We start from the raw sequence: 131,888 nt of genomic DNA, 5'->3' as shown, positions 1-131,888 counted from the left end.
ACTCTATGCAGAGCTAGAAATTTAATCCAAGACAAAGCGAACTTAGTCAAATACCGACCTTTGTCCTAAGGACAAAGAAAATGGCACTAAAGTCTGTCCTCAGTAGCGCGATCCATATTGACATCGAGGATCTCCAGAGGTCAGTTTGCTGCGTTTAACAGTTACACTGGTTTGCCTGTTTCCTTTCTTATGAAATAGATGCTTAAATATTTTAAAACTCAAATATTAGAAAAGTCAGCAACTCTGTGTTAACCAGTTGTATGCTATCTGCTAACGAAGGCAGGCAACCCAGAAGGTTTGCCTGAAAGGGCAAAGGTAATGATTTGCATGCTGCAGAATGTAAAAATCTAACCATGTTAGATCTTCGGAAAAGCATAGTTCACTCCTCACTCTGGAGATAACAAACAGGAATAGGAATACAAATAAACTACATTATTCTTATAATGCATGAGAGTTCTAATGATCGATCCATCATGTTAGAGAATGCCCTTTCTTTTTTGCATGAACATCCAGGTGTACACAGTCTGTTCTTGTAACCTAGCACACATTTGCACAGCCACAGTGGAGCTTTCATATGGACTACACAAAGCAGGCAAACACTAGTTTCTTGGTTACCCCTTGCTGTAACATTGGTTCTATGCAGCAGGCTGCAAACTCACTGACAAGAGAAAGCCACCCATGATTTAGGACATTGTGATGCACTAAAGTACTAATAAGGTTAATTTAGCAGATGTGATGCAGATCTTTGACCACTTCAACAGCTAGATTATTACTCCTCTTTAATTCTTTAAGTTGTCCTCTGTTAATAATTCATATTAGATATAATTTACATAGTTAAGTGCATTTCCAAAATCCTCCTGACAGATACTACTATTAATATTTGTGGTTCACTGGTACAGCTAGATACTACTATTTGTGGTTCACTGGTACAGCTAGTGTTAGGCTAACAAGGTTATGCTTCAACTAGACCGACAGCACTTTGTAAAACTTTACATTTCTGGACATGCACTCCAGCTCACGAGCAGGCAGGTTAGCAGCCCGATACAGCAGCTATGAAAGGCTTCATTTCTCCCATTTATTTGTTGAGCAACATGCCTTGTAGAGTATATTTGCAAGATGTCATATTCTAACAAGCATGTAAACAGGGCATCAGAAGCAAATTTCACAAAAGACAAGTTCCTTTTTATCTGTGGGCTCCAGTGCTAAGAGCCCAGCAGGATCCATCCAGTTTACAAAAGCTGCTCCTTCTTGCATGCAGCGTGCGCTTAAATATACCCACATCATCCTTACCAAATGTCTTTTTCTGGCTGCTCAGTTCATATTTGTCACCAGTATACAAAATGTAGAGTCTAAAGAAAGCATGAGCAGCTTGTGCATCACTAATCTCGTTACTGTAATGGCTATGAAAGTATCCAACAAAAAAGTCGCTTATAAGCCAGTCCGCGCATACATGCTATGCACAGCATGTGCCCATGGATGCTCCCTGAAACAATGATGAAAACAAGTCATTTTAACGCTGCTCCTCACATCCAACTGAGAGTGACAAATACCTCTTCTCACCCAGATGAAAGGGCTGCTGACAGTTCTTTCTACCTTAAAGCCAGATAAAGCACATTGATGGGAATAAAAAGTTCACCAACCTCTCAAATCCAATTAAATATTTTTATCTTTAGAGTCTTTGGAAAGAGGAGAAGAGGGATTCCTTTTCCTCTCTCCCCCTTTTGAGCTTCCTACTTGTCATTTATCCCCTCTTTAATTTGGCATATAAACCCCCCAAGACTTCAGCCCTAAGTCTCTCAAGACCAAGATTACATCATTGCTGTTATGGCATGTTATACACTAATCATAACCATTACCACTTACAAGTTCACAGCTTCATTCAATTAACTGCCTGACATGGATTTTGCAGTTAATTCATAGTGAAGGTCACCAGTGGTCGAATGGCAGGTGCATTCTGCTACCTCTCTGAATGCCAATTACCAGTCTTAAGCAAGTCCAGGGGAATACTGAGTCTGAACAAGTTAATCAAAAGGCTCCAAACTTAAGACTCATTTTTATAGGCGTGTCTAACAGTCTGTAAAACAATATGGCATAATTAACATTCAAATGACAGTCACACCACTTAAAACTCTAATTTACAATGGAAGGCAGAAAGCAAAAGATTATTTTACTTTATCTTTTCAGAAGAAAAAAAGATGAGATTATGGAACTATATTAGAAGCTGTCTAGTACTGTACTTAGAGATAAACCTATCACAAGTAGTGATGTGCTATTTATATATTTCAAGATACAGGGTAGTAGCAAGTTACAAGTTTTTCTTGATCTGCTAAACCCAGGCCTGCTTGCTGTATTGCTGAAAGATAGAGACAGACATTATCAAATTACCTCGTAGTAGAGATGCATTGATATAAAAATACTGTCGTGCTTTCAACTTGCAGGACAGATTCCCAGAGTAGTTGTACAGGAATGTAGCAAATAGACAGTCATATAAATAAAGTATGACCTGAGAAGAAAGATCTAATTGAAACAGGGTGTTTCTGAGGTAGGACAGTTCCCAGCTGTGGTCAGCAGAACAACTGAGAACAGAGCTTGGATCAACAACCTCTTCCCAGGTGCAGGGACCAACCCAGGCATCCAGCAGGTAGAGGTCTGCCCTACAGTAGGAACTTGTCTCCCAGGTTTCCCCAGGAAGCAAGGAATGCCTGTTTCTCAAGAATATCCTGAGAATATCTGATGTGATGTGGAGCCGGCAATTCGTTTGCTTTAAAATAAAAGCCCAGCTACTCAGATAGTGGACAAACATGGTTACTCAACCCTACTTTTACAGCCTAAACTAAGCTGTAAAACCAGCTTTGCATAATTCTGTGAGTCTGAACTTCCTAATTTGGTACCAAGCACTCTTGTTCTAATGCAATAATGCAACATTACATATACAAAAATGTAGTCTGTATCACAGTTACTCATACAAGAGGAGAGCAGAATTATGTTAAGAAGTCCCAGCATAAGAATTTAGGTACCTTATCTGAAAAAGTTCTTAGAGGTTTGAATTGCTAAAGAAATTCACCTAGCTGATGAGGGAAAGAAAAAAAAAAAGTCTTATGTTGTAATTCTAGTAAAGTTTCCTACCAATGTTAGCAAACTGCAAGCTTACCTAGTACTAATATATAAAATTATTTCTGTGCCTGTCTACTCTTATGAAAATCACTGACAATATTTCACTTTTTAAAGCTAAAATTGAGGACTCACACTCAATGTTTAACTAATATTTGGTTTATGTGGCTGCTCAATTAACCAAAATAAAGCATGCATTAAGCAAGGGTTCCTGCTAGGAAGGCAAAAAGCTGTCGACACAGGTGCCACTGCTTTTTGTCTCTATTCTCTTACTGACCAGCACTTGATGTGTTACTTCATACAGGTAAGAAAACGACAGTGAAAAATATGTATATTCTCTATACATATAATAGAGTGATAAATAAAAGAGGACCAGGAAAAAATACCTTAGGTATAATACTGGGAGGATGGAAATCCCATCAATAATTAAGGCAGAACATTTACATGAGTAACTTCATATTTTATTAGAAATCATAGGCCCCAAGACTGTTTTTCTAGCAGAAGAATGTACTATCTGTTTGTATCCTCTGTCAAACAATACAAAGGAAGGGGTTTATTTTGTATTCCTAAGATAACCTGAACAGCAGAAAAAACTCCACCCAGGAACGCAAGTGAGATTAAACTATTTTTGTGCACAAGAATGAGCAATCCTTCTTAATTTTCCAACTGTGAATTAAACACACACACTGCATAAAACCCAAGGGATTACCAAACATAACTTAACAGAAGGGTGAACAAATGAAAGGGGGATACAAGAAAACACTATTTTGGGAAACCTGAATAATTAAGAGTAGTAAAACTACTTGCCCCAGGCTATTCCATCAGGACAGAGATGCTGGTACGTCAAGTGATCCAGCCTCCCATCTCCGATCCAGCTCGTGTGCAGCTCACGGGATCTGAGGAGGTTAAACTGCTAAGCAGGTTGCGAGATGGGCAGGCTCTGGGTGCAGCAGTTTCTGGGTCACAGCTCAGTAGGTAGACAGGCCATCATACCTCCTCCCCTCCACCGCTGGTACGGGCCCAGTGGTCCCACTTGCTTTGCGTTTCAGTTTCCTCACCTCTGTGAGGCTCCGCACAGCTTCTCCTCCTCCTCTTCTCTTGGCAACACACATCCCAAGTCTATAGTCCATCACTCTTTTAGGGGAATGTAAGTAACACTCCAGACCCTCTCTCAGTTCTCTCTATGAGACATAAAAGACCTGAAAGCAAGCCTTCCCTTTGCCCTTGCATTCGTTTTTCTCACTACTTCTTCTCTGCAGTCACTGAGGACATTTACAGAGGTTTTGCTGACCCCTCTGTCCCAGAAACATCAAGCAAACGTTTCTAAACATGAAAACAAATGCCGTGCTCACCCCAGGGTTATTCCAGAGTGATATTTTAACAGACCTGTCACAAACATATCATTCCCATCATACCAATGATTTTTATAAACTCATTTTTCTTTAAGTTGTAACCATCATGTTGCATATTGTCACCTAGACTATTTTGCAATATAAAACAATCAAGTGCTCTTCCTCACAATGTAAGGATAGAGGAGATTTAATATGATACAATAGAAATGACATAAAAGTGAAACCACTCTTTTATTAGATAAGTTGCTGTTAACTCAGAAAACAAGTGTCTGGTACTCAATTTATTTCCATAAATTAAGTAGTTGCAAAATAAGTATGATATATATAGAAAACACAGTGTAAAAACCACAGCAAAGTGTAGGGGATACCTTGACACTTCTCTATATTTAAACATGATTTTGACTGGAATCAAAATAAAATTTCTGCTGAATGCTTTTAAAAAAAAAAAAAAAAAAAAAAAAAAAAAAAAAAAAACCACCAAACAAGCAAAAGAAGAAACACTTCCACTCCTAAGTCACCTGCTTGAACTCAGCCATCTTGCCCTACAACAAGATCAACTTTCCTAGCATTTATGGTATCACCTCTCAGAAAAAGGAGCAATATTACCTGACCCCAGCCAAAACAAACAAACAAAAAACTTTTGCCTTTGTGGTTCTTTAGAGCCTTATCTTGCACAGGATGTTATCTAACTGCTTTGCTGTCAGATGAGGCCAGTGCAAAGAAATTGATTAGTGGGATCACATATCTGCCCAAGCCTTGTACAGAGCTGCCTGTTCTTTTTTTCCCCTTAAAATAAGCACATAAACACCTAAATAGCTCCCAGACTGTAAAGCAAAAAGCCACTGAAAAGAAGTCAACAAAACCATAAGCTAGGGAGCTCTTCAGACAAAGAAAGCTCAGCTCTGCCACAGGGGAAAAACTAAATGAGTTAAGGGGAGGGAATCCAATCTTTTCCTTGTCAGCCTCTCCTCACAGGACCAATCTTTCACTCTTTTAGTGGCTTTAAAGTTTGCCCAAACTCTCCATGGTATTCTCTAAGTCCCTAGAAAAACCTCTGCCTTGCAGGCTTGGCCACATACCTTGTCCCTGCTGCTCACCCAGGAGCTTCTGCTGGCTGGAGAAGATGCCCCGCTGCACTCACACAGCTGTCCTCAGTGAAGGAGCCTTCACTCACCTTTAACAGGGACTTTCTCCCCAGGCTCCAAGCACACTTGCAGCAAAATGTAAAATGCAATACGTGTATGTTAACCTAGCCAGAACTGACTTGACTCAGTACAGCCACTAAGCCCCCTTACTCTGATTTCCTTTATCAGTCTCTTTAATTTCCATAGCAGATAAGTAACATATGGTCCTAACCAGTGGCTAACTACTAATTATCACCTAGAGCAAAAGGCATTAATGTTTGGTTTATTGTTAATTGCTTGTGACCAAGTCTGTAGAAATAGTTGGTTTTCTTCTCAGTATATTTCAGAACTCTCTTCTATCAGAGACATTATGAAACAGCAATGCTCATCTCCTCAAATATGATTGACTTTGTTAGAAAGACAGTGTTTTTTTTTTTTTTTTTTTTTTTTTTTTTTTTTTTTTTTTTGCAACTGCAGTCTTAATCTCCTTAGTCTGGGCATATTTCTTCTGTCTTAAAAAATATTGAAGAGTATGTTGTGAACTTAAAGTAATTCAGTGAAGATTCATAAGTAATTCATAATTCATTGCAACAAGAACTTTTCCTAAAAGATGTTCACATACTTTGTATGGATTTCTAAGTTTGTAAGTTATGGATATGATTCAAGAGGTATACAAAAATAATAGTTTGGATTTAATGAGCTGCCCTCGTCCATTTTGGTAAGAGAAATTTATGTAATTGGATGTATGGTTGATAAATGGCCAAAGTAAACCACAGCTGGAACATCTCTTCCTCCTGCTCCTCCAGGTTGCCCGCAGCTCCCAAATCCAGCAGCTTTCACTCCACCTGGCACACAGAGAAGCCAGGGCAGCTCTTTCCTCTGCTACAGAGCTCTTGTTAAAATGACAGGAAAGTCATTTACTCTTTCTGCTTCAGTTCCCCAACTATAAATTGAAAAGAATACTATTTCCAGGACTATGATAAAGAAAATACTTTCCATTATAGATGGGGAAGTGCTTAGGTGTAAAGGTGCTGATATAAGTACCTTAGATAGATAAGTATCTAGGGTACAATACAGGCAGATAACAAATAGCTTAATCCAGCTCCTTATCAAGCTGGTCAGCAACTTCTGCAGAAGCAGGTTGTTGGACACAGGAGAAACCTCTTGAGGCTCCAAGTGGAATCTATTAACAAGGTCTGAACTCTGCCTTAAGGACTGCTCAGAATAGTGAAGTGCTATTAGTCCCGATTTATAGATGGGGAATCTGCGGTAAGAAATTTGAGGAGGGCTTCTTCTGCTAGCTCTGCCTTTCCCAAAGGCCAGAGTGCAAAACTTTACAGAGCCAGCAGATAAAGAAATGACAGAAGCACAGCCATCAGCCACGTGTGCCTCTCGTGACTTCTGCGTTGCCCTGCTGTGCATTCAGAGCTGGCATAAATTAAATGCTGGTAAATTTGGACAAGTGGCAGAGTGCAGTTCTGCACAAATCCAGTATTATGTCTGAATGGAAGCTCGAAGCATGCAAAAAATGAGGATCAGGCCTCTAGAATATACTCCACAACAGCTATGAAATTACTGAATCATGGTTTTTTTCATGCATTCAAATGGGATCTGTCTCCCTGCACCTCCTCTGCATCATCTGACTGGACTGCCTGCTGGGAAGCAACAGTACCATGGCACTTCACACGGAGCGATCACTCAGTCACACCATTTACAGCTACAGAGACTGTAAATCTCTCAGGGAGACTATGAAAGGACGTCTGCAAAAGATATGCTGATTGTCTGTTAGATTTGTTTTTAATGTACAGTATTCATTCCTATTTAGTAAGCATTTTGCTAGCGCATCAAGGGTATTATAACTAATTTCCCTTCAGAAAAAAAAAGTTGCTTCTCATGGGCTGGTAAATTTTTCAGGGGTTTCCCTCTGACATTCTCTTTTTCTCCAGATGCTAAATTGAAACATAGCTGCAACACAGAAACATAGCTGAAACATAGAAAAGTTTAGTTTTTAAGACCTCATTGTTATTACTAACCTGGCTGTGTCTGCCTGTACGAAAGCAAATTTTACAAGTGCGTTTGCATATTGTATTATTTTGGAAACTCTACTGCATTTTGCAGACCATATTGCATTTTAATGCCTTCACTGTATATGTAATTAGGTCAGCTGTTTACTTCTAAAAGTTATTTCAAGATCTAAACCAGACTAAACTGAGAAACTACATTAGTCTTTTTCAGTTATGTGTCTGAAGTGCACCAGAAGTCATAGAAGAGAAAGTAAATAAAAAATGTGTTAACTAACAAGACATCAGACAGCTGCAAAAACAATGTTTTATAATCTCTCATTTAAAACACACAAATCTTTCCATTTCACAGAGATTTTCTAGATTCACTTAAATAAGAGCTAAGAATTGTGTAGAAATGACTTGAAATGAATGAAAATCATATATCACTGTTTAAGCTGCCACTAGCCAAACAGCATTTTGCTAATGACTTCTACTTTCAGACTACAAATCAGACTTGTCTGAGTAGCTAAATTGCTCCTGCTCTTATCCACTTTGAGCAGATAGCAAAGTAACCTGGAATATGCTGCTGCTGGGTGGGAAGCAGGAGGAGAAGTAGGTAATTTCTTCAGTGGATGAAGAAATTATTGAAAATTTGGTTCAGTTTATTACATGGATGCTGTAGTCTGACATTCAGGCTTCCAGCTTAGAGACTGTATTTCAGAGATGTTGTGTGCAAATGCAGTCAAAAAAGTGTCATGGTATAAGTTCAAAATATTAGTATTATCACTATGTTTTCACACAGCCACTATGAACTGAAACAGTTTAGGTGAAAAAGAACATGGTTAGTGTTAAATTCAAATTTGAAATGAAAATTCACAATGATTTAGTACTTTTTCTGTTCAGTGCATTGGTTGTTTCCACTGATGTCAGTGAAATAGGAACTAACTGTCACATCTAAGCCAAACTGTCTTTGGTTAACTTCAATAAATTTTTGGATGTGAATTTGCTCACTCGTGTATTTAAAAAACTTGCTTTTCGGGTTCTTCCACATGTTTACAATAACCATGGCATGCTTAGCATTGTTTTGTAAGTGATCTTCTGGGGAGCAGTAGGAACACAATAACTTAATTTCTTTTTATGGTTAAGAAAAGTGCTAAGATAGTCTCTCTTAATATGCCAGGAAACACAGAAAAGTATTATAGATTGTTTGATCCGAAGCAACCTTTCCTTTCTTCTTCTTCTTTTTTTTTTAACAGTTACTAGATAATTACAGTTTTCCTTAGCTGTCCTTTATTAATATATGGATTTCAATAGGATTTTAGCTCATATTTCTATGAAATAATTAACACCTGCAGAATTTCAAAAGGCAGTATTTAATTTACAAGAGGTCTGTAAGAATTATGTTTTTCCTCATTAGGTTTAATTGAGGGATATGACATTTTGTTCAAGAGAAACTTTTTAGTCTTAATTAGTCAAACAATGCAATGGTTCAAGCTTCAGCAGCAGTTTAGTACTTAAAATTCTCAGAAAATAAGCACAGGGAGAACTATAAGGAGAAACTAAGAATAGAAGAGAACTGCAAATAGCATCAGCAAAACGGTCACATAAAACAAAAATTTCCCCCCACTTGCTGAAAACTGAAGTCTCGTAGTCTGAAACTAAGGCTCCAGTCTTGCAAGCATATATTCATACGCTTAATTTTAAAGCTGTATTGCTAAAGAGTTCATAGGACTAGGACCTGGTGTAAAACACGTTTAACCCAACTGATGACAAGAGAATTGTGTCAAATGTAATTCAGATCAGTACTGGTGTCCCAGATTTGTGATTTATGTATGTTAGCAAATGTAAAACGTGAGACCTGAAGTCTCCTGAAAGGAAGATTAATGCTTTTGAAATGTTCCCATGGAGCCATACTCTGAAAGCATGCAAAACGTGCAGTTTCTCCCACTTTTGACACCCAGCCAGAAAAACCCGTTGGTTTTGACTGCATTTTGTTCGCGATTTTAAGTTCTGCTTGGACTCAAAACCTCGCAGGCAAATCTGAGGGTGGAGGTGGGCGCGCGCCCACACCGGTTGGGACCCAGCCCTGCGCCCGGACCCTCGCGCACGCTCCTGACGCACACACGCGGCCGGATCAGAGCCACGCTCGGGAAGGCCCTCGTGGGCTCCTGACCCACCTCGGCACAGCCCCCCGCTCCCGGACGTGCAGCAGAGGCGTTTAAGTCGCAGCTGCCGAACCTTCTCCCTCTGCCTCCCTGCGCCGCGAGCGTTAACGAGGCGCCGGAGCCGCCGAACGCTCCCAACACTACGCTCCGAGTGCTCAGCAAGCCAGGAGGGCCTCAAAGGTTGGACCCTGTAGAAGTCAAGTAATTAAACACTGATTACTTACTGTAAAAAAAAAAAAAAAAAGAAAGAAAAAAGAGTGTCAGCTGGGAAAGGTTGGATTCAGAAGGTCTAATTTAACACAGAAGATTTCAGTGGAAATAAAGCCTTTAACTATATTCTGCTTGACTTCATCCAAAAGAAAGGGGTGAGAGAAAAGATTAGAAAAGCTATTCAGTACCTCCTTTCGGCAGCGGTGCTTTGGGAGGTGACAGTGCTACGGGTAATTCTTCCCGTAATCTTTCCCCCCAAACAGCATTCACGATCCTCTTCAAAATCTGGCCGCGGATCAACGGCTTCATTATTTTTACAAAATACAAAGCCACCTCCCTTCTGTGCTCTTGGCTGCAGATTAGTTGTTTCAGTTCCCCAGAAACATCTCATTATAAAATAATAATAATAAAAAAAAAAACCCAGGGACGTCGCGGGCCCGGTGAGGCCTGTCGCGCCCGGGTCGTTGGCCTCCGCGCGCCCCCGCCTCTCCCGCCTTTGCCCCGCGGCGCTGGCTCCGCCGAGGAGCGCGGGCGAGGCCGGGAGGTAACACGGCTGCACCACGCTGGGCAGTCGCTCCTGAGAGACGTGAGGGTTTCCCCCCCCCCCCCAAAACACGCAGAGAAATGCAGTAAATTATCTGCTCCGAGCTTCTTAAACACTTGGGCATGGACACTGCTTACCGGAGGCAGCAGAGCGAAGGCCTCGTTCGCAGCACCCAGCAAGTCGATTACTGACATCAATTGCTGTGATGGGGGGAAAAAAGTGCTTCGTTTTCTTGGCACTGAGAGTTGGCTGAGTTTATTCACACCTACTGGAATATAAACAGGCTTATGTTTACATTAGGTACTTTGGGGAAAACATCCTGCAGCCAGAACTCTGGAGTGCTTCAGGAATTTTAAATTCAGCTATGATATTATACCTTGGCTAAATAGGCTTTTCTGTTCACTTTTCTCTTTGCAATTGCATTTCACACATGTGTTGTACTCTCCTAAGGTTAAAATCCAGAGAGAAAATGCAATATTTAACAAATTGATGCTTATTCCCCCACACCCTTCATATCATTAAATTTCATCTTTTCCCAGGATTCACTGTCAATGTAATTATAAGGCACTTGGGAGGTGAATGTTAGTTGGGGAAGGCAGGAATTCATTTTTAATGTTGTATTTTGGCAATTGAAATTAAACTGTTTTCATTCACATTAAAAGAAATTCTGACTCCAGAGCTACCAGGGAAAGTGAAGGTAAGCAGGGCAAGATAGCAGAAAAACGCATGAGAGGAGGCTCGGACGGCCAGGCCGTTAGCCTGGGGTCCGAGGGAGCAGTCTCGTTCCTGCTTTTCCCCCAGGCCCCTCGGTCCCGGTCCCCGCTACCCCGGCCGAGCCTCTCGCCCCCACCCGGTCCCCGCTACCCCGGGCTGCCCCCCTGCCCGCGGGCATCCTCCTCCTCTGGCACGGCGCTTGTGCAGCGCCCGGCATAAAGAGGCTCCTTCCTTGCTTATGCAGATTTTAGATATCATTTTCCCTTCAAACAGTAATAAAGAATTGATAGGTTTCGTAATCACACAGGCGGATGCCTCCCTAGTTAGGGGGGCTTGTCACCGTCAGGGGAGACTTTTGTGCAAAATGCGAAAGCGCTTGCAACACATCACGGAGACCTGACTGGTACGTACTGGGCTCAAGCGGTCAGTAGGCTACTGAGGGAGAATTCAAATCTTTTCACTGTAGACAAAAAACAGCAAGAAAAATCACTGTATGTGACGAGGCAACTCGTGGCAAGATCAAGAAGAGGAACAACACACAGTGACATGCTCAACCGCATGCAGGGAACAACTATTCAGGGCAGCAGGGAAATTGCTGGAAGTTGTGTGTGTGGTAAGTAAATGAGCATTACTGAGACAGGTATAAATTTTAATTCTACTCTGAATATTTTTAAATGTAAATGTGAAGTTTTAATCAATGTGGCAGTTTCAACCTGGTATTAATTTTTACCTGTTTTAAAATACTTACGAAACTAGTATGTCTTTTCGAGTGGATAGAGGGGTAGATGAGGGAAGAGGTCCTCAAGCTTCCCGGAGGGTGGACAGACATCTCCACCCAGGCTTTACTTCAACTAAATCCATTCCTACAGAGCAAAGACACTAAAGCACTTTCTTAATTCCTCTGGTCTAAAGGTTCTCATTAACTCTTCAGACTTAATCCAGGCTCTGACACAGACTTGAAACTTCAGCCTCAGTTTCCAAACTGTTTTGAAGATTGGTTAGTATCTGTAAAACACTTTAAACATATGATATGAGGATTCATACTTTAGGTCTCTTTTACTAATACCTGTTTAGACATGAAAACATTACCATGTACATACAGTTTATGCATAAACACACAATTTATGCTAATCTTATATACATATATATGTGTATATGTGTATATATGTACATACATATATATATATGTATATATATAAAGGCTTATGTACACATGCCTCAAGAGAAAAATAGATTTGTCCTTCTTCTGTGAAATACATTTGCTTATCTACAGAAGAAAATCTTTTTGTTTCCTTATCTCATAATAGAGTATGCTTTTCTTTTTCCTTGGAAAAAGTCTCAGAAGTCTTCCTTGGCAAGGAAAACACTTGGCAAGGAAAAGTGAGGGCGCTGAGATATGCTTGCTCTTCAGAAAAAATATTTTCCTAATCAACAGAGTAAGTTACACTTTATCAATAAGTTCTCCAAGGAAGGACAAATCCTCTCAGCCTTAACCAGATGGGCTGTCCCTGGAAAACTGGAGCTGGTTGTGTCCCTGCTCCTCCTCATGGCGAAACGACTTTTCCACACATGAGTGAATGTGCTTGTGCATGTGCATTTTGTCTCCCAGACAAACACTTATTTATTCCATTTAATCCCTCTGCTGCAAAGTGGATCCATTAGAAAATGGCCAGTGGACAGCTTCATTTGCAAGCGGCGTGTTCTGGGAGCCGAGCGCATCGCAGCAGCTGGTAACGCCGGGAGTTTTTAACCTGTCTTGTCCCTTAAGAAAGGAGGATATTCACAAGGCAGCTCTGGAGATTGTTTTGCTTTCACAGGTAGCAGCACACTTTACAGCAATGAGGAAGAACACCAGTGGTCTCCTAAAATCTCAGCCCTCCCCTCTCCTGATACCTGAAATTCTGATAATTTCATAAAACGGTTATCATCACCGTGAGCAGTGGTGACGGATTTCTCTGTTCAGAACTTTCTTAAACAAATAGTTTCACTGAAATAAATAGGTTTGCTGAGATGAATAACTTCTCCCTAAGGGCTTTACGGTCTGTTCCCAGGGAATAGCAAATATTTTACTTCGAATAAATCACATTTTTTAATGCAAACTTGACCTAATTTGGAATTAGTGTCTGCTCTCTAAACTGTGTCCAGCCAAGGTGGTGTGGAGTTCAAATCACTAGTTACATGTGCAAAAGGGAATGCTAGAAAAGAGAACTATATTTGGCCGAGTTATCTCAAGGGGCATATGTCCACCACTGCTAGATCAAAGTTTGGTTTCATGGAAAAAAAAGCTAAACATAGTGAAAGAATACAGAAAAACATTCAAAAATTTATGTGAAACATTTTTCTTTAGCCTTTTGATCTTTCTTGAAGATGGTAGAAAAACTGCAGGCCTGTTTCTTGAAAAAGGCGATTTATTTTCACTGAGAACATGAAAATCTCTGGGTTTTCCAAAGCTGGGGGCCTTAGTGTTAATGACATATCTGGAGAAGTTTAAAACTGAGCACAGTTAGGCAGTAAATTATTAAAAAGAAAACCAGTGGCCAGTGCGTACCAGTTTTTCAATGACGTAAATGCAGAGGAACTGAAGTAATGATACAAATAGTGTGCAATATGAACAGGTGTTTCATATTGATTAGGCTTCTCTGATTCTATAACAATGGCAAAGAAAATATATTTTGTAGATGAATTTATTTTTTCAGTCAGATAACAGCCTGGAATAACATATCTGCCTAACTAGCTGCAACAGATAACATGCAGAATGTCGTTTAGAAATACCCTGCAAAACATAAGGGAGAACAATTCTTCCAAAAATCAGATTTCTGTCTCACCAATTTTTCCTTCTTTTGGTATAAACAAACCCTGAGGTGGCAGAATCAGCAGTGAGTGTGTGCATGTCAGCATGTGCATATGCATTTGTATGGGTGTATATGTGCATATGCATATATATATACACACAGGAATACGTGTGTGTGCTGGCCCCGCGCGCCCTGGGCTGCTCGTGGGCAGCGAGCCCGCGCACCCCTCGGCTGGGCTGCGAGACGTCGGTCTGCCCCCGCCAGTCTTAGCGCCCCGTGCAGCTACGCAGCGCGGGCAGGTTGCATCTGTAGAAATTAATACTCTAAATGCAATTCCGTTTTTGCGTCAATACAGAGTAGGCTTCCGACTTATCTAAAATTAGCAGGTTCCCGAAAGAGCTACAGGCAATCGGTAGGATCATATAAACACATACGTAAAGTCGAAACGTAACAGATGTGAGGAAGAGCGCAGGTCTGTTACCGTGACAAAGTAAATTAAACGGAGACTGCGAGGGGCTTCGTGCAGGGAATCGCGCTCTTTGCAACGTTGGTTAATCCGGCTGCGCCTGAAGGAATGCCATCTAGGAACTGTAGAAAATAAAATGGCAAATATTTCATGTCATTTTATAAACCACTGACAAGCTAAATGCTAAAAACTTTTGGTCACCTTTGCTGAAAAAACTGGGGGAAAAAGAAATAGAAAGTGGTTGGCAATGATCTCTGAGGATAACTGAAGGCTTGAAAAAAAAATCTTTGAAGATAGTGAAAGGAATAGAACTGTTTATTTTAGAGAAAAGATAAATACAAAGAGGCCAGATAAAGCTTTATAAAATAATATATGGCAGCGAGAGTACAGAGCGGAATAGTTGACTCCGGCTTTCTCATATTACACAGACAAAGGGATATTCAGTTAAAAGATGAAATTTAAAGCTGAAGAATGGGAATATTTGTCTCCACAACGAAGAAGAATTATACTGTGAAACTCGTTGCCAAAAGGCAGTGTTGGTTTTAGTGGGATTAAAAACAAATAAAAAAAATCACGTGGCCAGTGAGAGTATCCAGAGTGATAACGCTGAGGTGTAAATCAGGTATAAGCCACACTGCAACTCACTGTGTTGGAAGGGAGAGAGCAGAAGAAAAACTCTTCTTTTTGGGTTAGGCATCCTGAAAATTCCTTCTTTCTTCTTTTTCTGAAATAACGGATACTTGCCACTGCCAGACAAAGGCTGTGGGAGTAAATGAGCTACCGGCTAGATTCAGCATGTTAATGCTACAACAATAAGCACAATAATACAAGTTAAAATCACATTTTGCTTTAAAGTAAGTATTTCCACTTTTAAATAACGAATAAATATGAAAAAAGAGTAGCAAGTATTGTTTGGCTTAGCTAATGTCAAAGACTCCCTCAGGAGATGAGCGGCAGCAGTGACAGTGGAAGAGACTCAAGATGAGCACCACGGCTTTACACTCGGACTTAGGTAGTGCTTCGTGAAACGGGCTGCTTGCCAAAAAAATATGAGTGCTAGCGATGGTGCTGAGGAGCCGGAAGAGGGTGGCGGCTGGGAGGCGACGTCTGAAATGTAGGCAATCCCCACATTGGCGGTAATTAATGGTATGAGTCAAAGACTCACTCCATCATCAAACTCCCATGGAGAAGCATATTCACTACAGCTGCTTAGGTACTAAGGAAAAAAAAAATCCAAAATCCATACCATACAGCTGAGATGGGTATTTAGGAGTTTTAATTACTGAAATTTAAATAACAAGTGGAAAAAAGAACAAAATATGAATTATGATGATTCCATACTCTTTTTCAGAACTGCAAACAACTCAATTTCTTTACATTTTAAAATTGCTTCTGTAGGGATAGTCGCAGACCAGTGTTGGCTACGCACAGCGCCCTCTCCACCCCGCTGCGTGTCTGTCCGTCTCAGCTCTGCATCTGCCTGGCGTCGCGGCGCGTTTCGGCCCTGCACGACGTTGCGACGCGGGGCTGAATGTGCCTTCCCATCTCTGTGCCCGGCTTCAGGTCTTCTTCCTGGCTTAGTGGCCTTGCAGCTGCGGCCCGGTTGTGCAAGGGGCTCGGAGCCAGCATTGCACAGCAGCTACAGCAGAAGGAAGGGTCTCCAGCATGCCCGCACCAAGCGCTGAAGGGCTTTGGATGGTTCACAGGTGCCTCCTTTTTTATCTTGAGCTCATCAAGCCCTCACAGCTGCTTTCACGAGACGTTCAGATTTTATGTAAATGTTGTGTGTAGCTCTTGCACCATGATCACCCACTAAAATGCTAATAGGATTAGCATTACAGTTCTGAGGGAAGAAAAATATGTCTTTAGAGATTTCTTCTACTCTGAAAATTTTGAGCTCTGTACACCAACACTATGTACTGAGGGTGGCAAGGATCTCTCTCTCTCTCTCTCTCTCTGCTGCATGTTGTTCAGTGTTTTTTCAAGACCTTCCCTCCGGTTATGTCACAACTTTGCTGAATGATATTGCAGTATTATTATCCTTATGCTTATTTAAGTGGAAGCTAAGGCAGAATGGGCAAATGATTTACAGGGCTGTGCAGTTGAGAAGGTAAGTTGAACTCAGCGGCTGGTCCAGGACTACACACGATGTCCATGGCTACTCCAGGATCAGAGCAAATTTTTTTTTAGCTTTTGCTACACCATGCCGTACAGGACTGCTTTCCTTTGAACAAGGCACATGTACTAGTGAAGTATAACAGGCTGCTTTTCCAGGAAAACTTCACCTGATTTGTGTCAATGAAAGTCAAGATTTCCTCAATTTTTCTAGTGGTATTTGAAGTCAGGGAGCCATGACAATGTGATCCAAAGGATCTCCCTGCTATCTGTTTTTTTTTCTGTGAATGCTTAGTGGACAAAGTTGCCAAATTAATTCTGCTGGACACTTCTTTACTCCCAGGTGGGGAAAGAAGTTCAAAGAAAGTGCTGATTCTCATCTCAGGTCAAAGAGCATGTTGATCATTGTGGTCGAAAGCAAAATACATGCACGCAATACTGAAATGATGGGCAATGTCCTCAGCTGTGGCCTGGTTGCAGCATGGTATTACTTTTTTTCAGAAACAACCATTTAAAACATTATCAGGACAGAAAATCCTGTAAATTTCATCTGTAAATGTTTATTGCATTAAAAGGTAGCAAGAGAGACAGGGAGCTGTGTCAGCTACCTAACTTTAGATAATATAGCTGAGAGAAATGTGAAGGTTTGGATAAAATGCCCTTTCTTAAGTGTTATTTCTCCCAGTACAAAGACATATGGGAAAACAAAAAAGAGAAAATAATATGAAAAGTTAGCTTATTTTTCAGTGACATATCATGTCAGTCACCCTTTGGGCAAATATTTCTTTCAGAGATGTATATCTACCCTCTGTAACTAGAAAACCATCACCTGGCTTGGTCTTTTGCTGTTTCCCATTCAGCCTGTCATATCCTTGCCATAGCCTTACTTACAGCACCCATATTATTTTGAAGCATTTACTGGTTCAAAGGGTAGTTTATAGGTATAGAAAAATATGTTCAAACAGCAGAAATACTTCTAGTGAGATGACAATGTACTATTTATTGTCTAGCGAGCAAGAGGTGGAAGGAACAATTAAATACCAGAATAGGCAACTGTAAACAGACCACTTTAAAACAGTCTAACAGTGTTTTGTATTAAATCATCCATTAAAACATTCACCCAGACGAGATGACTTTCTGTACTGGAGGACTGCATGAAATGATGTATTAGAATCTCGGATGAGTTTTATGATATCCCTGAGCTTTATCACTGAGAAAGCAATTCTAAAATAATCCTGTATAGAAAACAAAATCTTCTACTAGGCATCTGCATATATATATACACATGATTTTGAGAGGTAGGGAAAATCTACTAAAGTGATCTGACCCATCTCCTGTTAATTTTCAACAACTTTCCAATCTTGCCAATATAATGTTCGTAATATTTACTATAATTCTACCTTCGTTTACGGCTTCCTGGTAGATTTGTACTCCACTTTAAATGAGCTCTTCCTAAAAGACAGACTCAAAAGGATTATATTTATGCACATAAGGCTTGAAATAAGACATATCCTAACCTTTAATTATGAATCACTGCCACAGTTTCTGAGAAGCAGCTGAAATCCTAGTGATGTTTTAAGAATGTAAAATCCTGAGGTTTATTTAAGAGGGTTCTATTACTTTAAATGTCACATACCAAAAGCCCTTGTTAATAAAGACTGGCACAGGTCACACTGTCAAGGATAAACAATCATTCCTAAATCCTTTGTTTCAGGCTACAGTGAAACCTAATCCCCATGGTGTTCTTGCCTGGCCATGCATGCATGTAGATATGCACCACTTTTATGGTACTAGTGCTTGCTTTCAAGCACGTTGCTCCTGACTGCAAGGCATTTGATTTCTGGTAATTAATCAGCTCATCATACATGCTGTGCTTCTCCCTCAGGCCCAACTCAAGTTAGTGATCCAAATCTGGCCCCGGGAAAAAAGAAACCATTTATATTCTTAGTGCACAGAATGAAACCCTGATAAACAGTGCTTGGCTAAACATTGAATTCAGATGGCACTATTTTCCTTTACAAGCTATAAGTCTAATTCTGTTTTGCAAGCTATAAGTGTGTTTTCCCCTTTGTAAGCTTTAAGTCTTTCTCCTGTCTGCCCCTTTAAAAAGGCAAAAAAGCACCAAAACCCAAAAACATACCCATAAATGAGACATCACAATTTACAGCATTATTTTTGAAGTATTGTGCTTCAGCATCTGAAGTGTCTGAAACATTACCATTCATTTTGTTCAATGCTTTGCCATGTGTTTATCCTTCATGCTTTATCTTTGTATTCTTTCATGTTTGGATTGCCTGTATAACAACCTGGTTACTCCTAATTTTATCAGATCCAGGAAACAACTTCAGCTCGAGTTAGTAATTCTTCATGCCTACAGATGTGGCTACTTTCATCTAGTACTTTCAGTTAGGCACCAGTTGGCCTTAGCTGCCATTTGTGGGTCGTACATTGTTACTAAGGATCCACGAGGGCATTGGAAAGCTTAGCAGGCAAGCTCTCACTTTTTATTTCTTATGATTAAAAAAATAACCTTTATGCCGATAACAATACCATGCTCAGCTCGTGAGGGCAACTAGCTCCCTAACCCCCCCTCCCCCAGTTCATGAGTTGTGGTACTGCTCCTTGTTCTGCTAATGCATAAGGATTTTGAGCACTTGCTTCCTGCAGTGATGAGACATACAGCCCTGCCAGCATTATTTCTGGGCTATATTTTTTTGGCACAGACGAAGCTTTTTATGCCAGTTCTTTTCCCCATGGCAAAGGCAAGAAACTGAAAGGAATTATTTCACCTAATAGCTCTTTGCCTCACAGGGCTGTTGTGAGACTTAATTAATTAATGTTTGTAAAGTGCCTGGAGAGCCTGGGATAAAAAGGTGCTATATAAGCATTGATACAAGTAGAAAATATTGTTATTTTTAATTCCCAGTCTGATATACAGCTACCGAGTGAATGGAGAGCTTAACTGTAGTGCAAAAGTGCAGATGGTTTGTAGGCCACAAGGAGGGGCATCTTGGTGCATCGCTGTTTGCAAAGACTTGTGTATGAGATGTCTTTAAGGCATGGGTCAAGTTGGCTCAGAATTCTAGCAAAATAGGAAGAAAGAAAAAAGGCTTCTGAGTACGGTTTTGCTGCTTTTAATTTCTCTATCTTTTCTTGTTCTAAGCATACCATCCAGATAAGGAAAATAAACCACACTGGGCTACAGATTAAGTCAAATATCAAAATCATTGCATGTTGACTGTGAAAATTCACTCATGCTGAACATTTGTGGGTTATCAGGATCAAAGAGCACTTCAATATTTATCAAAAAACGTAGCCCACCATGGTTTAGTCTTCATTAACCTGGTGTGTATTTGAAGAACTCAACAGAGCTAATACAGTCCAAGCTAAAGCTGACATTTTTTGACTTAGGAAAACATTTATCCTCTTGAAGAGATATGTATCAGTTTGTAAATGTTGTGAAAGGGCAGAATAACATAAGGCTCACATATGCTATTGGGTTGTCTAAATTCAATAAGCTTTACGGAACGGAATTATGCTTTGTACATAGCATCAAGAATGAACTTGTCATTTCTGTAATACCAGTAAAGCTTATTTCACGTATAATGGGACATCCTGCTGTGCATAGATGATACAATTTTTCTAGTTGGATTTAAAATATTAAAATGAAAAAGAGGCTAAATTAGGCTGTGAAAGCTTGGTATGTGTGATATGAAGGGTAGGCAACCAGCTGTAGGGAGTTTTGGAAATACATGGCATTACTCCCCCTGCTACATTTGGCTGATTAGGTTTCATGTCTGAACAAGACCTTGAGGAGTTTAGCTCATATAAAAGACTCTCCTGTTTCTATAGAAAGGAATATGGGTCATAATGGGTGTTAGTTTTGATTCCCTGGCACTGTCTTTAGCCTTTTCAGTCTGTTCTTACTGTGCAACTGATGTTCACATCCATGATGTTCAGCCAGTAAAACATCATTTGAAAACTTGTCATGCTAAAACAGTGACTTAATATTTCCAAGTTAAAATAGAACCACATATTTATGTGTATTGATGACATATGAGCAAATGGAATGGGGATTATGGCCCAAGACCTAGGCTCATGACTCAGTTTTTCTGTCTGTTTCTCTTCATAACTTGGGCAAGTTGTTTAACCTTCCCAAGCCTCCACAAGGGGTTGTGAATCTTTTTCTTTATTATTTGTATAAAACAGCAGGAAGTGGAGCAAAGGGAAGATGAGAGGTGTGACTGAGGGGCTCAAGAATGTCAAGAGAGATAAAGAGAAATTAGGAGTTTGATACTTAAAGAAAAATAAAAGCCAAATGCCAATGAACTCCGGACAGTTGACTGGAGTTCAAGATGAAGAGGTGTTTCAAGCAGAGTGGAGTTAGGCATTGTTTACTGCTGATTTGCTCCACATTCACTTCTGAATCTCTGAATATCTCCTTCTCACATATAAAGTCTTAATGGCACAAGGAAGCTGGTGGGAACTGTGCTTTCTTCTGTGCTGGCCTTCCAGTGCAAGATGTACAACTTTCTAGGATCCCTTTAGAGTTAAATTGAGACATAACAGGAGCCAGAGGCAGTAACTGATTCCTTTATTAGCTCTTTATTGGCTGTTGAATCTCATTAATCACATTCTGGTGCTACTTCTTAAACGAGGAGAATATCTCAAAAATTAATGAGTAACAAGGAATTAAACTACGATATTTAGAAGGCACCATGACCACAGGTGGAAGGCAAAGCATTAGTGTCTACCATTTATGCATGGTAGACACTTTTTAACTAACTCACTTTAATGCCAGTTTTTGCATCTCATTTCCTCATAGCTGAAGTTCCTTGATTGCAGCTATTATCAAATACTAACAGGAGACAGTTTAACCAGAAACTGCCAGTAATTTGCAGCCTGTGCAGATTTCCCCATTTTGACTGAAGTCAGACTGTGGGGAGCTGCATAGCGCTCCCCTTCCCTAGCGCTTGTCAGATCCTCGGTTTGCACTAATGAGCCGGCAGCATTTACAAGTCACACTAGATCCCCCCCTGTCACAGCAACCAGTCAGGTTGCTCAGCTAATAGCACAAACTGACCACTCCTCATCCATGGGATTCCCGCTGTGAAATAAGCAGGTGGTGGGGAGTGGACTGGAGCACATGGAAGATAGGAAAGCTGCATAACTCCTTGTATCATTGAGGACAGGAACATGTCAGAGTGCTGGTGGGAGACTGATCCAAAAAAATAAAAATAAAAATAAAAAAAGCTGGGCATTTTACACCACCTGCAATAGAAGCCTGTCAAGGGAGGAAGAGTGAGTATCTGGATCTGCCTGCATTTAAATGCAAATGAGAAGGAAAATACCAGCTGCAATGGGAACAGAGCAGTGGCCTCTGAAGGTTCAGTGGTTCAGTTTGAATACCTCTCTTGTAACATCAGTGACTTATTTTTCAAAGGATCTGTGCACCTGTAGTTCTTATTGTTCTCTGCTGTTTGAATTGTTTATTCCTTCCAAAAATGAGTTAGATATAAATGTAGGTCTTTGAACAGAGCTAAGAAAAAAAATGGAGAAGGAAAAATGCAAGAAAATACTATGCTGGGAGATAGAGAGAGTTTTAGACCCTTGGTTTGTTCAGGTTTTGAAATAGTGTTTGGTTGGGTTTTCCCTACCAAATTAGTTCCTCCATCTCCACAAAAGAGACTGGAAATCTTAGAAGCTTCCTGAGTTAATCGAGTAGAGGAGAGAGCACAACCAGAGTCTTATCTGAGTTTTCCCTCTGGCTTTTCCACCAAACCGTCTCTTTACTCCATAAACTTCCAGCAAGTTTAAAGGCTCTCTGGCAGCATAAATGTGAGTGGATTGCCTAAGATAAGGGACACTGCATGAAATGGAGAACATGAAAGCAAGCACACATCGAAACAGCCATCTGCTCAGCCTTGGAATAGGAACATTGCAGAGCTCATCTGTGCATTAGTGTTGCCATTTAATGCAGTTTCTAACAAAAAAAGTTAATAAAATTCATGGCTGTAGCTGACTCACATTATAATGTCCTTCTAGAAAAAGCCTGTTCCATCGCTCTGTGAGCCTGTGCTCAGAATAGTAATATGAGCCATAAAGCAAATGGCTGAAGCTCAGGTTTCTGTTGCTGCAGGTAGGTGGACTCACAGTTTGCAAGCAGTTGGAATATCCTTTTGGACTGCCAGCAACAGCCATGCTGTTTGCCTGAAACATACCTCAGGCAAGGTTGTCCCCGAGCCTGTGAGCCATGTGTTCTTAATATTCAACAACTATGCCAACAGAGTAGTATATACTGAAGAGGAAGTACAGACCACCGTTATTTACATCACTGGCAAATTATTAAGAAATGTGGTATAAGGTCAGCAGAGCCTTAAAACACCTCATCAGTATTATCTGTTTCTGCTCTCAGTTGTTTTGCACATGGTGGTCCACAATGAAACCTTTCAACATTTGCCTGTTACCTAAGAGTTCACTAGTTGTATTACTAGTAGAGGTAACAGTAAGCTAAGCTGATGGAATACAGCAAATACCACAATGGCGGTAATTGCTTGCAAATAGAAACTGTGAGGCTGTTAAGGGCAGCCATTGTACACAAACAGTACAATTTAATAGCCTATCCTACAAATCATTGCAGTCATTTTAAAACTGTCATTCTACAGAGAAATATTATTTCTATAGGCTGGTTCTCATTCTAAAGCCTTTAAGGGATATATTTGCTAAGAGCTACTTCCACTTCATTTACATTATTAAATTAGGTTTCTCAAACAAATATTGTCAGTAGTATCAGTAAGCAGTTCTTGTTTCATTTACTGAAGATGAAGCCATGAATTGTCCGACGGAAAAATTAGAGAGTTTTAAGACAAGCAAAAATTTGGAGGGCACGATCCACAGCGTCAGCCATTGTCTTAGCTGCCATAAAGCGGAGTTTTTATACAAACTTCAGCAGAAGCGTTTTACTTTACCTAAACAAAGAGATAAGAATCGAGAAATCTCAAAGTACAGCAAGACTACAAGACAGTACATTTAACTGTTCCTAAAGTACATTTGTTTCCTCTCAAAGATGTTTAGCCAACATCTACTGGATATATTAAATAAAGATTCCAAACATAAGAAAGAGAACTCTGCAAAATGCTGGAATCGGCCAGGTTTACCGGACTGATGGGCTTTGTGTGCCTGCATGCGTGTCTGTGCTTGTGACGCCTGAGATTCGACTGCCCACGAAGTTAACGCGCTGCCAGCGGGCACGGGGGAGAGGGCTATTTCCCAAGCCCCACGCTCCCTGGTGTTGAGCCCAGGTCTCTCTCAAGTGGGAGTTTCTAAACATCTCATGCCAAACTTTTTTATTTGGCACAAATAGGTAAATAATTGGTAAAACAGAAGTTCAGCCCTGATGCTTCCCTCTTAGACGAGCTCCTAACGTTGAGGATATTGGGCCTGGAGAGGAACGGTTGCCATGTCCAAGACTTTTTCATATATTTTCTCCTAAATGGCTTGGGGACCATTAACTGTGAATCGAAAACTCCATAGTGCTTAAGTCATGCTTGAAAATGAAACTCGGGTTCCTAAGTTACTTAGAATCTTTGGAAAATGTGATTCTTGCAAGGTTTTACGCCCGTTCATACTACTGCTGACGCAGAGTGCCGGTGCTGCCAAAGAGATTCGCAGGATGGGGGTTCCCAGAGGCATTCAGCTGCGGCGTCTTGGGTTACATGGAACAGGGATGAAATCTCAGTCCAAATGACACCTCTGGCAAAACTCTCCATAATTTTTGGATTTCATTGAGTGGTGTGGGATGGGATTACAGGGGAAAACTCCAAGCCTTGCATTTCAGAGACATTCACGGGCTGCAGCTAAGTTCTTGCTTATTGCAACACAAATTAATTAATTCATCTCAAATAAAATGAAGGCTGTCAAGCACATGTAATACTGGCAGACGGGGATTTTGTTTTTTGAAGTTTATTCTATTAGTGGTTGCAATGGAAGAAGTAGGACATCCAGGTTCACTTTCTTCCCTTCTCAGGCAAACTGAATTTCTGTCTTACATCAACCACTAACTGCTAGACTGGATAACAGCTTTTGTTGGTTTCTATTTAAATGTGCAGTATAAAACACTGTGAAAATACAATAAATGGGATTCACCCTAAGTTGTTTGTAATTAACATTAATTGATAAATAGGAGTAGATAGAGGGAAAAGTGAGATTTTTTTTGTTTACTTGAACTAAATTCTCTATTCCAGGTTTTTTTAATTATCCTGATTTTTACCCCCCAGCTTAGAATGGGGAGTTCCATGGAATTCTGAAAAATGTTTATAGAATGGAACATGGGGCAGGGCTGGAGAAATTGCTGCAAATCAATATAATGTAGAACCTAAGAACGTAAATAGATTAAACAGATGTGACTACTAATTAATGAGTTAAAATGCAAAGGGAGACCTGAAGGTTATTACTCCTTGTAAACAGTCTCCAACATAACTAGCAAATGAAGAACGTTTAATCTTTTCTCTCTGCACTGTGTAGCAGTGCCGACTAATCCGCCACTGATGCTCCGCACTTGGCTCTCCGTCTGCTGCACACTCAAAGTTTTTGCCGCTATCTGCTTGCTTAAAAGCCGCACTGAACGTTATACATCAGTGCAAACAATGTTTAAATGTGCCCAGCTAATCATTGTAGGCATTGTCACAGAACAGAGGAGCAATGCAGGCAGATCAGATGCTCTGGCAACAGTAGCATAATCCAATCATTCATTAACATAAATTAAAGCTACAATGCTGCAGGCCTAAGAACTGAAATAAAAAGTTAGAAATCTGGAATTTAAAAGGACCTGGTTTTGCAGGGAACTTTCAAAGCATTGCCCTACACAAACCCTTTCTGCCTCAGCCAATGGACAAGGAATTTCATTTACCTAAAAATGGAGCCTTTGAAGAAGCTGATTAACACAGAGTTCAGCCTTGCGTTATGGGCTAATGAAATGACTAGATAAAGTCTCTATTTTGAGATTGAAATAATAATGTAGCAGCACCTTTTCACATCATCTGTTCTGCTTTTAAAAGAAAATAGTTATATTGCAAGTAATTAAGATGCTCTTCTGATTTTTGAAACCTGCACATTATAGGCAGGCTGCAGGCTTTCCTCTTGTGCTAGCTGCTAGTGGTTGCAGGCTTTCTGGTTGCAGGCAAGCTCATGCTTAAAAAATAAAAATGTCTCTTCTCACAGTGTCACACATCTCCAGCTTTTTTTTTTCCTCTAAAATGTGCTATATTTTTAGTTCTGCTGAAACTATGGCAGCAAATTTTGTAGCATGTGAAGTAGGTTAGACAAAAGGACTTAACTCACTTGCACAGAAAGTGAAAATTTTTCCTCAGTCTTGTGCCATAGAAATTTCCCATTGTATTTGAAACTGTCGAATCCTCATGTAACGATGAACCTATTTGAAACATAAAATTCTAATTTAGAACTAACTGACTCAGATGAAAAATTCACATTTTGGAGAATAAACTGACAGTTTCACAGTTTCATTGCATTTTTATATTTTATTTAGAAAATGCACTATTAATGAATAGTGCCAAGTTCTATTTTATCATTTTCAAAAACAATCCAAGGCTGCACTGTGCTGATAGGCATTGCATATAATTACATCAAAACATTTACATTTAGGCTTTCAGATACAAAGATGACTCTTTTGATTTGTCAAAATTGCCAGCACTAGATCTGCTCGCTGATCTAGCAATATCTGTATTTTTATCAGTTTCTGATTTCAGTTTCTCCTTTTGTTTGCAGTTCTTACTGCTCCAATGGACCTATAACTTTCAAAAAAGCTGTATTCGAAATTATATATAATAATCATGGATACATGCAGCTTATATGAATAAAAATTGGCTTTAAGCAGAAGAGTAAAGTTACTTGTGCGCTTACTTTTTAGGAAAGCAGTGGTGTTTCTCAAGAGAAGTGTGTAAATATTTTTGTCCCTGGTCTCTGTTCCTAACACAATTTAAAGTGTTAACAGAGGTTTATAAAACTTTTATTTTTGGTTACAATACCTGCTTTCATGTTGTAATTGCTCTTGAACTTAGCTGAACAATTTGAAGGCTATCTTTAAATGTGTACTGCCTTTCTGCCTTCCTGTCTCTCATTTTATTGGACCTTATGAATATTTGAATAGTGTCCCTCAGGTTGCACTCAATCAAATGTTTATCATGTTATTAATTTAATACTTTCTATCTAGCATATAGGCTTTAGGAGATTTCCTCAGCTCTTTTCATAATCATAAATTAAAAAAAAAAGAGAGAGATTAAAAAGAGAAGGACCTTTCTAGATGAGGAGCTTTGTTCTGTGCCTGACCCGTGAGGCATGCCAGATAACCCAGAAGAGCCTCTGGTCTTCTTTCCTAGCAGTACCTGAGCGCTTCCCTCCCTTGTGTTGCAAAGCAGGATATGCAACATTTGACTGCAATTTCTAGTTTGAAAGAGCCAGCTTTTGTGAGCGTTGGCCTGCTTTAATTGTCACTGAGAAATCTTAGCTCGACCCCAAAACATAGTGGAGGGGCCTGGAATCTGGCTTGGGACATGCCTTATGGAGAAGACAAGGGTTTCTAGAAGACAACACTGCATCTCCTGCACAGTGTGCTGGGAAAGCGTTGCAGTGCTGGTGGCAGGAATAGATAATAAAAGAAGGCTTTCTAGATCACTGTCTGTCTAGTGGGTCCTTATCCCATTCTCATCTAAATCCTGACCTAATCTGACCATGAACAGGATATCATTTGAAAATTGTAACAGATGCAAAATAATATGTGTTTGGGAGGTGAAAAAGTGCAGTGCATGTGAGTGTCTATGTAAGACAAAATCTGCAGAGAGACTTAGCTGTGGGATTTATTAAAGGTTATTTCAGCTGTATGTAAACTAGAGACAAGCCTATGAACTACTCAGTACAAAATGAAGAAGCAATCTAAAGAAAAAGTCATAATATGAATGATTAATAAAAATGATAACTTTAGCATAGCTTTCTCCTTTTCCCTGTCTTTGTTTTACAAAGACACACTCTTCCATAGCTCCCAGCAACTGAGATTGAGCAGTGTATGTATGCAACTTTTAAGCACTTAAAACATTTAAACTGCCTTCCTGTTTCTCCTAGATTCCCAAACGCCTGGTATTCTCATTTTCAGATAAGCCCATAATTTTGGTCTTGAACCTCTCTAACAGTGATGAAACCCCCATATCTCTTTCCCCAAAGATGTAGGCTATATTTTTTCCCTAGGCTTAAAATTTTCCTGGAGCAAGACATCACTACTTCAACAGAAAGGCAATAAAACATTTCTGAAGACTAGAAACGGCAGTCTCCCTGTAATAGATTCCTATTTATTTTTAACAGAATCAATAGTTGTTTGCAAGTAATTGCACACTGCAGTCTGTAAGTAAGGTAAGATTGAGAGTATGCAGCTGTCTTCTGATTCAGGTGTAATAATCTGATGAAGTCTGTGGCTAGTTTCTTTGAGATCCTCAGACACACACAGCTCTTTCAGCAGGTTCAAAGAGTGACCCCTTTCCAGCTGGCTCCATATATCCCTTATGAAATCCATCAATACGGTAAACTTCCTTTTCCTAACCTCTACATTGATTGAAGTTAAGTACTACATTTGCTGGTAGAACTCAATGAAGCTAATCATCATACAAGTGCGGCTCAATGTTTCCTATTCAACAGACTCCGAAATACTTGAATATCATAATTGGTCCGCAGTTGACTCTATTTCTATCATCATTTCAGAGAAGGATGAGCTATTCCCTTTCAAACACACTATACTCAGGTAACTCCCACTCATCAGACACAGGGAAATAATGAAGGATTTATACCGGCTGGTTGTTCTCTGTTACGAAGAGAACACTCAAAGAAACTGCCTTTGAGTCTCTGTCTAACTCTTCCTCTCCAGATTCTCCACAGTGCACAACTGCTTTGGGATGAGTCTTAGTGAATCATATCCAAATTATTAATTCTTTTGCAAAAAGACTTTACTGTGGAAACTGGAGTATTATCTCTGGTTGGACTTTAATCATTGCTAGAACCTAAAAGGCAGAATGGCATAGTAATGTCAACAGCAGCTTACAAGGTTTTTGCTTTCAGGAGAGCAGTCACATTATTCATTCTTTAGTAAGATGCCACCTTGAGAAGCGTAGGGATATATGTAACCCTAATTAAAATGCTGTTATTGAAAGGAACTGCCTAAAGAAGCACAGCTCTCAATTATGGCATAATTTTGATTTATTTTGATTTATAGTAAGAAAAATATCTACCTGTTGTATACTCACAGAATTTATTACTTCAGATGCCATAGATGTATACAGACTGCAATGGAATATCTCTGAAAGGATAGTCATAGACAATGCAATCCTAATAGCTAACAAAACTAGTTTGTCTCTTGCATGGAGTTTACCAAGGAGGTTTCTGAGTATGTATTCTGTGCTCCATGAAATGACGTAACATCCTGGAGAGTATCAAGAAGCTCCAAGAAAGAAAGGCTTTTGGTTAAGTGTACAGGTGTGCTGAGATAAAGTACGTAAAAAAACTTGAGGATAAAACAGGATTCAAAACTTCCATGAGCTGTGGACCAAAATATCACCACAGGCCTTCTTGTCTCTATCTGCCATTCGTGAAAAATGAGTTAAGACACTGCAAATATCCCAAGTTCATTTTTAACTAGATTTATCTATTTAAACAGGACAACACATCTCCAGTAGCAGATCAAATCCTAATGAAAATGGTTCTTCTTTGAAAGAAGCTGTATAAAATTCTTTATTCAATGTCATTTGACTTTTTGAGTACATTCCAAATTAAAAGTATAAGACTCAGGGTTTTTTGATAGTTTGATTCATATTTGTGAAGTTAATATTTTATAAATTCATCTACTTAATCCATAACAGGAACCGGGAATGTGCTTAACAATCTAATTCAGAGAGTGGCATATCCATTGGCTCCTGGGTGGAGTCCAGATGTTTTGCTATCAATACCAGCTGCTACACGCTTTTAGAAAAGAGGGATTTTTTAATGAGACACAACACAACATGTGCTTCAGGTTACATGACATCACGTGAGACCAGTCAGATAAAATAACAAGTATCTAATTGAAGATATTTCATGATCTTCTAAATTTAAAGAAATACTGCTAATCAAAAGGGAAGAAATTTTTAAAAGTTATTCTGAAGGCAAAAGAAAAGTATGTCATGGTTAAGCTGAATTTACAAACAATGTTATGTCTTAATGCCATTTTTTCCTAATGAAAGGGTGACGACAAGGTACTGCAGTGGGAACCCTTTTCCGGCATGCCCCTGCTATTTCCTTATCTTTGGGATCTCTGCTTCCTTCCTTGCTCTGACAGAGCCTAGGGAGTGTTACAAAGTCTTTTTTTTTTCTTCTTTTTCAAGGAGAAATAGGATCATAGCTTAAATTGCAGGAATGTGTGTTTTCTTTTTCTATTTGGAAACTTTTATTATTCTTGTTTTCATTAAGCGATTTTAATGATAATTTAGCAGTGAAGTTATTCCATATATATACAAATTAAGATACTGCATTGTTTAAATGGAAAAAATTGTGACCATACTGAGGAAAAGCAAGTCTAAAACACAGTCATCACTCCTTTTGCACGCTGCTAACAGCAGTTCAAACAGAAGCATGAAGGCTCTTTACTAGCAAAGAGAGGAATTTGTGTTGGACCATGCCAGTAACATATCTGCAGCATCGTTCTTGGTCAAGAGCTATTCTAGTCTGGACATAATAAACCACTCTCTTGCTTTTGGATAATGATTTTCCCACATAAAAATCCTCTTTCATATTTCAACCATGTGTAATCAAATGCCTGTTTAATACCATGACATCTATCATCATGTCATCATAGTTATTTGTTCCAGTGTCAGTTATTTCACTGTCAGTTTAAACCCATAGCCTTTCACTTGCTGTCTCTGCTGATATTTAGAGTTATACCTGGTCCTTATGTGATTCAAAGAAAATAAAAAAGTGCATAGTTGTTCCATAAATGAAAAGAATTAATTTTCCTGACATTACTAAAGCTACTAACAAAAGCTATATAAAAGTTCTTTTTAAACAAAAGTTAACTTGCTTTTGCTTGGAATAAATTTGAGAATATAATGAGCACAAAGAAGATGGAAGAATTGTACCTGAAGTGTCCTTCTCTTGCTAGACTATAAAGAGAACTTAATTAAAATTTTACGTACCAGCAAATCCATTTAATGCTCATATTAAAACAAAAACGTAACTGCGGTATGCTTTTCTGATGTCCAGCAAATATCATATTTATATTTGTTGTGTACAAATGAACATAAATATTCAAATAATAAACAATAATGAAAACTCAAGAGTAGTATCTATAACTAAAAACTTAGCCAAATAGCAGGGGACAAAGGAAAAAGTTTTAATTCAGCACTTCTGCAGAACTTCTAGAATTTTTTATAATGAAAATGATTTTAAGCAGTTGCTCTGAATAGTGTAATCTGCTTTCATAGTCTCATGAAACATTGAAACTTAACTGCAACTCTTCAACTCTTACCTAAAAAAAAATAAATTCAAATGTAAACTTTCCACTTGGTTTCAGTGAAAGTCCACTATTTTTTGGTAGTCGTTCAAGAGTTTATGTGCTCTAGAGCTGCTTAATTTAGAGAACATAAATTAGTTCCTTTGTAAGCCTCAGATTTGGATGCCTGGAGTGTATTTGTACACCCAGAAGTACAAAAAAGAAAATGTGTTGTGCAAACATTTCCTGTTCTATGAAATAGGTGCTTAATATTGATACTCATAAAATGCTTATAAACCTAACTTATCTGTAGCTGCAGTTCTCATCATCAGATTTAACTATAAGTATTTGTGTACATATTTGTGCCAGGTTTTGCAGAAAAAAGTATCTTTTTCATTACTCATATGCTGAGAAACAGATTTAAGACTAGTCATGTTTGGAAGAAATATAATATTTAAAAGATGTTAATATAGGCTGTATTACTTTTTTAATATTCACAATATAAAGGCTTTTCTCCATTCCTTTTTTATTGTATGTTAATGAAATAACAAGGATAAGTATGAGATAATTTTAGATAATATAATTAATTTATTGATTTAAAGCTGCTTTCTCCAATTAAAATATTGCAACTTTTAAGAACTAGAGATTGTCAAAAGCAAAGCAATGTGCCAACAGCACTCACAGTAACAGTCATATTCAGCCACAGGGTTTTTTACTTATAAAATGCATTTTTAGGCATGAAGAGCAGCTATGATCTGGTCAAGTAACAGAGGCATAAACATCATATTTCTTTCTTATTTAAATTTTGAATGCCAGACACATGGCTTGTCTATACAGAAGGGAATAAAAGCCACATTCAAGACATTGCAGTGAGTTAATTGGACTTATCAATGCACATAAGACAGCGTCATTCTTTTGCTCTCTGAATTTCAAAGCAGAAAGTGGAGCTAAAGCTTGATCTGCTTATTCCATTCAGTCCAGAGGAGAATCACCATAAAGTGCAGTCAGACAAGCTTGTGCCATCCAGTGGTAGAGCCTTAAGCCGATCTCGTGCAGTGCAATGGCCCATTCAAGGCCTGGTCAGTTCATTAGTGATATTTGAGTCCGCAGACAAGCAGCGCTATAGGAAAATCTCCCTGAGTGGGCAGAGGTGTTTGCACCATAGCTCAGGTTACGTCTTTCCTTCCATTTCTAACCCAACCTCCATCCCAGCCTTCGTTCTCTAGTTCTTCCCACTCTACTAAAATCACATTTCTGAAGATCGGAATCCAAAAGCTGTTACATAGGTGCATATGAAACATATAGATTAATGTGCCATATAATTCTGGTCAGAAAAAAGAACTACCTAATCACCTGGGTTGAATGTATGAAGCAAGACCTATTTGCCTGCCATCTGTTAATGTAAATGGTGCAGCTAATTTAATAGTATTAGACCTGAATCATCATGCTATTATTCCAGTTTTACATCATGGTGAAACTGAAAGTGAATCATTAATATCAATGAAATTACACTGGTGTCATCCATGGAGTAATCTGCAGAGGGGATCGGGTTCATTAATTTTAATAATTTATGATACAGTGCAGACTACAGAATTTTACTAAATCTACTTCTATTTAATGTGACCCACTGATCCTTTCATATATTACAAATCGTCCAATGTATTTGATGTGAGTCTATTATAAGCAGCTATTGAGGAAGCACGACTTTTTAGTACAGAGTATATCAGCTTCTGAATTTTTCTGGGCAGACTGCTGACCCAAGCCCTGATATGTTGACCAAGATGTTAGCTTCTATGCAATGAAGACATCATGATAAAAAGATGAACTTTTCATGCCAAAATAATGGTCATTCAAAATCTAAATATAGTCCACTATATGACACGTTGAAGTCTGTAAGTATAAATTGAATGCAAGAAATGGAGCACCTGAGGAATCACTGAGTTAATCCTTCATTTACCAAAACATCTGAAACTAATTTTTTGTGACATTTTCACCTTTAAAGCTTTGCAAAATACAAGTGAATGAAATTTGCTTAGATATTATTAATACAATTTTATAAACAGCATGAATTGTATAATAGAATGAATAATAGTAAATTGAAAATGTAAAGCACTTTTATGACATAAGAATTACAGCATGATGTTATAGTCATACCCTTCAAATTAACTTTACTGTAGGCACCAACTAAAAATTTTTTCTTAACGGTTGATAGTTGTTGATTGATGATAACAATGATTTTCTTAATTGATCATTTTAAAATGGCTAGTAAGATTCTCAAGTGATAGATTTTATCATCCCTCCACTGACCCAGTAAAAATACACTACTTTGTAATAGTACAAATTTTGCTGGCTATTTTCATGAATATCTTCAATTTGATTTCTAGCCTCATTTGTCAATGGATTCCCTCAAAGAGGAGCGGAAAACCTGCTTGATTTGAACCAATGACTCTTGTTGTAATCAGATTTTGCTTTTATATCAGTTCAAATTCAGAGAAAATCTATCGCAGCTCCTAGAAGTTTCACAGCCCTTTTCAGGAAACTTGACCCCGGAATGTTATTTAGTGGGTTCCATTTTCCTTTTGGACACACAGCAGGAGTTCAGCTGTACAGGAGAAAAAAAATGTGAAGATATCTAAAAGAAGGAGGAGAGAAAATCGTGGCTGTGCAATGTGGAAAAAAAAAAGGAAGACAAAAATGGGTGGAGTTTGAAAGCAATAGAACACAAGCAAAAAGAACTAATAATTTAGAAAGGAAAGACAAGCATAATCTATGTTTCTTGTTATTAGCTATATAAAATAAATTACATATGGCATTTTTTCCCTCTAGAATGATTCCTGTAATTCAGACCCTTATCACTGCCAGCAAACCTAACCTCGGGGACTCGTGTAAGGAGGAGCCAGGACATACCACAGGTGAGAGGCAAAATATGAAACTGCCAGGCTTCTCCCCATTTCTTTTCTGTGCTATGTTGAGATGCTCTTGCTGTGCAGACTCCAAGCTTCCCGGCATGCAGCCATGATATTCCTGATATCCCTGATATCCATTATATTCATGATATTCCTTTGCTATCATATATCATTTTAGATCAAGACTTTTTAAAATTTTGCATTCTTATCGGACAGAAGAGGTCTACTTTTTGCTTTTTTTTCCTCCTTTCACTTTGTCTGTCATTTTTCCAGTATGAAAATTATATTCAAAAGAAATTCTAAAAAGCAAAAAGAAAATAAAATATGGCTGAAAATAGAAAAATTAAAAAAAAAAAACTTTTAGAAATGTTTTCACTCTGTATTTCCTATTTAAAAACACTGTAAACTCTGTGTATCATTTTTGTTATTCCTCTAATGCCCTTCAAATATTTCCACGCGGATTTCTAGTGAGAGATCTTTTTTAAGCATCTGTCCTTTTGATTATGAAGTCAAGAAGTTAAGGGTATTTTTGTGCATGTGTGATACATTGTCAAAGCTAAACAGCAAATTAGATAAACCTTAGAAAGGCATGACTTGTAGTTCAGGCAGTTCTTTTTTTTTAATACAAATCAGTTAATCCATCCATAAATTTAGACAGAATGGAGTTACTCTTGTTCACTGCATAATGATTTACATAATAGGCATGAGTTTGAAAAGCCATTACAGTTTGAAGTTTATTTCTTAGCACCTCCAGGGATCTTAAATACCTTTTAAAAAGTTTTATTTTTATATTTTTTATTTTTTTATTAAAAAATATTATACAGCTGATTCCTGGAATTTATCCTTTTAGGTCTTGTGTCTAATAAATATTTAGACATTACCCACAGTCACACTACCTTGGGATATCACCTTACTCACAGCAGCCCCTGCTTCATTTTCCATCTGGGCTGGTGCTGTCAACTTGCACTCGAGGGGGTGGAAGGTGACGCGCCCAGGCTCCAGCAAAACAACTGTCCAGTTAACTGCAGGTGCAACTACAGAATAGCAGAGACTATGGGTTTAATCTTGAGCAAAATCTAGTTTTGGCTTCCTTCCAGGCCGACAAAATATAGATCACATACTAAATACTGCTTCAGTTAAAACTGCATCTCTCACGCAGTGTTAACAGACTGGCCTCTTCAGACTTGGTACCTGAAGTTTCATACAGGAACCAAACTGATACTCCAGTTGGCAACTGATATCCAGTCAATGCAGGTTGGCAGAGATGTTGACACTCTCCATTTGCATCATATCCATCCAGCTTCTCATTGCCTCTGTTTTCCTGTATCCAGAGCACAGATTTGAAGGCATAATCTTATGTACCAGTGCTTGCAAATGTGGTTAGTTAGTTATTGTGGAACAAGTAGGTGGCAAATTTGGAAGCTGATCTCAAGGAGATCTAAGATAAGTCACTGGAGAATGTATCTGCCGTGGGTTGAGATTTTACTGTCATGTATCCACCGCTCATTTTGGGGAAGCCAAATCATCAGAAGGGATGTGTGTCTGTGCTTCCGCCTCTCCAGCTCACAGCTGGGCACTGCAGTGCAAATCCATCTTCATCAGTGGTTGAAGCTAATATAAAAATAAGCTCAAGCCTGCTTAATTATCAGCAGGCAGCAGCTAACATTCTAAGTCTTAAAACTACTGGCTGCAAGTGAATATTTTCTCTGAATGCAAGGAATCTATATTTCTGGAGTGGATTTTTCTGGAACTCTTCCTTAGATCATTTTTAAAGCAGTTAACTGATTATCAGGTTGTTAGTATTCATCAAGTTACCACTCCGTGGCTTTTGTATATTCAGATACCCCCCCCATACTTCAGCACCCTTTTAATATAATAGGTCTATTGTCTCCTAGATTTTTCTTTATTATTTGGATGCCACATCAGTAGACTCCTCAGAATAACAGGGTAGTTACTGTCACTGTCTTGCTTATGCTGTGGAATAATTGTAAATACTGCTTTACGCCCTTTCTGTGCTTTGGCTGATGCCAGCATTTACAGGGACAGAATGACATTTAGCAATATATCTTGCACCCTGGCACATTTAATTAGTATGTCAAACTTGTGTACTTCCATTTCTATATCTATTTCTAAAGCAGAAGCACTTAGCTCGTAGTTTGGTGTCAGAATGCATGAAACCTCCTTGGCATAATGAGAATTAGAACCAGCAGCAAAATGAATGAATGATTAGCACTGGGCATAGATCCAGTGTTTGACATTCCACTCATTAGAAAGTCTACTCTAATTAACGTAATTGGAATCTACTGGGTGTGCCATTGATGGATTTGCTTGTCACCACAATTTTGTTTTATGTTCCATCAAACTCATTGGTGAAAACATGATGTATGCTGAGATTACCTTGTAAAGACCCAGTTCTTCAGAAGGATCTGCAAATTACAGCCTCTTGCTCCCACCCAGGGACTTAATGAAGTCAGTGGGAGGTGGGGTGCATGCTAGTGAACCCCTTTGCCTGATAATTATTTTCTCATAGTCCATATGGATTATATATAACAGCCACACTTTGCATTTACCTAGCACCTGGGGATTTCAAATGATCTCCTAAACACTGAGGAATTGAGCTGCTTTTTCTAACACTAATAGCACCTTTTCCTACAAAGGGTCACTGGAACTACTCAATAAACTCATTGGGGCTACTCAATACATCACTGGAATCTGGCTGTAATTAAGTAAGTCTTGCAACAACAAAATTATAATTAAAATCATACCCATTTTCAAACCAGTATAAAGGGAAGCTGATATTTCAATAACCATAGAAATATAATTAATACAACCAGAGTGAGACCAAGGGCTCTGTTCAACAGGGACCATCCCTGCAAGTTACCACTTGAATCACTAGTACTACTAATTTACTTGAAGGATTTATCCTGTCTTCTCATCCATAATCCTATTCCTTACACAATGTTCTCCGCTGCAGCCAGAACTTTTGCTTTTCAGCTTGAAGATGTACATCTGGCTAACTTTCCATCTTCTATATATACATATACATATTTCATTAGGTCAGGGCTCTCATAATGGTGGGTAAATAATCCATTCTTGGTCTGGAAAATAGCGCTGATATTAAATGTAAATGGGAGGTTTGATTTCCATTACACTTTTCTAGTCTAAGGCATAGAGCTTTATAAACAGAATAAAGAAAACATACTTTAAGATTTGAAAACACGGAATAGTTAAATAGATGTAAATAAAGGAAAATTTACATGATGAGGAAGTTATATAGACAAAACTAAGTCCCTTTTAGTAAAATAAAATCTGTGGTCACACTTGGAATGAAACACGTATTCCCAGAGACATTTAAGCAATATTTGTAAGAAGAAAAATATCATTGTTAGGTCATGAATAATATTCTTCAGTAGATATCATGACAATAAGTATATTTTAGGAAACAGTATTGTTTATAATAGTCTTTTGAAAGACTAAAAATGTTTAACATTTCATTTATATTATCTATTTTTTCTTACAGCTTTCTAAAAAAACAGTCTGTATGATATGCTACTTTTTTACAGAAATTTTATGTGAACAGAAATACTCTTGTCATCAGTTATTGTGGCTATTAATATGGGACTATGGAAAATTTCCTCTTACCAAAGTGAGTCCTGTGAAACTAATCTACATTTATTTAAAAGCTAGTGAAGATTTACAGATGTTGCAGTGAGTGACGGAAGTCAGAGTAGCATCCAAAGATGCCACTAAAAGGTGAGCTAGTGACCTCTGTGATTTATAGGCCACTGTTTGAGAATGACTGGATAAAAATTACAACAATCATTGCAAAATACGATTCGCTTGCATAAAGTTGTCTCTTTTGTAAGAGGTGAATAATCTTGGTCAAAATATAAAAAGAAATAAAATGTACCATATTTATATTGTGCCTGCCTCTAGAATCCCTAATGGATTTAAATTTAATCAATGTAAAAATACTTTCTGAACAGAAACTTATTAAACTTTTGCTCACACTGAAGTGTATACATTTCTAAGATAGTCTGTGGTAAAAAATACACCACACAGCCCCATTCAACTAGAATTTGAAACACAGCTTTGCTAGAAAGTTTGAATTTTGGTGAACTAAAGTGAGAAACTAAAAATTAAACACAAAGAAACAAACCAAAGCATTTTCCAGTAGGCTCTGCGTTCCTTTAAATATATAGTGAATAGCCAAGACTGCACAAACTGTTGAGGAAATGAGCTATATTCCTGTGACAAGTACAAATTTAATAACTTCAAGTTGGTGGTTTACTGTCCCATTAAAAAGATGGCATCTTCATTCATCCAACAAAGTTCAGCCTTATAAGCTTAGGAAAAGCTGAGGTGGCTGAACTCCAAACTTCTTATCTTTGTCCATTGGTAACTCCTGAATCTTTTATTCTTCATGGGATGGCTATGACACAATAGATTTTTTCAGGAAATTGATAAATTAGATAAAAAATGGTACATAGCATATATTGGCCTGGAAATGCAAATCCAGAAAATTGCATTAAATAGAAAAGCATTGTGGTCTAAACAGTCATTTTCCAAGACTACACTAGAGAGTAAATAGAAAAAAAATCATAAAAAATGAAGACAAGTTGATCTTAAAAAAAAAGCAGCCAATTAAGATAATTATCCACCAAAAGTACTTTTATTTTGCAAGGCTCTACATGGATGCCTTTCTGAAAGTCTATATCTTCTGAACTTAAATGTGTTTTGCAATCTGTTTTTATGTTTTTGTACTTGGAACATATTTGTAAAGAGTACAAAGTTGTTTTTCCTCTTTAATTTCTTGTCATACCCAGCTTGTTTCTGAGTAATGTGTGAATTACAAAAGTATCATAGGTCCAGACGAACTAAAGAATCACTGCAGTGGTTTGTTTCATGACCTTTTGAGTGACTAAAACATTTCTTCAAAGTTTCTGAGGATTTTCTTTCTCCTCAGACTATTTTCTTTGTAAGATCAGGTTTAAATTCTCTCTGCATTTAGACTTTCCATCAAGTAGGAGATGTCCAATTTCCTTGGGCTATTGACCCACACAGTTACACAATGTGGCAAGACAGATCCTTCTCCTCCTCAGTAAAGGTTCCTCCAGGCTCAGACTGCAGAAATTAGCCTTGAGCACAGATAGAGTTTAAATAAGCTGATACACTGCATCACTGAAAAAAGCAGTTTCACATCACCAGCACCTCATTCTGATCTCACAAACTGTGGCTTTAAAACACTAACTCTTATTATAAGCCACCAAACCACCACACAAATGAGACCATGTCTTTTCCCAGGTATCATAAATTTAATTTCTTCTGCCTTTGCCAGCCTTTTTTTTTTCTTAAAGGACATGGATAATAATCATTTTAATTCTTTTTCAATCTTTGCTTAATATGTTTAAAGTTAATATACTTCAATTTAATTTACTTTTCATAATAAAATTTATAATAACATATTTATAATGTGTTACACTTTACCTAGTTAATTACAACTCAATAAACTTTTAACCTCTTACTTAAAATAAGTATTGTATAGTAGCAATCCTTTTCAAAAAGGCTTTTTGTGTCATTGTTCTGGGGACTACATGCACGCCTAAGTGGAGATGCTAGGTGAGAACCGAGTTAGGTGAATTGCCTTGGTCTGTCTGCAATGGGAGGAAGCAGAAGGTCTCAGAGGAAGCTCCACTTGGGTTAGCTATGCTGAGATGCAAGACTCACAGCCCAGATGTACTGCCATGGGTATATTGTTCCTGGTCAGTTTGAGGAGTAGGTGGAACAAAGTATGGTTATCTGGCACTGGATTCTTAAATGTATATGAGTGATAGTACACTGATTTGTGGTCCATAACACGAGAAGCAGCCTGCATTTCCACAGCATCCCCAGTCAGCCTGAGCTGTATGGACCCAAAGCTAGAAAGGGCGGAGAGGATGGAAAATCAAACCTACACCCCAAAATAGTACTAGCAGGTTTTCTTCCAAACTAATCTAGAAGGCAATTTCTGCCAGGTTCAGACAGCTGAATAAATAGCTCCTGGCTTGTTGACACTGAAGGGAAAAAAAGCTCTAATTTATCACACTTTATTGCATGCACTTATCCTTATGTTTTTGCCAGGATAAGTATATAAGATTGTGCATGGTGAACTTGTGTCTGTTTTTATGAAAATTGGATGAAGAACTAGGTCAAAGTGCTGTTCTTTACTACAAATGAAATGCTACCAACTAGCTGAAAATCCATTGTCATCTATATGTCTTTGCCCATCACATTTTGAACTTTGGTCCTGAGTAGTTTAAAGTAAATTGCTGTCATTAAAACAACACTTCTTATTAATGCTCTGTGTAGCAAGTACCACTTATACAGTAGAAGTTGTTATATGTGCAGCATATAAAGAATCCTTGTGGAAAGGTCTGTTTATCTCATCAGAGTGAAATTATATCTATGCAGACATAATGTGCAGTAGATATATTGATATATATGCAGTATCATGTTGCCTGTTATAATGCACTTTACAAATTGCCCAGAATTTTAGAAATAGTTTTCAGGATGATATACTGCCAATGAAAACATGGCACTATAGCTTAAACTTGGTATTATTTTGTTATTTCATTTTTTTTTCTGCTCTTAATAATGAGAAAAACAATATTGATTTTGGATGTAACCATGAAAGGATGATGACTTAGAATTACAGAAATCTTTTGTCCTGCAAGGTCCTTATAATTCTCATGAAATTGTGAACTGGTGTACTTTGTTACCTCACAGATCATGAATATAGGCCAGCAGTAAATTGTGGGTTGGCACAGTGCCCAGCATAGCACCAAAATCAAGCCTCTGTTTTCTAGTAAATTAGAACCCAGCTCTTTATATCAGAGGTATACACTTTATATAGGCATTAGATATGAAATCATCTGTCGTCTGCCCTTTGCTTTTCTACATGACTAGCTTTAAACTAGATGATGCAAAGAAAGCTAGCTGCAGAATCAGGAAAAAAACACACTAAATAGACATGCACTGTGAAGTCAACAGCAAGGAGGATTTGCTGAGATGCATTTGAACCAAAGTCTGAAAAGTAAGTCTTTTACTGAGAAGTAACTCTTAACTGGGCAATTAAAACACATGTGAATCACTATGTGCAAGCTCACAGGACCACACATTTCATGTGCGTGGTCACAAGAAGACAGGAACACAAGACAGCACTGAAACCCACTGAAAAAGTGGGACTTGCTCTCAGCACTTTTTGGCATATTATTGAACTTAAAGCACTGGAACAAGACAGGGAGAAGTCACACCTTTTAAAATTATTGTAAACATCTTAATGCATTACTTTTTTGTATGATAGTGATTACTAGCAATTTCTTAATCACTGTTTGTGTAATTACTTACTGTTTGCTTGTATTTACATAGAACTAGGTCAGATTATTTCTAGTATGTTATTAATGTCATTTTAAAAAGTGGACAGGTAGACATACATGTTGACAGATTGTCTTCCTTGATCAGTACATGCGAAGAGTATTTCATAGCAGCCTGATCATGAAGGAAGCAATTGCTAGTGCTTAAATTTGGCCATTGTTTTCGTTTTGCCCCTACTTCATGAAGGGGGAATGCTCCTAATGACTGGAGTTCACCCGCTAAGCAATGCCGAAAATGGGAGTGAAAATTTCCCTCCCAGTATTGCCTGTGTTGTACAGTATGTTGGGTATACTTCTGCATTTCTTGAGCCATGGGGGGAAGTCCCAGGACAGGTTTCATAGATGCTGTTTCAGCTCATCCATGCAAGATCATTGCAACCATCCAGCGGGGCCAACAGCCATGGGGCAGCTCGCGGGGAGACAGGGTGCAGCATGCCGGCACCCTGAGGCCGGCGCTTGACAATCTTCTTCACAACTCAGAGAGCCCTATTTTGGTGCCAGGATTTGCCAGTGTTACTAAATCTTAAAACTAAGCATAATAAGCCCAAATTCATAAGTGGTTACGTGGATACAAATAAAGTCAGTGGAACTACACCTGCTTATACCAGCTCTGAGTTTGGCAGAATGTCATTACTCCAAATATTATTGTAAAATCACCCTTTCATGCATATGCTCAAAGATGGATGTGTACAGCTATAGGCTCTTTGGGTGGCTGATAGAATGGGCCTTCTTTAAGTGCCACAGGCATTTCATATACAAATATTTTCTATGGTTTCCCTCCTCAGACAGGATAATATTGCTGCAGCCAATGTAAACATGCATGTGAGCTTACCAATAGGTGGCAAAAAAGGGACTGAGATGTGAAAAACAACAAAAACTAACCAAACAAAAAGAAACACCTTAAAGAAATTGACTCCCAGAATGGAATACAGGGACTTTGGCCTTAGATACAACGGATAAATTTTTCTGAAAATAATTTACTGCTTATAAAATCTTACTGGATTGAACTTTTTTTTGCTTTCTGGAAAGATTTGCCTCATAATTACGATGAGGCAAAGATCAGAAAGGAAACTCCTGCTTCCAGTGACGCAGGCAAGTTTCGAGGTCAGTTTGCTATGTCCAGAGCCCAGGCCCCTTCCCCAGCCTCTGCAGCCCGTGCTCCTTTCGCTTCAAGCTCCTTCCAGGTCTGCTGGACCTGAGAGTCCTCCTGGGCAGTGACAAGAGGGCTTAGGGGAGCCAGCAGGCCTCGGGCGCATTTGCTCGCTTTTGGTGTCTTTTTACTTCTTCTCTGCCACAGCTTTGGCTATAGGAAAATGCAGCATATAATCAAAATACTTTCCATGTATTCCACCCATATAAAGGAATAGAAAAGTGTCTTTTTGCTTCAGTGACATCTGAGCTAGACATTTGAAGCACAAAATAACTCTTTCTCCATATATATTGCAAGATGAGATGGGAAGCAGCATGAATATTAAAGTGTCAGTAGTTTGAATAGAATGCAGATGACCAGGTCCAGCACTTGTGTGGACCACTAATGCTTTATTGCTCCAGTTTAGTTTGAATTCAAGACTACTTATCACAAATGGCCTTTAATTGATTTAAAAAAAAGGTGTAGGTGATGAGCTGAAGAGATTAAAACTGGAGTGCAGCACACATCAAATCAAGACTACCAAATTACCCAGAATACCAAGTTGCCCACCTCTGCATTTTAGCACAAATTGAAATCTCAGAGTATGGTAAAACATAGAAATGATGCTTAGACAATGACAGCACATGGGTGGCATCACATTATGTGTAGATTTATATCCATTTCAATGAATCGGGGATCTGACAGCACTTTAGCTAATTAACATGTAAGCAAACAAAAGAGAGCTCAGAAGGAATGGGATATCACAGGAAAGGTTACAATAAAATGTAAGTTGATTATATGTATTATATTACTGAAAGTGAATTCAAAACCCTTAGCTAAAAAAATGTGAAATATGAGACTGAGAACAGAGTAAATGGAATACCACGACCATTTAGAAAATTTTTAGAAATATTAAGAAAATTGGTGAAGTAAAAATGACATAAGATATTTCATATGAGGCTGGAATATGTGACCCTGTCTGATCTAATTTTCTTGAAGACCACAATTAAACATATACTTCTGTTTATACAAAGTGAATAATTCTATGACTACTAAAAGTATGTACAGGACACAGAATAGATAAAAAACAGAACTAGGCAATGATTTTTGAGAGATTGCTTACAATAATCATTGATAAATGACAATCTATAATCATAAAACTTATTTATTTTAGGTTATATACTAAAATTCAAGATGTTAAAAATGAACAATGGCACAACACAGGAATTTAGAAAGTGAATAATCTATTCTGATGGATGGAATGAAAGAAAACTTGCAGAAAAAAAGAAAAAATGTTTTAGATAACATCACTTTGTTTGAAAGAGAGGAAAGGTAGTAAGGGTGTTCAAAGTGCTTATGGGAAGAGTTTGGCAGTTCAGAGTGGAATTGTTGAAGCTAATAAAAATATTAAGAGCTAAGACTGCAAAAGAGTTTAGCAAAGTAGAATATGAATCTGCTGCAGATTTTGCCATGAATATTTGTATTCAGCACTGTTGGAGTACATGAGACAGTGATAAATCAGGCAAGATTTGGAAAAGTCTCTGGAATCTCTAGGTGAATCTCCCATAATATAAAGTAGTGCTGGTCCCACAAGGAGAGAGAAATGCTGATGGGGAGAATATGCCACAGTATTCTGGGAAGAGACACATGTTGAATACAAAATCATTAGAAATCCAGGCAAATCATTAGAAATCCAGGCTTGCATTTTTTTGTTTAAATCCAATGAAATAGTTTTCAGAAAGTAGTCATATAAGAATGAAGGCACAGGAAAGTTTCTTCTTGATCATTTGGATATGATTTAGAGGGAGACAAATAAAAGCTAAGTCTCCCAGGATTAACTATTACCAGCCTGCACAGCACAGCAAACTATGTCCAGCAAAGCCTGCACCAACCCCTCGCGCTCAGCAATAGTTTCCCTGGGTTTATCGGACTCCCTTTTAATACACAGCAGCTGGTCTAAAAGAAACTGTAATTCTGGATTTGCCTATTACTGTCACTAAATTTAACTTAATGGGCTCGAGTTTCACATTCCCATCAGCAATATCATATTTGTCCTCTTCTCCGCTCGCCATCATCAGCTAGAAGGAGCGTGGAAGAAGTCATGGCTTCTCCGATGTCAGCCTGAGTTTCACCTGAGCCCTTCAGGTGGCAGGAAGAATTGAGGGCCGCCTATGCTTGATGTGCACCATTATCTCCAATTGCGTCCAGGCAGCAGGATAACTTATTAGTGATACTGCCAAATTAAATATATTGAGAAGTGTTACCTTCAACCTGAAAGTCTCAATACCTATGACATTTAATGTAGATTTTGTTGATGGTGAATTCAATGCAGTTTATCAAATATAAGATAAAATATCTGATTAAGGATTAAGTTTCAAGGAGGGTGGAATCAATTACAGTACTATAATATCTGAGCTGGAGGAGCTAATTCGAAGAGGTTATTTTGTGGGAATAACTATGGGTGTTACCCTAAATAATCTTAGCTTCATTATTGAGTGTAATTATATACCAGAGTAGCATTTAATACTCTGTAATATGAGCATTTCTGCATTATTTGAAGTTAGCCAGAGAACTGAAATGGATTCTTTTCGTGCACTTTTATTGTCCATCAGTAAAATGTTTGCAATAAAAATATACTGCTTATGAACGGTATAACAACTGAGCATATTCCAGTTCCAAATAGTGTCACTGCATAGTGATAATACTTTGAAATATATTTTCAAGATGGGATGGATTTTAGAGAAAATATTAGGTTCAATTAAGTGACCTAGATATCTTTCTTGGCAATGTATTAACTGTTCCAAGTGGAAATACTTCCTCTAAGTCAGCGAATGAAACCATCCCAATCACCGGAAGCCAGTTACATATTAGGGATAAAAGTGCATAGTAATAAACATTGTGAATAGAAAGGGAATTTATTAGCTGTCTTTTCTTTTAGTTCAGGAAAGAAAAATAGAATTTTGGATCAAACAAACAGTTTCACTAATCAGTTGTATAGTTTAATAAATTCTATCTAATAGAATATGTCTTATTTAAAAGGTGTTTTGTTTCACATCACCTATTCAAACAAAAAAAAAGGACTGAATGTCATGACAAGTACACTAAATTTCCCTGAGCAGAGAGCAAAATATGCACATTTATTTCAGTATTGTGATAGCATTGAGAAGCTTGACTCAGGGAACCCACTGTGTTAGGGATGTAAAGTGACATTTACTTGAGATTAAAGAAGAGACGAACCATGAAGAACAAAAGTAAAGTCTTCAGGAGAAGGCAGAATATGTATATGTTTCTCTGTTAAAGGTTTCTAAGAAAGAAAGCTAACACTAAAAAGTGAGGATAGAAATACAATGTGTATTTTCATATCTGTGGTCCAACAGGGCCCATATACAGATGTAATTATTAAAAAAAAAAAAAAAAAAAAAAAAAAAAAAAAAAAAAACTCACCTTACTTTCCAGTAAAGAGGGTATGTCTCTTCACCTAGGGTAGGTAATATTTCCGTGTGGACTAACCAAATGCAATATGCTGTATAACCAACAAAGTGACAATGTATATTACAAATAGCTCAGCTACAATAAGAAGTGATCTCAGCCTTTGGCCATCCTTCAAACCAAATTGAACTCAAACCTTTGACATTTCAGTTGCATTGTCTCCTCCTTCATTCGACATTTCTCATGGTATAGTGGCAAGATGAAATGCCCAGAGGTCTGATATTCAAAAAGGACAGCAATAGGCACCTTGCCACTTCCCGCTGGACTATGGATTAGTCAGAGGAAGAGAGCTAGAGCTGTGGAGAGGGGGCATTTTCCCCTTTCAAGGCAAATATCATTGGTAGGGAGAGAGGGCAGGTCCTTTTTCCATGCTTCATGATAACCTCCGAGGAGAGTATTGATGATGGATGACTGCCAAACTTCCCTGAAAGAGTGTTGCTATGCCCTAAAGACAGAACAATACTATACTCGCAGGAAACCCACAGAAAGTTCACTTCATTTGGATACAATAAATCTAATAAAATTTCCACTAATAAAAATACCAATATATTTTCTATACTCACATTAGATCTAGCTAGAAAAAAATCAGCAAAATATTATACAATCATTTCTCCTTGGATTTAAAAAATTCAGAGATTACATTTCCTTCCATAAATAAAACCAAGAGATTTTCAGCTGGATCTAACAAAGCAGAATAAGACCTGTAGCTTGCAGTAATGTATCTTTTTACCCTCATAAGAAGTATTGACTGGAAGGGTACCAGGTATTCTGTGATTAAAAGTGTATTAATCATTTACTGAAGATTATTGAATGCTTCAAGATGAATTGCCTGTTTATATCATTGATGCCAGTATGATTAATCCAAATCTCCTGCTAGGCTTGAGAGGACAGAATTTGAGATATAACTACAAGAACCCTCTTGATCCACCGTTAGTATGTCAATAGTTGTTGCATCCTTTACCTAAATTAGTAGAAGAAATGTTGTACAGAAAATTAAAGTACTTCAGTAATTATTGGGTTCTTTTTCCCATAACAATGGAGTTTATATAAATCTTTAAAGATGTGACAGATGGGAAGGCGGTAATATTTATCATACACACACACACATGCACACACACACCATTTTCCTAAGTAGGAGGATTCTCCATACGGATGGTGAAGTACTGTGAGTCTTATTCAAACAATATCACAGAAACATTAGAATGCTTGTATGGGAAAGGAAAATGCTTTATTCATATGAGTAAGAGCTTGTATTTAGACACTGAGAGCCAGAATTTGATCTTCAAGCTAGTAGCGGTCAGCACATGCCGATAGAGGGGTTGTTCCATGGAAGAGATGGAGACTAAAGGTAAATGCATTAGAAGCATCCATGCTTAAATGCTGATTAAGTTCAAATTCCTCCCAAATCAAAATTTTAGAAAAGACTGGCAATTAAAGCGTGTGACAAGAAGTCAGAAAATCTGAATTCTATTTCTGTCCATGACCAGTCTTGTGCAACTTAAAGCAAGCAATTTAACTATTTGTAACTCTCTGTTCTAATCTCTGACATGAAGATTATAAGGCACAAGATGCAGTGAAGTAGAGTAAATTAAATTACTGATACTTGTAAAAGATTTGGAAAGTTCAATAAGGAGCCCTTACAAAAGTACAAAGTATTGGTGTAGCTATGTGAAAAAATCAAGGAGGGTCTTACACTGCTAGTGAAGTAGCAAAATTGCTAATGATTAAACTCTCACCAACTCTTTTTTTTTGTGATGTTTAGGCTCATGAGAAGAATAAGTTATAGGCCTATTATACAAAACGATTTGCACTTATTTTCCACCTTTTCTAAAATAGATTATCTTTACGCAGAAAGTTCAGCATCGTTATTGACATAAAAAATATTCAAAATTAAGTAAAACACATGATTGCATATTAAAAGTGGTATGCTGGATGCTATGATAATACTACTACTCTGCATTCTCTCGAGTACTGCGTTTGTACATATTTTTTTTGAAATGAAGTTATTAATAATTTTCATTTATTGTCAAAATGAGTATTGATTTATTTCTGAAATTCAGTATATTTCACATTACAGCTAGCATCAACAAGATAACAGGATGCTATTTGCATTACTGAAAGCCAAACGTAGGATTATGTCCACTTATTTTCTTAAGCAACCACACAAGCTAAGTTTCAACTAGTCTTACACAGGGAGCAATATTCATATATTAAACCTGACATGTAGTCCAGACACTGCAGAAAGGAGTCACTTTATCTGGATTTCCTAAAGAAAAGTTGTTTATGTGATCAGACTGTCTTTCTGCCTCTACTTTTTCCTGTTCCACTCAAAACCTCTTGAGACACTTGCCCTATTTCAAGCAAATTTAACAAAGGGTTTGAAGGTCAGGTGGCTGGGAAAAACAGAGCAAATGAGAGCTGCCAAATGTGTCTGGTGACTGCTCTGACCAGGGCAGTACGGATCTCGCACAGTGTTAGACACCGGAGCCTCCCCACAGGACAGAGATCACCCATTTGTCGTAGCTTAACCCACCAGAAGACCCACATCAAAAAGAAATGAATCTGTACTAACTCTGGTGCTCAAGCCATTCTTTGCCATATTTTGTTCAATCTCTCCCTTGTAGATGCTGATGTCTTGACTGCTCTAGTTCTATGACATTTTCCAGTACTGTAAGAATAATATGGGAAGTTAATAAATATCTAAGATGTTAACATTTGAAATATCCTGGAGACAAGATACAGCATTAAATTGAGTGGGATCCTTGCTGACATAAACTCATGTAGTGAAGATTTTATGTCTTCCAGAGTTTGTATTTTACCACTTTCCAATAATCATCATCATCATTTAACAGATACTGTGTTGTCATGGCTAGCGTGAAGGAGACTTCAATTTCCTCTAGCGGTCTCAGGGAGCAAATAAGCATTTGTGTATTATGTATTGTATAAAATAAAATAAACAAATTAGTTTTCTCCGTGGAACTACAAACAAAGAAAATCCACTTAGTACAAACTTAGGATCAATATTATGAAACAAAAGCAAATTGACTTCCGGAACCTTTTCAATATTTTAATGATTGTAAAGTAAGAAATAAATAACAGAGTTGCTTCAAGTTGTATATTTCTACGTGTTCTAGTTTCAGCGAAAAATACACTGTTTTATCATTTATTGCTGATACAAGACCTGTGGTGTAATGTTCAATGGGTCAAGGATCAAGGTAAACAAGTTAAAAAGCAGGACATGTGACAAGTATTCCATATTTCAACCTGTGTTTCCAGAGGGATGAAGCTCTCTTATGTAAAGCCCTGAATTTAAACTGAAAGCAACAACTCCTGTTACTATACATTGCTCTGGTGTTATTTCTGTTCTGCTAATATTCCTCAGCAGCATTTTAGAGTGACAGGAACGTATCACAGGGGTCAGCACTGTGGTTAGCTTGAACTCATTCAAATAACTCCTGGGTATATGAATATGAGGACTGAACTTTCCAAAAGGTTCTCTTGAAATTCCTCTTTTAAAGGGATATAATTTTATTATTTCATGGTATTAAATACAGGAAAACGTTACAAAGAATTTACTGTTACCAATGTATGCAGAAAATCTCCCTATATTCTCACTTAATCATTTGTATATTTTAGGAAATTAATTTAATCAAATGTTCATTAGCAGTAATAATTAATTATAGCAAAGTTCATCAGACAACATATACGTGTTGCCAAATGATCACTATGATGTTCTTTTGACAGAGTTGTTACAGCACAAATGTTCATGCATTTTTATGCAGACGTTTCACCAGAACATGACATACTAGCTATAAATCTGCATTTACAGCTCTATAAACTACAGATGCACTAAATAATATTTAAATGTATTTTAATTTTACTGATTGTATAATTTTAGATAATAAAAGCATATTCAAATACTATATAGATAACATCTACAATAAGTAATTGATCATTTTCAATGTTAGTTATTTCTAAAAATGTTACAAATTGCCCACAGAAGGATTCTTTTGTTTACTAATATATCAGTAAATTGAAAATCATGCCCTTTTAGACAGTCTGCTATTTTTTATCAGGAGCAGCATGATTTGAAACTCTTGCTGCCTGAAAAAGAAGAATAGCTTTGTAGCTAGGACATACGGCTTGGGGGAAGCATATTTAGTCACTTGGCCACAGGTTTTCTATGACTTTGGGTAACTCATTTTGTCTGTCTATGGTTCATTCTTTTATTTATAAAATATTGTTAAGACCTTACTTTCTGAAAAAGCTTGCTCTATCCATTCATGTTTTGGAGTGTAGGGGGGAGATGTGAGGTGTCTTTCATTTCTTTGTTTCCAAGGCTTAACAAAATGAGGCCTTATTCTTGGTGTAAGCTTTTAGATACTGCTATGCTATATAGTAATAATATAATTATTATTGCTCTGACAAACCCATTAATTTAATTGCTCTTTCTGATTCTTGAAAACACCACTGGCGCCTGAGTATTTCATGCTCAAATTGGGCTGATGAAAATAGGAAATTCAAATCATATCTGTGCTAAAACTGCAAGGAGTTTCTAAGCTTTCCTTTCCCCAACTTTTAATATGTTTCCATAGGTTTCTGGGTGAATTAGTCTCAGACATGTACACAAAGACTTGGTTACGTTTGAGCTATTCAATAATATTTCTTGATATTATATGAGAATTTATCAATGACATTGGAATTTATTGACAGCATGCAATTAAAGCAGCTGCCAAAAGTGTGCATGAATAATCAGTGACAGTTAATAACCTGGGAGACAGCTGCCCTATTTTACTGGACCTTTTTCAAAAGCAAATGAAAGACGAACATCCCTCAGACATCACAAAAAAGTTCTAGAGAGACAGGTAGGTCCAGTTCAGGTTGTCTACATTAAGATATGACCGGAAGACTGGAAGAGTTGGGCATAGGTATGGGCACATAACCAGACTGATTGGCCTTAGTTGGGCTGACATGCCTTTTTAAGTCAAATCTCTGTGTGGATGTTGAACTGGGAAACCCCATGTAGCAAATTTGCCTGCAGTATTCATTGAAACCCAGCCAAAGAAAGCCAAGTATATTTTGCTTAAACCTGTACTTCTCCTTCACAGTGCAGTGACAGGTTCATCAGTACTTAAATTCTGGCACTATTCAAAGTGGAAACTTAATATATGAGTTTCCCTTAGTTCACCCCCCTAGAGGCAAAGATACATCACGGCTCTTCAGTGAACATTTGATCGTATTAGAAAACCTTGCAGTACCCAGACACAACACGGAAAAATCAGACTAGGGAGAGTTTTTTCACACTACACTTTCTTGCTTTTGTTTGTATGAGTCAGAACCATTAATTGAGCGTAGTTTCTTTTCGAGATGTTTTACAGTTCTGCAATGTTGTTTTTCATCTTGGACTCAGTGTACTAGAGTGCCAGCCAAGAATAACAATTAGTTACTCAGCTTGTCCAGTTCTTATTTGAACTGGAATGTTAGATCAGTCCTTCAAACAATGGTGACAACATTGCTATTAAAATCGGGGCCTGGTTCAGTAAAAAGGGTCACGGGTGTCTGTGCTAAGTCATCCTGCCAAGGTTTTCTCTCTTTACTACTCTTCTCGAATCATCCCACTGTCAACACTGAGCAAACCAGCAGACTTCAGGTGAGTTCTTGGGAAATCTGCCCATTTTCACTCACCGCAGTGACAGCACGTGAGGACAAATCTGTTTGGTTTTTAAAAAGCCCACATGAAAATTCATGAATGTAGTTTTATGAAAATGTCAGTCCTTGCTTTGGAATGAACTCAGAGGAAAAAGCCCTACAGTTTCAGAGCTTTCAAAGGGTGGGTAATGGTCACAAATTGGATATTGTTCTTCTCAGGTAATCAGACAGAAATCTATTCTTTCATTTTGGCAAAGGAATTCAACATTGATAATTCTTGTTAATTGCTATCATCTTTCATTTGTTTTTTTTTCCTGACAGCATGTGTTGTGCAGCAACTGTATAGACCAACTGTGTTTCTAGTCTGAAAGCAAAATGATATAAATGCTAATCCTTTTCAAAGAATTAGTTAGAAGTTTGGGAGGAGCGAGAGAAAAATCAAGTAGCCAAGTAGGAAAATGAAAAGACTAGATCCACTGTCTTCTAAATTGCAATACCGAGGACGTATGCTTGCATAAGCAAAGTTTGAGACCTTCATTTTACGTTAGTCTGCAATATCAGATATGGAAGTATACTGAGCAATAACTGAGATCCAACTATCTCAGTTGTAGACTGAGCTTAGCTAATTCAGCTTTTCAAAAAAATCTATGCAAGAGCATAAGAAAAATGACCATTTACTAGGTCTTGTCCTGCCTGACAAGTAAAAGTTTATAAATTTCTTGGAGTGAAAATAGAGTTAAACATAATTGTATATCACTCTCTTCTGGCCTAAGACAATCTGCTCTACTGCCTCTGAGCAGGAAACCCTGTGTTGCTGAGTAATTCTTTTGATGTATTTCAGGAGCATCTGGTTGCCAGTTACTGGCTGAAAATAATGATCAGTTACATTTTTACCTGTTCCTTTTCCACACCCCTGAAGTTTCTAGTGTGTCCAATTACTATGCTTTCCCTTGTCCCCCACAGACAGGGGATAAAGTAGAGACCTTCCACTGCGAACTTAACGCTTAAGTCACCAGTTCTTCAGGCTGCATCTTGGCTGGGTGTAGGTTACTAAAAAGGAACATTTCCTTCCACCTTTGTTCTGATTTTCTGTATAGAAATCTTCTATTTGATCATCAAGCATCCTAGTGGGAAAATCTTGTGGCCTTATGTAAGGGGATGGGGAAAGAGGAATGGAGAGGGATAAATAAAAAAATACAGTAGAAGAAGGAACCAATCAGCTAGTAAATATAACTGTATTTAAAATCATCAATACAGAGTCTGTGTTCCCAGCACTACCTCCTACGATTTTCTTTAAGATTTCTCCATGTGGTATTGAAAGAAAAGGCAGTTTCTTTTAATAGGTTAGTGTGATTTGTGGAAAGAAAAAATAACAAGTATGGATGAGAAATACTACAAAGTTCAACATGCCATTATACTTCCAGCCCACTAACACAGATTGAATTGAGAACTTCTAGCACAAGCTTCTTTCACTCAGATTGAGGGTATCAGGAAAAAATTAAATATCCTAACCATATTTACACAAGTGATGTAAGGAACATTGCAGGTAACAAGCACTGTTGGTGCTACGGGTATCTGAATTCTTACTTGTAGGAGCCTGGTTCCTTTTGAAAACTACCCCAAGCCCCATACGTGGCCTCTTTAAGGATGACCACCCCTCTGGAAACAGTGGGCTATACATTCCCTATGATGAATGATAATACTGGAAGTATCTCATGTCTGTCCGTGTGCTAGAACTTTTTAAGCAAAATTTCACACAATTTGTTTTGTACAGTGACAAAACTTGTAAACAGCTCTCTGCTTCTCACAGATGAGTTAAACTCTTAATGAGTACTGCAGTAATGAATCTACAGAGAAGGACATATCTTATTTATATTGTTACCAAATTAAGAGCATCACCAAAAAAGCAGTTAAGTAAGGTATGTTAAAATTACTATCGTTATTGTCAATCACTTACATATGATGGCAAATATACGGAGCATAGAGAAAGCCTCACATGCCCTAGAGTCAAGCCTCACAAAGACAGGTGCTGATAATGAAAGGTATGCCAAGATTATTTTTCAAGGAAAACAAGATAGGAATTTCTCTCAGAAAATAGGTTTTATGAGGGGATTAGAAGGTGATAAAAGGTGGGTGTGGGGGGGAACATGAATTGGTTCATTGTAGCTTCAAAAAAGAGTGTTAGAGAATGTAATAAAGAGTGTCGTAACGAAAAGTGGAATGAAGGAAGAATAAAAAAAAGAAATAAAACTGAAGAGGCAGTTTTATTACGTGATTTATAATGAAGTTTGTGGGGCCTCAAACAGGAAATGATCTTGAATTTAATGTTGTTAAAAAAATAAAAGGAAATTGATAAAGAGATTCAAGGAGTGATTTGATATGTTTGAAGTAGAACAGCTAGAGATAATTTTATCAGTGTTGTGCTGCACAGACACTCTCAGGAACAGGGAGGCAGGAGAACAGAGGAGGCTGATGGAGAAGGTTTTATTAAGTTATATCAGTCAAGACGAGAGAACATAGGATGAGAGAACCAAGCATTTAGCAGCTGGCATTCTGAGATGAGAATGAAGATAGCTCGTACTAGACAACACAAAATGGTCAAAATCATTCCAGCTAGATTTATTCCAGTTTCCACAAGATCTAAGCTTTTTCTTTAATCACTATTAAACTATCTGAGGAAGAGAGTTCATTAAATACATTCACCAATATCTGCACAGGTAATGAAAACAGTATGTTTCTTAAAAAGGCTTTGTAGGAATATACATAGCATCAGAGCAGTCCTTCCCTTGAGAAAGAATTTAGTGGATAGCACAGAGGCAAATGTTGTAGGAGACTTAATCTGCCATGTTTTCTTTCTTTCTTTCTTTCTTTTTTTCTTTCAGAGGGAGTAGGAAAGAAAATAAGTATACACTTCTTTGAGTCAGGAATGTCACCTTTTGAGCTAAGTTCTTTCTGTCCTTGGTATTCATTTGAGCCACTTATACTCAGAAGCAAGCTATAATGGTTGTGCATTCAGTGAAGGGAGAACTTAAAAGTACATTATTTTATAATGCATATTTTCTTTCATAATTACAGGGAAATATAGGAAATAGAAAGTTTGAGTTAGGTCTTATGACTCATATCCACAGTGCACAGCCTTACAGAGCTTGTAGTTTTAAAGCTTATGACTTCACCTCTAATTTTTAGGTCATGGAGATGATTTTCCTTTTCCTCTGTTGAAAATATGCACTTGTGTAACCCAGAGACATATCTCTGGCACTAGTGAAAAGTGCTAGAATGGCAGTTCTGCACGGTGAAACTAGTCCATTCTTTACAGAAGGAAGAACAACTTGGGAAGCAGCAGCGAAAGCTTCCTCTGCCTTGCGTATGTCCCAGTTCAGTGTGGACCTAGACTGGTGCCTCCAAGGACAATCTGCAGAGGTCAGAATAATGTTCTCACGACAGCTTCTGGCCTCCCTGCTGGGCTGTCAAAGCGATAGCACCGGACGGCTGCCACGGAGGCACCTCGTGCTGCAGCCGCCTGTGCCACTGCCTCCAAAATGTTACCGACTTGCAGCATCTTTGGCAGAAGTCTCAAAGCATCTTTCCTTTTATGAAATATGTGACAGTTATTTTGCCAAAAGCTGAAGAGGAAATGAAAGCAGGAATAAAATGGCAAAGACATACTAAAAATCAAAACATTTTTGTTACCTTTCTTCAGTAACTTTTTTTTTCTTAATGCCATACATGGTGACATTATGTTCACATCAAGCACGTGCTGTAAAATTGCACTTGTCAAGCATTTAATTTGGCAGAAATGCAGAGGAGATGGTGAGCCAAGAAATGTTTCTCCTTTTCTCCCTCATAAAATGGAGAGCTCCAGAACAAGTGGGAATCTGTTCATTCTGTTATATTAGTGTGTGAGAGACTGTCAGTTTTTTCAGAACAAACCTTCATTTTCAGATGGTTTCATCTTAGCTGTGGACATTTGATCAGGGCTGAAATCAGGCACTAAGAACAGGCACTGCAGATACAATGCAACTTCTAATAGCACATAGTTTTGTGGACTAGATCAGTGTCTTTATGATAACTCTGTCTGCATTAGATTGCAAGTTATCTGGAGCAAGGACGGTCTCTGTGTTCACTCGGAGCACCCAGCCCAGAAGTGGCATCCTCATCCGAGGCCAGAGAGCAAAAGACACTGCAGCAAAGTAACAGTAAGCTGAAAAGCCATATGACAAATTGTTTGCTGTACCATGTAGGAACTCTATATATCAATGATCTTTCCTCTCCTTCCATTTGCAAATACATGACCACCTTTAGACATCTGTGTGATTAGGATAGCTGCTTCTTTCATTTTCTCTGTAAAAAATGGCACATGGCATGAACGCGTGTTAACCTGTGGCTCCTGAGGGCGAGGAAAGCAGTGTTTGAATTCTTCGATATTCCTCCAGTTGGAAGCACTTCAGCTGCCTCAAGGGAACCCTCGTCAGGAGCCCCCAGGTTCCCCGCTAGCTCGGCCTGCCAGGGACATGTCTCCATGCTGCAGCAGCCCCACTGGAGATGACACGGTCCTAAGGAACATCCTGACTGGACAAATCAGCAAGTCCTGATTTTCAGTACCAATTTAGTTACCAATCTCCCTGGCAAGCTCAAATATATAAAATTTTATTGGTGTCAGGCTTGCCAGCACCAGCAAACTACAACTTTGAGATATCTGCATCCTCTGTGGACAAGTGTAGGGTGAAATTTTTGTAGCAATTAGCTAGAACAGGATTTTCATACAGGTGCATTTCACTTATGATGAGTATCTGTGATATATAATACAGCATTATTTTCCTTTTGGGACCAACTGTCCTCTCCACTGGTTTGTCTTACAGGCTTAACAATCCTTAAATGTAGCCCCCTGAGAATTACATTTAAATACATTCATAGTTTTCCAAATATTTTGCAATGGAAATTATAACACCTGAGTAATAAAATCACAATAACAGTTTCTAGCTGGGTGAGAAGAATTTAAAACATATTTATCTTGAATGAGTGTGTGGAAAGCATACATTACTGTTAAAAAGTAATAATTAAACTGCCTCCTTTCTATCTAGAAGCACAGACTCATTATAAATAAAGATAAACAAGTGCAATATAAAACCCGCAAACATTTATTCTTTTTTAATGGACTTTTAAGTCAGTTTCTCTAGTTGTTGATGAATGTAATAAAATTAAATTAAATTAAAAGAAATGTCAAGAAGAAAACAAATTTAAAATTAACAAAGCCCACCATAAATTTGCAATTACTTGTCCATTAAAGGTCTTGAAGAAAGTTCATTTCAGCAAGGAAAGAACTGACACTATTGGAGCTTGAGCAGGAACAATTATTATCATTGCAAATTACTTAAACTATTAAACTGAGAATAATTCAGAAATATCATTAGCAGTCAAATTACTTAAAAAAGCTTGTTTTCTTTCTCCTTTGTTTAATTTAATCTTAATGTCTGCTTACTCTCACACAAGCAGAAAATGCTGATAAATAATTCCAGAGCATGCCTAAACATCTCCCTTCACAGCTAGCTTCTAATTTGATCTCAGGAGACCCTTCTTGGTAGCTGAATAAAATATTTTCATTTATTCTAGGAGAGCCTACATCACCATACGTTTCTAATCTCATGTTGCTTGGTAATGCCGCTAGATGAGGTCCTCAGCAAATCATTAAACTTGTTCAATAACAATGTTACAAAACACAAGAGATTTCCCCTTAGTGAAACAAAGAAGTTTTCAAACATGAGGGAGAAAAAACTTTAATAAGCTAACTTGAGTTTCTAGGGCAGTTTCAGAGATTATTTAACATTTTAAACTTCCTGGTGTGCACAGTACATAACAAGGAGACTTCAATGCATTGTCAGAGTAATTTGAAAAAGTCATACTTTCACGTTAAGGAAAATACAACAGTGATATTGCTTTTCTGATAGAATCAAACGTTTCGTTTTGGTCAGCTCACACGTTCACCGCATCTGAACAAAATATAGTCTTTTGAAATTTAAGGATTTAAATTCCCAATCTTATCTTTCTAACAACTAAGTATGTTTCCTGATGATATGATAATGTAAATGACTTTGCCATGGAATTCATGAATCATCAAGATGATTTGAAGAGAGGAAATTAAACACTTGATTCAATTAATCTTTCTTATTAGGCTAGAAATTCATGATTTGCACTCCTAATAAATATGATGTGAGATTGCATATGCATTAATCACATGAATGACCTAGATACTGACTGCCTGATCTGGAGAGGATGGAGAGAGCTGTAGAAGTGGTACACTGTCCCAGCGGAGAAAAGACTCTCATCGCCTGACAGATCATCCATCTTCCTTCACGGCTTTATTGTATTTCTTCCATATTGATGGAATGGCTTTCTATCTGGGAAAAGCTTGTTGGCTCTAGTGCTCAAAATCAAACTTGTTTCTTCATACAACAGTAGGGAATAAAAGTGCAGTGGGACAAAGAAGTATAACTTGGAGCTTAATTGAGGTCTGCTAAGCTTCTCATCACTTGAGCTCACTGAGATGTTGAGGATAAACTTTTTTGTTTCTACTACATTTTCACAAAGGACTTCACTTGAGATTTTGAATATTCATTGAAAATAACTGGCATTCAATGCATGCCTTCTGAATTTTTCCTTAAGAAGCCAATTCAGTATTTATTTTACTTATGCATAAAAGTGCACAGTGTGATCCATCCACACATGAATCCACCCATCCACCCATCCAGTCATTCCTCAGGCCACTTATCTACATACTAGATAAGAATAGAAATTATTTAGTCAATTCTGTTCCATCTCTGAATAATTAAATCAATAGTATGGAAATATAGTTATGTATGTAACTACATGTTATGCACATGGTTAACATCTAGAGAATTACAAAGGCTTATATAGATAACAATATCTAGACATTTATTAGTCATAACTCTTTTCTAGACTTAGGAAACACATAACATGGCCCGATAGTGTTAAGGGAGGCACTGTTATCAAAGACACTGCCTCTGTGGGTCACGGCTAATAGCACTTACATAGTCCGGTTGCCAAGGTGGGTCTGTTGAGCATCTCTGACCCTCCCTGGGAGCATCTCCCTTTCCCAGTAGCTGCAAAAGAGCCCCATGGCCTCATTTGCTTACCTTGTTGAAATTCAATACGGTTAACTTTGAGTAAGACTAACAAGGAATACTTTTATCAGTTAAAGCCTTGAATACAGATAATTTTACCTTACTTAGGAAAAGCATATCTGTAAGTAAGTGAACTAGCTAAAGCTTATGAGTCTTCAGTATTGCCCTTGGAGTAAATGTGGATTGAAAATGATCAAAGATTTTTCCCATGATTATTGCCTATATATTTTAAGAAAATGCATTGAGTAAAATAATTTCAGTCTAGCCTTTTCTTATGAAAAGAATGCCAAGACACTCCTGTATATTTTTTTCTTTTGAGATACATTTTTAGTGCAAATAATACTTTTGGAATCATAAGTATTTTAAACTTTTTAAAAATAAACAAATTTGCAAACTTTTTTTTATTGTCATTGTGAATATAGTCATTTTAAAGTACCATCAAATTATAAATGTCTTGTTAAAGTCATTTTGGGGGAAAGCTAACAGTTTTATTACTTTTTGAATCCTGAGAAATGGAAAAAATATATATTTATTTATAGAAAGAAAGAGAAAGGTGGAAATCAGTTATTTGTAATTGTTGCAAATGATTTTTATATAGTATTTTGGCATATTCCCTGTGCAGAAGCACTTGCTGAAAGAGGCTGCAAAATATCCATTTTTTTATAAATAACAGTTAGACTTTTCTTCTATTTCACATAACCTCATTTCCCTTTATGGTTCATCCTCAGCTCATTTCTGATCTCTTAGAAATACCTCTGCATAGGGCAAAAACAACACTTCAGTGCATCCATATAATCTCATTTTCACCATGACTAGTTTTTTGTTTACTTTTTTTTCTCCTTTTCCAAAAGATAGCTAAATTGCTATATTTGCTAGCACACTTCAGCTACCTTTTGAAGATGGGATACATAAAACACATACAGAAGACATACAGAACTTCCACAGCTTTGTCAGAACAGTCTATTTATCATAAAAATGTCTGATAAAGATGTCTGCATATGATATTAATTCCTGAAATTGTAATTTCCTTTGAAGTACCTTCATCTGTTTGAACCTTCTATTCCAGACTGCCCACAGTCTGCCAGAAGAGTATATTCCCTGAGACCCTTTTTGCTTTTTTTTTTTTATTATTATTGGGGAAGGAATGTAGCTGATACCAGTGTATACAAAAAACAAGTGTGCGAGTACAGTATTCTTCTTGTTTCCATAGTTTCTGAGTTGGTGGTAGCAACTCTGTCTGACTTAATAACGATGGCTATCACACACAGAAATGCTAGCCACAGACACAGATACCATTGCACACCTCCTACACAAACTCATTACAAAAAGATAGCATCTCCCCTTCCCCTACAAGTAGATTATAGTTAGAGTGTAGAACAAGAATTGACCTTTAAATGCTCCCATCTTTTGTCTTTTCTGTGTGCATGCTTTTTCCAGGGAAGTGTTCAGGTCTCATTGTAATTCTTCCATTGAAGGAGAAAGTTTTGAATATAATTGAGAGAATGGATACAAAATGATGGACTAACAGCACACAAAATATCACTATATTTGAATTCTCCTGCTACTTATTGTATTGTTTCTTGCATTTTGCTTGATATGGTATGCCAAAAGGTATGTGTGAATGTTATTTCAGGGAATGTTTATTGAGCAACCAACATGCCTCTGTCTCTGCAAACTAATTAGCTTTGTTCTTTCAGGTTTGTTTTTTATTAATGTAAAGTGTAATAATCTGAAACTTTTACAGCAGTTCTGTCCTTTACAGAGCCGTTATTTTGTGCTACTTAAAATAGAACTAGCTAGTTAAGCTTTAGTTCATATGCACATGTCTTTTCACTTTCTATTTTAATTTAAAGTGAATTCTGCAAGGTAAAAACGATGAGGGCATCATAGGTGGAGAATCCCTGTAGTCTAAACTGGCAGTTTTGCTGAGCTCTAGATACAAGTCACCTCAGAGCAATTTGGAGCATTTTTTTTGTTTGTTTTTATGTTGCCTGTAACACTGTCTGCCAAAGAGTAATTTGAGACAAGAGGGTGGGCACTTGGCAACTTTTATCTTGGAGGTGACAATGCAGAGGCTGCTAATTAGTGAACGTTGTTTGTATCAACTAGATCTTGGATGTGAAAAGTGCACAAATTTTCTTTGTGCCAAATTGGCCTCCATGTGAGGATTGGGTGGATCCAATTAATGTCAAACAGCCCTGGGTACAGTGTTTGTATAAACTAGAGTGTGATATGCTTACTTGTGGCATCTTTTCCAGATGATGTGCTCAACTATGAGTGGGGATGAGATAATGAACACAGAGCATATTCCTTTCATCTGAACCAGACAGAAGACTGAATTTGTTCTGAACTAGATCATGAACTACTAGAGCCAGCTTCTTACTTTCTTCTTTAAGCATCACAAGATTTCTGCCAGCTATCATCCCTCTATTTGATTTGTGTTGGTTAGTTATCCAATGGATTTCTTAGTGTCCCTCACTCAAAAATAAGAAGCATTCCCTCATTTCTGGAAATCAGACGTCTTATTGAAGGCGTGACAGACAACTTGTTTTAGGCTCTGACAACCTCCCAACTTCTTGATGTGTGCCAGAAAGAAAATACAGTTCCGACTATTGTATTACTTGTTACAATCATAATAGAAATAAGAGATTTTTGTGTTGGTTTGACTAGGCGTCGTTTTGCTTTGGAGACAAAGAACTGGACATGAATAAGATGCTGAGATTATCATTCCATGTATATCACGAAGGATAGTTCCAGTGGGATGTATGGGCTCAAAATGTAAAGAAAAAACTGACAAAATACAGGGAATTTGAAATGGAAACAGTACAGCAATGTGGATTAATGTAAACAAATCCAGTGACAGAGAGGCTGAGGTTCAGCCTTAGATGATCATTAATCATTTACAAAATGACACATATGTTCAGAGATTTACAAATACACATGTAAAGTGCTTGCTCAAAGGTACCAAGGCCTAATTCAGAGCGATAAATATGATCAGAAAAAGGACTAAGTGGAAACTGATGTCCCTAACAGCTGCCTCTCATCCCATGCTCAGAAAGCAATACTCTACTAACGCTACACAGAAGTGCAATACTCTTCTATTGGGCTTCCAGGTAATGCAGGAGATGTCAGCTCAAATGCAGTCACTCAGGGAACTATGTACTATGACTTTGCACTATGATATAGTACAAAGCTTTAGAGAAGAATTCAGATGAAGATGGAGAAAGTTAGAAGGCCATCAATTTTCAAAGCTCAGTTGCTACAGTAAAGCAAAAGTTATTCATAGTTTTGTCTGCGGTCCAGGCTCAGGACTCTGCAGTGGAGTGCATTTAAGTCAGAAATGCCTGATGCATGTCTGAGTAAGTGCCAGAATCAGAAAAATTTGTCAGTGTCACACAAGTGGGCCCATAAGACCTAACCAGAAGGACTTCATAACTTAAGCAGTAATATGCCAAAGCTATTTTTGAACATGAGCTGCAAGAAAGATTTCTCCTGAATATATTTCAAATAAACTGATAATTAAGCACAAGATAAGGCATGATATTGGTAATTTCACAGTACTTGTGTTTTGCTTTTAGTAAATACTAAAATACGTACACAATACTGTTGTATTCCGATTCATAGGGAAAAAAAATAGCCAGGTAGGCCAGGTCTATTTCTGTTGTGCATGATTTATCTATCTTTCAGTAAGCCCTTTGGTAGAGCTGAGAATAAGCTATTGCTTTTACACTTTTTTGAACATCTAAAGTCCCGAAGTGATATAATTTTGAAAAAATGAACAAGGTGAAACATGCCACTTGCATCTTGTATGGACCTTAAAATCGTTATATATGCCAGTAAATAAACTGAAGGTATTTACCTTCAGTGTTAAGTTCACTTTTGGTTATCCTATCTTAAAAATGGATACAGCAAGAGAAGTACTAGAAAAGAACTGCAAAGCGAAAGGATTTCTTACAAGAGATTACAACAATTATACCTATTTAGTTAGAAAGGAGATGGATGAGAGGAGACATCATGGAGAGATATAAAATAATGAAGTGCAATAAAAATGTGCTAGCATTACAAATTGAATTCTTGGCCTTTTTTCTCTAATTTTGATTTTAAAAAGCAACAATTTTAATGCTATTAATGCAAAGTGATAGCCATTTTCTCCCGCCAGAAGGACCTGGATGTTAGTGGTGAGTGGATTCACCCCTGTATGTGCAACAGATCATAGACAAGAAAAGTTTTAATGCAGAATTAACCATTTTATTTATATACTAGAGATTAAAGTTTTGTCTGCAGTTTAAAGGATTTGCTAGCTTAGCTGGGGAACCACAGTGCCATAGTATGCTTTGCAGAACTTACAAAATATTTTTCAGTACTTCTACATTCACTGCACATTTCTCAGTTTTCCCACTTTCTTTATACTATTTTAGGGGGGAGATACAGATTAAAATCTTACCTGGGTCAAAACATAAGAAATCTGAGGAGGTTTGTACCTTGCCAGTCTAACTTGCAGTGGAGTAGCACTGCAGAATTGACTAAAACAAAGTTCTTAAGGTACTCACAGGAATAACACCATCACCACTGTTACAGGTGAACAACGGGGTGTTCTTCATAGGATGCTGACATTTAACAGTGAATCCTACTGCTGAAGTGAGCCTCAGAGAAGCTATGTAAATAAAACTTTCTTTTTGTAAAGGGCATCAGGGACAGATATCAACACAAGCTGGATGTGGAAGAATCCATTGAAGACAATGATTTGCTGAAAAATGCTTCACAGATATCAGATAGGGACCTGCAGAGTCCTGACAACAGCCTTGCTTCTTCATCTGACTGACCAATAAATGCTGGGATTTCTGTTTTAGACAGCCAATACTCACTTTTGCTGTTTATTTATTTCCCTAATTACTTAACTTCTTATTTCACTAATGATTTTTCCTCTTTTGATGAGGCTCTACAGTTAAGCAACAATACTGAGTCTTTAGATCCAGACCAGCGCAGCTCTGCCGCCAAAGCCAAAAGAAACCTAGCTAGGTAGGGTTACTCTGAAAACTGTGAAAAGGCTGGCAGTGAGTAAAATCTCTTTCTGACAAATCCATGACACGAGTGAAAATTTCCTTTACAAATATATATATATGAATATATCCTCTGAATGGAGACTCATAGATTATAGATGAATATGAGAGATGACTTTAACAAAAAACAATTGTAAGAATTAACACACTTGCTCACTTGGTTCCATGATTTTTGTTTATTTTCTGTCCTTGAGGCTTGGGAAGAAGCTATTGGGAGAAAATGATTCTAATAGAGAAGCACTTGTACAGATTTGAGAACTCTAAAGTACTTAGCATCCTTGCATGTGGGCCATAGTAATTATTTAAAAGATATTTACTGCTGTCATTATAAAACAAAATATAGCATAGAGAAGAAAATTAACACCATAAAGGAACTGAAAAAATCCTACAGCTACTTTAAAGCTATATCTATTTTGTAAGACAAGTCATCCATCTATTCCTTTCTTTAAGATGGTCAGAACAGTTTTGAAAAAATAATGTATTTACTTCCTCATTAAGACTCTTGAATTTTAATTCAGGTAATCTCTGTAGGTTTCTTTACAACTGGAAAACTTTTCTCAAGAAAATTTCTAAAATTTTGGGAAAGCCCTTCCCTATCTTCTTTGTTAGAAATAGTTTGGCCAAAATAGCTTCTATGTGGTGAGTAAATGGTTCAATTCAGTACCTTAAACTAACCTGAATGAGTTAGAACAAAATATTATCTGTGGTAATCTTACATCATAGATCTGTGGTTGGAGAGCATCCAGATGTGTTGCTAGTATTACCCTAAGTATGTTCTTGATAAGTGCTAATATTGATATCTACGCCTCTCAAAAGAGAGATATATAGATATGAACAGGTTTTTCCAGTATTGAAAAGGACTTAACAAGCCTTTTTCATCTGACCTTTTAAAGTAGAATAGTGGGCAATAACCATTAACTGATCAAATATGAGAAATGTCAGGTGTAGAATAAGCACTGACAGGAAAATATTTCATCTCTTTAAGCTATGAACAATCACTGACAAACATTGGCTCCTATTAAGGCTACACTTCTTTTTTTCCAAATATTCAATAATAGGTATGATGGGTTGCCTCTTGCAGCATTACCCTACTAAGTTAAATCTGAAGCTAAAAAGAGATCAAACAGGCTAAAGTGTGCTATAATTCAGAGAAATTCATCATTGTTAGTTACCCAGATATTCTCATTTTCATCACATAGTGCCAGGTCTCATTTAGTAATACATTTAATAATTCTAACAACCCACTTATCTTTTCTTTAACATGTACAGCATAATCACTTTCAGATCATCATGTGTCACTGCAGATTCCTTCCCCTTCTGCTAATCCAAATAATTCAAGTTAACAGTGAATTAGAAAAATGGAGCGCTTTGTACTCAAAGCCTCATACATGCTACAAATCTTTGGTTAGATAGACACTGCATCTCATAAGAATTTGCTAATAAGAAAAATACTATGTCTAATATCGTCACTGTGGACACTGAGCGGTTTGATTCTTCTTTGCCAGTTTTAGTGTACTGTTTTCTCCTGGCAAAGTCCATTGACTTCAAAGGACTTGCTCTTCATAACAGATTCCAAGAAGTTCTGGGGATTAGAAACATCAGGCTACAGGGAAGTGCTGGGCCAGAGGATGCTCTGCACAAACCAAATTCTCTGCCTGTACCCAAATTCTTCAGTGTTCTGGGTAACTACGAAATTCTATTGCTCCCAAACAGAGCCAAAGCACTGGTTATTCGGTAAAAGGAGAAATAATCTCCGTGCCAGCCTCGAATTCCTGTCTGTGTTAAATTCTTCAGATTTGACTTTATTCTGTGTTTAATGTCTGTTTATAATATTTCTAATAGTTTATACTGTGAAGGAAAAACTAATTAAAATTAGGTCTTCTCCTTTGGCCCCAGCTCCAGCTGTTCTATTTAAAGCAGCTGGTAAAATTCCATAAATAGTCCGTCAAAGATTAACCCTGAGAAACACGGACTCTTGAGGGAGGTTGTAGCTCTAGCAGACAAAGTTCAGTATCAACACTTAACCTGCTAACAGAGAGAGAGATTATGTCAGGATCTGTGAGTGGGATATCGAGACACGAGGGACCCAGGCCCGAGCCCTGGTGGGGTTTTGCTACCCGTGCTGCTTGGAGCAGCCTTTGGGCTACCATATATTTAGCAGCAATTCTTTCACCACTCAGCTGGTCTATAATCAGGGGTACAAAAGCAGGCTGTAGAGGTCTCTGATTTTCTTGCTTTTGGCATGTAGAAGAGAGAGGAGGGTGAAACAAAAAAGATCTGAAGGCAAAAGGGCTGGGATTTACAGCTCTGTGTTCCTTAGCTGAGTTTTATTTTTGCTATGTGATTGCTCTGCAAAAACTAAAACTGACCTTGAAGAAAGGAGCTTAAAAGAGTAATCTCCCAGACTTTACTTTCCTGCAATTTTTAGTGAAAACTGCCCGTCAGCTTTCAGGCACACTTCTCATTATCTGCAAGTGTAAACTTGGCACAGCTGGGGATTAGGACCACAGTGCATTAAAAACACACTAGTGTAAATCCAAATTGACTCTGCATTGTGCATGGAAGAGAGGGGCCTCACGAGAAGCAGTATAAACTAAAGGTCTTTGGGGTACCAGGTTCAGGTTTGGCACCAGAAAGACCAGAGAAGCGGGCAGTAAAAATGAACAGTAACTTGAGGATATTTAATAACAGCTGCTCTGTTTTCTTTCTTAGCGCAGTTTTATTTTATTTGCACTTTTGTAGTTTCATCTTGATGACATGGCTATTATTTTATAGCAGTTTCAAGCAGTTAATTAATGAACTGCACACATATGACATGACACCACCTTGCCCAATTATCTCTGGCATCTATTTTTATGGTACAAAGCACTGCAGCTTTATGAATTATTTTAGATTGTAAATTGGCTCTGGAAGCTGTTATTTTAATAGCCAAAAACATACAAGAGCATTGCTTGATGACTGACATACAGCAATGACAAATTGCCATGCATGATCTCATGAAAATCACCAAAGGACTTGGAGACGTTTGATAACACTTCTCTGTTCTTTAGATGTAAATATCTCTCTTGTTAAATCCACAACACCTTATGAAGTCCCTTAAAAACAGATCGCCATAGTGCTGACAACCTGTAAATGACTCAACATCAGAGAATTAGGAAGAGAATATACAATGCAGTTTTGGTCTGATTTACCTAAAGAAATTTGTGTTGGTAATAGCAGACCAAAAATATTGTTGTCTGGTTACTGGAGTAATATGAAGTAAAGGCAAGTATTTTAAGGCCAAGTTGTTTCTGGCACTGTATTTTCAACAGTACAAAGGAGAAGGCCCAAGGCAGAGGGAGGACTGGAGAGGCACAAGGGAAGCATAGCCAAATCTTTCTCTGTCTTCCCTTTCTGATCGCATCGGAAGGGAGCTACGGCTGGCAGATATGTTGGATCCCCTCTAGGGATGACAAAGATAGCAGCTTTCAGTATGTATCATCACATCTTAGTACAAGGTATTAAGTTATAGACCCCTGTACTGCCCTCCCAAAGTCACGTATAAAGCCCAAATTCACTCCTTCTGAGAGACCTGAATTCATTTTAAAATTCACCCTGAGCCTTCTTGCAGAACCATCTCTGTTTCTAAATTTCTTTCTTCAGGAGGAGGAAGAAATAACTTACAGCTAAAAATCTTCCTCCAACAGCAAGCTGTAGTAGAAACTTAGAAAGGCCTGCTTAGGTAAAAGCCTGCCTGAAAAGACTTCCTAGGGATATGAACACCTGGCAAAAGGAAAACACTTTCAGCCTCTTCCATACTTGTTTGACCAGAATGAATGCTCACTTTCAAATTGCATATCATATAAATGAAACACATCATCCCAATCTTGTTATTTTTATGCATTACATTTATACACTACAAACACATCAGTCAGTCACTGTGAATATTCATGGGAAAGTTCCTTCACCTAAATTTGATGAAAATGTTTTCCAACAATTAAATATATTTTATTTTTGATATAGAAATGCAAATTCTGTTCCTGCTACTTTATGCTACAAGATGAGGTGTATGCTTTTAAAAATTAATTTCAAATATGTGCACAAATTGCCAATTACAAGTAAGAATGGAAATACATTATAGCTAAAGAATGAATTCCCCTTTTTTGCACAAAATGCAAGGGAAATGTTTTCTGTCTCTCTCTCAAATGTCTCTTTCATGCACAAATATACACATTTATTAAAATACATTCACAGACAAAAGATTCTGAGATAGAAAGAAATGAAAATAATAATGTTTTCAGTTTAGAATGTGACCCTTTAATAGGAATTTCTCATCGTAATATGATTCTATACTTGAATATGTTGATGTAAATTAAAAATCAATATTCTAGAGACTATTCACTAAAACTAGCAATAGGTATAGAAAAAATTCCAGAGGTTGGGAGTCATTTTGGATAAGCAGCCAGAAGTTCACACGCATTCCCTAGCCTTAAAACTTTTTTTTCCGTACCACAAGACCTTCTTTAATTCATTTCCATTAGTCTTTCCAGACCTCTTTCCCAGGTCCATAGCAGTCCCTCACTGCCTTTTTCTATTTCACCAGACTTTCATGACCTGCTCTTATCATTTTCTTTCTATTTTAGGCTTTTCTTTACAGCTCCCATTACTGTAGCATCTGAGTAGCTCATATTCTCCACTGTACTCATCCTTACAATACCCGAGTGTAACTGTGAGAAGGAAGGGAAGTACTATTATCCCGATTTTATAGCTCAATAATTGGAAGGAAAAAAAAAAAAAAAAAAAAAAAAAAGAGAGAGAGAGACTCAGACCCAGATCTGCAATGGTATTTAGGTACCTAATTCCCTTTGAAAACAATGAGAGTTAGATACCTGAAAAGAACTATGACTGCAGTGGAGTGAGAGTAAGAACATGATCTTCAGCTAATGACCTACTCATCAAAACATCCTTCCTTATGCCATTCATTCGTTAGACTAGGTACTTCCTGCCCCCCTTTTATATTTGCCCGTCATCCATAAACAAATGAGGGTGATTCTCACCTGTCTCCCATACATACATGAATCTCTTCTGAACCACAATAACTTCTTTTCCATATCTTCTGTGCCTTGGACTAAAATTTCTGCTGCACAAAGTGATAAACTAAACTAAAACAATGGGAAAAGTGGCTGTGGAAAATCTAGAGTCCCACCAAAGAGACTGCTACTTTTAGTTACTCTTTGGAGGGAGGAGACATTTAAAGTCGAGAAGCAAGGGAGGAGTGTATTCCTAAAACTAGGAAAAAAAAAAAAAAAAAAAAAAAGATGCAAGAAACGAAATAACATAGATATTTGAGAAACTGGATGGAAGAGAAATGACTATGAAAACATTCCAGTACAACTCACAGTTCTTCATACACCTCCTCACTCTCAGCAATCACTTGATGATTTTAATAAGTTGCTAAATTAACTCTAAATGAAGTTTACTTGGTGCCAAAAGAGAAGGGAGGCAAACTCTGGAGGTGTGCATACTGACCAGAACAAAAGGACAACAGAGCTTTTGAGTAAGAGCATCTTCAAATTATTCTGTATTCCTAAACAATGGGTTACATAGGCAGTATTTCAGTACAGAGCTAATTATGTTATTGTTCAGAGAATCTTTTGAGAAGATATAAACACAGGCATGACTGGAAGCATTTAGGGAAAAAAATCAGACTATTTTCATAGTTGTGTTTGTAATACAATGTTTTAAAATAGCAGAAATAATACACAGTACAGATGCAACACATCTGCTCAGACATTTCTGCTTTTCAGCATGTTAAAGCAATTCAGACACTCTAAATTATGACCTACTGTTGTGCTTGGAGTCATTTGAACAGGCCCCCTGGTATCTAAAACCGGGAAGTCTGCTTCAGCCTTAGAGATTTTGGGTTTAACTCCATATTATACTTAGCCTTACTGCAGTTATATATACATATATATATATTTTGTATTTCTCCCCTTTGAAGAGACTCAGAATAATTTGCTGTTATTCTCATTATAATAATAGATAGCATCATTGTATGCTAATGTCAGAGATACTGGATGAACAATTTAAGAATGAAAATCAGTAAGTTGAGAAAATGTCTAATATGAATAAACCGGTTAGGGCAGTGCTGTCTTTTTTCTCTCCCACACAATTTCAAGTATCAAAGAATAATGTGGAGAGGGGCTGGTTAAGGATTGAAACATCTGAGTGATTATCTGAAGTGATATTTAACCAAGCACCAAATGCAGCAATGATGAAAATTAATCTGCCTGTACTTGCTTATGCAACTTTGTAACTGTTCAGACCCAGGAAGCCAACTTCAGAGCCAAAGGAAAAGTTCCAGACAGGCATGAGTTAAATGGGCAGAAATATGAGAGAATCTGAGATGCAAGTTATACTTTCTGAGTCCAGAAGCAAGACCAAGATGTAAGATATGACCCTTTCTACTTTTTCTTAGATTAGGATTATGGCTGAATTTGGTTCTAGATCTGAAAAGGGAGTTGGAAGAGTGGCACATTCATATGGTTGATCAGTTTTTTTTATGCTTGAGTATTTTACCATTTCTATTTCCTACTCCTTTTGGGAGGCCGAATTGTTTATAAATTTATATAAATTTATATATAAACACTTATACAAAAAGAGTGATTGAAAATATGCATACACTTGAAAAGCACAATTTGTAGATAGCACGGCAAAGGTTTGCAGTGATTTTATTGTAGCTGAAAGAACCTACTGTTAACTGCAAGTTGAAAATGAGGAATTAGTGGTGGAAAGGCAAGAAAAATAAGGAGAGCAAGCAGTCACTGCAGAGTTAGGCAAAGCTGCAAACTAGTGTATATATTGTCAGAAAAGACCTGCTTTGAGCAAAGAAGCAGAAAGCAGGCATAAAGGAGAAAAAAAACAACCCTCTTCAAGTCTTTGGAAAATGTTAAAAGTCATTGATTCAAGATTATTCAAGTTCATATACAGAAGAGCTTAGATAAGATCAACCGGATAAAAACTGTGATATTTGTCATTTCTAATTCCAGTAATTAAGTGCTGTTCTAATTCTACTTGAGAAGGCCTCAGTGGGATTATAATAATGGCATAATGATGGAAACAAAGACAAAGGAAGGATCAGAACTACTACAAAAAGAGAGGATATTGAAAAATTCATGATGTACAGGCAATGATTGTCCTTAAAAGGTTAACTTCTGCTGATAGCTGCTGAAAGAGAGAGGTATCCAAGATTTCTTGTTCCCTATGTACTTGCCAAAAACATAAGAGAAAAAAAGAAATAATTGTGATATATCACAGTGATATCTCTTGTGGTTGCTACTGATGACATTCCTTATAATGATCATAATCTCTTTTTGAGATTGTTGATTTTTCAGGCAAAACCATTTTTTTGGTCAAAGTTACCATCTTACTGAGAATAAACCTACCAGATTTGATAGAAGTGGGAGAGGGAGATATAAGGAAACAGAGGGAATAAGAGGAAAATGAACTACCTCACAGTTAACTAAGAGTTTGTTAGGGCAAGATCAGAGAGGTAGGATTTAAGGTTCAAGTCAGGATTTGACAAAGCAAGGAACTGGACCTTGGTGACCTGCTCCCTAGGGGACCCTGCCTGCTGTTGTATGCTCTTTCTTATCGGCCCAGATATATGTACAAAGTACACAAGACTGAATAACTCTAATAGGAAAGTGCTAAAGCCCAGATTACTGACAGGCCAGAGACTTGGTTGATCACTTCAGCAACAAAGTGACATTCATGTCCTTGCTGTAAGAAGAGTTTTGAATTTCCCCTCACCACACCACACCCAGCTGGCTTAGTGTCATCTCAGTGAGGGACGGGGAATTTTAGAAATCTTGACGATTTTGGCAGGCAGAAAAATCATTTCTTGCCAAGTCTATGTAGAAAGGAATCAGACCGTTTTGTTCATCTCCGAGGATCCCTGGAATGGAACACTCCTCCTTGAAGACTTCAAAAGTCACATTACTTCCCATCATTATATTGCTGGGAAATTTTATTATATGCAAATTTCCAACATTCTTATTCCACTTTTTTTCCTATCACTCTATCCAAGTTATTTTGCCATCTCTACGTTGAACCATTATTCAATGTCCCATAGAGGGTATAATGCACAGTCCTTATTAAGATACACATGTTCACGGAATAACCCAAAGCTCATTAAAAAGATAAACTTATATTAGAGTGTTCTATGCTATTCTCAGAGCATTCACAAAATATGGAGCAAATATTGTACTTATAATTGCATTTTAATTGAGCTGTATCTGGTATAAAAAGATAGTTGCATATGGACTGTCAACTTGAATAATATTTTAAGGTACATCTTTTAATTTTACTGCTTTTATTGTTACTGTTACAGTTTGAAAAAATTTCCCCACAGCTGTTTTTATTTTGTGAAAATCATTCATCCCATGAGCATGACTGTAGCTGTGTGTAGTATACATAAATTCTTACGATCATTAAACACGTGTAGTTAAGGACTGTTGTGCATCCATACATGTTTCATTTTCTTGCTTAGTGTTTAATTTTTCAGCAGCTCTCCTTATTATTTCTATATCTCAGCTTTAGCACAAAAGGGAGATCCAGAAATAGCAAATAGCTTAACGCCATCCTGTTCGGTTTCAGGTTTGGGGACTATTTTATATAGATTTATATAGACAATAGTTTCTTCACTCAATACCCAGAAAAGCTGCTTCTTCCTCATCACTTTCCCCAGGCATGTGGCCCTTAGTGACAATAGTCCTGTCCCACTACTACTGCCTCTGCATCATGCTCTGTGCACGCTTCGCACAAACTCCCTGATGGCTGAGACCTAAGTGCAAGTTGCAGTTTCTTTTTTTTTACATAGGCTCTGCTACGTTCACCTTTCTCTCCTTTCTCTGAATCTCTAATATTTGTCTCTTTTTCTCCTGCTGCTCCACTGTCGAGCCTCCACTGGCTCCCTTTGCTTTTGTTCCCATTCCACCGCTCACATAAACACGCTGGGCTTCCTTCCTGCCCTGCTTCTTCCCCTGAACAATCCCCGTTATTCATCATGCTTCCCAGGCTCTCACTTACTTGTCTCCCCTTCCTAGAATTCCTAGCTGTTATTTGACAATCCTCAGGCTGAAAATGATTTTGACATACACAGGATCTCATTTTCTAAGCAATGGCCAAATCAGAGGGGCTCAAGGTTACTGGGTTTCACATGAAACGAAGCTGAAGTAGCAAATTGTTCCTGATTTCACTACAGAAGTACAAAGAATCCTTAAAATTTTCCCCAGAGTGAGTGTAGTGAAATGAAGCAAACCTTTCTCTGAATTCAATTTGAGCAGATACTAAACTTTTGTAATTTTATGTTCCTTTAGATTTTGCAGCAAATATTTTATAGTGCTTTCCTTGATTATTTCCTTTTCACGAACCTAGTCATTGCTGCCTAAAGAACCTACCTCTGTTTGGCTTAGGCTTCACTAATTTAGCAATTAACATTTAACAGCCAGATTGTTTCCCTGAGCCCAAGGGCACTAGTGCAAGAAAATATCTTCTGATCTATAACCTCATTGCAATCTCAAAGCTCCTAAAATCTAACTTTTTTATTCTAATCATTTTTGCTGATGCAGGAGCCAGTCATAACTATACTGCAAGTGGCAAAAAACTACACAACAGTCTCCACTTAGACAGCATTTATTGTGCTGTAATTTGTTCTAAGACAATAGGGGAGATGCAAATTCTAGAGAGGCATATTAATCTGTAGGTCAAACAATAACAAAATATTGAAAAACTGTCTTAATGATTTTTTACATTGCAGTGGAAAAGCATATAATTCCATAGAGGGGTGCTGGTGATCCCATAAACCAGTAGAATAAAGCTGAGAGGTTTATTAACACCACCAAGGCACTGAAATAGAATTTGTTTTATATCACGTACAACTGTATAGGTGTTTATTATTTATAACACATCCTTCTTTTTTAAAGGTCTCCATTCTAGGCCCTCTTCTGATGCTCCATATCTTGCTTTTCCCCATTGGTTTTAAACAGCAATTGTATTCCAGATGCAGGTTTAAATGGTGCTGCGTTAGCTGCTACCTTTCACTTTTTATTACAAAATTTAGTCTATTATACCAGCAGTATTTTTCATTGAAAAGTAAAACTTAAAAAATTGCTGACTTCTTTGGGGGTGTACAGAAAGAGGTTGCTCTATGTGTGCACCATATGGCACTCAGCACCTTATAGGATCAGGCCCTAAATGCTAGTAAATCCCAGTTTACTGACAGTGCATCTTGTGCAGGCAGAGACAGCGCAACATTCCTGCCTAGCCCTATCCATAAGCCTCATCTTTGGTTTGAAGCAATGATCACTAATGCTATAAATACCAAACCAGCTGTCACTGATTCTCCTGTCAGCCATAATTGCAAGGGGCCAAGTCATAAAATGCTCAGTGGATTAAGTGGGGTCCTCACGCTTGCATGAAGAGAGCCCTATACTCTTTAGGGCACAGGAGTTACTTGCCTCTCTTTCTAGTCTAAAAGTCTAGCACTGAAAAAGAAAGAAATAGAGAACAAATAGAAATGAAATGACAGTGGCAGCCTTCATTTAGGGAAAAGTGGTGATAAACTGAGCAGAAACAATTTGTTCCAGCATAACAGTTAGTTACTGTTCTTAGCCCCTCATACACACACAGTAATCACAGAAAGACTGAGCCACTTAAGAGGCTGTCCAGCAGACCCGTAGACACATTGGTCTCATTCTGTCAATGGCATATTTGCTAGCCATGGAATAACAACTAAAATGCCAGGGACACAGGCCAGTCAGCTACAGAGGTTTGCCCTCTCAGCCCAACCCCAGGCACCCCACACTCTTTCACAGCTCACCATTCAGGCCAGTTGCTAATGCAGGCTTGGTCTGTGACCCCTTCTAAATTAACTGTCTGCTGTATAATAATCCACCATCATAGGAGACTGCAGAATGACCCAAGCACTATATCCCTAAACTCCACTACTAAACTACCCACAATCAGGCTGGTGCAGGTCTAATATGTAAGTTAGCCTAGGTCAAGTGACCAATGTATACCAGAGTCTGATTGCATGATTTGGAAAACCTGAGGGAGCTGCAGCTTCCCTGCAGGGCCAAAGCCAGGTCATTGGTGTCAGCAGGGGGCAGGAATGCAAAGCAGCGGGGACACGGTAACTTTGTGCTAGCTGTGAGGAGGTTGGAGCTGAGAGCCTTCAGGAAAGAGGTTTTTTTTTCTGTAGTGAGGGTTGACTGAATAAATGTTTGGTCTTTAAATGTCCTGCTTATGCAGACAACAAGGGTGCTGTTTTGTCTTACTTGTGGTAAGTGCTTGTGCCTAATGGGATGCTGCTGCATGGGCTGTCAGGTGGCAGATACTGTCAGTGCTAGGCGGTTGCAGATTCAAAGTAGCTATAGAAGAATGAAGGCTTCTGCCTAGAGTCCTCTAATAACCCCACGAGCTATTCACTCCTCCTAAGATGAATTGCTAAATGTTAACTTTTTAAAATTGTTCTGTTAAAGATTTTAATTAAAAGTGTTGATATTCTAAAACTGTCTACAGCAGTAACATGCTTTCTTATTATTTCAGTAGCTGTACTAAACAATGATAATTTTCAGAAGTACAAGTGTTTGCAAGAGATTTTCACTACTACGTTGTACTATAAGTATAGAACATTACAATAACAAGACTCTAGTTTAATGTATAATAATTGCTACAATCATAGTTTTATTTTCTCCCTGCTTTTCACCGTAATCTGTTGGGGAGCACTGATTTGTGGTGAAGAATGACAAACAAAGCTATTTGTATGTACTTAGTAATAACAGCAAATCAGCGTGTCTTATCAAAGACAGGAAAAACTTAAAATTCTTTAGTGTGATTTGAAGTATCCGTACCCAGGATTTCCATTGTAATTACCAAGGAAATACTGTATTGATCACCAGTTATCATTTTAGAATTCCCTTTTCTGTTGAATGCATCATCCTTTCAAGAAAACCGAGTATCAGTTGTTTGTATTCTTCTTCTAGGAAAGTTGATGTCTTTTTCCATGTCTCAATCTACATCTTAAAATACATATACAATTGACTTCTAGAGATGCACACCATTAAAGCACCAAATCTCACCTCATTGTTTAGTCAGAAGATCCTCCACAGAGGAAGATGAGTAGGATCAATTCTGACACCTGGTATGCCATAATAAAGCTGCCCAAAAGAGACCATACCAACTGACTGACAGCAAATTTTTCTATACTCCTCTTGCCTCTAACTGTGCTGGGCAAAAGCAGTAATAGCTATGTAGCTACAAACACCCACGTACAATGACACTTTTTGAATTTCATACTTTTCAGGGACTGTTCCGTATCTCTGCAATGCCTTCTCTTCTCCCACTATCCTTTTCTGACCTTTTCCAGACAGCTCATTTATTATACACCACTCTTCTGCCAGTTGGGCCTTTGCACTCTTGGAGCTAGGGCAGGATTTGTCCCAGTTTCTGCTAGCATACCAGCAGTGTTAATGTTTAGTCTAAAAGTTTTAAATGGCAATTGTTTCATTTTTCTTTTTCTCTTTCTTTTTTTTTTCTTTTTTTTTTTTCCAACTTAACACACCATTGTCTGCTTACAAGAAATACTAGCAAGGGGGAGGAAAAAAAAAAAGTATGTGACCTATTAAAATGAAAGATTGCCCATTCTTGTAATTACAAGTAACAGGAAGCCTGGTAGTACCTTGTTTGTTAAATTCCTCTGACCGCTTCCAAAAAAAAAAAAAAAAAAAAAGTTACAAAAGTTAGTTATTAGTACATCTAGAGCTAAGGTCCTGCTCTACGCACATATGTTAGTCATTTACTAGGGTTCCCCAACCCCCTTCTTGCTAGAACTGCTGTGAATTGATAGCTAGATATTCAAACACGGGTGGACAATCCCCTTTAGGCTGCCTTGGAAGAACTTGCTAATAACTAACTGCCGTTTTTCTCTGGCTCACGTTCCATGTAAGGGGGCCCATTTTACCATATTTGATATAAAGAAGCTGTGAAGGATTCCTCAACAAGTAGAGTGCTGGGCAATGGCAATTCTTGGTCTAACCCTATCTAAGTAGATAGGGCAAAGGAAACTAAAAAAAAAAAACTGTTTTTTTTTGGAGCAGTTTCCCCTGTGAACTGTTTAATATGAAATGCTGAATTGCCAGGGCTTTTTAGAACATGATGGAAGAGACTAAGCATAAACACTGCTCAGTCCCTAGGCCTCTGTCAGGGTCTGTCAGGTGTGAAGATTTAGTTCCTATTACAGGGAGTAAAAGGATCAGCTGCAAATAATATATATGCCATGGATTAAACAAAAGCCCTATTCCTTTGCTCTACACACATCTCTGCCAAAAGTTAAGTACCTTGGAGGACATCCCTTAGTGCTACTCTGTGACTATAGAGTTGTTTCTAAGCCCAGTTTTGGAGTCATCTCTTATAATTTATTTTACTCATTCTAGAGAACTGAAGCCGTTATCTTATTTGGACTTTCAAATTTGAAAGACTGATCATATGAAAATGGAAATTACCATCATTTGCCTCCGATTTACAGAAACAGGCATAGTCATTAACACAGTTATGCATCCAAAATATTAGGTGGTAGCTATTTGGGATTTTTTTTTTCTAGAGAAGAAAATGCCAAACTTCTGTTCATATTTGCAGGGTACCTTTCCAAAAAAACCTTTTATATTCTGATTCTCAACTTACGTTATTAGAGTCTTACGTGTTAGGAATGCTTATCTGTAAAATCACAAGCAAACTTTGGAAACCTAAGGGAAAAGAATCACAGGGGAAAAAAGAAAAAGAAACTCTAACTTTGAACCTCAAATGTAATTTGCTATGGCCATAAAACTAAACTGAAATGAGGAAACAGAAATGAGAAACGGAAATCAATGAAGTTATTTAACATGTATGCATATAACATGAATGAACAAACAAGTTTATGTTGTAAACATCCTTTTTTAATAATGTAACTGCTTCCCAATACATGCAGACAAACGTATTTAAAACTGGCTTTAAAAAGGTACCTGAAAGCTGCTTGGTCCTAAATAAAGCAGAAGTTTTAATCCCTCAAGAGAGTTATTAGAAGGATTGTTTATAGGTTATCCAAGTGACCTATATCCATGTTAGTGAACTTCAGTACTATGAAACCTAATTCACATGTGTGTGTATATATGCATATATATGTGCATATATACACAGAGGGAATCAATGGTCTTTATGAACAGTGAAACTTTTGATTTCTTATGCTGTTTTTCTAAGTGATAGCACTATCATGCCTTGAAACTTCACCTGTATGCCTTTTCTTTTCCTCAAGAGAACCCTACTTTCATCAGACAACCTACACCTTCAAATGACTCTTCATTTAAAAGAACTCCTTGGATAATCTGAATTATCCCACAACTATGTAAAATTTCATTAAGTAGACAAATATAGTGAAGAGGATCACAGGTGGGACAGCTACTTGAGAGGAGAAAATAATAAAGGGGAACCACAAGTAAAGAGAGCACTCGAGGGTAAACTTTCCCTTGTACATTTATAGCCCACAGTGCTACTGAGTCACTGTTAATAGCTAACTCAAAGGCTCTGTATGTGAAAACAGAGTAATAAATAATACAAAATTGATTGGCTGGCAGTGCTGACCTTGAAATGGGAATTTGGGAGGAGAATCCAACTGAATATTTGTGTCACCACTTTGGTGTATCTCTGGGAAATTGTCATTCATATCACAAACAATTTTTTCTTTAAGTCAGTCACCACATCCTCATGGGTGCTTGTTGCTAATGGAGACAGAAATACTATTCTAGTCTGGGATTTAATACATTTCACACAGATTCATTGTGCACTACCTTTTCTCAGTTGAAGTGGAATTTCAACATTTTTGTGACTTTTGACACATCATCACTCATAATGGAGTCTTACTTCTAAGCAATAATGAACATATTCTTGTGCCAAATTTGAGGATATCATGTTCACAAACACTATCTGTAGGTTTTGTACCACAAAATCAAATGGGTTCAGGCAAGGAGATTATTATGAATAGTCCTGTCATTTCTCTAGCTTCTAACAGTGCTTCTAATAACCTCCAAAGCACCTAATTATTCCTATTCTCTCTATGGCCAATGAAGCTGAATTTAAATATGCATGTAAATATTTTGGAATAAAGATGATAGTATTAAGGCAAAATATTATGTGGACATAGATAAATGCCCTGAATTCAAAAGGTTATAAGCTTGATTTCACTTTGTGGTTTTGGTAGGTGGTCTGCGTTCCTTATTGTGACGTAAAGTATAGGTTTTTATATGGGCATATATGTGTATGTGTGAGTGGACATGTGTGCATACTAGGAGAAATATCTCTGCACAGCAAATATGCCCACTGAGAAATCTAAATTTATGTAGTAGTGGTTTTAAATCAATGCAGGGCTAAAATGTCATCTCAAGTCCCAAATCTGTTGTTGCAGGCTGATTTTACATGAAAAAAATAGGCATCAATGTGCAATTTGCTTGGAATAAAGTATGGCATAGTCATTTTAGCAGGCAAAATTCCATACAGATGGAAAAGAGGACACACATGGGAGGCTGAATATAAAACTTGCAGGACAGATGAGACCAAGGAACTTCTGCTCATTGATGAAAAAGGGCAGATCCTTAGTGCATGTAAGTGGGAATTGTCAAACTGGGGAATAGCTGAATTGGAGATTAATCGGAGCCATGGAGACTTAGAGCAATGTTGACACGATAGCTCATTTACACGGGCTGTATATTTGGTCGATAAAACTCTGAGAACTTTATCAAACATCTAGGTTTACACTGCACAGTCTCCTTATTTTGGCGGGTGCTTATGAGTAGCCCTGTCGTAGTACCAAGGCATTGTTTATGCAAGATCTCATGAGTGTGAATGAGATTTGCACTTCTAGCCCCAGGAATTTTTTGAAATATGTTTTGTTTTCCAAAGGCTTCTGAACATCTGGAAATGCTGGCACTGTGCTGTCTCTGCATAAATCATAAATGACTGGAAGTGACTTTTTTTTCTCTCTCTAACTGGTCCTTTTAAGCATTATTTCACCACTACAGAACCAAACAAACTCCTTTCCCTTTGCTGGAGAAGGAGGAGGAGGAAAAATACTCTCTGGGGAAATCCCTTCCATTTCTCTTTCCTAACTTCTGCTCATCAAATGAGAATTTCTTGGGTGGGTACAAATAAAAGCCAATTTTGGGTCCGTTCTGGTCAGGTAAAATTGCTTCTGCTGCCACTGTTGCCACTTCCATTCTTAATAACCATTCGGTGACCTTCACTCCCCATCAAACTGCCTCTGAATAGTTATTCTATTTTCAGCTTTTCCTCTAGCTGCCTTGTCCCTTGAAAGACAGCTGTGTGGCTTTTCAAGCACTGACACCGGTTCCATTGCATGGCTGAGCTTCCCCAAGGTGTCAGGGGCTGTTTCCCCTCCCAAGACTACTCTGTGGGCTATTGCACTTGGGATGCATTCTCATAGCTGAAGAGCTGTACTTGGTTAGTGTTGCCAGTGCCACCATGGATGCCACTACACTAGGTCAGATTCTCCTGTGATAATCTTGTTTTACCCGGAGAAAAGAAAGTTGTGACAGAGTAACTGAAGATGCAGTCTCAGCTGAAAAAATAATGGTTAAGTATTTCCAATAATACATTACACTACTACAAGAAGAAGATTCAAATTCTTTCTCACCTTTTCAAGTACTTGCTATTCTACACATAAAATCCTAACTGAATATTCAAATCACTTTGAGTCACTTAAAAATACAGAGGGGTCTGAACCATATTCTTTGATCAGAAGAGCCAAGGGTTCGGGAGAGTTTCAGAATCCAAACTTGGATCAGCCTTATCTCTAATTCAGTGCTGTCAATCATTTACAGAATTGCTTTTCTAAATGTCTTAATCCTTCCATCTTTGTTGATTTTTAAATGACACCAAACCTGCATTTTGATAATATGCACTTAACTAGTTCCCTGTATTTGCGCATCTGAACAAATGTAGAAAGTTGTCTTCTCTCCTCTCACAGGGGACTTCAGCTTACTTCAGTAGAAAACTTAACTCAAAAGACAACTAAGAAACACCGATATACTAAGACGACTAATTGGTATTTGGTTTGTAGTTACATGCTGACAATGATTAAACTAATTACAAGGCATACTGTGCTAAATTGCTAGCTCTTTGTATACTCTTACTGTAGCTGAGAGAACCAGAGAGGTTCTTGTTCAAAGTCTGACTGTGTTAAAAAGAATCCGGTTAAGAATACTCGCAGAGCTGTCAATATGCATACACACATGCACATGCACAAACACATGCATACACACAGCTGCACTATTACACCACAGAGAGAACTCAATAAAAATCCCTTAGTCAGAAAACATACTGATATTGCTGTGCTCCATTAAACTGTTGCTTTGTCTCAACTGAGATGCTTCAGTGCAAAGCAAAGTGATTCATACATATTTGTCTGGAGCATGTCCTCTATGCCTCTATGCTCTCAAACTAAGGGCATTCTTTTGAAAAAGTAGGAAACATTTCTGCCTACCAAGAGATAATATCCTCTATTCCATCTAGGGTATCACAACAATATAATCTGTAGTATATTAAGCACTGTAATTTTGTTTAGCACATTTTTTTTATTATTATTTTTGGGTCACCTCCTCTGCTAATCAGTAGAAAAAATGTTGTTTTGGCAGGTACAACTTAGTGCGAGGGGCCACTAGCCAGGAGCAATTTTTGTACCCTGCGAACACCAGCAAGGGTCTTTTTTAACCTCCCTCCTCTTCCTACTCTAAGCAAAGGTCAGCAATGAAGAACCACACAGAAAAATAGCAGTCATTTATTGAAGACAAAGATTTTTTTTCCAAGGGTGGAGGTAAAACTTGCACCAAACTGAATCATTCTTAATTTTACTTATTAACTTCATTTTTAGAACATAGGGATTACATTTGTGGACTTACTGCCTTTGTTTTTTTGAATGTTTTATTCATATCCTATGTGCTATGTTAATTATTACATAGGAGATATTGAACCTCAAACCTTATCCAATTGTACAATATTTACATTTACATTTATTATATTTAATAATTAAGTGTTTAATACATTCTTACTATCTTATGTACATTAATTAAAGCTACTACCACAGTTTCTTCTCTGGGAAGAGAACAGGTGCTTTATAATTTACATAAATTATGCAAAATCTAAAGCATTTACAGTAACCAAATGCTTACCAAGAGACGTGAATGAAGAGGTAAGTTAACTGATGATGTTCTATTCCAAACAGTGCCCCTTTGCAACTTCTGTAGTTATAGCTCTGAGGGTTTCTATTATATGTTCTATTTTCATGGATTCATAATTCAATCCTTAAAAAAATCTCTGATTTGCATCTTGGCAATCTTAAACTGAGACTGGAGGTTTTTTTTATTAGGTATGAGGAAAAAAGTCAGTTTAATTTGTCTCTAAGTTATGCAATTATAAAAATGGAATGTATTGGTTTCAGACACTATTTTATGTTTCTACAACTCAAAATTCCTTTGTTTTTTTAAGGGAAATTTTACAATTGGCTAGTCTGAAACGTGGATTAGTGCATTTGGGAAACTTGGAAAAAGAAATGTAAAAATGCTTGACTTCTGACCTCTTTATGAAAATGTTTATTCTCTGGGTACATGCCATTCTTTCAACTCAACTTTCTTCAGGATGCAGGACCTTGCTCTGCCATCGGGTAGGTAAGACAGCTCTCCATTTCATCCATTTTGCATGATTCACATGAATGGACTGAGTCTGTTACACAATTTACATGAAAAGCACTGCCTGCCTTTCCACAAACCTTACATATCTTAAAGATCTTGGCAGGTGAATGAGTACTGGAGGGAATGGTTAAAAACTGTGTCATGAAAAAACTCAGCAGACTGCACTATGTATGTTATATATTAAGGTTTAGATTGACCCTGAAAGGGAAGCATTCAGTAGGTAGACAGGAAATGCTGACTCCTTTATTCAGTAAATTTTCCTAAAACTTGTTCAAGTGACAGGGATTGGAGGCAATGTTCTCCATACCCTGATAATCTTGCAGTCTTGGTAGAAGATGTAATTTCCTTCCAGATTATGCCCAGTGCTTCTCATGTATTTTATTCCTAACTAGTGGCATGCATCCTCAAGCAGCCAGAATAGTGGTACACACTGCTGCTCCAAAATTCTCTGCAGGAGTGGCTAGATGTCCCTATCCGTTGCACTGTGTTATATACAGTAACACTAAACACAACAGAAATATGTTGTATGACAATATCTAGTAGATGAATTGAAATAATTTATGGAAAAACACCTATTCATATCAAACTAATACCAAATTTGGTATGTCAGGACACTTCCTCCAACAGGAGATTCCTCTGACAGGACCTTGTAGTTTATCCTACAAAACCCTATTGGAAAAGAGAACTGAGAGCTCAGACCAGTCAGTATCCATATGTGTTTCAGTGAATCAAACCATTTCTGAATATCGAGGAATTTTCATCTACCTGTGAAAACACGTAGTTGTGGTTTTGCATACATTTGCGGTTTATAGAAATTCATATGTACTCTATCTATATATACTGCCAGAATTTCTGAATGAGTAAAAATCTGCACGAAACATTTTGCAAATATATTTTAGAAGTTAATGAAAACTCCTATAGTTTATGATAGCAATTTCAATCTTTTCTTCGTTCCTAGACCTTGGTGTCAAATAAAACCAAGCACAGATTACAATTACCAAGAATATCACTGTAAAACTTCTTAAGAAATTATCAAATTTTGTACTTTCCCTCCTGTTATATTGCTCCCGTTATACCTTTGGTATAAATTTTCACACAACAGAGATGTGGAATTTAAAAGAACCAGCTGTTTACGCGCAAACATTGATCCTGTACGTGCGCTTACTATTTGAAGCTCAGAGAGCAAACCAGACAGGACACCTAGCATGAGCATTAATGTTGAACTGAATGTTCACTGGTAACTTTAAAGAAATTACTTCGTTATCAAATGGTTATTTCAGCAGTTCTGCATGAACTGTGCTCAACTCAGTCTTGCCAAAGGCTCAATAAGCCATTAGGGAAGTCTGCCAGACCCACAAGGACTGCCCAGTTCTGGCCACCTCAGGTAGGACAAACGAAGGGCATTACACTGATCTAAAAACACTTATTAGAATCTGCAATTCATTAAGAAGGAATGTTTCTGTACAAAATATGGAAATTTTCCTGAATACAATAGAATGTAGGTAGAATGAGGGGGCTGCGAAATGCAGAGCTTTTCTGCAGGTCCTAATGGCATTCTAATGGAGATTTCCTTGATTCCCCGGCAGCATATAGCTGACTTAGCAAATCCCTAATTGCAGGCCCTGAAGGCAAACTGTACTTTTCAGCGCTCTGTACTGGATATATATGTGCATATATAATTCAGCGATTCCCCCAGGATTTTAAAAAAGGGCAAGAGTAAATGTCATCTGAATACCAAAGGCAGTAAAGGAATAGCTGGTTGGGTCCAATGGCATTCAGTTCAACCCCCAATTTTATATTTTTAAGCAGAGCTGAACACTAATTCCTACTGCATCCTGAAATGTACTGTTGTGAAAATGTTGTGTTGCACAGGAGTCTGTAGGCTACTGGTTTGTTGTTCATCTCTAAAACTCTTGAGACGGATACTTTCATGAACAAGCGCACCAACATCATCCTTTCCTTTTCCACTGTTCTGCAGTTTTCTCATGTAACCTTAATTTTCTAGGTTTTGTTCTTCTATAAGTTCTCTTCCAGTTCTAGTGTTTTCCTCTTCACTTGTTTGCTTATCTTCTGTGTCTATCCCACCTTTCATACTAGTGCTGCACACTGTCCCTAACAATCTCTTTGGTGTCAACCATCTTCACTGGTCCCAGAGAAATATTGCCTAGGTCTCTATTTACAAAATAGGTGCAATGTTTTTTTTAACGTTCATAAGTTCCAGAAGTGGTTGAATTATTTCAATGGGAATTAAGATCTAAATGCAAACATATTATTACCCAAAGTACATCTCAAGATTAAAAGTTTTAAGTAAATGCCAAATATTGCAAATGAGGAATACGAGACAACCCAGGGAATTTTTCTCTCTGCAATGAAGGCATATAGATTTATGTTGCTTTTCACAAATATATCTTTGTAAAAGCCTTTTGTATAAGAGCATGCCATCATATATTCTAGATACTGCACTTGCAGTCCAGGAAGAAAAAAAGCTATTTTAGGAATATATTTTTTTGATTTTTTACAGAGGCTTATTTTTCATTTCCTCTTGTTGGGAGACCAGGTGCCTTAGTTAACATGAGCCCACCAGAGCAGGGCTCAGAGGGAGCCATAAAAAATGACATGCTAATCCATACTTCTTTTGGCATAAACTTGTCATGGTTTTAAAGCCTGTTATTTTGGGACATTCCAGCACTGAAAGTGAATGCTGGAAATTAAATTTTTTCAATGGTATAAGGTATCATTTGAAAATCTGTGGTTCATGAAACTATGAGCTTTGATATCACATGGAAAAAATCTGTGCCTGACCTAAGATACTCAAGGTTAAAAGATAGAGGTGCAGCCAGGGTCAAGGTGAAAATGTTATTACTCTAGTGTAGCAAAGGATAATTTTTTGAAATCCTGTAGCTCTCCAAAAGTATTCCTGAGATTGGAAAACTAGAACAGAAGATGAGTGGAGACTCATCTGATAACTACAGGACACATTTTTCACACTAATAGCTTGAAAGTTGAATAGTAAGTGTGAGAGTTAGTACAGTTCAGTAGTTAGAACTCATTATTCCTTGCTTGGACAAAGACCTGCTACCTGATCTAGGAGAAATCACTTCACTACTCTCTCTCTCTGATTCCTCCTTCCTTATGTCTTCCCTACTGATCTAATTTGCCAGACCAGTATTTTGTTTCTTGATGTGTTTCTTGATGTATTTTAAATATCTGTTCATGTATAAAAATACAACTGAGTAGAAAGCATGCAGGGACCTGCATGCATATGATCTCATCTGTCCTATCTTTGGGCCTTTCAGAAAGTCTGTAAAAAAACTAGGAATGACTTTTCCAGGAAAAATTTGTATCATACATGTCTATTCAGTAGAAAAGTTGATGAAAAAGCAGTGTTTGGAGTTTAATACACACTGCAGTCTGAAGAATGAAGAAGAAAAGAGAGTGTCTGAAAATGCATTTTAGGTTCTGTACATGGAGCTACAATAACTTATTAAGGTTGAAAACACTCTTTAACAAAGTTCAAATAATGGTAATATAGGCAGGCAGTCTTTAGTGACCAGGATCACTAAGCCTACATCTGTGTATTTACACATATTCTACGCACTGGCTGTTATGAAATGTGATGGATTTATTTTGGTTTGCAAATTAACTGTACCTTAATTAGGTGCCAATGGTCCAGCTTTTAAATACCTTCCAACCCAATAGACAGTGATACCTATTGGACAGTATTCTGTGTAGTTGTGCATGTATTGTGCACTTGCCAGTGGATATCAAGCAATTTTACAAGCACTTACATAAAAAATGAGTAGAAAATGTCCTGCTGCTCTGAACTCCTACAACGTCACTTTAGAAAGTCATTTCTGCTGGGGTGTATGTGGATGTTCACACCACTTCCCTAGGTTTAGATCCTTTAAAAGCCTTTTCATGACAGAGGAAAAATAAGGTATAAAAATTAAATGTGCCCTCAAAGGGACTATCTTTAGGTAAACAACTAAAGTTATGACGTCTTGAGATCTTTGTTAGGGCTTGTGGCTATATATGCTTTATGACACCACACTGAGCAGTCAATTCTATTTTCTAATTTCACTTCATGAAACATGGTTTGTATGATAGGAGTAAAATAGGAGTATAGGATCCAATCCAAGAACTATGTCATCCAGAATACAGAATGAGCCAAGAGCAGAAGCAGAGTAAGGAAGAGTTAGACAATCTGTCATAGGCTATCTGCCCCCCAACAGGCTAATTTGTCCTCCTTATAGATACTTGTACTTGTGCAACTATCTAGTTACACTCTCTTTTCAACTTCTTGCTGAATAGATTATATTATGTCCCAGCTATTTAGCTCAAATATGTGTCTGCACTACTAAGCTACCACTGGATTTTTTTTTCATCTTTTTTTTTCTTAATATACAATGTTTATGTCTGTGTGAAGTCATGTAGAAAGCACACAAATAAGAATCTTCCCTCAAAAATCATTAAATTTCATATGATTTCATAGTATTTAATTATAAGAAATATTTGTGGAGAAAACTCACTTTCAACATAACTAAAGAGACTTACACAAGTCAAACTCAATGGTTTTTCGTTGTAAATGGTGATGTGTCTTTCCAAATGCTTATCTTCATTACTATGGAAACCCTCCTTTCTAATACTATCTGCAGCATGTGAAAAAGTACAAATTCATTTTAGCACAGCGTTATTCCCTACAAAGTCCATACTGCTACTGTAAGACAGTCAAGTCAAAACCCATGAGTCTTTGGAAGCTCAAGGTTGCTATTTCTCAGCAGACATATAAGCAAGTGGAGGCGGCGTATGGGAACAAACAAGATTAGTCATCCAAGCTACTCCTCCACAGAGTATTAGTAAATAGAGTTGTGTGAATAATTGATTTTTTCACTTTGCTGGCTGCTGAACATTTAAAACAAAACATTTTTTTTTTCCAGATTTCTCTTTGAAATGAAGAGTAAAGAAAATGGCTTGAATGTAATAACTTGCTTAAATTTGCATTTTTTAGTAAAAAGTTTATCTTCTCAGGAAATACTCTTTTGAAACAAAAATTAAATATTTCACTAATTACTATTTTTAGTTGAAACTATTAACTGAATTTGACATAAATTTCATAAATAGTTTGGGCTAGCATAAATGTGCATTATTCAATGAATAACACCATTGATCAAATACTCCCAGCTCTAACATAAAATCTGAAGTCTTCTAATTGCCTTCTTCCTTCAGATACACACAGTGAAAAAGAGTGTTAATGAAGATGTTCGATATGGTGGAAACAAACTTCATCACATTAATGTGCTATATTTTATGTTTACAATTCACTGCTGTTGCTAGGCAGATGTAATTTGCCAGTAAGAAGCAGCTATTACTAATGTAGTATTAAGAACCTGTCCTCACTTTGACCTTGTGCACATATACGCGGTTTTTCACACCTTTTTTTTTATAAAATATGCTGGTTGGACTCTACAAAAGGCTAAATTTACCAAAAAATGACCCTCCATTCTTTAAGTAACACAGTAGCACATCAAATTCCCTGTGAACTTTATGCAATTGTACACAGTGTTGTGTCTCTAATTCTTTCCCTGAAGAAATGTTTTCTATCAAATTTTATTTCAGCTGGAAAGATGATGAGAGCAAATGGTTGTGACTGTCCACTGCAGTAAAGAAATAGCATATAGGTACAAATAGATGCATCAGCTGATATACAATAATGTTCTTGAAAACAATGTTACTTACAGCCAGGTGTCAGAACCATTTCAGAATTAAGCTTTATATTTCCTACCCTGGATTTCAGATTGATTGTCAGTGTTGTTACTATTTTTGTTGTTGTTATTATTATTATTCTATAAGGCCCTAAAGGCAACAGAAAATCATGTTGAGTTACATTTTGTGTAAATGGAAGTCTCTGTCTCAAGACCTCACAGCCTAAAGAATCTTGGAGTGATTTAGAATAGCATGAAGTTTAAAAAATAGACTGAGGAATTTGGATACTGGATTTAAAACACCTCAGTGGGTGTGTAGTTTTTTCTAAGGGGTAATATGTTCCTTTGGTAAAGAGCTTCAAGTTTAATTTCTGTTAATATTGAAATTATTGTTGACAGCCTAGTAGGTGATTCAGTCCTCCTTTCAACCTTTTTATTTTAGGAGCGGTAAATAAATCCAATACAATCTGATTGGCCAAAGAAAATGATCATTTACTGTATAAGGTGGAACCATTTCACCCTGATAACAATTTTGCTATAAAGCTTCAGAGATTTCTTTGGTTCAAGAATATTATATGCAATGAAAATTGAAATTTAATCAACATTTGAATATAGATATGCTTTCAGATTTTTTTTTTCTATTAAAATATTACAGCTAGCCAGGTTTTAGTCTTGAAATTTGTTGGCTTTTGCAACTTCCATGGAAAATTATGAGTACTATAGGTTCTCAATATCTACTAGGGAGGGTGTCAAGAGGATGGGGCCAAACTCTTTTCAGTTGTCCCATGCAACAGGACAAGAGGCAATGGGCAAAAACTGAACCACAGGAAGTTCTGCCTGAACATGAGGGGGAATTTCTTCACTGTGAGAGTGACGGAGCACTGGCACAGGTTGCCCAGAGAGGTTGTGGAGTCTCCTTCTCTGGAGATATTCAAGGCCTGCCTGGATGCAGCCCTGTCTAACACGCTCTAGGTGACCTTGCCGAGCAAGGGGGTTGGACTAGATGATCTCCAGAGGTCCCTTCCAACCTTACTGATTCTAGGATTCTATTAAATCAGTTTTTTTTTTTTTTTCCTGTAGATATTTTAAGAAGTATCTAGCAATTACTTTAAACTTAGAACTGTACAAAAGGAGGTACCTTCACAAGGTTCTCCATCCTAGTTAATATATTTTTGTAAAATTTCCAAGAAATCCATGTCTTTGTCCAAATTAAGAAATATTTCCCTGTATGAAGACTTCTTCTGGAATGTGGTTTGGTTAGCAAGCTTCAATAACACATTACTACAGAGTGAGATTGTCTGTGAAGGTCCATCACTGCTTGGATGAATACAGAGAACTGTGGTCCCACAGTCCATGCGATTCCTGGACAGTTGGTCTGAGCCAGTGCCCTGGCTGTGGCACAGCTCCAGAGCCCGGCCCTGGCACGCAAACTGATGAACCAGTTGTTCTCTCACTGTGGGTGCTGGGCTCCAGGCCAGGGAAATGCCATAGTGCTATAACATTTGCAACATTTTGAAGTGATCATATTTCAAGTATTAAAGACACAAGGTAAACATTTAAAGCCAGTCTGATATGGAAATTCCATGACTGTATGTCTTGGCTTAAATTGATGGCAAAAGCAAAGCAGGAAAGTTAACAATAAGGTAGAACGAGGCTGTTCTTAGCCAGCATGGAAGAGAATATACACAGACTGATAACACTCTATAATTGTACATTTTATGCAAAAATAAAACATTTAAGGCAATCTTAAATTTGGAGAATAAACCTTGGCAAAATCAGGAAATAAGTAATTCAGTTCACAAATGAATTCCAATATATGATTCTGCTTACAAATGATCTTTTGCATGCAGATTCTTGAAACTAGTTAAGATATGTGGATAACCTTAGTCATCAAGAGAATTTAAGAAATCCAGATCTGGGAAACATTGAGAATGTTATTATGACTCTGGGTCCTATGACTCCATCACCTTGGCCTTCTTCATTACCAAGTGCTTACTTAATTTACAAAGTCATAGAAAACAAGCTAAAAATTGTTTTAAATACAAGATGTTGATTTGAAGGCTTAGGCTATGTAAAGTGAGACATGAAATATTTCTTATGAGTACTAATGCTGAGTGGTTGAAATAAATCTCAGGTGTATTTTGTAATACACTTTTCAAATAGCCTTATTTAAAATGGAGCTATTTCGGTTTATACCAGATGAGATGCTGGATTCCTGTTTTTCATCTATCTTTTTAGAGAGCTCTTAAGAAACAAAGAAACAATTAGCTGTTTTCTCATTATAGTATTGTGCTACCATTATAACAGTTATGGTCGACAAGGCACTTCTATTATTGGTTTCTATTTTCAGCTGCCACTAACTTTTGGAAACAATTATTCTTAGAGCTGAAATTTCATAAACGCTTGTTCTTAATCCCAGAGGTGAATTATTTCAGAAAGTTTATAAAATTACATTTGGTTGTTTTTCTGAAATATCTAAGCATAAAAACAGGTATGTTTCACCAATTACTGTATTTGTTATTTATACGGTAAGTTCTTCTGGGCAGGGATTTCACTTTATGTTTAGTATATTTTATTGCAGTAAAATCTAGACTGCAATTTTGATACCATGTAAATAAAAACAAGCTTAATTTTTCAAAAGCTTTCTTTAAAGATTTAGTAAGTCAAGTATATTTCTATCTTGAACTTTGGGGTATGAATTTTGGTAGGTGATAACTTATTAAATTCTACATTATAGGCAATTAAAAATAGTGGCCCCGATTACCAGGTGCAGACAAAATGTGGTTGATGGAACTCAGTGTGGAACAAAAATTTACCTGCACCTAGCCACCTGCTGTATTCTCCCTGGGCTAAGGCTATTCTCATATATTCGACTATCTGCCACTCCAGATGGTAACTGAGGATCCGCAGGGGAATCTCTTTGCAGCACATCTTTTTCCAGTCTTTGCCTGGCAGTGAAGCCAGAGAGAAGCTAACAGGATGGCAACAGGACTTCTCACAGATTGTTTTCTGCAAACCCAAGCAGTGCTGTAACAGCTTTAGCTGGTGTGAGCTGACCTAAAAATATATATATATACTGGATTTATAGCAACTGAAAATCTGGTCTTTTCCATATCAGTCCTCACCCAGAAATCTCACAGATTCCCTTCCATTATTTCTCCATTCAGTACTGGCCCAGTTTTTGTAGATAACAACTCTCCATACTCCTAGCCTTATTCTTCTGAAGACTTTCCTTTCCACAGCCTGTATAATATCACTCACTTCCTTACATCTCTACAGATAAATTATTCATGCTCTACAATATCGTGACTCTTCTGTTACTCTCAACCCTTTTTTCTCTGTCCTCCTTTGATTCCATGAAGTAAAACTTGAGACTTTCCAAGTGACTTCCTTCCCTCTCTTAATTTTGTTCCTCTCCCTCCTATTGATTTTGCCTAATAGCATTTTCATTAATACTATTTTTCTCATAGTTCTTACAGTTAACTCTTCGAGCATACGATAGTCTTTCTATGATTATACATTACACTGTATGAATGCAGAGAAATGGAAGGCAGCATCTTCTAAGTTATCAAATGAAATTTCAGCCTGTCACGTTGTAAAATTGCTTGATAAATATTAAACTCCACTTTAAACCCAATTGCTTGCTCCCTTTGCTACTACCAGAAAACAGTCCTAGGGTCATTCAGTTCCTGTGTTGTCTAAAAACATTTTCAGCTTAACATAAATATGGCCAAATGAAACACATTCATTCTTCTCCAAACGTTACTCGCATCTCATTCAAGACAAGATCTGTTTCTTCTTTAGAGATAATTACTTGCTCTTTGTTTCAAGAGGGAAATTCAAATTCTTCATATAGGAAGGCAGAACATGTTTCTCGATTGCCACTATGCCATTCTGTACATCCACATATTGTAGGCCTTCTTTATCTTTCTTTGCTTTTAGCTTTATTCCCTACAAATGCACAACCACTTGGTGTATATCACTCTGTATGCTCCCTTAATAACTTTGTAATCCACTAGCCAATATCAAGCACATTAAAGAGAGAAATATGAATAAAAAAAGTTATTACAACTTATATGAAAAAAATAAACTGAGAGGAGGATAAAGGTTCCCTAAGCATTTTGACTGAGTGGAAAGTATGATGCCACACTGGAAGATATACACAGAGGAAAAATCTTTTAAATAGTCTACTTTACAGGAAAAGCTTTGATACAAGCACTGATCGGCATCACTGTCAATCTGCCTTGATAAGATTGAGATTGCTAGTAAACCTTGAATCCCATAGACATAAAACCTTTTTGTCAAATACACTTGAAATATTTCAAGACAAGACCAGTGTCTTCCTGCAAGTTCAGCAACAGCTAGAACAGAACAGGTGCAGCTGCAGTTGGATACCACTGCATCCCTAGATAGACAGACACACAGATTCCAGCTCGGACCATGGTCAAAAACTTTCATCCAGAGCCGACAACATAGAAAAGAAGGATCTATGGGACTACAAGCACCATCCAAGAATACTGTCAAATCTTTTATTCATAATTAATTCCTTTCTGAACACATTTTAATCAATATTTTGATGTTGTCAGGCTGGATTTCTGGTGAATATCATTTTTACTAATATCATTTATTACAAAAGCATGGATCAAATTTCTGAGGGCTTACCAGTGTGAGGAAGAAGTACAGCATAGCTAGTGTGGAAGAGTTGCTCAGCGAAAGCTATTCTCTACCTCTTCCTGTGGATTTTAGAAGTGGGTTACCCTAGTTTGCAGAAAGACACCTTTTCTGTGGAATAATAAGGTCCAAATAAGGAGTTATTACTATTCAATCTGAATTTATACAAAGATAATTTCATATTAACTTCCTCAGTACCTGTATGTAGGCAAGCCCTACATGAGAATATGATCATGGTAGCATGACTTTCTTTGTCTTTTAGGTAACTGGGAAATGGTGGTTTAAATTAAAAATATTTAGAAATATGTTTTAAAGTACAGATAAATAAAAGGTAAATAAGATGCATTAAAATCACCACTTTTAAAATATACCCAATGATTAACCATTGGTATTACAATAATTAAAGTAAATATTACTTCAGATAAGCAAATAGAGAAAGAAACTCACTCCTTTTTAAAGAAGTGCTCTGTGACTTACAAGTATTAGAAAGCATCAGTGTTTGTGTAGCAGGATTTTTGCAATGAATTTCCAGCTGGAATCTGCAATTTAGGTCCTTGTTTCTGCTTTATACCTTTTTCTTTCACCCTCCCCCCCCCCTTACCTAAATTGCTGCCCTTCCTTCCACCACTCATTTGCTAGGACCAGGATTTTAATAGCAAGAGAACTATGACTGCACTGTTTTCTGATTACCTGAAACTGAGATCATGGCTAGAACCTAATAAATCCTTCCTCTCATTGCTAGTATTGTGTAGCCACGTGGTGGCTTAGAAAATCTTAGTCAAAATACATAAAAGGTAAAAATGTACAGACCTTTTCAGCAACATTCACTACAAGAAAAGCCTTTGGCTACTCACTGTTTTCTGAGTCTACCGAGCTAAAAGCTATTTGATTTTACTGTTCTTGAAGAATGCACATAGACCAGAGAGAGAGCACAAAGGACGCAGTGGGAATCTAAGCAATGGTCTGGGGCAGAGCTTGGAGGCAGAATACTGAAAGCCAAATGAATTTAGGGAAAGGATAGCAGGATAAAATGGGACAGGGAAGTTAGGAAACAAAAGAAACTCACCTGGGACATCAGAACTTAACTAAACTATCACCTATATGGGATTTCCTTTTATCTGGACTTTCTGAATGGAGAGATTTTTTCCAAAGAGAGATATGATCATTCTAGAGATGTATCTTATTGTGAAAAACTACAGTACGTAATTATAGCCTAATTTCATGTGCCATAATGTTATGAGGCTCTGATGTTTTTCATACAGGTGTAAAGATACACCTACTCAAAACTTTTCCTGAACATTTCAGCAGTAGATTCTGCACAGAATGCTGCAAACAGAGCTGTATGGATCTTCAAATACTAAGCAAAAAGTCTCCATTAAATATGTTGAGGCAGGGGTGACATATTTCCCTGCTTGCTAGTGTTCTAAGTATTTTCAGTATTTTTGTGTGTTTTTATTTTTTTGAATTGTGTTTTTGTATTTTAAATGTATGCTCCCATGTTCTGTGTGCTTTTTGATGGATATAGTGAACACTGAATTTAAGTGTGAATTTAATTTCACGAGGCATAGACCATTAATACATAGTTTTATAGCTCAGTCCTAATACCATATGTAAAACGTCATAGCAAAAGCCCTTTCTTTAGCATGTACTCTCTCTCAAAATACTCTGCATATGTGCATATTTGTATGTACAAGAGTAAGCTAGGATTCTTTGCTTCTGTTTAGTCTGGAGTAAATAAATTTCCTGCATCACATTTTATAAATACTACCATCTATTTACATCATTTATGATTAAGCGATTGGATACATGTGTATCTATACAGTATGCCGCATATACTACAATCATTAGGGAAATATCTTAGCACAATCTTCGAACAGATTAAGAAAAGTTTTTCATTAAAATCTCAAGCGTGGGTATTTAGACATAATTAATATTGTGTGTGATCAGAACCACATAACCATATCTTTTACTACAGACTAAATTCTGAAGTGAAGATAAATCAGTTATTTATGTTATTTATGATGAGAGTATGAAGTCAGTAGGTCCATGTATACTCATACATTGATAAGGAGAATAGCCACTTCCCATATACGAGTTAAGAGAGAAAAGTATTGTTATGCTCCAGAATGAACAATATTGCTTTGTATAAAAAATTGACATCAATTTGTATAAGTACAGAATATAGATAGACAACCAAACTCATTTTCAATCTACTCTCAGTAGTAGTCACAAATAATACATATATTGCACATTTCTAATACAATCTTCTTGCTAATAATGAAATAGGTTGATCTTGAACCATGACATGCAGTTTTTTTATTGAGATTTTTTGAGGTAGGTGAAAGAACTACAACTGTAGAGTGCAAAGTAAATTACACTTTGCAATCTGATACTATGTTTTTCAGCTACAAAATGTACTGCAGAGATTAGTCTTCTGCTGTCTTTACTAAACTGAGCAAGTTAAAACTGATTTCCTGAAACACACAGCAAAAGAAAGTGATCCAGTCAGTCTCCTCCCAGTAACCCTGTCCAAAAATCTTGAGTCTACAGTCAAAACTTGGCAAGAGGTGGACAGGACCACATACAATGGAAAACCACCCAAGAGTATCATGACATTTATTATACTTAAGAGAATATACAAACTCTATCTGAACTCAAATGAAGGGGAACAAATACTCTTTGCAATAATATGAATCAAATTTCACAAACATCAGAGTATACAGAGATAAAACCGAAGCCAACAAAACATCTTATGCAAAAAGTGCATTTAATTTTTCAGTTCAAGCCCCTTTTTCCATTTCTATTCTATTTTTACTACAGGAAGAGAAGATGGCAATGGCTATCAGAGTGAATAAAGTCATTCATTAAAGGTACATGCAGCCTTTGTGTTCACATAGGAATAGGGCACCTTATCCAGTAGAATATATCAACATTTGAAAAATTTTAACGTTAAGAGATGTATGTATGGTCTGTCTGTCTACAGAGCTGTTTGAAGGCTTAAAAATGATGCTTCGTTTATAAGTGACATTAAAGGCACTCAAACCTTTTTAGTCCAAGCAGGATTCAATGTTTAGCTCCATTTTTACTCTCACCAAAGGACATTGTTGAATGTGAGTTAATTGTTACCCTGTACTACACATTACCTTCATTTCAATAGCTAAAGATCAAATTTTGCAGTCATTTGGAGGAAAAGCGCCTATGGACTTCAAGCCCCAAGTTCTGCTCCACAGAAACGGCCTCCCCTTGGCAGTGCCTATGTGCCCAGACCACATACCCTGCCTGCTGTGGCCCCCCAGTAGCTGCCTCCCGGAGGGGATCCCACAGTCGCTTCAAGGCTCTGCCAAGAAAAGGGATTTGTTCACTGCTATCCATCTTCACTGTGAAAGAAATAATACGACATTCTGCAGTCAATATTTCCAGTTTTTCTTTCCTGATTCAAATGGTTATGGACATCTACCTCTGTTCACTGAACGCAATCATTACTCTGTGTGATGCACTCTTCCCATTCATCTGTTAGATTAACATGTAGGGAAAAGCATCTGTTGGACAGAGGCAGGTGCTTCATTTAGACATTATTCTGCTTCCTTCATATTGAGGTTTTTGCCTCCCCCCCCCCCCAAACTGGAAACAGAGCCAGCTAATCCCATGCTTGCATAGTTATATTTCATGGGCTTTAACTGTGATACTGAAGCACTTCAGAAAAGTGCTTCCAAATGATCAGCCTCGGGTTCTAATTGTTTCATCTTTTACAAAAAATAGCATGAAGATTTACAAAACTCCCAAATACTGCAACCTCTCAGAGAGGCTGATGCAAAATTGCAGTTCAAGACAAATTAAAACGTAGCTATTATAAATTCTGGAATTATGAGTTTTATAACAGAAAGAGGAATTGACCTTCACTTCTGACCTTACAAATCTGTAGTGCTAAGAAACATGTAATATTCATCATTTATCTGTATTGTCTCACAAGATAACATGAAAATGTATCATTTCCTAACACCCTATGTATAGGCTAGAGCTGGCATTGTCCTACAGCCCGCAGAGGCCTCTCCTTGACATCTAACCTTACTTGTACGAATCAAACTAGCAAAATAATATAATTTCACATGGCAGTAGTTTGTGTAAATATACAGGCTATGTAATGTATTTTAAGCTTTATTTAGGGAGAAGAACTTTGACTGAGGCCTGTATTGGAAAGTTCCTTCCGTGTTCCAGCACTTTCCTTCACAGAGAGGCTCTCAGCAGAGTGGCCGGTTCAAACCGGATCCAGCCGGCCCGGAGGCGGGTTTAGGCTGCGACCTGTGACTGTCTAGCAAGAAGCTTCTTGAATGAGTAAGGAAATACATCAGCAATTACCTTGTTCCTGTAGGTACGTGGCGACCGTACTGGTGAGGCTTTTCGTCGCCTCTGCTGCCACATCCTCTCTCCTGTAGCGCTATAGTAAATAAAGCTTCTGTTCTGACCCAACCCCGAAAGTGTGGAGAATTTCTTCAACAGCATTTTCAAATCTAGTCACATGCACCAGGCCACAAAAATAGCTCCTTTATTTAAAGAGAAGTTTAGAGATAATGGTAAGGATTAAATATGCCTTGATCTGAATGATCACAGTGTCAAAAAAGAGTGCTCGTTCTCAGTAATCTGTTGGTGCTGCAGGACCATACCAGGTGTAGTCCATAACTACAGTGCTAGCCTTCCAAATGATACGTTTTCACATTATCTTGTAATGCAGTCTCTTTTTGGTCTATATTCTGTAACAGCCCCTGTGATATTAATAGTCGCCTTCTAGATTTAATAGCATATGGCTAACACCAGCAGAATAATTCTTAAGTTTTACTATGTAGTAATGCAGGCTTGATTTTTGCTCTACTAGACAACTCTTTATCTTATTCTTACTCTTATTTCTCTGCTTTTTTTAATTATTCTTTTTGGCCTCAGTAAATGCTTAATATGCTGAATTCACTTTAAGGTTTGAAATAAGTGAATTACTGAAATCAAAATACCAGAAATATTGTGAAAGAACATTAAAAGCCTCTGTGTTTTACAAGTCTGTATATGAAAGAGGTGGAGCATGTTTGTATTATTTCAAATAGGTTGCCTTTAGAGGTCAGTCCTTAAGGTAGGGATTCTCCTAGTTATTTAGGAAACACAAATTTTTGGAAAATCAGGCACCTCAGGAGAATCAGAAGCAAAATATCTGAGCTGAAATCCTGGACCCATATAGCTGATTTCAGCCCAGGCTTGGAAATGAAGCCCAAGTCTCTCATCTGGAAATACAGTAACATTACTATTTTGTAGCTGGCTTAAAATGTTGGTTGCTCTGTTGAAAAAACTGTACTATTCTGAATGGACAAAACTAAAAATACAAATAAAAACATTAATGGCAATTACTGATGAGACCTATCGTTTGACAGCTGTGAGACCATTCGGGTGGTCTTCAGCCTAGCCTTGGTGTTAAGAGTTCCAGGTTATTTAAAAACTCATTATCATAACAGAGCTAGATCCTTTGATGACAAAGAATCAAGACTGGATGATTAGAGATTTGTATTATGTTAGCTAGTGATTAATGGGAAGTCAGTGTCTGAGCTTATAACTATGACAAGTCCTTAATTAAACAACAGGTTAGCTAACAAACATCACAGAAAAGAGGCTGTGTGAGAGAGTGAAGCCATGCTTTCACCGCGGCTGATTAACACATATCCAGCTGATTGGCAAAATGTTTGTCAGAAGGCTTCAGGGGTATTTCATTTCAGCCAAAGCCTTAAAGAGACAGATATGCTTACAAGGATGATTGGAGAAACATTGACAGTTGACCTTAGGATCTCGTTTTCTAATATTCAGACACTTTCTGAATATATTGTTTGCTTAACATGAATTGAAAATAGAATATATGCAGCGCTATAAACTCTTAGCATTTTTTAATTTATTCGTTTGTCAATTTTTCTTTTGCTCTGTCCAGCTTTGTCTGTACCAGTTTATGAAAATAAGTTTTCCCTTATTTTTCAAAAACAACAAAGTCATTAGCAAGGCTTATAATATGAACTTGTTTTCTTTGCTGTCATTACTGGTGATGATGTATGAAACATTTCCAATGAACATAAAATGCCAAAAGCAGCAAACAGCTCAGTTGGAATTCTTTTCAAGCTAGAATACTGTAATTCTCTCTCAACTGCTGGTCTCCCCATGGGCAAATACAACACCTACTAGTTGTGCAAAATTCTGCCTTTTTTTTTCACACAGAGAGTCACACTAGAAATTATCACTTGTGCATTTAATCTGCTCTGTTTTTTTCAAAGTCCATAATTTGCAAACAAATTTTTACTAGCATATGCCTGAGGTCTACTCCCCAAATAGATAGCTGACCCTGCATTGGGAATATTCCATTTTATCCTCAGACTAGTTGTACTCTTGTAGATATTTTCTTATGTTTGACTCTTCCAGGCTTTCCATTTGCAACTCATCAAAGATATAAAATAGATTGCAAACCTTTTGATGATAATGCCCAATCTTTGGACTTGAAATCCACTCAGCATTCTTTGGAACATGTAAAAGTAGATTGATCAATCATCATAATTACAATTGTAGATGCTTTTTAATTGTTTCTAATTGCTGTCCTTCTAGGAGCTTCCTCCTACCCTAAAGCAAAAGGCAAACACCACATCATTGCTGTTACTGAGCGAGGGATACAAACTAAGATCTTTGAACCTGAATTCATTACAATTACTGTACATATATTTACTTGTAAGCATATACGTAAGCAAAATGAAGTTTTATTGAATATTTGCATAGTGCAGCAATGGTAGAGGCTGCTAGTTGTGCATTATATCTGAACACGCTTTAAATTAGTTATCTTGGGAGATGCCAGTGGAGTATTTGCAGCTGAGCTGAGCATGGGCTTATCGTGTGATGGTGCTTTCCACTCTTGGCAGGATAGGAGGAGAGGCTGTATCATAGTCTGAGCTCTGCACTGATGGTAACTGACTGCTGGGCAGTTGATCCAGCTGGTTTAAAGCCAGCTACAATATGCCTTCATGGCCTCTGCTTGGAGCAAGTGTGGTGGTCTGGACAGGCCCTTGAGCGAGTGCTTTTGCGCCTTCTGTGCTTAAGTGTAAGCTTAGGGTGCTTTGCTAAATTGGGAAAGAAAATAGGGTATCTGTCTTGTAAAGGTTTTAGCTGCAGACTTGGAGACTGTCATCTGATTCCTGTATAACCTTGGAAAATTTACACAAGTTCTTATCACAGGAGTTTCCTCATTTTCGTTACTGTCACCCTTGTTTACTGTTCTACATAGGGAAATTAGCTAGCAAAGACATGACAAAATAATTCTACCACTATAATTGGATGAGTACATTTCTCCACGTGGCCATTCTGAAAGCAACTGTATAGGATACATGTGGTTTTGCTCTGGGTTAGAGTGACCAGGTTGAGGGCTCTACCAGGAAAGCTAAAACAAGTAACACAGATTAATTTACCTGTCTGTGCTATTATAATACACCTATTATAATAGGTGACCACCTTACGCTACTCTAAACATACAAGATGTTGAATACATTGCACCCTTATTCTACTCTCAATCATCTATGCTGGTCAATGATTATACATGATAATCCCACTTAAAGAGCCAGAGATAGAAGAGTAACTGTTTTTGCTGGTCTTGTTCCATTTTATGGAAATTTTATTGTGAACATCATCTGAGTAGAAAACTGGAATTGTGGATGATTTAAAAAAGCATATTTTGTGTTGGAGTTAAAAGCTTTTAATGTTAATCAATTGTTTTGATGTCTACGACTATGTTCATCATTCCAAGACATCTTATGAGATGCCTCCATAAGAGCATAGTTTTTTATTGGATTGTACAGTTTAAATCTGCAACCTTTTTCTCCTTTTAATGCAGTGGGCTATTATGAGAGTACTTGCATTACTCATAGTATAAAAATATCTGTAAAATTTTCAAACCTAAAGTAAATTTCAAGCATATGCTTTCTGAACTCATTCCACTGTTCTTGGGTAACTGAGCTCTTAGCACATTTCTTTTTCAAACCAGGCAAGCGGGACTCCATTTATAAATATTTTGTTTAAGAATGTAAATCTTGAAGATATAAAAAAAAAAAAAAAAAAAAAAAAGGAAGTGTACAGACCCATATTGTCCCAGCTGAACTATAAAAATCACTCCTTAAAATGTTTAACTCTAGAAAAACGTGTTTCTGCAGGTCTCCCTTTCCCTCTCCCCTGTTTTTTCCTTGCCCGTCCTCCCCGCTAGCATACTTAAAATCTACAAGCCACATACTTAGTGTATATAATGATCTTCATATATAACAAGTAAGAATTTGCCCTTTAAGATAAAAAATCGATAAGAAAGTACTTGAAAAATAATATTGGGGACAAAATTAATATGCTGGCTGCTTTCTGTTTACTATTGGCACTGTGTGCCCTTTTCATTTTCACTATATGTCCATTTCATCATTTATGACACAGAATTTTTTTTTTTCCTCTGGAAAAAAACATGTTGGGAGGGAGCTCATTTTGAAATAATTGGTTAAAATCTAGTAATGAAAACAGGAAAATGGTTTTGATTTTCATTATGTTTAGGGTCATTCCCAGGTCACATTTGACACAGATTCAGTGTTCATATAAATTTAATAAAATCTGTAAAGGAAATTCAAGTAACAGCTGTGAAAAGAATGTGATCAATAAGAGCCAAAATAAGTGTCACTTTGAAATCTGCCAACTGCTGATGGACAGTTAAATGAATGAAACTATAGTGTCTCTACTAAATTTTAAGAGCAGAAAGCCCTGGGAAATCTGTCACTTAAGTGACAGAAACTTTGCATGCTAGCAAAGTTGTAATGGTTATTTCTGTTCATTTTATATCAGATTTCTTAGTCAGGGTTTAAATCATACCAACTTATTTCATCACACCCATGGTCTTTTGATAAGGGAGTAGTGAAAAAGTTGTGTTAAATATCTCTTCTACCACAGTAACCAAATCTCCAAAAATCCTTCAAATATGTTGCTTTAATCTATGGACTCAGATGAAGTATTCATTCTTACCCTATTCAGCCTTCATCTTAAAAAAATCCCTTTGGCATGTGTTCTTCATTCCCAGGGCATCTCTGAGTAGTGGCATGGTACTGCACAGCACCCAGTGGTCAGGGCCATGTCATGGCCATGTCCCCAGGGTGCTGGCAGTAAGGGACAGGGAAGATCAGGGAGCAGTATGGCTTACCATCATTGCAGGAATAATCATAGCCACATAAAGATATTTAATACCATCCTACTTTATATGAGAAGAGAAATAATTATATTGGCATAATCTTTCACACACTATAACTGCACTGATATCCTTTTTTTTGGCATATGTCTATTATTAAAAAAAAATACTATATCAGAATACTTATACTAGTAAGATGAGGTCTCCTGATCAGTCTTAAAACTCTTCAGCTGTGTTTTAAAAGTGGTAGACTAATGGAGGATTCATTCAAAGCCCAGAGAAGTTGAAAGCAGTCTTCTTAGTGACTTCCGTGGATTTTTGTAGAGAAGTTGAAGCTCTAATACTGTGATACCTATATAAATCCTTGGCAGAAGAATTGGTGAAAACTGTGTTTGGGTTATACATGAATATAAAATCAGAAACAAAATATGATAGTAGGTGCTTGATATGTTCCTGCTGTAATAAAAAATAGTATGCATAGTAGTAAAGATTTGAACTTAATTTCTGTGTATTTATATTTATGTGTGTTTTAAAGTTGTTATTTTAAGCTGCTAAATACTACTTGGAAGTATGTTACCTTTGATTGACACTTGTCAGTATATAAAAAAGCATTCAGCTCCAGATGAACTATCTTAAATTCCAATAATGCAAATGCACATGTGTGCAAACTGTAGTGACCCCAGTATGCTTTTCTGAAAGAATCAATAATGTTACCAGAAGTACCCTCAGGGCCCCAACATGTGTTTATGATATGCATACTTCTAGCTAAAATCAGCATCTGAATTACTGGAATATGCTGCATTATATCCTCAGATACTGTAAATCAGTATAACTCCACTAAAGTCAACCAAGGGAAGCTAATTTACAGCAGCAGAAGACCCAGCTTGCTGTAGGTACCCCATTGCTTTCTGCCAACTAACCCGTTGGTGTATTATTATATTTTGTCTTCTTTGGTTTCAGAAACACTTTTTGTTGGACTGAATGGGCTTGTATTCATGACAAGGAAAATCAGGAAACTTACAGAGCAATTTACTGACTTCTTCACAGGAGGTGTTAGAGAGGTGCATAAGGCTATGTCAACAGTGGTAACCTGTAGTGCAGCCCAACAGGAGTGGATTGGCAGAACAAGATGGCCAGTGCTGAGTAAACAATGTCCACATTGAACACATTTCAGGAAGCTTTGTTTTGAACTAGGTCTAGTCTGATCCTGTGAACTCAATGCCTGTTAGCACTTGGATCACATTTGCTGTGTTTCTGATGGGAAAGTATGCTTCATAAGCTCTTGCATGAGTCAAACTAAAAAGCCAGCGCAGGCTACCTCTAAAATCTTGGTCATTATTTGGTTCATCTTCCCCTTAACTTTGTTTTATCATCATGATTTAATAAAACACTATTCAAAAAGATGGTTGATCCCATCAGGGACTTGACCCATTCTTCTTAGAATTGCAGCATTCACACTGAAATAAGTGGAAGCTGAATTTACTTTTAAAGGAACTTAGTCCTACACATAAAGATTATTTGCTAAAGGTACTCATTTCAGTATGTTTGTGGCTTGACATAATCTGTTTCTGTTACTTTATAGAAATGCTAGTTGTCTTTGCTGTAACATTTAAAAATGTGTTAACTGTAATCTACTTCAGATATGATGAAATTATGGACAGATAGATTGAAATGGATGAATGAGTGAAACTATTCACTGAAAGTGCACTCAACCTGGCAGAGAGAGGATTTAATAACTGGACATAATATATAGTCATGTCATTATAGCTTCGCTAATTTGTGTTTCAGGTCCTTGTAAGAAAGGTCTGATAATTAGTTTAAAAATCTTTCCTTTTCTGTGAAGCAGGTACTGCACACAGTATGTTCTTCAAGTATGACTACCACCTCTAGGAAGAGGATCTTAGCTGCAGAATGTATTAGTATGATTAAATACAACCCATAGGAGTGGCTGGGGATTATGTAAATGTATTTTGAGTATCTTTTAAGATGCTGATTTGGAGAAGAGTGGTGACACAGGTATTCTGGGCAAATTGAGCATTTATCCAGCTGCGTCAGTGAGTTTGAGGGTTCATAATAAGCTTGACACTGCTGTGGCTGGTAGTACTAGCAAAACTAGCACCTATGTTACTAGCAATGTCTTAATTAGTTTGGTTAAAGATAGCTGAGGCACTCCAAAGTGGTCTGTCCCCACCTGGGCTGTGTCTATACTGTTCTGAATGGCCACGAGCATGATGCAATCTGCCTTCTGTCTGCGTCTTACCTCAGTGTATTTGCCATGCTGACAGCATGAAGACAGCCTTGTGCTTGGGCATGTGAGACTTGTCACCATGCCTGAGCCCGTGGTTGAAGCCCATGGTCAGTTCTTCAGAACTGACTGCAGTGTCTGTAACCTGGGTCTCTGACTGTGGAAAAAAGGAGATCAGCCACACTTCTTATATCATTTTATATTTTCAACCCATTATTATCAAAAGATGTGTCATTACTAGTTTTGCTTTTTAAAACTCAAAGTGCTTGTCAACTACTCATTTAAAATGTTATCTAGAGACTGACAAGGTAATACCACTTGTAGCTTCTGTTGTGCTGTCTGAAGTTATTCTATTGTGGAACTTCTTGAAAGTCTCAAAAGTAAGTGTAAAATACATGCACTAAGTGACTGTGTAACAGTTAATTCTGAGACAAAATATACTCTATTTTTTAACTGCCCATAGAAAGTGCACTCAAGGTTATTAGCAAAAACATCAGGGATGGATGGAATTAGTTTTTACATATCAATAGATATCAGCTAATAGCATTTTTCTCTAGCCCATTTTCCTATTGAATGCAATGTCAATGGGATCAGAATTTGGCTGAATTTGCCTCTTTAGTCTGTTCATTGCAAATCATACGCACGACAATGGAATTTGCATGTCCATGCACCGTAGCATGGGTTATAGCAGAAGACTGAATGATTGTTGGGTACTGGTTAGATGCATTATCTGTGCGAGATCATGCCAAACTCAAAGTGAAGGTATAACTGAGAACATTATAAATAGGATTTTTAAATGGTTAGCTCATAAATGTGGCTTCATCTTTCAAGCTCAGTTGTATAGTGATTTGAGACATCATAGACAAATATTAAATGCAGTTAAATTAAAAGATTTAGGTATTTATAGAGACATAAATGTGCATTTTATAAAGGCAATCAGTTTCTGGTCTTCTGACAATTATCCTGGAGCATTCTGAAAAGGTTCTTCTATGAATCTTTTAGAAGAAATTTTAGACTATTAGGACTGTGGTTGGATAGTGGTGCAAATAAGAAAGATTTTTCATTTTTTTACCCTGGATACAAAAATTGTACTGCAAAGATTTTCATCTGTTGGCTTTTGGAGTTCATAAAAGGTATAATCCAAAGACCCCTGAAATCAACAGACATCTGTGCACATGGCCTTGCCTGAGAGATGGGAGGCTGCTTGAAGTTTGTAAATCTAATCATAGTTTAAGTAGCTACTTGGAGATGATATTGCAGTCAGCATGTTTTATAATAAAAGCATTTGCAAATAATAAATGTTTTAGGTCCTATCAGGTTTGGATTTATTACCAATTCCATTGTCTGCTGCATAGACTGTTGGAGGAATTGGTAGAGCTATTTTATTAGTGGTGCTACATATTGAGTGCTCTTCCAAAGTCTCTTTTTAGCACACTTTAAAAATCATTCCCTAATTTAACAATGATACTACGAGAGCTCTTTTATTCTGTTCAATTATGTGGAAGCACACTAACCTTTTTTTCTTTTCTTTTTTCAAGGGGGTTAATCTTCAGGGATGAAACAGATTACCAGCTTTTGAACCAATTTAAGTAGAATCTCCAGAAACAAAGCCAGGACAAATAATTATTGGCAGTTCACAGAAGGCATTCTGTGCCCACAGCTCTGCAGGATGCCGTTCAAGTCAGTTCAGTTGTCTTAATGGGAAACACCTGTGGTTTGGAACACAAGACGAAAAATCAAACTAACCATGCCTCCAACACTGAAAATAAATTCTGAAGATAAAACCTCCCCTCAGCTCCCTCCCCATTTCCTCACTCCAGAACACCGCCCCTGACTCTCACTGGTGTCCCTCCTTTCTTTTAACACAGATATGAAAGCCTGTCTTCAAAATTGTGTTCATTCATAGACACTGAAGGGTGTCAAGCAATTTCAGTTGCAATATTAAAACAAAAGAAATCATCCTACAAACAAAAACATGCTTAATAAAGGCTCATTTAGAGTCCCTCTTCTAGCTTGCTATTAAAAGTGAATGCAAATTACCTGAAAATTCTTATTGCAAATAATATTCTAAAACTTTAAAAATACATTAATCTCTAAAATTCTAAGAATTTGTGTTTTTTGATGCTTGCTATATATAGGAGATATAGCTATTTTAAAATTGAAATATTTAAATTGTGTTAGGACAAGAAGTGTGTTCTGAGTTTATATACAACACAAATTCATGTAACAATTTTCATTTGGAAATTTCAACTACACAACAATCATATATAAATATTACTGAATTTAAATGCAGATCATAGCTTGAAGTGATCTGCAGCTTTAGTAGCATTGCAGGTCACAGAAAGTCACAGTTTCAATTAGAAGTGTTAGCAGAAATTCAGAAAGAAGTTTTATTCAAGTGAATCCCTGGTGAAAAACATATATGCATTTTTTTGTGTATTTATTAATATGTGAACATATTTTGTTTTTATCTGCTTCCTCTCTCCACTATTTTTTCAACAGAAATATCAGGAAGAATAAATCAGAGAAAAAAAAATGTTTTTCAAGATTTGCAGTTACAGAGAAAAGGCCATGACACAGCAGGGTGTTGGAAGAAGCAATTTCTGAACCTCAAATTTTTAGAATTCTAAAAATACATCAGACTCTGAGAACCAACCTCTATATTAGTCATTTCATATGTTTAAAAATGTCATAGCTCTGACTTCAGAAATGCTTTTAATAAATCTTTCTACATCAAGGTGATTGCATCATCGTATGTCGAAGACTTAAAAAAATAATAATAATAGCCAACACAGCAGTGGCATGAATTGGAAAAATAATTCCTTAATACATAAAGATACCCAGTTTCTGAAGAATATAGTGATCCCTGAAGCCTGAACACTTTATAGTCAAAGGGGTTTCCTTTTCTCCGTTATTCACTGCATCTTATTTTTTGAAAGACTTCCCCTTTGATCGTAGGGATATGCGCAAAGGGAACACTGTTCCATGTAGCCCCTTGGTGTGGCTTCAAGTGTCTTTATGTTGGAAAGCTGAGCGCAGAGTACTTTGCTCAGCAGTTAGGTGTCTGATACTTCTCATCTCAGAGAGATGATACTGAGAGGTTCTAGGTTATCTAAGACTGCTCTTATACCTAGCCTCCTAGCAGCTATTACACAATGCTATGCAGCTGCCTTGGCTTGCCTTTCCTTCCCTCTACCACCAGCCATCACAGCCAGCTGTACTGGTTTGAGAAGATAACCATATTGCCCACAAGTAATATGCAAAAACCCACCCAAATAGGGAAATGGATCTTAAAGTGAATGCAAACCTCTGAGCTGCTTGGATCCTCCTCGCTCCTTCCCTCTTCATCCTGTTTCACCTGTATTACTTCCTACTCCCAGCTGTCTAGCTTAAAATTACAATGCCAGCTTGCAGAAGAGAGGCATGGTGTTTTTCCCATGTCAGGTGCTAAATAGCCTGGTTTGTGAGTGTCTCAAAAGCCCACTTCAAAGAGGTGAGGATTGTTCTGGGATGGCGCTGCTGCAGGGCAGCTTGAAAATACCAACCAGCAACAATTGTGTGTCACTTAATGCCGTGAAACTTGTCTCCAGAAATGATCATAGATGCCTTTGTGTTTAAAAATCACTTCCCTTCTCACATCAACTTGTATGCAAACCCATGAAAGGTTTTCCCACATTCTTAGGTGGCATGGGTTGAGCTGTCAGGCACACATGAGCTCTGAATCATGGCCAGGTTTGTAGGCCTCTGCTGGGAAAAGTGCTATTGAGACAGCAATCACCTGGAAGGAGCCCACAAACTACACAAATATGCCTTAAACTTAGAGGAGAAGGGACTGTCTTGTTCTGTTCAGGCATTCAGGTAGGCTGGGTCTAAAACACAAGCAGTTTCTTTGTGCCATTTCTGGGCTTCCAAGTATTGGTTTAGAGGTCCTGGGGAAATTATGGGTAAAGGCCATAGCTCAGAAGCCAGGCCTCTTGATGAAGTCAGTCTCCTTTTGCTACAAACACAGAGGATAACAAGAAAAAGTCAGGCAACACTCTCTTTAGCAAGATGTGGTGAGATCATTGTGTGTTGATGGTGCCGTCAAGTGAGGACAATGCTAGAAATATTTTATTGAGCACCTGCGAAGGATAGGGCAGAATAACAATCCTGATGAAGTATTCAGTGTGACTGTACCTAGATTGACTGGGGACAAATGTAGAGCCTTTATCTTCAATGTGTCTAGGCAGTTAGGCATGAAATTTCATTTCCAGGTTTATCTCTAATGTGATCTCACAGACAGGAAAACCTGCTACAGCTGGGGAACAACTACAAAATTCACTCATTCGAGAAACAGTGAGCTGTGCGTTTGGTTTGTGACATGTCTTTATTTTCTATAACTTCTCTCTTCCATGAAGTACAAAAGTGCAGTGTCAAATTATGTACAATGCCGAGAATGTTGGAATGCTGCAATATGTGTTTCAGAAAGCACACGTTAATGCTAGTGTAGGACAAGCTATAATGCAAGAGTCTTCACCTTCTACTTTACCTCTGTAAATGGGCAGCAGCTTTTAAAAATATTCCTAAATCTGTAAAACCTATTATGCGAGGATCGCCTTCCCCGGCAACTTTTTTTCAAGGAGGAGGGCAAGAGGGAAAGAGAAGGAAAGGAACGATGTTATCAGCAAGAGGAGGTTGAACATATCCTATCACATCAGCCTGATTCTGAGCAATTAGTGTTAAAAAAGTTAAGAGATGTTTAACTGTGACACAAATAAAGATTATCACTCTAAATTCAGCTGATTTCCACAAATGAAAAAGCAGTGTGGAGGAAAAGACAATTATAGAGGTATTACCTAAATGTAAAGACTTTTATAAAAAGTCTTTTATGAAAAGGCTCTGGAGAAAATACTTAAGGACAGTTAATCTATATGAAAAGCTGATTTGCGTAATGTTTAGATTTAAATACTGATGTATGGTATAGAATAAGTGGCATATCTGCAGTTCATTTGCACAACAATAGTTTAAATATATCCTATTGCAAAAACTCTAACAGAACCATGGTCCAGTGCTAAATCAATAATACAGAGACATGGCGTCAGTCCTGGTTCCTCCATCCTATATGGTTCATGTTTGCAACTTCTACAGAGGGCAATACAGAGCTATAATTTGAGTAAATTAACTGTCACACTTAGCTTCTGTGTGCATTTTGATCAGCTGAGACTGCCACCTAACTTGTGCATTTGAACAGAAGAGAGTTTTTAGCTAGAAAAATGTAGCACATCATACCAGAAAGTAACATTGTTTGTAAAATTATTTTAGCTTTTACAGGAATTCAAAATAGACTGGAACTGAATTTTCTCTTTCACAGACTATTCAAGAATTTTGCATTGCAAAATACAATAAAAAGGAAAATCAAAATAAATATCCTATGAAAAAGTGATTTGATTTAATTAATTCAAAACTTTTCATTCAGGCTTTGACTTTTTTTATTTCCTGACACAACAGGCTGAAATTAGAAAATAAAAATATTCTTTCTAGAAAGTCCCAGTCAGAAAATTTCAGCTTTATTAGAATGTACTTCACCTTTTTCTTCTTTTTTTCAAAATTATCCCCTGCCAAATTCAACATACTTCTTTGATAGCTGCTTTATTTGAAAATGTCTAATCGACTGAGAGAGAAATGTAGATTGAGACACCGTGTAAATCAATACTCAAAGCTAAAGAAAACACAAGAAAGCAAATATTGTAAGCATCAGTAAAATCTACTACTTGAGTTTGACATACAAATGGGAAAATAAAATGCCTTTTGCTTTGTTTTTTCCCTTGATATTCCTGCCAGGGTAGTGTACTGTGGTATTAGACATCTGGGTTAAACTCTAGAGCTTACTGGATTTGATCAAGGCTTTTTCTGTCATTTTAATCTTTTAAAAACACAACCAAACAGATATGGCAAAAGATTATGGAGCCTAGTTTATCTGATATAGTCTATCCTCTTTTGTTAAGATATCCTTATGCTTCAAAAGTTGAGCAGATACATCTCAGAACTTAAAAAAGATTAATCTTATGGTATTTTTAATTGTGATTTGTGATGTCAAACTAAAGAAATTATAAATCATAGCAGTATACTTAGCCAATCTGATCCAATCACAAGCCACACTTTAATTTTCAATAGAGACATTAAACTCTTGCTCCTTTTAGAAACAGCATGTGCCAGCTTCAGGCAGAGATTTGAGCACTGATGCTGATCCAGGAACAAAGAAGAACTTGAAGTGGAGCTGCTACTGAAATGCACGCACAGCTTCTTCAGATGAGATGTCAGCAGCACTTGTTCTTAGGCCTGATAATGAAGTTTAATTTTTCTCAAATGATGAATTACAGGACACATACACATAAGGCATTTAACTCTTCCATGAGATGCAGGTACTTGAAGCTGCAAATGAAAAGAAGGCATTTAACACGAGGCATAACAGTACTATTGGTAAACCACAACTTCTTACACTAGCAATGTAATTTAAATTAAGTAGAAGCCTAGCTTATAAACTCACACTATGACCTGTACTTTATGGTCCTTTTATATCTCTTGGGTCCTGATCACAATGAGACTTTCTTAGTCTAAAGCAATTTAATGCAAACATTCCTGGGGCAGGCTATAAAATGTGATTTTTGCAGTCAGTCTTTTATGGGTATTTTTGAGGAATATTGAATACCCCGTTGAAGAAAGGATGACGAATGTAGACATTACGACATATGTGTGGGGTTTAGCTGAGTCTGTATTTGCACATGAATATTAACCCTGGTAATTGAGAAAACCTGTCTCCACACATTTTGTTCATTTCCACAAAAAGCATGTGCATAGATTTAGGAGAAAATTAGTGCCCTGCCTTACTTAATTACAAATTTTCTGGCTATGAGACTCCCCATGCTAACTTCTCTTTGAGGGCAGTGGACTCGACAGATGCCATGTTACACCTACTAGATGGAGATAGTTCTTGCTTGCTACTAAGCACTAACAATAACACATGGAGATGTAAGTTGTGAATTGAGTTCAGCAGACAGCATGGTTTCCAATTCTTAAGCATTTTGCAGCAAAACTAAAAAGCACCATCAAAGATGTTCACAAGTGGTATCATTGCAAATGTTTACAAAACATGAAAGGAATGGTAAAATATGTGCTTAAAAATGTGCATGTTGAGATCTTGAGAGAAAGGCAAGAAAACACATGGCTTTGAGAAGAAGATTTATTTTTCTGCACAGTACACCAATTGATTTTTTAAATAGTAACGGTGAATACATCATTAACAGTATTTTTATAGGGCACTAGTATATGAATGCATTGTCATGAGATAAGCCAAGTTAAGTTTATATCCTAACTTTCTTTTAAGTAGCTTTTCTTTGTGATCATATTTGTATTCTGTGAATACAATGCATCTACTTGACCAGGGGTTTCAGGAGGATTTTCCTTATTGTGAGCAACTCAAAGATAATCATACAAGCTTTTCAACTCAGAAAGACATACTTTTGAGAGTATAAACTAGAATAATTAGCTAATTATGAACAAACTTGCTCCTGCCCACTGTATTCTTGTGAGGCAGCCCCCTGCGTGGTTTGCATCTTAAGACCATGACTCAGAGCCTTCCTGGGTACTGCAGACTCCACCCTCTATCTTCAGAGTCCTTTGGCCCCAGAAAACTTTTACTTCAACTATCAGAAACACAAAGGACCAGGCTCAAGGTTGTTGTTTCTCATCAGCCTTTGCCTGAGCTGTGAATGCCTTTTCTTTCTCAAGACTGTCCCCGCCTCCTCCTGTGCCTTCTGGTCAGGAGTCTCTGTCCCATCAGTATCACTGAATTCATTCCAGGGAATGAAAAATCTGCTTTTCTTGTTTTCAGGGGGCTTTACCTAACTTACTTTGATGGGAGAAGACAAAAGCTGAGAAAAAAGCAAGTAAAGTAGACTTTGCCATCACAGTGAAACAGAGTACCCAAAGAAAATGTCTATATTTTTACTTTCCCTTGTCTTCCCGACTTGGGCAGCTTACAAACGTTTTTGGTTTTCTAGGCTTATTGAAGTATTGTAAAATATAAATGAGAGTCAAACAAAGGAAAGTGTCAATTAAAATGTGGTAAGTGTCTTGTGAAGGGATTTTAAAATGTTTTAAAACAACAATATATAAAATGGTAATAATAACAGAACAAAAATGTTACCACCCTCTAGTGTTTCTCTGGCAAAATGAAGGGCAGCTGCATTTTGACTGTCAGAGCCTCAGGTGCTTGCAGTGTATTGCTGCAGAAAGTTTCCATTTCAAAATCTTAGTGAGTACTAACTCAATGAACAACGGAAATAAATGAAGCTTATGAAGAAACATAATATTAGTCAATGGCCAGACACCAGGGTCTCTACAGGTTCTGGTCACAGACAAATTCTTATTTCGATTTTCTGTTCTGCTCCCTCAATACAGTAATAATCTTATCACTCCATTTACTCTTCACAGCTGGCCTGCAATTCTTGGTTGGTTTTCTGTTGCAATTTAACTTGCTTATATGTGGCCGAGACATTTACTAGCAATCAGAATGTATCATTTACAAAATGCAGCCCCATAACTTCAGGGTTGGTGTGCTGTGTCTAGTCAGGCATAATTACCTCCAAGGACTGCTTTCTTTGATTTGGGAGGCAAGCTGAGCAAAACAATGTTTAAACAGAAAATACTTTTGTAAGATTTTGGCTCCCTGACAGTCAATGTGTGGGCATACTTGCCTTGCCCTGCTCAACACAACATTCTCTCATTTAGGAATGCATTTGTTGTGCTCTGTTCTTGGTATTTTGTTGGCCAGCATCTGAGAGGATTGTGAAGGTTCATTTCCTACATTACGGCATATCAAATTGAGATGGGTTTTTGTCTTTCTCTTAGTAGAGGCCACAGATGCACAAAGCAGGCTCAGATTATTATTTCATGCCTATCTAATGCATCAGATGATGCTGAGAGTGGGCGTTGAAGTTTTTTCCTGAAAAGACTGGGAGAGACGATTTAGAATTTCTCAAAGCTCATGAAGACAAGAGACAGTATCTTTTTCTATCTTTTTGACCTCTTTTGCAAGGAAGATACTGAAATAACTAGAACTGAATTTGGAATATGGGCTAGTGGCAGCCTCAGACAACAAGTCAAGGTGAGTGAAGAAGGAATCTGCCCACAATGACTTACTGCCAGATGATGACCAAGTGGTTATTGCCAGATGATTCTCAAGTATACTAAGGCTGTGACTCAGCTATACCACATCTTTCATCTCTTGTTGCTTTTCTGTATCTTTAAGACAATGCCAGTGCAGTAGTTACAGCAAGGAAGCATACTCCATCATGGCCAGATTCAGATATTTCGTGTTGACACACTATACAGGTGCTGATTAAGCTGGAGCAGGCATGTTGCATTATACAGTACATCCACTTTCACCCTCCTGAGTAATCCATGCTTGACATATCTCTTCAGACTGTAGCTGGAACATAGACTTCATATGCTGAATCATTCAGTTAGGCAAAAAAGCTTAATTGTGTAGACTGATTATAAGAATGCACAAATTTTAGCTGAATGAAAACTGTAAGGGATAGAAACAGTCATGTTTCAGGTTGTAATGCACCCTTTAGTTGATTAAGTTAATGAAAAGCATCCATTATAGATAATAATAATTCCATAATTTTTCACTATAGATTTATCTTTATAAAACCATTGGGCAGTGGCCATCATACTCAATTATACACATATATGGTTGGTACAGTTATGGAGTTCATTGTATTCCTATTTGTATGACTAAGGTCTGCTTACATGAGCATCTATTTAAAATACATACAATCTTAACAGTGGATTTGAAAGGCTATTGATAAAATTTTTGATCCCTCCACAGCCAAAGTCCAATTGGCTTCAGTGGGAAAAGAGAGCAATTCCTTTCCTCCAATACAGGGTCAGAGCCTTCACAGGGTGGAGTGTTTTTTGTGCAGATCATGGGAGAAGTCTGTGAGCACTCTGCAGGATAGGACCCTGACTGAGAATGTAACATGGCTTCCTCTGGTGCTACCATAAGATTATTTATTTTAATCCTAAAAACCTTTTAAAAATGTTGATGTCATGTATTATGAATAAAATAAAATCTGTGTATAGGCAATCTCACAGCTTAATAGCTCAGCGGGACGTAAAACCCCATTCACCACAGTTTGCTTGAATGAATCAACCTGTTTCCTGAGTGAAATTATAATAGCACAAAATGTTTTTAATAATGTTTGAAGAGAACTAGTTACAAGCTGTGTTTAGATTTAAATATAATATTTGAGTCTAAAAGAAATGGTTAACTGTAATATGTCTCATGTGTCAAAAACACAAAATAGACAAGAAGTTATTTAGTACCATAGCAGAAAGATTCTAGGAACTGGCAAAAAGTGATAGGAACAAAAATAGTCAACAAAATTTTAATAGAGACTGATATGTATAAAAAATGTAATTTGATTTGTTAATTTTCTATTTTGTAGATCATGTAAGGTTTGAGAAAAATTGTAAAGTTTTTTGAAAAAATTTTGCAATTTTGACGAATTTATCCCTCCAAAATTTGCTTTCAATGCAATTTCATACAGAAAGGCCTTTGCACTTAAAGTAGGTAGACTTTTAAGAATGAATTTGTTGTGCTCTGCTCTTGGTATTTTTTTGGCCATCACGTGCAAGTGATATGAGTTTTTTCTCCATTAGTTTGCAAATCTATTGTGGTTCAAGGATAGACCTATTTTATTTTCTGTGTTTTTGCTTTTATATGTTAACATCACTTGCATCCATTTCAGTATTTCAATGCTGTGTCCATTCAGCACTTGTTATTCATCCAGAGGCTTAAAAGGACGCCCAAGGTCTCTGGAACACCTCTGTGGTAAAGGCACCATTCTTGCAGTAGATAGTTTTAGGCTGAGACAAGGGTTTGCTATACCCAGGGGTCCCTAGTTCTAACGCTCTACTGTTTGCTCAGCTAATGAGGTCAGAACACATGATTCTCTCTTGTGTAAGATGCCTCTCTAAAACAATGCACCATGAATGAATGGTACAGTCAAAAGGAATTATAACTGTACAATATATTAACATTGAAGCTTTTAGTGCAGGGTTCGTGAAATTAAGTGAAATATACAGAAACCTTTTTAGCACGAATAAGATGTAGGTCATGCTACAGGGTTGTTCTAGGAAAAGATTAATGAGCAGTTCGATTCCGGTACCTAGGTATATAAAGATCACCACAGAGCTTTTGTCTGCCTCACCTGAGAGTCTGCCTAGTCTTTAAATGATTAGTCGGCAACCATTTTTTGTCCTGATACAAATTCAATAGACTGAACCCGCAGTTGCACTAGAGCTGAGCTTGGCACATCCAAGATGAATGTCAGGAGGAGACAAAAGTCTCTTTAATCTACAATTACTTTCTGACTGTCTATTTGAATTAGCCCAGGGGCTCCTCTAACTTGTGTAGGCTTGCAGCGGCTCCCTGGTCCATTGAGCTAATGAAGATTACTAGAACAGGCAGCTCAGCAGCTTTACCTTGCTCTGCTGCCCAGTGGGGCCCCATACTCGTGGATACTGTCCTGCTCATTTCAAGCAGCTTGAAGATCAGAGTAAAGGGCCTTCATGACGGGCTAAGAATTGATGCACCAGCTGGGTCAGGGCTGTCACAGAAAGCCCCAGTAAAGGGGCTGTAGTAGTGCAGTAAAAACATCCAAGTTTAAGGAAAACCCTTTTGGGGTGACCTTTTGGGAAGGTCACCTCTGACGTTCCCATGCAGAAGTAGATAGTGGTACCGAACAGGGACTGAGAGCTGGAGGGACAGCAGTGCTGAGGAATGAAGTTGGGAAAGGCAGAGGTGAGCACTAGCAGTAAAACAACAAGGGCTACAAAGGCCTGTAGCAGTCCCAGCATACTGCTGCTTGAAATTTGGTTAAAATACTAAGAACATAGCTCCGTAACTTCTCAAGGACTGAGGTAAGGTTGACTGACCTATAGTTCCCCAGGTATTCCTTGCCCTTCTTGAAGATGGTGTGATGTTTGCTTTTTTCCAGTCAGCAGAAGCTTCTCTCATTTGCCATGAACTATCAAAGATGATAAAGTGGTGTTGTAATGACATCAGCCTGCTCCCTCAGTGCAGGTATTATAAAAATATTGTTAAATTACTACGTGATTATGAAGACTTTTAAGTGCAGGAAAGCATACTGATGAACAGAGGACACAGGCAAGATTTTGTAGACTGTCCACCTGTCAAAGGCAGGACCCATCGATTACGATGAGAACTTACTTGTGTTACATCTGAATGACTTAGGGGTATCTACTTGTCACAATAAATGTGTAAGCTTTAGTATCAGAAGCAGCTTGGTTGTATTAGCCCACACTTTTGTCCAGTCAAGCATGCTTAGCTTGGATAACTAATACTATTGCAGATCTAGGGCTAACTCAGATTACTTGGAGCTTGCTCATATATCTCTCCCTGGCACTTCATTATGCCATAGCCATGTGCTAAATGTCAGTCTGGAAACAAGTAGATTGCATTTTCTCCTCATGGAGTGTTTCAAGTTTAGCTGATGTTTCCTAATAGAGCTGGGTAAAGAAAGCCCAGAAAAGAATTTGTAGATAGTAGTTAGTCCTTTGCCTCTTGTTTTTAATTTGTCCACTGGGCATTTTACAAGCTTTTTGTGCTTTGAAAATGATTTAATATTTTATGAAAAATCTTCAGCCTCTGGAAGGCTCCAGGGGCTGAACTTCTTTCTTAAACAGCAGTGACACTCTGAGGACTGAAAAGACCAGTCTGTTATACTCTATCAGATGTAGGCCAGCAGAACAAATACAGCATATTCCAACAACATACTCTTTAAGCTGTGCAAAGAAGATATTTGGACCACACCGTGGAGTACAGTGATCAAGCAGCTAAAGCTTCCTGGCAGTGGAATCGAAGAGTTCAAATTGCACTGCAGACTGATGATGAAAGCTGTAATCATAAACCTGGGTTTGTTCATTGGGTTAAGGAGCCATTGGGTTGATATTATCCCAGATATGTATCACCATGCTTCTTTCTTATATGCTGCTGGCATAGAAACTAATGTTAACCACATTAACCTGCGAGGGTATGCAAACTCTTTTTTCCTTTTTTTGCACAATTTTTGCTCCAGACCTTGTTCAATAGTTTCCCATTTAGACACTATTTCTCTTCGTATGCAACTAATTATTTGTGTTCCACCATTTAAAAAAGCAAATTTTGAAAGACTTCTAGCATAATGGCAATATGATGAGTAGTGAACTGTTTTACAAGGCAATCCCCTGATTTTCTTATTGCACTACTCTAACTAGCCATCAGCCTTATAGTTTATCCACCCAGGAGCCAAATTATTGCCTCATAAAAAAGCTTAGTGCTTTATTATGGCTTAAATATAATTGTATTTAAAGACCTCATAGGTTACAGTTAGCAAAATTAGCTTTTATCTCATTTCATGATAACAGTAAGTTTTAATAACCTCAGTGACTTTCTGTGGGCAAGTAGATGTTAAGAACTTTTTTTCCAAAGTATTTCTAAGTATAGCAAAAATAGTAAAATTCCTTTTCATTAAAAACTAAAAATTTACCTTCCTTCTAGTTTAATTTCCCTGATGTGACAGTACACTCAAAGTGAACCATTTGTCTATACAAATTACTTTTTACTGACTTCAAGTTAATTAAATAAGACATAGTGTCTCTAAGTGGCAATGTGGAGGCAACTTTATTCAGTTTCATAGAATTCTAAAGATTTATCAATATGCTTGCACAAATGTCATTAACATTTAATTAAATTTCAATTTTCAGATGAAATCTGCCTTTTCAGTAAACTATTTTATTCACAATTCCCAGCAAAATTAAAACAAACATGTATAAAACAAATATCTACAGGAACACATAGGTAGGTACAGATAATCAACAGTTCTAGCCTGGTCTCTGAAATTATGCTGATGGCCAGACTTACAGTTTGCAATTTTACAATTCACAGATTTACAAATGTTTATGTTATTAAAGATTTATATAGGCTTAATAGGATTTATAAAACTATCTAAATAAGGCCAATCTAATCCTGTGGACTTCAATAGGAAATCCTGTTTATGGACTGTATAGCTTTGTCTTTATGTTCTTATATGCTTAAAATTGAGCTGTGGATAATTTTATTTTACATTACAAATGATGAATGCCAAAAGTTGGATACATATAAGAATTGCATTTGGAAAAAAATGTATGAAACTTTGCATGCATTCCATCTAAAATTTCCTTTATGTGAAAGCATGAATGTAAAAGAAATTGGCAATGGAGTCAGTCTGGATGAAAACAAACAAACTATTATTTCATCCACCAATTTTAGAAATGCAACCATGAATGACTCCTAATTTTTTTCCGTAGAAGATTTAATATATTACTATAGCCAATATTTCTGACCTGATTCTTTTTTCAAGTAGAATCCACTTCTACCCACAAAATCACTGGAAGTCTTTATATATGAAAAATCAGCAAAACTAAAGAGATTTTATTTACTCTTGCAAAAATTGAAGGAAATAATGTATATAATTACTACATATTATTAAGATCTTATCAGATTGATAAGATCATTGAGATCACAGGGGAAGTCTTAGAAACTACATTCTGAGCTTTCAACTTGTGTGTATTATGAACTGGTTAATAACTTAGCAAACTAAATAAAGAAGCATATGTATTTCCCATTTATCAAATGACAAGCAGATTGATAGAAGAACATAAGAATGTCCATATGGAGTTAGACCACACCTCTGTTAAGGCTGGGATTCTCTCTTCAGCATTTGCCAGTACCAGATGCCTAGTGAAAGTATATGAGAGTAGGACAAATACATGGTGTTATTATATGCTGTGATATTCTGCAGAGTACTTCCCAGCCATCTGTGGCTCAGGTAGTTCCTGGACTATAGATATGGTGTCTGTGTTTAATTGCCATAGGCAGATTTTTCTGTCATGAATCTTTCTGAAGTCATGCAAACTTTTCTGTCTGCAATATCCTATGACATGTAATGCCATAGCTTAATTTTGAGTTCTTTATAGAAGCACCTCTTGTTTGCTCTGGGCTTATCACCTGCTAATTTTATCTGTTACACCTCACTTTTTGTTTTTGAAGGCAGAATGAGCAATCATTTACTAATTCACTACCTCATGTTGTACAGCTTTTCAGACTAGGGGGTCCTGGACTATTTAATCACTGCTCTTCCTTTTACAGAAGCTATGTATACTTTTGATCATCTCTCTCACCTGTCTCTGAATCTTTTCTAGTTCCACTGTGTAGTTTCTGAAGATGGAGGATGAGGACAGAATGGAAGTGTACATATTCCTTAAGATGAGAGTCCTGTTTTGTGTTTTCTTCTCTATCCCTTTCTCATAGCTCCTTACATTTGATTTGCTTCTTGACCAGTTTTTGAAGAATTAATCTGACCTTTTCACAGTTACCTATTGTAACAACATACTTTTTCATTCCTGAGAGTAATTGTCAATTCAGAATTCTTTATTGTATAAGCAAAATTAGGGTTTTTTCCCCATATGAATCAATTTACATTTGTTGTCTTCAATTTTTTTTTTTTTTTATCCAACCATTCATTGTATTAGATTCTTCTGCAGTCCTGCACTGACTCTCACCTTTGCTATCTTTAACACCTTTCTGTCATCAGGAAAATTTGTTGCCCCACTATTCATCTGTCTTCCAGAACATTTATGAATATACTGAACTTCCACTTGGGATTACTTCTCTTACTCTTTATGAAAACTTAAGTTTTAACCAGTTATTTATCTCTGTAAGAATCTTCCTTTGGTAGCTTAATTTCCTTAATAGCCTTTGGTGAGATGCCTTGCAAAATACCTTTGGGATATATTCTTCCTTGCTCACAGCTACCTATTAGCATATTTTTTAAGGCATAATAATGTGAGTGTAATAGAGAACTTGAGTATTCAAACAAATTGAAAATTAGTGACTTTTTCTTCTCCTTTGTGTAAAAAAATCAATAAGTTTATGCTAGTGAATTATAACACTTCACATGGCAAGTTATATTTGGCTTCAGTTCTGATAACACAATATGTCTTACTACCATGCTCATAGGATTGTCCTTTGTATGTTACAACTAAAAAGGAAAAAAATCCTTCTGTTTCTCTATAGATGTTTATAACCTTCTTTATATATTCTTAATAACCTCTCAATACATGAAATACAGAATGATATAGTATAATGTTCACGAACTGTTAATTTTCCCCATACATGTTCAGAGTGAATTTACTCTGTATAGGCTACATTTAGCTCCAGCTCCAATCTGCACTACAAGGATTTCCCTAGGCTAACAACCATGTAATAGAACATTGACTCTTTAAATGGTGTAGGCTAATGTAAAACTCCATACAAATCCAGTTACTAACAAAGTGTATGATTGCATACATAACTTACAAGGTGATTAAAAGACATATATTTTAATTTCTTAATTACTGCTGTAGCTAAATAACTGTGCAGATATACACTGACATCATAGTATCATCTAAATTTGAGACAGCTTTAATGAAACTACTTTACATTTACAAAGTTTGAGATAGCCTCTCTGTTAATGAAAGTATGCCAAGCTAGTTACCTGGAATAACAGCATATATATGGGCAGTTGCTTTGGAAATATCTAATATCTAAAAATCTCATACTTAAGGTGATGAACTCCAGAACAAGTTAGGCCATAGCAAACCAAACCACCCCTGTTTTAAAAGAATAGGAAAACAAGTACAAGTCCTTTGATTTAGCCCACTAATAGTCTCACCTTGGGTGAATCCAGACTATGATTCTCACATTTTCAAATGCCTGTCTGTCAGTGCCTCTCACACTTTCAAATGTACAGTCTGCTTGTTTGTACAAAGCTTTCAGCGTGTGATTTGCACCAGATTTATGTTTAAAGCCTCACCTCTCCATTCATGTGTCAAATCCTAAATTAAGTCTCTTGATTACTTCGTGGTGACTTGTTCACGTAGCCATATTGTTCATTAGCTAACAGAGTTTCTCTCTCGTCAGATGCCTCAGCTGGACTTCTTATTCCTACTGACTCCACAAACTGTTTCTTTGAACTTTGTGCATGAATCCCCAACCACATCCGATACCAAGTTTGTCCAGTCTCTGTTCTGTGCAGTGAAATGTCCAGGCTCCACAGACATTTTATCCTGTGTTGAGGAAATGTTGGATACATGCCCAGATCGTCTTTTTGTTTATGAATATAAACAGAGTTTAGAGGCAGTGTGATAGGAATGACAAAGCGGATTGTAATGGCAGAAAATCCACTAGAGAAAGTAAACTATGTAACTTGTGACTGATGAGGTGAGAATATTTTCACCAGTTACAAATTCATGGTTGAAAGTTTTAGTGTTGACAGGGTTTTATCCCAATATAAATTGAATATAATGGATTTACTCTGGATTTACACCCAGGGTGTGTGAGAATGGAATTTGACTCAGTATTTTTAGTCGTACGTCATAGACAGGTTACTTTTAAAAATTAATTTAAATGCTGCATTTAGTTCCATTTTCCAACTCCAGTCTCCCAGCTGTAGCTTCTCACAGTAAAGTCACAGTTCTCTTACAACGAACTAAACATTTTACTGCCGCCCAGTATTGAGGTATCACAGACTAGGTATGTGCAAAACAACCGGCATTTCCATTCTGCAGAGTCCTTAAAGCCTTGCTGCTGTTCTTATATATTATTTTGGGGGAAGGTTTAGCTCAGTTGGTTAGAGCTTGGTGCTGCTGATGCCGAGGTTGTGGGTTCAACCCCCATACGGGGCTATGCTGAGGGTTGGACTAGATGGTCTCCAGAGGTCCCTTCCAACCTTACCATTCTATAATTCTGTGATTCCTTGACAAAGCCTGTAAGGAGGAATTTTATAAATTCCATTAATCATATAAACAATGACAGCAATATTGGTAGAATAGCAGACAACATTTCGAAAGCCTTCAGCCTTCCCTTCACAAGTTGTATTATTAGCTTGCACCAGAAGACAAACATTAGGCCATGCCATGCAACATTATTTCTTTTCTTTTCATTGGCTATATAACTGCTAAAAACCTGTAAATCTGTTAAATAATATGTCAGTTATCTAAAAACAGCTGAGATATTTATGCAAGCCAAGTACAAGGAAGGGGTCATTAGGTGGTCCAATAACATTAGTAAGTGTGATGAACAGAGGTATGGAAGTATGATGCATTTATTTTCTGTGGCTGAAAATAATACTTGTTTTGTTTTCAGATTTGGTGAAGTTGTTAAAGGGCAAGCACAATGTGACTTCTAAGTAAGACATTACTTTTGTTTTCTTTGTGTATTTAATCTGATATAAAAGTAGCATTACACCAGATGTATATATATGGTTGATATTTTTTATTTGTAAAACCATAAAAACAGACTTCTGAAGAGAAATATAAATGAATTTTAAAGAAATAGTGTTGGAAACAGGCTAATTGCTGCACTCACTTGTTTTGCTGTAAGATGGTTGGCTTTTGAAGTCCAGCCAATTTAAGCAGTTTGAGTCTTGCAGTACCTTTCATAATATATGAGCCCCACATCCTGGAGTCATGTGAGATTCAGTTTTCATTTACCAAAATGATGTACTTTTCTAACCTTTATAATACTATGGAAAAGCCTTGCAAAAATATAATCAAAAGCTTCAGAAACTAGAGGACAAAGCCCCAGTTCTTAGTATAAACTATACTATTCATTATAATTTACATCTAACATGAGGTATTAAAGAACATGGGTATCAGTTTGATTGGGCTTTTTACAATTTAATCTGATGTTCTGAGATCGATCAGATCAGTGTATGAACTTTTAAATTATTTCAAGAAAATAGATGTTCTATCATTAGAAATGTGAGGTATGATCAACATGATAGTCAGGGAAATTAATTTTATGAGCACTTAAAGATTTTGTCTTCACAAGGCAAAAGTGATATGGTTGTAAGCTCAGGAAAGGAAAAGTAAATCAACCCAAACAGGAATCTTGAAAGTGACACCATAACTAGAAAAACGAATAAAATTGAACGAGTAAAATCTTTCAGGGAAATGTTATAAACACTTAAAATGGAACTGGGTTCACTTGCTTCATCTGTCAAGCTGCTTTTGTAGGCCACATTATTTTTTCCAAATATTTGCTTCTAGTTTGTTTGTCATCTCTGCTGATAAGCATGGCATGCTTGTGCTCCATGTGCATCTTTGCTTCTATTTGTATTGTGAAACAGTTGGCACATCTTACTATTGGCAACGGAATGGCATGCTATAGTATTAATACTGCTTTTCCCTTATCCAATCTAACACAGTCCATGGGTTTTAGAGGGAAAATAATTCCAAAATATATTGGCAAGCTTGTACTGTTCTATAGCTAAACTACCTGGCAAAAAGAGCCTCATATACCAGCTTTCCTCCTTTAATCTCCATTTATTCATTTCTTATATGTCTGCTTCTAGTTCAAATAACTATACAGCCTTATAAAATGGAAGTAAATGTCATATCTAAATGCACTGTTAGTATGTTAAACCCTCATTTTAGAAAGGGTCCTTAAGCACACGTCTGACTTTGAGAGCATTTTCCTGTAGATGCCAGCTTTGATTTTACCTTGAAAATACTATGTACATGTTAAAGAAACAGAGCTTCCCAACACAGTGGAAATGATTTGTTCCACGTACAATTAGCGATTTGAAATGAGTGCAGTTTGTTACCCTAAAAGCAGATGGCAATGGCAATAGCAACAAGAGAGACTGGATTCCCCTTGGTTTTTAATGGAACAGAGAGTGGAGAAAAGCCTTCCCAGGGGCCCGAGCAAAACTGAGTGGCTACTGCTGCCCAGAAGATGCAGCACTGGGCTTGACTGTCAGAGCAGAGCCAGAGGAGGCAGCAGTGGGCAGCTGGCAGGGGGAAGCAGGCAGGGAGCTCACCTCTGCAGTGCTCCCTCTCCTGGGCCCTGCCAAAACTGCGCTATTGCGACCGTGGCTGTGGGGAGGGGCCAATATCCCTCCTGAGCAGCTACCACTGCACACCCTGACCCTCTTAGAATCATAGAATCAGTCAGGTTGGAAGGGACCTCTGGGAGACATCTAGTCCAACCTCCCTGCTCAGCAGGGTCACCTAGAGCATGTTAGACAGGGCTGCATCCAGGCGGGCCTTGAATATCTCCAGACAAAGAGACTCCACCACCTCTCCGGGCAACCTGTGCCCGTGCTCCGTCACTCTCACAGTGAAGAAATTCCCCCTCACGGTCAGGCAGAACTGCCTGTGCTTCGATTTCTGCCCATTGCCTCTTGTCCTGTCACAGGGGACAACTGAAAAGAGTTCGTCCCAGTCCCCTTGACACCCTCCCTTCAGGTACTTGTACACATTGATAAGATCCCCCCTCAGTCTTCTCTTTCCCCAGGCTAAACAGGCCCAGCTCTCACTGCCATTCCTCTTCCCAGTAGCAGAAGTCCTCGTTTTAGGTAACATTGAAGCAAATGCGTAGCTCTGTCAAAAGAGATGTTCGCTGAAATTCAAAGTTTTCATTTTGCAATTATTTTTATTTCAGATTTTTCATATTTTAGACATGCTTAACCTCAATAAAAGCTTAAAATAAAATTTATTTTCCAAGTAAAAATACTTTCAGAATTTCTGTTTATAGAAAATATTTATCGATTTTGTAGAACTCAATCTAAATGCTTGTTTTTAAGGGTCTGAGATACACTGTCTCAAATTCTTTCATAAAGTGAAACTTCTGTGTTACATGTTGCACTACAAAGAGTGTAACTACCCCTAAAAGGTGGATGGCTTGTTATACTGATCTCTTAGAAGACTTGAGTTCCAGTCTTTGATAATGTATGTGGTTGAATCAGATTTTCCAAGCTCTGGGCTCAAAATGAGCTGATTAGCTACTGGTGTTGTGCACTCTTCAAAACTTTATAGTTTAAATGCACTTGAAACTGATGACCACAAATGGTCTACATATTTCTGAACTGAAAACTTCAAAATTATATGATCACATGAGAGAAATTTAACAAGGTTTCTATAAGCCACAAGTCTCATTGTCTTCTATTGATCTCCTTTAATCAGTTGTTTAAGCTTTTCATAATTAGCTCCCTGAATGAAAGTGTGTACTACATTTTGAAATTGAAGAGAAATTAGAAGTAGGAATAGGAAATCATTGCTAGTTGCCCTGCTGTAAACACCCATTAACATACATTTTGCTAGGTATACAGTCTTTGTTGTTTATCTTAAGAGCAACAGTCATTAATATTTGTAAATCCATCTTTAACCTTATAAGTCTGAGGTAATTAAATAAATAAGCAAGCTCTCAGGAGGTATATTATCTATTCTATGTCTATAATTAGTGAGTTCAGCTGGAAGCTGTGGGAGAAGAACTATCTAGTATCTAAGCTAACTCCAGCCAAGTCAATGGGAATATTTCCATTGATTCCCAAGAGCTTTGGACTGAGTCCCTAAATTCTTACAGTTCAGGAGAAGAACAAAATAGTACGAAGTGGTTTCCACAAATATTGTTTTAACAGAACTTCAAGACTTCTTTTTTAAATTCTGCTTTGGTGAGGAAAGCGAGAAGAACAAGTAGCATCTGCATGGAGTGCAAGTTGGCAAGAATTCCAGTCTGCCACTTTCCAAATCATTTTAGAAATGTTTGGCACGTCTCTGTCACAAATTACAGCTGATTATAATTTCACAGTATGTGCAAGCAGATGGAGGAGATGAATTGGGGAAAAGTTTCACCCCAGACAAATTAATTATTAGTAAGTATTTTCAGAGCAGAAGTTAAATATTAAAACTATGACTTGAAATAAAGAATTATGGGATGTCCAAGTAAATCTATAGCTTTGAATCAAATATTTTATGAACAATTTGACACGTGGATGAATAATTTGTTATTTTTAGAGTTGAAAATATAATTCATATTAAAAAGGAGATTTTACTTCAGGAGTTCTTGATGACCAGTCAATTTTCTCAAGTGATCCACTTAATCAACAGGTTCATAAGCAGCTACAGATAGAAAACATTGTTAGTAGGGAGGACAATGGAGATGTTCCTAACATATTTCTCCACCTGTGGGAAATTACCCATATTTGAATGAAAGCTTCAAGAACACCTGTGTTTCTTAGTCAACATCAGCACTATTTATGATGAGTTAAATCAGAAAACTAGCTTTGCTATCAGTCTTTTTATTTCGTAATTCATGTCAGTCAATAAACTGTTACCTGTTACCTCTCTCTGTCTTCAAAAGTCAGGCTGAAGAGGTAGGGGAGAAGAAAGGGCTGACTGATCAGAAAGGGCCATTGCAACAACATAAACAGTAGGGAACAGGGAAACATACTAAATGTTTCCAAATCACAAAGTAGGTAGATGAGTGGGTGGATGACATCTTGCTCTCTCTTTCCCGTTCAGGAGCCTGGGATTCTGCAGCTGCAACAGGTGCTCATAAAAGTGTTTTCCGGCAGGGCTACTGTAGAGGCTTTTCTGCAGCTCTAATGTCCAGTCACATCAATCAGGTAAGCATAGTGCAACCTTATGCTGATATACATGGAACTCCACAGTTAGGAAAGTAATTTCTGCATATATATTATTAGAAGAAATGCTATTTTTGGCATGAATGATTTGGTGCAACTATAATACAGCATTCAACTGGTAGTTTTGAGATGAACAGTAGAGACTGATTCTTAAGAATACAAATAATATGGCTTCTTAATACAAGGAAAATATTTGAATGGAAAAGAAATAAAATGACACTTTATTCTGTGATTGAGCAAAAATGAACTTATTTTTGCTATTGTTGTTATTTCTTTATTTTTTAAGAGGAAGTTAAAAGTTCACAGATGAAATGTGCAATTACTATGTGGAGGCTAAAATTGGTTTAATAATATTTAAATAGTTGTAGAATGTACTTGAAATGAAGAGAAATATCTCAGAAAGATTATCTGCATTTGGATATAAAATATTGAATGGAATAGAAAAAGACAGTATTGTGCATATATTTATCATTATTTTAGCTCAAGATTTTCCTTAGGATAAAATAGCTTTAAGTATTTTTGCTAATAGATTTTTTTTTCCAAGTACTTGTGACAATTTGTACTATTTTACAAAGGAAAATGCTTCTTTGATATGCTTTCAAATCTCCATAGAAAGCCTTTAAATCAGTGGATAGTGCTTATGTGGTGTAGTATTTGCAGCAAATTGAACACAGTGCCCAATCAATGACTCTGTCCTCTGAATAGAAGCTTTGCTTGATATTTAAGATTATATCAAAGACTCACCATGTTAAGTATTTTTGAATTTTATAGTGTGCTATAGGCTGATAGGAAGACAGGTATTGAAATAACCTCCAGTAATTCAAATTCAACCCACTTTTTTTTTTTTTTTTTTTTTTTTTTTTTTTTTTTTTTAACTATTGCAGACATTTGAACATTGCAGTAAGGCTAAGAGATGCTAGCAGCCTCTAGAGAGGAAGTTTTCTGAGTCAATTTGGCCATTAGTGGTTTCTAATGCACAGAAAGATACTGCAGTTTCATAGCATTAGCCATTTAGCTAATGCTAAATTTAGCGGTTTTGGTCTTTATCTTGCAAAGAGTTAGATCTATGTAAAATAGGTCAATAATCACCTGATGGTGCGTTTATGTTTGATGTTATATACGTCTTATTCTTTGTAAAAATCAAGCTTATATTAATTGTTTTTGCAGTGTTGGATATGATGGAATCCTATTTTTGGCTCAGGGTTACCACTTTAATAGTCAAGTAACTTTTTTCTGTCCTTTGAGTGACAGTATTCAGTGCTAATAACAAAGAATTGTTACAGGTACTGAGGAAAAATGTAGCTGGATATGCACAAGGGAGTCATTCAATTTGGTTTAGTAAGGTAGTGTTTGCCTTCTCTCCCATTTTTCTAACAGCGTGGTTTGAGTAAGCTTGTTTTACTTTGCATTGCAACTGCTACAAGTACACACACAGTCAGTTGCATTGCATAAGATGATGAATGGTATCTTACAAATGATGATTGATTAAAACATATTTGCTGTGTTATTTGTACTCATCTAACCATACTCTAAAACCTATTTTATGGAAGTCTGTAAATATGAAGCATAACTGTAGTCAGGAGAAATTAAGTATGCTTCAAGACCTGCAGTTTTGTAGTCTTCTTCCCCAGCCTTAATTCTGCACAATTTAGACTATGTTGGAGGGTAATGTTAGTCCAGACAACTACAGAGAAAATGCTAGGCTGAAATCCTGCTGCCACCGTTGTCAGTGCAAAGTCTCCTATGGATTTCAGCTGGGTCATTTTCACCCAAAATTCAATTAACATGAGGTTTCAAGCTTGGAGAAATACAGTTCAGCTGTCTGTATGTTTTGAGTTTAGTAAATGGCCATAATGAAGAAATAATTTGCTCAATTTTTTTTCAGATTTGTACTCAGTTTCAAGTTATTAAATGCCACAGTGAATATGATTAATGTGCTACCATGTATAAATTCCAGGATATGGATTAAGACTATTGATATTGTTTATACTGGACACATTCTATCTTTCTCGGTGTTTTATTATGCCATATACTTTTAGTAAGATCTGCAAATCCATTAGTAAGTGTGGCACAAAATAAACAGCACCATGATCCACCACACTGGATATCTAATCTTTTGCACCAATGCTGTCTTTTCCCCATGTTGTGCACGTTTCTTTCAAGACAGTGTTTGTTTCAGAAGATACTGTTTAACCATGCATTAAACTTTCTATACGTTATCATAATAAAATCAACATAAAATGAGATGCAAGAAATTGATAGGAATAGCTCATAAGGATTTACTTTGTGGTACTTAGCTCACATTTATTTATGTTGTTGTTCAGAGAATATATTGCTGAGACATCAGCAATGTGCACATGCAAAACATGCACTTGTGTGTTCATATGTATCATGCGCAGGTGTCTATCTGTTATCTGTTTATGTGCTTATTTGTTCTTTATTTCTCAATAATTGTCCAACAGATATAAAAACATTAATAGCACAATATATAAGTAACTCTAAATTAAGTTATTCAATTAATAGGACTACTGCATACTAGTTTTTGCCTACATTATCTTATGTTGAGACCAACTTTAATTAACACCTCATAAAACAAACCAGCCTTTAACAATGAATGAATTTATTATACACAAAGGCTACATGTTTAAGAGGTCTCCACTGTATGCTAATTAGATCTGAAATATAAGCTAGATCTGCTAAATACTACAGATTTCATATGTAGTGGAAATAAAGATGCAAATCACATAACAATAAATTCAAATCTTTGTTACAAACACCCTAGAGAGAACTTTAACAAATCATAACTGTCAAAGGGATGGATGATGAAAGTTTTTTTTTGTCATGCAAAAGAATACAAATCACTCTACTGTTGCAAGCATTGCTCCTTTATTTTCTTGGTTGTAGGCACATCATCAACTTTAATGATAAAAGCCTTCCACAAAACTAATTCTTAAGCCTCAGGAACAAACACCTCTTTGGCACCCTGAGAGAATGTTCCACAAACATCATCAATCTCCTTCTGAGTATGATTTATAACCTTTCCCTTTGGCCGGCTCAAGCTGTCCGTGTGCATGCCCCAGCAGTGTCACGTTGGGATTCTCCTCCACTTTGTCCTCCAAGCACACACTAGTAGGTTGACATGCTGGTGGCCAGCTTTCCAAATACATGCTTGGAAAGTAGCAGAAGGAAAATTAAATAGAATCCTATCCAACTGGAAACATCAGAAATATGCTAGTCAAGTGAGAGAAAAAGAAAAGGAATGTGTATCTAGATTCAAACTAATGGGCCAAGTTTTCATCCAGATTTACTGCATGCAGCCAGGAGAGAAGTATACGGAGAAGATGCTTGTTACTTCCTGACTGTGTGACTCCCCAAATTTATTTAATTGCTTAAATCTACTAAAGAGCTGTCTGCGTATTGTTAGCACCAAAGCACAGAGCATGGTTTAGTGAGATTTTTCTCCATCTGTGACATAACTTTTGTGCCAGGTGCTGTCTAAGGTTTATATGAAAGGTTGATTAAGGCAGCTGCACACCAGCTGAAACTCCCCTCAAGGAGATTCAAGTGTTCTCTAGCCCCTTTGCATCACTAAGCTGCGTGAGAGGGACATAATAGGGCTTGTTACCTTCTGCAGTAACAAACTTGGTATGTCCCTGCTTTGTGCCAGCCCTACGAGTCAGTTTATGCTAATTTAAAGGAGTGCAAATAATATGAAAATCAGAGTCATTATATGCATTGAGAAGAAGCAGCAGAAGAAAGGTTGTTGTAAGGCAGTGAGATAAAATAACAGCTTTAACTGGAGAAATTTAGCATCTGGGAGTACAGCTTCCTCTTCATGACTCAGCTAACTGAAGCTCAGTTACAGACTGCAGGTGTCTGATAAGTGAACTCTTTCTGGATCCTTTCCTTGAATTTCAGGAATAGAATCTGTGAATTTCCTTAGAAACTTTTATTCCATGCACTCTCTAAAGCAGATATACATATGTTATTAATTATTGCTTAACTTAAGTCATGATCAAGGACAGAAAAGCTATACTCTTATCAGGGAAACATATAAATATTATGATTAGTTGCTAACATGAGCAGATCTTGCTAAGATGTCTACACTGAGTGAAACTGTAGATACTTCTGAGCCTGATGATATTTATAAGGAAAACCAAGTAAAGGAGAAAAACCTAGAAAAATAAATCTAAAAATGCATTGATAAAATCTCTGGGATGTTTTTATAATGGCTTGAAAATTTAGTGGATTGAATTTATTGAATAGAATTTTCCAGAGTGCTTCAGTGATTCAGGACTAGACTATACAAGAAAATCTTTACACCATCTCTCTTCAGATGCTTAGAATTGAAGCTCTTTTTGTAGTTAGTTTTCAGCAGCCCTGAAGTGTCCTTTGAAGCCTTAGCTGCTAACTTAGCCATTAGGCTGGAGACTTAAATATAAACGGTGTTCACTCTCATCATTAAGAGCTACTATCTAACACTAAACCTGTATCTATATTTGGGAGGCAGCACAGAGCAGTGCTGCCCCAACAAAAGGTGCTGGAATTATGTCTCCGAAGAGAGCAATCTCCCACAAAGTTGTCTGGTGCAAAGAGAGATGGATAATGCCAGGCCACCTTTTACTATGGCTAATCTGCACTGTATGCTGTGCAAATAGAAACACTCGACTGTTCAGCAGTTGGCTGGCTAAACGTCATCTGGTGTTAAGCACCTTATTCTTCTCCTTTGTGAATTGTAATCCTTACCCTTACCACTTTTATCCGTGTAATGGGGATAACATTTCCCTAACTCACAGCAGTCCTGTAGAGCAGGATGTATTAACTTGTGCTAT

At 37.3% G+C, this 131,888-nt stretch overlaps 1 long non-coding RNA gene across 2 annotated transcripts; it reads right to left on the bottom strand.

Moving 5' to 3' along the window:
- Positions 1-10,669: 10,669 nt before the first annotated feature.
- LOC134143667 (uncharacterized) lies at positions 10,670-69,056 on the bottom strand. 2 transcript variants are annotated; one of them, XR_009959152.1, is made up of 6 exons: positions 68,935-69,056; positions 14,450-14,603; positions 11,972-12,238; positions 11,635-11,683; positions 10,886-10,954; positions 10,670-10,777 (listed from the first exon to the last, which is right to left on the bottom strand). It is a non-coding gene; the product is annotated as an uncharacterized LOC134143667 (long non-coding RNA). The 2 variants fall into 2 exon arrangements; XR_009959153.1 differs by lacking the exon at positions 68,935-69,056 and adding an exon at positions 25,936-26,010.
- Between the last annotated feature and the right edge of the window lie 62,832 nt (positions 69,057-131,888).

The sequence above is a fragment of the Rhea pennata genome, chromosome 8, assembly GCF_028389875.1.
Source record: "Rhea pennata isolate bPtePen1 chromosome 8, bPtePen1.pri, whole genome shotgun sequence".
Classification (NCBI taxonomy): domain Eukaryota; kingdom Metazoa; phylum Chordata; class Aves; order Rheiformes; family Rheidae; genus Rhea; species Rhea pennata.
The sequence above is the reverse complement of the archived record's forward strand: the minus strand, read 5'-3'. Positions and strand labels throughout refer to the sequence as shown.